At 43.7% G+C, this 144,179-nt stretch overlaps 1 protein-coding gene across 1 annotated transcript; it reads right to left on the bottom strand.

Moving 5' to 3' along the window:
* Positions 1-24,908: 24,908 nt before the first annotated feature.
* On the bottom strand, positions 24,909-130,745 carry HMGA2 (high mobility group AT-hook 2; the record flags this gene model as incomplete). Its single annotated transcript, XM_080934973.1, has 5 exons — positions 24,909-24,953; positions 36,722-36,751; positions 117,644-117,694; positions 127,958-128,044; positions 130,635-130,745. 5 exons carry the CDS (start codon positions 130,743-130,745, stop codon positions 24,909-24,911), a joined length of 324 nt encoding a protein of 107 aa, XP_080791099.1.
* Positions 130,746-144,179: the final 13,434 nt, after the last annotated feature.

The following is a 144,179-nucleotide window of genomic DNA, read 5'->3' as shown; positions in this document are numbered from 1 at the left end:
TGCGTGTACACGTGTGAGTGTGTATACATGTGTGAGTGTGTACATGTGCGAGTATGTGTACATGTGAGTATGTACATGTGTGTACATGTGTGAGTATATGTACATGTATGTGTGTGTGCATGCATGTGTGTGCAATGCAAACAAAATGGCACATGCAGAGATCACAGGATGACATTCAGGAGGAGTCCATTTTTGCCCTTTACCCTGTTAAAGTAGAGTGTTTCCTGTTGCGCCCACTGTGTTGCATGCTACAGGGTAGCCGCCCAGATCATTTCTGGAGCTAGTCTCCTGTCTCCACTCCCAAAAGAGGGTAGGATTATAGATGTAAACCACTACATGCACCTTTCTTTCTTTCTTTCTTCCTTCCTTACCTCCTCTCTCTCCCTCCCCCCCTCTCCCTCTCTCTCTCCCTCCCTCTCCCTCCCTCTCCCTCCCTCTCCCTCTCCCTTTCCCTCTCCTTCTCCCTCTCCCTCCCTTTCTTTATCTTTCTGGTGTGGATTCTAGGACTAAGACTCACACCGTTTATCTTGTGGATGTTTACCCATAGAGACATCTAGTTTCCTTTACCCATAGGTTTTTTTTTTTTTTCTTTCATACAGACATCTTAGCTTCTAGAAGCTTCTAGCTTCTAGTATCAGAAAGGGCTCATTGTGTCTGATGGTCCCCAGATGGTAGTATTTAAGGAGACAGAAATGTGCCTTTCTCGGCATGACTGGTGCAAGCTGTTCTGTCATCCCACGGCTATCACTGTGCCACAGAGGAGTTTTTTTTTTTTTTTTTTTTTTTTTTTTCAGGATGGGGTTTCTCTGTATAGCCCCGGGAGCCCAGAACTCCCTCTGTAGACCAGGCTGGCCTTGGACTCACAGAGATCTGCCTTCCCTTGCATCCCGAGTGCTGAGATTAAAGGTGCTGCTTCCTCCCCAGTCAAGGGAGAAGCATCTTTTAATGCAGATTCTCACAGTCTCGGCTGCAGCGTGGAGAATGGTCTTTCTTAGGTGCACTGGCTCTTGAAGCTTCTGCTTGCAAATGACATACAAAATTCAACACCTTTGTCACTGGTCATAACAAGTCAGGTCTAACACCACAGAGGAAAAGGGATGTCACCATACATGCAGGAGACAGGCCTGGAGACATGTAGTAACAGCACTAAGTTGTTCATAGTACAATAGGGAGATTATACAGTTATTCCATTATTTGTCTTCCTTTCCCAGGGTGCACAATGACTTTCTGTGTTTTTTACAGTTCTCTTATGCTTGGAGTGTGTTTGCTATGCAGTCAGTGGTATGCAGTAAGCACTTAATAAATACGTGTTGAATGATTGAACACACATCTGAGCATGTTCTCCAGACCGTAACTCCTTCAGGGCATACACAGTGTTCATTTATCTTGCATTCACCTTTCATTTCTGGACAGCATCTTGGACCTAAGCATTCACTAAACATCATCTCAATGGAAAAACAAGCCAGGGCTGAGGACCACACCTCATTTTTTTTTTTTTTTTTTTTTTTAAGAACTCTAGAATATTTCCCAGTTTAGAGAATACTGGAAACCGAGTGGAATAGTAAAGGGAGAGAGGAATGGAAAGGAAGAAGGAAAGAAAGAAGGAAAGAAAGAAAGAAAGAAAGAAAGAAAGAAAGAAAGAAAGAAAGAAAAGAAGGAAGAAAAAGAAAGAAAGAAAAAAGAGGGAGAAGGGAGGAAGAGAGTGAGGCAGGAAGGAAGAAAGGAAAAAAGGAAGGGAGGGATGGAGGAAAGGAAGAAAGGAAGAAAAGGGAAGAAAGGGAAACAGAAGGAAGAGGAAGGGAAGGGAAGGAAAGAGAAAGGAAAGAAGGGGAAGGGAAAGGAAGGAGGGCTGGAGGGAGAGAAAAGGAAGGAAGCAAAGAAGAGCAAATATACGAGCAGGGGAACAGGCCCTTTAACTGAGTACTTGAGAACTCACGTAGATCACGAGGGTCATCTCAGTGAAGAGTTCTCGAAGGATGCTTGCTGCCTACCCTTAATGAACCCTAACTTATGGTTAAAAGCCTTCCATGCTGTTTAGCTCTTGTCTCTGACTTCAAAGGGAGGGGGCAGTTTGAAAGCCTGAAAGGTACAAGGTTCTTGGAGATATATTAATCAGAAATTGACTTTCCTAGATATATATTGTTTCTTTGCCAGTTAATTTTGAGCTTATCAATTAACTGGAAACTTGACCTCGGGGGAGAACTTGGTAGTGGTGGTGCCGCAGGTCCAAATGGAAATGGGGAAACTGAGTCAGTATTTCATGACTGAGAGAATACAAAAGGGAAGAAGATTGGCTTTGGATCATGGTGTGCTGAGTTTCTGGACATGGCTGCTTAGCATACTCTAGACCAGTGGTTCTCAACTTTCCTAATGCTGTGACCTTTTAATATGGTTCCTCATGCTGTGGTGACCCCCAACCATAGAATTATTCTCATTGCTGTTTCATAACTGAAATTTTACTACTGTTGTAGACAGTAATGTAATTATCTACTATGCAGATGGTCTTAGGTGACTTCTGCAATGACCCAAAAGGTTGAGACTCACAGGTGGAGACCCACTACTCTACAAGTTTGTGGCAGGGAAGGACATCAGTGGGGAATGTGTGTAAAATTGCTCACTTCCTAATTGCCAGGGAGCAAAGAAAGAGTCAGTGAAAGGACCCAGAGTCCCAGCGTACCTATCAAGGACACAAACCCTAATGTCTTCCTTACTCCATAGAAGCCCACCTACCACAGATATTTCTACCACCTTCCAATAGGACCATGAGTAAGGAGTCAGACCTTCAATGCTTGCCCATCAAGGGGCCTTTAAGAGCCAAAGCATAACAAAAGCAAATGGACCCACGAATCTGAGGTGTGTGACTATGGGAAGGAAAGTCAGATTTGCCGTGGAGGCTATTGTCAAGCACTGTCACTGCTACTTGCTGGCCCCCGGGTCTCAGGCCAGCAGCTCACCTCTGAAATGTCGAGAGCAAGTGAGTGAACACTCAGCCTTGTTCAGAAGTGTTCAGATGAACGTATCTGTCCTAACGTCCCAATTTAAGAATTAGAAACACCGTACATGTGCCTACTAGCTACGGAGAAACATGCAGTTTGGGAGGAAATGAAGCACTTGGGTGGGTAGGTGTGTATGGAGGTGAGGGGCTGACTTTGGCTGTCTTTCTCATCTGCTCTACTGTATGTTTTGACATGGGGTCTGTCACAGGATCTAGGGCCAGGCAAGTTGGCTACACTGGATGGCCAGTGAGCTCGAAGGGTCCTCTGGTCTCCTATGCTCCAGCACTGGACTTACAGATTCACCCAGACTCCTTTTATCACATCCCGTATCAAGGCCCTGATCCTAATGATGCCTACTTCAACAGAACTCTTCAATGTGGCTGTGTATGATGCTTCTGTCATCGGTCCTGTTGTCTCTCGCTGCTGCTCTGCTTCTTAGCTCATCTGTTTCCCTTCTTCCTCTACCACTTGCTCCTCCTAAAGTTTGCAAGAGCTGTAAAGTTCAACCTCTTAAAATGTAGGTAGCACCCTGTTAGTCCTGCACCAGAAGAGCCTCAGTAGACACACTGCTTTAAGAATACGACTCGTCCCACTTGATGCCCAGGAGCTGTCCTCCCCTCGCCTACTCTCCACCTTTGTCTCCTCGCTTCCTGTTGACTGCTCTTGACTTACTGTGTTTCACACATGTGGTCCCTTACTGTCTCTTCAGTATTCCTGGCACACACCACTTCCACATTAAGCTCTTGTTCTTCTCTGTTTTGTGAAAGAACAATCCCACTGTGTTCCTTTGCTTTCTTCTTCTTCTTCTTCTTCTTCTTCTTCTTCTTCTTCTTCTTCTTCTTCTTCTTCTTCTTCTTCTTCTTCTTCTTCTTCTTCTTCTTCTTCTTGTTCTTCTTCTTCTCTCTCTCTCTCTCTCTCTCTCTCTCTTCTATAAAACAAAACAAAACTCTGAAACCTCCTTTCTTATCTATTTCCATATTTTACAATATATTTAAGATAATTATCAACGGGCAGTCATGGCCATCTCGGAGGGCTGGGGCCCTGCTGCCCCTGTCCACAGGGATCAGTAAGGGGACAAAAGAAGCAAATGGGTATTTGTTTCTGAACTGCCCCCGCCACAGTCTAGAAACCAAAGCTTTGGTTTTATCCCAGAGGCCAAATTGGAGCGATTAGCAGCTCAACAGCCTGTGAGGGAAACTGCTTGAGAAATAATGACCACAGGGAGAAAACAGAGTCACAGAGAGAAAGAGCCCTGAATACCTAATTGGACACTGGGGTTTTCAGTTGGGTGACCTGATTCTCTTTCCGCTGGTCCCTGTGATTCATGGTCCCAAGTGTCTGACACATGTGATTATTCTGCACTGTGTCACAGCATCCTTTCACAAAGGTGCACACATCAAATTTCACCGAAGAATGCAACTTCTAAGGAGAATTGCCCCATGAAGGTAGTGGTGATATATTAATATTATGTTAATAATATAGTATAACTCTACAATAACATAATAAAGGGTTCATAATGCATACTAAGTACCACATGGAAAATAACCTCAGGATTTGCCAGTTCACACGCTTCCTTCTCAGAGGTGTGTCTAGCTTCCTCCCCAGTCCTCAGCCTTGTAGCTCTCTTAACAAGTGCTTTTCCCTCCTAGACTGTCTTGGGAGAAGCTATGTATTTTAGGAAATCCTGTGCTCCCACCATGAGGAAGGGGAGAGGAGGGAACTCCACAGGACCGTTTGGTACCTGGCATCCCACGAGCTTCAGAGTAGCCCAGATCCAGATCCAGACTCCTTCAAAATGTCTCTGCTGCAGTGAAGGCCAGCACCTTGTCCAGGAAGTGTTGACTTCCAGCCATGGATGACTGAGTCCCACAGAGAAATTTGTGTAGCATAGTCTTCTGAACATGTCAGAAAGAAATATTTTCTACACACCACTCCGGGAGCATGCAGGCCATCAGATCCTCTTGATTTTGCATCTAACCTCTGTCAAAAATTGTGCTATATCAAGTAGATTAAAATCTGAAAAGGTCTCAGTAATACTGATGCCCACAGTACAGGCTCCTGCCCCCAGTACAAATCAGGGAGGAGGAAGATGAGGAGGAAGAAGAGGAGGAGGAGGAGGAGAGGAGGAAGATGAGGAATGATTTGGGAATGGGACAGTCATGGTATTATAGTTAAAATTGTGCTCTCCCTCGCCCTCGCCCTGGGCCTCGCCCTCGCCCTCTCTCTCTCTCTCTTTAATTTTGGGCTTCTTGAGTTTCCCAATCAGGTTGCCATGGATAACTAGGTGTTCGATAGCTGGTGAAGACCACCATACACAATGACTCGCTCCTGGCTTGTAATGAGTCTGACTCACAGGTGTTACTGACTCACAGGTGTTACTGACTCACAGGTGTTACTGACTCGCAGGTGTTACTGACTTGCAGGTGTTACTACACACACGGTTTCACAGTCTTCTCTGGGCTAAGTTCCTTTTTTTTTTTCAACACATTGCTAGTTATGATGACAATATGGTCTGTGGAGAAACATTAATTAGATCATAAATGCTCAAGAGAAATGGTTCCTGTAGTCCAGAAGAAGACAGAGCCGCTGTGGAAACGGAGCATGAACAGCTTCATTTGGACCCCAAGGTTTCAGGGCACATGGCACAGCCAGAGGGAAGTAGTAATGATACTTGGGCTAGATATAGAGGCAGAAATAAACTCCAGAAGGTGATAGGACAGGGGTTCTCAAGAAGTGTATTAAACTGTCTCAGAAACCATCATTTATTAACTCATCAGCCACCTACTATGTACTGGGCATAGTAACTGGGAGTGAGAATTCAGAGCTGAACTTAATAAAGGCACATCTGACCCAGGGAGCTATAGAAATGAACAAATCCATATGGTGGTAAGTATGAGTGCAGATTAGAATCATAACAACAAACCCAGAAGAACATGGTGAGAATCACTTTATGCCCAGGGGAGCTAACACACTGTGATGTGTTCAATTTGGGATATTTGAAGGGTGATGTAGAAAGTTGAGAGAATTGTGGTCCAGGACTGGAATAGTGGGAATGGAGCACTTGGGGTGCAGAGAAGTGGGGCGCCCCTGAAGGTGAAGATGGTTGCACTATATTGAGGATGATGGCTCAAGAAAGATTTGCCTATTAGGGGAGAAGCTAGAAATTTGAATATTCATGTATGGGCAATAGGAAGCTGTTAAAAGGTCTTTCTCCCTCCCTCCATTCCTCTTTCCTTCCCTCCTTCTCTTCTTTCCTTTTCCAAAAAAAAAAAAAAAAAAGAAAGAAACAACCTTATTCTAATCAAGTCACAAATAGAATTATAACACAGCTGTCTTGAGAAAGCAACTCAAACGTTTGCTAGTCTCCGACTATATACATGTTGTCAAACTTCAACACAGTTAGGATAGCCTTTCTGAATCGATGGAGCTTTGCTTAGGACTCTAAGATCTCCACTGTCAGCTACATTTTAAATTAATTAATAAATGCTTGTGGCTCTTGCTTCTTCAACAGCAAAAAAGTTGAGTTTAATTATTCACCAGCGGGTTGGGGGGAGACTATGGTAGAGGTGAAACTAGCAAAACCAGCCTTGTATCCTGTTTGATGAGTGTTGTCTCTTCATCCTAATCTGACGTTACTCTCTCTTGGTCTTCTTTCTAAATTTTTGACTATACCCCATGTGTACACATGTATATGTATATAAACTGGAATCTGAATATGAAGGGAAGCATGTGTTTTGTTTCAGTTTTCTGAGACACTCGTTTGACCTTCTGCTTCACGGCATATTCTTACAAATCCAACGATTTCCTTTTTCATTACTGAATCATATTCCACTGTTAAGGGTAGCACATTTTCAGTATACACTCCTCTGCTGAGGGTCATCTGGGTCAGTTCTATCTCCTTGATGTCTTCCATAAGCTGAGTAGCAATAAACATGTAGCTATGTATTTTTTCCATAGAGAAATGAAGATAGCAAAAGGAAGCTAAAACAGAGCAAAGAAGGCTTTAGGTGGCATTGTATTCACTCTATCCTGAAACAGCGTGTATCTGGGTAAAGGACAGAGGACCATGCATTTATATAAAAGACCATACATTTATACCCAGGAATACAGCAGGAATGCAGCCAGCCAAGTGGGTAGATTTGTAAAACATCGCCATGAGAAAGAATCCAGAACTTGGAAGGGATGGGAAGTAGGAGGGAGAGGGCAGAGAGAGAGGGAGGAAGAGCTCTCTCTAAGCAACAACCCTGCTGAGACATGTCACGGGGAGATCAGGAGTGAGGAAATCCAGATTCCGGTACTAGACAGTGACAACCTTTGGCTCGATATGTGATTTGACACAAATCACTTGAACCTCTGGTGCGTCCGTGCCCTACTCTAAAACGGGAACAAACGACCTGGTCTACCTCATGGCATCTTATTATCAAAGACAAGTAGACAAGGTTCACTGGAGTGCTCGTCAAAGCTGATTCCTTCTGCCATCGCATATGATCCCTTCCTAATCTTAATAGCTTTCTAATACGTAGTAACCTCTGACTCTGTGTAGCAATGCAAGCCTCGTGTGCTTGGTGACTTGGAATTATCACACTGTCAGGATGGCTGCATTACTACAGAGACTCCCATGGAAGTGGGCATTGGAGAGGCTCTTTAGGTGCCCACATTACCTAGCTAATAACAGCAGGTAAAGCAGAGATGACATTCACTACCACCTGACCAATAGGCCCCTGGTCATATTCTCCATGTTAGATCTGACTTTCTCAGAAATGTTTTCAATTTGGAAATATCGTGTCCAACAGGGTATTATATGTACAGACAAGAATTATATTGCCCGCAGCCACACTAATTAAATATACATAAGACATACGAGAAAGCCAAGGACCTCAAAACTCAGGGCTTTGATCAACCCAGATATAAAAGAGATGAAAAAAAAGTACAGTGAATGAAGTCAGCATTATTACCTGACTGGTAGAAATTTCGAAAGCTCTGGGCAAACAAGGGTTGCTTATGCACACGATACTGTATATAAACCGAAGATGGCATCTCACACACTCTCTGGAGGTTAGTGCTGTTTGTTTACAATATCCTTCCAAAGAAACAGTCGAAGCCTTAGACGTATCTTTGAGCCACTTTTGATACACCCCGTAGTTTCTGATGTACATTTGTGGTTGCTTGGATTTTAAATGTGTTGTGATTTTCAATGCCGTTTCCTCTTCTTTTCATGAGTTGTTTGTAGACCCAGTTAACTCAGACGTGAACCAAAGTGTTTCTCCCTCTCCACTGTTATTGTTAAAGGGTCTAAGTGGAGGGTGAAGTGGCTTTTAGAATGTAATCTGTATGTAATCGAAGTACAGGGAGAATTTGAGCTTTCCTCTGTGTCATGGCACACGGTCATCCTTAATCAGCATTTTATGTGTGCTTTTGTAGTGTGTGTGTGTATGTGGTTTTTTTTTTTTTTTTTTTTTTTTTTTTTTTTTTTTTTTTTTTTTTTTTAGTTTGTAGAGTCCTTTTTCACAGCTGTAATTGAAGACCTGAATCCATGATGTTTGATCAGCAACCAAACCGAAATCTTAAACCTATTCTGTGGGAGCAAATATCCCTGTCCCTGGTTCAAGTTGTGGAAGCATGTTATCTTTCCTGAGAACTTTTAAATATGACTTCTATTTTCACTGCAGCCCCAAATCGCTTCTTTTAAAGCTACACTGGTGGCTCGTCATCAGCGTATGGCTGTCCCCTCAACTGAGGATGCCTATGGCTTCTGGTCCAAGCACCCCAGCTTATAGCTGGTTGCTCCTTAATGAATGAACGGCACCCACAGCCTGGGTCATTCAGACTACCCAACCGGCTTGGTAGCTCTTTCCTGGCTGTGCCCAGCTTGGTTTTCTGCTGTCTGCATTTCCTCAGGCACCGTTTATCATGTCTTAGATCACCACGGCCCCTCAGTGACTTCATATCTGTCTGGCCACTGCTAAATCTCTCCTGCTAGGGTCATTGACTTTTCTAAACTGTACACCTTAGTGAATCGTTGTCCTTTGAAGATGGAGAAGACATTTTAAGCTTGGTAACATTGATTATCTGGTCCTTCCTGGCTTATCTTTGTTTTGTTAGACTCTGTTAAGTACCATCTGAAATCATTTGCATCTCCTGAAATCACATCTAGACCCCTAGCTTTTTTGCAATTCACAGCAAAGTTCTATGCCTTGTACTTGAAAACCTGATGTGTAGAGTTTATATCTTTGACAGGGATAATATTCATTTACTTTTTAAAAAGATTTATTTACTTATTTAATGCATGTGACTACACTGTCACTGTCTTCAGACACACCAGAAGAGGGCATCAGATTCCATTACAGATGGTTGTGAGCCACCATGTGGTTGCTGGGAATTGAACTCAGGGCCTTTGGAAGAGCAGTCAGTATTCTTAACCACTGAGCCATCTCTCCAGCCCCATTTATTTACTCTTTAAATGGCAGAGACAGTAAGAGAGTTCAGCAAATAAAAGTACTTGACATACAAGCCCAGTGACCTGATTTTGATCCCTAGAACACATGTAGAAACAGAAAGAGAGAACTAACTTCATAAAGTGGCCCTCTGACCTCTACAAGCCTGTGGTGACAGGTGTGTCCGTGCACACACATCATGCACAATACTAATAGGTAAACCTTATTTGGCACAGAGACTAATTCTATAAGCCAAGGTGCCTCAAACTTACTGCAGTCCCTCTGCCTCGGTTTCCATGTGTCAGTATTACAGATTTAAGCTACCAGAACCAGCTTTTGAAAATAGTTCTTGTGTTTACATAATATGGGAGGATGGAAAGAGATCACACACACACACACACACACACACACACACACACACACACACACACCATCCATATGTGCTTAATTTCTTGCCATTGTGACAAAATGCCAGAGGAAAACAACTAAGAAGGGAAGCTTTCTTTTGGCTCGGGATTTCATGTCCATTGTCCACAGCTGCCACTGGTTTCTGGGTCTGTGCTGAGGCTGTACATCAGGAGGGAAGAAGGGGCAGAGTTCACTTCAGGGTTGTCAGTGAGCAGAGAAATGGGGCCTGACCATAGGGCAAACCTTATTCCACCAGTGACTCACTTCTTCCAACCAGGCCCTGTCTACTAGTTTCTGCAACCTCCCAGTAAAGCTATCTAATGGAGTCTTGGTTAATGAGTTTGTTAGGTCAGAACCTTCATGATCATGTGACTTTCTTAGTGTCCTACCTCTGAACATTGCATAGGACATCAGCCTTCAACATATGAGCCTCTGGAGTAGGAAGATTCTTCATATCAACTCTAACATACCTATACCTACACCTACACACACACACACACACACACACACACACACACACACACGGGGGGGGGGGGAGAGAGAGAGAGAGAGAGAACGAGTAATGTCCATTCATGTGCTGATAGTCATCTCAGCTAGCTACATATTTTGTTCACTGTGAATCATGCTACAATGAACACGCATGCATCCACATGGTGTCCTGACTTGCATTCCTTTGGGTATTTTCCCAGGGTATGCTGGGTCGTATGATAGGTCTATTTGCAGTTTTTTTCAGGCAAGCACAATATTTTATTTGCACTGTGGCTGTGTTACACATTCAGAAGTGAACCAGCTCCAACATGAGGTAGAAAATGGTTTCTCAGTTTCTTAACTGTTCTTTGCCTAATTTCATTGTTCTTCAGTTTGTGTTTGGAGAAAGCCTCAAACTTCTGTGTACTTGTTTATGGGGTGTTAACTGCATCTAGGACAGGCACTCAAATTTTGTAGTCCTAGGGCTATAATTACCAGTTAGTTGTCCCTTTTAATTGCCTCATCTACAACACCACACACACACACACACACACACATACACACACACACACACAAAGAAAGAAAGAAAGAGGTATGCATACATGTTTGTGTATGTGATGGGAATTATAATAATTAACACTTCTCAGGATGGATAGTTACTGATGGCAGATCAATCAATGCATTAGTTTCCTCTTTCCTAGACCCCATTAGAATCAAGATTAGACCATAAGATATATAGATTCATGGAGACAAAAGGACTGGAACTGAAACCCACACCTGGCTAGGGTATGTATCAGACCTAATGGCTTCTCGACCTGCATATGCTGAGGCCTGCGTACGGAGAGGAAGGCAAAAGCAATCAGGAGAATCCCAGGAGATGGAATTCCAGGCCCACACTTATGATGAGACGTGGGCTCGGGTCTGAAATCAGGGAGCTCAGATGGCTCCACTGACTGACAACTATTTATTCACATGTACGGCAGCAATATCTGCCAATGTGTCCCGAGCGAGGGTTTCAGGTGACTTTTAAAGAGCCCTGAAGCCTCTAAGGTAAAAGACTTCCACATACCTGTTCCATGGAGAGTTATAAAACAGTAATAAATCAGGAGAGCCTTCCAGAGAATGGCATTAAAAGATTATGTTAGGAAAACACACAGAAGACAGGCAGAGGTGGCCCATTCCTTTAAACTCAGCATGTAGAAAAGAGAAGCAGGCAGATCTCTGGTTCGAGGCCAGCCCAATCTACTGAGTGAGTTCCAGGACAGCCAGGGCTACATGGAGAAACCTTGTCTCAAACAAACAAACAAACAAACAAACAAACAAACAAAAACAAAACAAACAAACACATACAGAAGAAAATTCAGGTGCTCAAGAGAATTAAAGCATCAGGGTTCCTGCCCGAACCACAGGGAATCCAGAAAGACAGATATGAGACAGCCGAGGTGAAGAAACTTGTCAAGGTTAGAGACTACTCAAGGGCAAGCTTTCTCCTAGAGCCATCTGGAGGGTAGCTCTTACTTGTAAGTTCTTTGTCAGTGTCTTTCACATCTTGCGTGTATGCGTGTGTGCGTGCATGTGTGTGCACATGTGTGTATGTGTGCCCAGAACCACTCAGCTTTTCACTGACTGCATGACATTTGACTTGCTGTGCATTGCGACTTTCTGTTTCACCATCCCCAGTGGAAGGTGAGCTTCTTGCAGGTGTGGTCCATCTCCAGGTTCCTTCTCAGCGTTGCCATGGAACATCCTTGGCCCCATCTCTCTCGTTTGTCCCCCTGTCTATTTTAGCATATTTCCTTAGGGTCTGTATGACCTGCTTTCCTGTCCAAGTGACAACTGTTGACGGCTGAAGACTGACCTGTCATCTGGATAGGGCTGTATAAAGAGATCTAGCAAACGTAAAGCCAGCCTCTAATTCAGTGGTGCTCAGCCTGTGGGTCACGACCCCTTCAGGGATCAAAGAACCCTTTCTCAGGGGTGGCCTAAGCTCATCAGAAGACAGATATTTGCTTCATGATTTATAACAGTAGCAAAATGGGGGATGGGAGCGAGGGGGGGGGGGAATAACATTTGAAATGTAAATACAGAGAATATCCAATAAAATCATTTAAAAAATAGCCGCAGCAAATGATAGTTAGGAAATAGCAACCAAAATAGTGTGTTTATGGTTGGGGGTGTGACCCCAACATGAGGCACTGTATTAAAGGGTCGCAGCCTTAGGAGAGTTGAGAACGCTGTCCTAAAGCATTGCTCATGCCTCGTATAGTGCAAGTGAAGTCAAGCATTCTCAGTGACTGGAAAGCTGCAAGGGAGTTGAGTGGTTCCTGCTATGCAGGAAGGCAGTAATGGCTCAGGTGTCCTAAGCAGTAGCACGTTAGGTCTACAATTCAGGACCATGGTGGCAGTCACTGGAGGGAACAGATAGTGAGCTAACCCATTTAGTTGTGTCTGAAGAACAGCATGGGAGTTTGGGCTCGGGAGGAGGCAGGCTACTGTTGCTTTTTCATTATAAGATTTTTGCAAATGATGTGCTTTTTCACCAGATGTGTGCACTGTTGATTTAAAGGGTGCACGCGCCTCTGAAAACATTTCGGATGTATTTACTATCAATATGTTCCATCAACAACAATGATAGCTAATGTTTATCGAACACTTATTACATGCTAGGCATTTGTGCTAAGCTGTGTATGGATTGTTGAAGAATGTATCACATATCTGCTGTCAGTCTGCATGCACAGAAAACATCTGGATTTAACCTATGTAGAAGAACAACTCCAGATATAAATATTCAGCGACATAAACGCAGCTGAATAAGATCTGCTCAACAGTCCTCATTACAGATATGGATGTTATGTTTACCCGCATCCTCACAAAGGAGGGAGAGCACTGAGTAGGACTCTGAAGGCGTGCAGACAGTCCTGTCATTGGGAGATGCTGCAGGAGGAAGTACAGAGAAAGGGGAAACCCGTGCATGACTTCATTTGCAAACATCTGTCTGTGTCATGTGTCTGCCTCCCTCTGTCTTTAGCTCGTGCAGTCAGCGCATCTGGAGCTGTTTCAGGAAGCAAACAAGCTTGTCAGGGTGATGCAGCTTCTGACATTATCTCGGAACCTTAGCTCTGACCTACCTCACCCGACCTGAGCCAGCGTGTGCTACCATAACATGGTCATCCGCTGGATGTGGTTGCTCAGGAGCTCAGGAGCCCTCAGCTGTGGTGACTCATTCCTCAGTCAGTCTCATAGTGTGGTTTAAATAACACTACCTGTCCTAAAGACGTGCTTGGGAGCGTCTGCTGTTTACAGTACGAATCTGGTGACGGACGCCCACTCTTCCTTGTTTCTCTCTGCATGTCTAACGTCTATTCCATCTCTCATGCTTCAGTTTGTGCCCTCCCTGCCCCCCAGAAGGCCACACACTCTACATGGATACTCTGCATTCTTCTCAGCTCCTGGAACACCGCATAGCAATGTCACCTCATGGACCTCCAGCTACCGCCATGTGTTTACTGTTTCCTTTGTATGGACACAGGCTGGACTGGGAGGTATGTCTGAAATAGTCTAGAGGTCTTTCACTTTTGACATGTTAGCTATGAATTCAGAGAATGGCTCTAGTGGTCCTAGCTCCTTCCCACACACTGCATGTTTCTCTAGGAAGAGCGGCCTGGGGTTTACCAGGCCCAGGTATGTTTCTTCGTTCCTTCCTTTCCTGAGTTTCCTTCACCCATGCAGGATGTAATCTCAGCTCTTTGAGTCTTAGCTTGCTTAGTGCAGTGTCAACAGCATGCTGTGTGTGACATTGTTGCTTCTCCTAGTTTTATTTACTGGTTGTTCCTGGTCCTTCCGTCTTGAAAAGTACTTATTTTCTTGTTGTCTGTAACATCATCCTTCTTGGAAAGTGTCTTTCAGTTTCTGTGGCTGAGATCAAAACACCTCGACCAGAAGCAACATTGTAAGGAAAGAGTGTGTCACATTTTATACTCCCCCACTGCAGTGCATCATCAAAGGACTTTAGGGCAGGAACCTGGAGGCCAGAACCAATGAAGAGGCCACGGAGGAGTACTGCTTGCTGGCTTGCTCTTTAAGGCTTGCTCAACCTGCTTTCTCATAGCATACAGGACAACCAGTCCAGAGGTGGCACCACCCATACTGAGCTGAGCTTTCCCATGTCAATCAAGAAAATGCATTGTGGTTTGCTACAGCCCAGCCTGCATGGGGGAATTTATTCACCTGGATTCCTTCTTTCAAAGGGACTCCAGTTTGTGTTGGGCTGACATAGAACCAGGCAGTGTACAGATTCTCTTCTGAGTGGTCAGAGGGACAACTCCATGGGTTCCAAATGGCATAGACAATCTATGGAGGTAAAGCTCCTCTTTCTGTTTCTGTTTGATAGTTTGTCAAATTTACTGTTGGATGGCAGCCCTGGTTTTGTTACTGCTCAGATGTGGCTCAGTGCCTGGTACGTAGTGGGTGCTTGACAAACATTTACTTGAGCAAGGAACCAACTGGGTGAAAGTCATGGCCACTACAGAACAGTTCTACTTGGGCTTTTGCTGACTATCCCTGAAAAAGAAGCCCAAACTACCAGAACTTCCTGCTTGTCATCTGCTAGATCAACAGCTGACAAGACTAAAAAGTACAGCCAATATGAAGAGAATGAGCTTCCTTGGCACGCTTGCAGCAGGCTCACCGTAGGTACTTATTAAGTAAACTGAGATCCAGACAGAGTTCATGAGACATTCGTCATCATCATATTGCTCCCAATAGCCAAGGTACAGAATCAGGCATTGTGTCCCCTGAAGAGACAAGATGCATCAATATATACAACCGAATATTTTTCAGCCACACGAAAAGTGGGAAGGAGGAAGCTGAAGGTTTCAGATTGGAATAAGTTTAGATCCAGCAAGACAAATGTCCCATGGTTTCACTTATGTACCAGAAGTCTGTCTCACAGGCCGTAAAACAGATTGGACTGGAAAAGGTGTGCACAGAGCTCTAGAAGGATGGAGAGGGGTTTAATTTAATTTAATTTAATGGCCAGTGAGTAGGGTGTATATATCAAGGGTAAGTATGCTTGAGAAAAAAAATATTTAGGATATTTCCCAGTAGTAGAGAGGATTTTGGAGAGTCTCAACACACACAAAAACTGATGTATGTATGACAAGATAGAGCTCCCAATTACTTGGTCCGATTATGATTGTGTACCTGCACTAAAATGTCACACTGCTGCCCATAAGCTTATACATTTATTGTGTGTCAAACAAGCTAAGAACACATCAAAACAAGTGAAAAGATGGATGTTTTGCACCCAAGAAAGGGCTAATGAGCTAAAAATATTGACCTAAGTCAGGAAGTTAAAGGGAGAATAAAGCAAAAAGGCTCTGCATATTTCCTTCTTCCCATGGGAAATGAACATTTCCTAAGTTCTCTTGTTCCAGGGACTTCCTAGGTAAAACGAGAACGTGCCATAGGAACTTGTAGCCCCACAAAAGAAGAATGTAAAATGTTTTAAAAATGACTTGTGCCAAATGCCCGTCTGTCATGCCTGGATGTACAAGTGGGGAAGTTATCACATATCCCTGTTTCTTTGGAATCTGAAACGACAGTCAAAGGAGTCTCAAGAAGGAAAGAGAAATGGGAACAGTCGGATCATCTGGACCATAAAACAAGACAGACTGATGTTTCACCTGCACCATTAGGCCCGGAAAGATGAGACCACTGTGAGCTCTTTGAGGGAAATGCTGTTTAACTACGATATCCTTTTGAAAGAGACCATTGAAGCCTTGGACATATTTCTGAACCACTTTCGATAAGCCATAATTTCCAATATGGGTTGGTGGTTTGTTTTGATTTTCGGTATGTTGTGATTTTTTTTTCAATTCCATTTCCTCTGCTGTTCATGAACTGGGCATAGGACCAGGAGACAGAGCTAGCAGAAGGCGAAGGGGGGGTTGGGTCACAGCAAAGGCAACATGGTTGAGACCCACCAGAAACATTTGAAAAGTTCTTGAAGGTCTTGAAGCCGAGAGTACGCCAATAGTTGGGCAGTCAGGACAATGTGTTTTAGGAATTTGGATAGGCAACCCATTTTCAACAACTAGTTGAATTGCAGGTTTTATTTTTCATGACAGCATTAACTTGGCCAGGGAGTCAGCTACACATAATGGCTTTATGGCTAAACGCATCCCGCTGCAATAAATAATAATCATATATCGGCCTGCCTAGTGCCTGATTTAAGAGATGAGGCCACAGGGAACTCTATCCAGTCTCTGAATTTGGAGACGAAGCTAGAGGTAAAGGAATAAGACCCTGAACTCTGGCGAACACGGTGAATCCTGTAGCCAGCACGCTGGCTGAAATTAGATCTGCCATTATATGTCACAGCATGTTACTCTTCATGTGGGTGGGGTTGGTTTCTCAGTGGGCTATCCATCCAGGTTACAATGCTCCACAATGCAACTGAAAATCTCCATGTGATAACACTAGGGGGTGGTGTATGTGTGTGTGTGTGTGTGTGTGTGTGTATGTGTGTGTGTGTGTGTGTGTGTGTGTATAGATGGGGGGGCTAACTTTGAAAACTTGAATTTTATCCAAAAGAGGATAGGGTTAAACTAGAGATGGGCATTCAAGAAAAGGCTGATGGCAGAGTTTGCCCAGGAAGAGACACTTTTCTCCTCCTTCTTCACATTTCCTTTTTCTTCCCTGTTTGCACTGAGCATTCGATTATTCCTTATGAAAGGGCCCCGGGATCCTTAGTATCCCTTTGGTAACCCAAATCAGGCTAAGTTTGGTGAGGGAGTACTAGACAGGTCAGGGTAATTAGGTGGCCTAAAGAATGCCAGGGAAGGACAAAGTCTGGCTGCATAAGAGCAGCTAATTAAGATGCAATAGGTGGGTATATCTGGAAACTTAAGGGTTAATAGGAGTTAAATGCTACCACCCAGGGGGAGGGGGAACCTCTGATGCTGAAACATGATAATGATGATACATAAGCAAAGTTAGAGTCCAGGAGTCAAGAGACTAGGGTAGGTAGAGCCAAAGAGGACCCCAAGAGCTGTTAGAGTTGGGGGGGCTATTGGTGGTTTGCTGATTTTTTTCAGGGATGACTTTTTGTAGTCTTCAATTCCAATGAGATCATAAGTACAAACTGCACAGGGTAAAAAGACTGTATGCATGTAATGGCTTCTGTCCTTGCAGTGTGCAAGTTCAATAAATGGTGTTTGGAAAACATATATATTCTGATCATGATCTCTAGATGTATCTACATATCATGGTCAATAATGGCAAACAGGGGAAAGGCTAGCTTACACAAGAACCAGGAGAATAGCAAACACAAAGTAACAGGCCAGATTCTTAGAAGCATTTTACTTGCCTCGACTTATATAATTTCCAAGACTAACATTTGATGTTGTAATGTGTAAAGGGGTAATTTGACCTAATTAAAAGGTGATTTGGCTTAATCATGACCAAAGGTGATCATCACCTTTTTTGTTTTGTTTTCTTTTTGAGACAGGTTTCCTCTGTAACCATGACTGTCCTGGAACTCTATCTGTAGACAAGGCTGGCCTCAAACTCAGAGCTCTACCTTCCTCTGCCTCCTGATGTTCTTTTGAAAGTTATAGAATCACGTGTATTTCATTATTAATGTTGCCCTTGTTCATATTATGACTTGGCACAATGACACTTAGTGACAACCCCTCAACTTCAGATTCATCCGAGACCTGGATGACCAGCTCAGCAGAGTGACCAATCATGGTTGCAGCATGCCTGGACAGGAGTCGAGATCCTAAGTAGTTCAGAAAAAAAAAATGGCATGTAAAAGACTCCTGTTTCCTCCTGTCTCTCTGGGTTCTCAGGGGCAGCAGCCACAACTGGACCTCTGCCCTTCAACTCCCACAGTAGTTTTCTTTGAAGTTAGCTTCCTCCATGATCTGAGTGGGGTCTGGTGGATCACTGTTTTTGAGAGGTGTTATTTCATGTTTCCAAGAATGAATGTTTAATCTAAGACAAATGCAGCTATGGGACAGGCAAAATATTAGTGAGAAAATGAATAGGTGATCCGTTAAGAGGCAAAAAAAGAGGGCGGATAGATGACTAGGTCACATGGGCTCAGTCCCACACTTGGTCACATGGACTCGGTTAAATTCAGGGGAATGAACTGAGGCCCTTGGAAAGCTGGTAAGACAAAAGCTCGGTTGTCATAAATGGATAGGCAGGTGGAAGCAGCTCATGGCTGTACTGAGTCAAGCTCAAAGCAGTAGAACAAGACTGCAACTATTATCAACTGGACACGGAGGAGTACTGCTCACCGGCATGAGGCGTTCTCTCAGAGGTCATAACTGGAAGTTTCAATAAGGAAAACAGAGGCATGCCTGGCTTAGAAGAGATGGAGTCCTGAGTGCAGAGGCTCACATCTACAGCAGACTGCAAACTTTACAGACAGCTAAGCTGAGGCAGGAGCTAGTTCTGCCTTGACTGTGGTCATCATCCATCTGTATAACACATGTCACAATGGTCTTGACTAAAGGGCATCTTGCTCACTTTGAAGCCAGACAGACTTCCTCTGTCTCAAGAGCAATTGCTCAAGGATAGTTTTTCTTAGTCTTGCTCAGGAAGCAGGCATGCTGTACAAATGAGCCTTGAAAAGCAGCTCACCTTTTGTCCTGGTCTTTTTGGCGTCTTAATCTCTCAGGTCTATGAAGTTTGATTAAGGTCTGCTTGGCATCCTAAGACATCCACTGGGTGGAGCACTGCTGATTTTCTTCTTGTTATTCTGGTTTTACTTTTCCTTGTATTTCTGAACCACCTACCATACCTGAATTCACCAGATAATTGAGCACCTTTGTCTCTATTGAAAAATACACCTCCTCCCTACACCTTTCTCACTAGGTGAATGGTACATTGGCAGTAAGTCATTGTTTATGCTGACCTAGGATTTCTCAGTGGTGGGGAGAAATCTTTACACTCTTTTCTAAGAGGGCTAGGGACAATTTTTTCTTTGTACTGAAGGAGAGTACAGGATGCATCCAGTTTTCAGAACACCCTCAGTCTCCTTGGAATCCACTCTTAGATCAGTGTTTTTTGACAGCACTATCTGGAGTAGAGTCTGACCTTAATTGCCCCAAACAACATCAAGTGCTTACAAGTATTAGCTATTGTCATCTGTGTTGATTGATTTCTTTAGGACACAATCTTGGGATTTACAGACAAACTTGGAGTTTCTTCCACAGATCCTTCATAAATGTGTTTTCATTGTATGAGGGTAATTCTTCAATTGAAACACACTACTTCAGAGTTCAGTTACTATGCCTTGCCTCTGGTATAGTTTTTCTTAACCATGCATTTATCCTCATCTGGAGGTCATGCCTTCCGTACTCTCTAGCTGCAAGGCAATGATTCACTCCTCCTTTGTTTTAAGGTAGTTGCTTATTAAATGCTTCAAAAATGTGGAGATTAAATATGGGACATGTTAATGCACCTTGCCCAGCCTACGGGACTTTGGGGCTGAACGAGTGGTAAAGGTAAGCCCTCCAGGAAGAATGGCTTCCATCCTCCGAATCCTCGTAGCTTCTTCCCTGCAGCTTTTCTGATCCTTTTCACATATAATCTGTACTGTAACTATTCCTACATCTACACAATGCTCCCAGTTATATCCTGAAGCAATGCTGCTTGGTCTGAGACCTACTACAATTGGGAGCTCCCTAAATATTAGCTGTGAGGATGAGTCAGTGAATGAAGGGGTGCACTCTTAGAAACAACCTTCCCTTTGAAAAGCCTCCAACGTAGAGATGACCTTGAGCTTAGTGCAATCAGTCTGGTTCTGCTCATCTGGTAACAGCTTCTATAGAATGTTTGTTGGCTCTTGTTTCGTTTTTATGTCAGTAATTCTGTGTGTTTTCTCCAAATGTTATTTCACGGGCAGCAGGCTTGCTGGTTCCTTTTTTGAAAATACTATTATTATTACTATTGTCACTATTATTATTATATGTGAGTGGGTGGGGGTATGGTATGCAGATGCTATTGTTTAACTGTGTGCACATGGGTGAAAGTATGTGCGTACATGTGCACATACAGAGGCCCAAGGTAGACGTCAGGGGTCTTTATTATTTTTCTACAGTATTATTATTTACTTATTCTATCTAGACATTATGAAGTACTTTTGACATATGAATGTTTTATCTGCAGATATATATATATATATATATAGATAGATATATAGATATATATATAGATATATAGATATAGATATAGATAGATATATAGGTAGATAATCTGTGCCCTACTTGCATACCTAGTGCCAGAAAACGGTGTCAGATCTCTTAGAGCTGGAGTTACAGGTGATTGTGAGCCACCATGTGGGTGCTGAAAATTGAATCCAGCTCTTCTGAGAGAGAAGCCACTCCCCATTATTTTCTTGTGACAAGGTGTACTGGCTGGTTTTGTGTCAACTTGACACAAGCTGGAGTTATCACAGAGAAAGAAGCCACAGTTGAGGAAATGCCTCCATGAGATCCAGCTGTAAGGCATTTTCTCAACTAGTGATCAAAGGGAGGGTCCAGCCCATTGTGGGTGGTGCCATCCCTGGGCTGGTAGACCTGGGTTCTATAAGAAAGCAGGCTGAGCAAATCAGGGGAAGCAAGCCAGTAAGTGACATCCCTCCGTGGCCCTGTATCAGCTCCCACTTCCTGACCTGCTTGAGTTCCAGTCCTGACTTCCTTTGGTGATGAACAGCAATGTGGACAGTGTAAGCTGAATAAACCCTTTCCTCCCCAACTTGCATCTTGGTCATGTTTGTGCAGGAATAGAAACCCTGACTAAGACACAGGGTTGAGCCAGAAGCCCACTGATTTGGTTAAGCTTGCTGACCAATGGGCTTTAGGGATTGGCTTGTTTCTCTGCTCCCACCTTCAACCCCCAGGCTGGGTTTACAGGACCACACTACTATGCTCAGCTTTTTAAAAGTTAATTTCTAAAATTCTATGAGTGTGTTTCCTGCATATATGCATGTGTACCACATGCATGCCCGGAGCCAGAGGAGGCAAGAAAACTGCCCTGTATCCCCCAGGATTGAAGTTACAGATGGTTGTGAACTACCATATGGGTTCTGGAAACTGAATCAAGGTTCTATGTAAGAACAAGGGCTTTTAACTGCTGAGCCATTTTTCCAGCCTAAGGCTTCAGCTTTTCATGTGGGTTCTGGGGATTCAAACTCAGGCCCTTCATGCCTAGGAGGCCGACATTCTACTGACTGAGCCATTTCCCTTGTCCCACACTTTTTGTCCTTTACACAAATGTTGAAGGCACTACTAAGACTGCGTGGTTTTAAATGGCTTTCTATTCATCCTTTACATTCCTTCTCAGCTAGTTTCTGTGGAATTCAACATCAGACCAGTCCAGGTAAGTTCAGGTGCTGTAAGAGGACTATACTTTAAATCACGTTCCATGTCAACATGTGCCCAAAGGCTGTAGTACATTCTGGGGGTAGACCAGATGGACTTGGATGCCCTGCCTCTTGTTTTGACCCAACTTTATTGTTTACTTAATGGAGGTGAGACAAAGATGAGGAATCTGAACACACACATGGGGACCACAGAGGCTGTTATGTTTATTGTACAGACAGTGATAATCCACCAGAGAAGTATTGCCACAAGCAAGCCATCAAAGTACAATCACAGACCGAGGTTCTACACATGGAACAGAGAATAAAGTCAGAGCGTGCACAAAGGAACGGGGAGAAAGTCGGCTGCAGTTAATCGTCTTGTTAAGTTTCTCCTGCAAACATACTTAACTTGCAGAAATGGTGGAGAACTCAGATGTCCAGTCTTTCTTAGCCGTGACCAACAACAGTAAAAAACAGTCTTATAAAATTTATCTCCCACAAAAATAAACTATATATATAAAAATTTTATGATGTTCTCACTGTTCCATTGGACACAAGCCTTTTTTTTTTTTCTTTTTTCTTTTTTTCAGTATGAAAAATGAGGTATACTGGGACGTAAGAGGTAGTAGTGTGTTTTGATTGTACAATATACAGGAAATAAAGAATAACTTCATCAGAGATGGAAATCGCTCGGTGTGCCGAGTCTGGCCAACACGAGAAACTGGTTCACTTTTTATGAGCTGGCCAAAATGAGGTTTCTGAAAGGCCCATTCAACGGTATGGAATGGGAATCTGATTTTTATAAGCCACTGTTCATTTGCTTGTTTACCGCACAGTTAACAGTCAGGTCGAGTTTTAATCTCTCTATAGCTCCTTTGGTAACTCACAACAGTGAGCAATCTGCCAGTACATTTCAGAGTGGTACGTGGCCTTTGAAATGACCTCCCTGAAAACAGCTGGAAGAGACATAGTTGTTTGTTTCATTTGGCTTTAGAATTAAAAGTCATACTGACACAAGCCACTATGAGAGACTACCTCCTGGCCCAGTGGATAACACCATAGAAAAGTCAGCACACTTACTAGGAAAGAAAGGCATAGAAAGTTTACACAAAAAGCGTTCAAAATAAATCAGCTTGAAACATTTTACAAAAATCACATTGTGTAAAATACATGAAAAATATCTGTCAAGCATATTCTTATAGGCAACTACTCTTTTAAAACTATTTTTTTCTTTTTTGATTGCATTAGGCAAAAGGCTGAGCAGGTTGTAGTTCACCCACAAAGTTTCAAGTTTCTTTGAAGGTTGGCTTGATTTTAATTCATTTATCTTTGCAAAACTATGTAAAAATGTGTTTCTATCAAGTGTCTTTTACAAAAAATAGTTTTGATGGGGGAGAGAAGAGGTGAAGTTTGAGTTCTTTCAAACACCGGGGGAAGGAAATCAAAGCATTATAGGGTACAAGGTCGTTCCTTTTGGAGTGTGGAGGTAGGTCCTTGCGAATCACTAAGTCCTTTTTTGAGGTACAGACTTGGAGACTTATATTTGAACACTACAGATGTGTGTGTGTGTGTGTGTGAGCCTTATGTTTATGTGTGTGTGATACAATGTAGTGTCACTAAAGAAAATTATCCTTAAGAACCTAGGAGCGACTTGATTCAAAACTGTTTCAAATTAATGTAGCAATCAATCTAGCAGGGAAGCTGCCACAAGCATTTGTAACATTTTAATTAAAAAAAAAAAAAAAAAAAAAAAAAAAAAAAACCATAGAAACATGCATAGCCACACTGAGACAGATTAAGAGTGCTTCTTTGACAAGAATGATGACCAAGAACTGTGGGTGGCTGAGATGTGGACCCAGTAAGGTTTTTTGTTGTTGTTGTTGTTGTTGTTGTTGTGTTTTGTTTATCTTTCTCTTGCAGGGCTTGTGTCTAGCATCGGATAACAAGTACAGGACTGTAAATTCACTGTAGCATTCAGAGGTAGTATTGAGTAGTGGGGTTATTGCATCTCTGGCTAAAAGTGCAGCGTGAATGCAGCGATGGACCAAGATAATGCACCCGGCCGCCGTCTCATGTGAGAACGAGAGGTGTCACTGGAGTCAACACACAGGCTTCATCTGAGGTAAGTGGTACTGTGGTCTCTCACGGACACTGGTGCACAGTGAAGAACAGAGAATATGGGGGGGAGAGAAAGGTGAGGGAGAGAGGGAAGGGAGGAGAGAGGGCAACAGCAAGAGGGAGCTTTTTTCTTTTTTGTTTCTTCTTTTTAAAACATAGTGTCCTTTTATATAGCAAAGGACATTTTTGTTTCACCCCTTCCATGTCATCACTTGGGTGAGTCCATCAGGTTCTGGACCTTTCCGTTAGATTCCAAAAAAGCATCATTTTCCTCGCCTAGTTATCTTGGATGCGTCGAGGCTGACAAGTGTCATTTATTGCTAAGTGGCTTTCGGCTGTGTAGATCTCCCGAGGAGGGAAAGAGCTTGTGGGCTTATCACTCCTGCTGATGTGTGTGAATCCGTAAAGGTAGGAATCAACATCGGTTTGTTTACTTCCCTTTTTGAAGAATGAGAATAACCTATTCTGGTTTGCTAGCTGTACGAAAAGATGTGCCATTTTGTCTCGCTTAGAATTAAAAAGCTAACAAACAAACAAACAAAAAGAAAGAAAGAAAAAAAGAAAATCATCAAGTAAGTGTCTACAAGATTAAACACAAAGGAGAGTAGTGTCTAGTCCTCATCTTTGGTGTCCTAAGCAGAAGATTTTCTATGATTATGGTGGGGGTGGCATTTGAGTGGGCACAGAGTCACATACGATGCTTTTCTTATACGAATGGCCCCGGTCACCAGGGTGCCGGTTTAGGGTTTGCATGTAGTGACTGATTAAACCCACCACTGAGGTTTTCTTCAACCACACGCCCTTGCTTATTAGATCCACAAACTATTTAGTAAGTTAAGGGAAAAGAAAACAGTCATTAAAAGTTGCATTGTTAAGCTGTGTCCCCCGTGTTTACAGCAGTTTGTCACTAAACCTGGGACTGTGAAGGGATTACAAAGTGATTAATATAGTCCCTCCCAAGGTTACGTGATTTCTCCCGCCCCGCCCCTCACCCGGCCCCGCCCCTGCCCCACCCCGCAGAAAGTGGAAAGAGTAAGTGGTCACTGCAGTAACCTCCCTTCGAAAGATCCAACTGATGCTGAGGTAGAAATCGAATGTCGGCGTCCCCTAATCCTCCTCTGCAGACTCCTGTGAGGATGTCTCTTCAGTCTCCTGCAACACACAGAGGGCAGGTAGGTTAGGCCTTGTTCCTGGTGCAATGCTTGCCCGAGTACCACCGCCTCCACCACGCTGTGCTTGCTTAAGCAGAGCATGGCAGGGACCCTGCGTGACCTCTATTCCCAGGCCCCTGACCCAAGTCATTGAGGAATCAAGGGGTTGTCTTTTTCCAGGACTGCTTCTAGTCACTGTTGCCTTAAGGCATCATGGTTGCTGGTCAGGAGACTGTGGGATCCCTGGAGCCTTTACTCACCAAGAAAGAGATTTATTTTCCCACACAGCATGCCACAGTCATCGGGTTTTTTAAAACTGTCATAACTGCTCTTAAAAACCGTGTTAAGGAAAGTAAATCCACCCACCAGATGCTGATAGTGGTAGCTGACACTGTTTGGGTGTTTTAGATGTGTTTCTTAGTGTAGTGCACAGACAAGCAACATGCCCAAGGTTACAAGGCATGTAGGGGTAGGTTTAGGTCAAAGGGGGCTGGGGTAGAACTCCTCAGAGAGTCGGTGGGAGAGCAACAGCAGACCAGCTCTGCAAGTACACCGCTCCCCAGAGCTATTTCTTTATTTTCACATTTATTAAAGCAAGTTTTGAGGCAACGGGCTAAGTTTGACATAACTGCTCAATCTCAATACTAAATCCGTCAACATCAGGCAAACATTTAACGGTGGACTAGCCAAGCAGAGAAAACCTAATATATATGTTTTCTCAGGGCCTCTCCTCCATATAAATCTAACCCCACCCCACCCCCTCCCTCTCATTCTTGATGGCTCTGGAATTTGTTGGGGTTCCTGCAAGCTGGTGTGAGCTACACAGTTCTTTTAGCTTTAGCTTATTTAACAAACCTGCAATACCTTTCGGGACATGGGCGGTAAAGTGGGGATAATAAACATTTCGGATAAAGAGTGTCATTAGCGGCAGGGTGATTTCTATCAAATACTGCTGGCTGTCTCCAAAGACGGCATGTGAAAAAGATCCAGGAGAGAGGTAAACATTTACCCCGGCAGCCAATGGAGCCCCTTTCAGGATGGTCAGCTTACAACAGCCTTCATACTTTAATAGATTTGATTTTCCACATGGCTTCATTTTGTCTGGGTGTCTAACTGACACAGTTTATACCCTGCTTCCTTTCCCAGGTCACTACGGTATACCACTCAGTAAAGCACGCCTCAGAGCCTGTCTGTCCTTCACAACCCAACTTCCATTCATTAGTGTCTGAAACACTTCAGCTGTGAAGGGGCTCCTAAATGTTACCATGTGCGACGCTTCTCCCAACACATAGCAAGCGGGAGGGGAGAGGCTCTCCTGGTAAGCTGCTCATCCCCTCACACGAATGGGAGCTTGCACACACATGCACACGCAAACACTCACACACACACACACACAGAGAGAGAGAGAGAGAGAGAGAGAGAGAGAGAGAGCTGGTTTTGCTACAGCTTCCTCTGAGTCCTTCACAAGAGATTTCAAACATTTCTCTTTCCCCCTAAAGACAGAGAGAGTTGTAAATCCTGGGGATAAACACACATACAAATGAATGAATCACAGCTTCAGAAACAGAATCTCGGCAGCATCCAGTCATGGCAGTTCATGCCGACTTTGTTTAGTCTGCTTTTGGTTTTGTGGGAAACGTGGAACAAATGAAGCCACCTCCCTTCCCCTCCCAGGCCCGCCAAACTGTAGGCTTCACATCTTGAGGCAACAGGCCATGACCCCGAGATTCTCTGTGGTGTCCTGGTTAGAGAGGAGTATGTAGTTCAGTCAAAGCCACGGGCAGATGAAGAGAGAAGATTGGCTGCCCTATGACCCTGTTTTTTTTTTTTGGTTTTGTTTTTTTGTTTTTTTTTTTTTTTTTTCATTTAATATTTAAATTCCAGAAAGTCACTAAACTGTTTGGCAGATACCCTCTTTGTCCTCTCCCAAAGGACTCACTTCCCATTATGACAGGAGGTGTGGACTCACGTTAGGTTGCTCCTCTGGAAGAGGCCACTGCAGAGGAGTGGGCCACTGTGTCACACCTCACCTTTGCACAGTGAGCAGATTTAATAGGATAAGGTCAGGCTGGAAACCCCGTGGACAGAACTGTAATTATTCAGTTTCTATCAGCTTGATATTCTTCTATCTGGGAACCCAAGTACTTGAATATTGGGAAGGAACTAGAATTTCTTAGGCTGTGAACTTATGGGAGACCTTGCACCGAATAGGATGTAATGAGCTTTGTGGAAGGTTCCCAGGGCCCTTGCTAGATGTGAGTGCCTAAAAAAACCCCAATAGTCAATCCCCTTAGATGTAACTCAGCCCTAAGAGACAGTCCCTTGTTTCCTTTGCTTAGCAGTTTTTAACACAGTTTTATTTATGTATCTTTCCACTGACCTTGAAATTCTTCTGCTCGTAACTATCAATTAGACTGGGAACTTAATGAGGAGCTCGGGGCGGGAAATCTCACTCCACCGAACGTTGGGTGGCAATGTGGCTATCATATGTTTGGCACGGCGGGTTTCTCGAAGGCTTAGTTAGTGGAGAACTTATTTCTTGGCACAGCCTCGGCTAGCCTCCCTCCAAAACAAGGCAAGGTTGGCTAAGAGGGTGATGATGTTAAGGCGAGTATCACTTCCCAACTCAAACCCCAGTTCTCATCTCTCTATGTGACCTGGATTTCTGCCTCATGTGTGGCTCCCCCACCTCCACCCCAGGGTGTAAGCAACTAAGAAAGAAAAAAAAATCCTGTTGGGTACAAAGATATGGTTAGAAAACTGACTCTAGTCCTCCCGTTTCACCAAGCTTAACCCCAGGGCTCCGGTGCTGTTCAAGGAACAAGGGGTATCTGGGATAAGCAACTGTCCCTGCTGTCCCCAAAGGAATGATACAGCCACCACTGAGATCTACCTCGAGGCTTGATCCTCTTTAGTAACTTGGCAGACATGGTGGGCTCTGGGTCACAACTGCGCCTCCAGATGTTTCTAAAGGTGGCTTCACATCTGCCACAGTGTCACAAGGAACTTTGAAGGCTGTTAAGTTCCCATGGCAGCCTTGAGATCAACAGGCTGTGCCTGAGATTGACCCACATCTCATTGGGGGCTGGTTAATGGACTGGAGAACCAAACACCAGCACTTTGGTCAAGGGTTACCTGTTTGCAGTGGAGCCTCGGGAGTTTTATGCTAAAAGGACTTTTTGGAGCAGACTTGGATGGGGACATTTTTAATGTGTATCACTCCATAAATCCCAGACACTGAACACGTCTCTGCCAGTCACACGACTGCTTATTACAAGAACCAGCAGAAAACCACTAGGAGGGAGAAGGGGAGTGGGTGGAGACAGGGAACTATACTTTTGTTATAACTATGAGAAACGTGCACTCACTCTGCCCTGGGTTTTCTTTTGCTTGTGTGGAACTCTGTTAATGCGGATTGAACCCCTTATGCCATTCTTTCGGGTTGGTTCAGCACCATGCTCACACCTTTGGGCACACCTTAAGTGATGATAGAGCAGAGAGGCAGAAAGTCTGCTTCTCAGAGTTAACTCAAGTTTAGATAAGAATGGAGCTCACGGCTTAAGTTCTAGAGGGAGACTGGACAGGAGGCCTGCAGTGGAAGAGACCTTGCAAACTTGGTGGCAGGTGACATTGCGAATCTTTGTGTTACGTATGGTAAGGAGGGGAAAAATCACGGAAGTTCACACTGGCTGTAGTAAACCTTTGAATATATTTTCTTTTTCCTTTCTGTTTTTGTTTTTGAGCAGGGTTTCTCTGTGCAGCCTTGGAAGTCCTGGAACTCACCCTGTAGACCAGGCTGGCTTCAAACTCAGTGCTGGGATTAAAGGTATGTACCACAATCACCGGCTGTATTTACTCTCTCTCTCTCTCTCTCTCTCTCTCTCTCTCTCTCTCTCTCTCTCTCTCTCTCCCTTCCTCCTCCCCCATCTCTTCCCCACACCCCATCTCTTCCTCCCTCCTCTCCTTTAAGATTTATTTTCAGTATTTTCAGACACACCGGAGGGCATCGAACCCCATTATAGATGGTTGTGAGCTTCCATGCAACAAGATGGTTGTTGTTGTATTTGCTGTTCTCCCACAATGAAAATAAGACATCAATTACATGACGGCCTAGTGCCACAGGTAGCTTCTGTGGGGAGTGACAACTAAGATTGGCCCTCTTTATATGAAACATGCCATGTTGCTAGGATTTGAACTCAGGACCTCTGGAAGAGCAGCCAGTGCTCTAACCACTGAGCCATCTCTCCAGCTCTGTATGTCTTTCTTAATTGCAAAGAATTCTACCAGTTTTTCATCATTTGCTGCCCCAGACTAGAAGTGCTTTTGTAACATAACACGCAGTAGCACCAACAGAGCTGAAGGACCACAGCAGCGAAATGAGATTCTAACACACTGAGCTCATGAGTGTTTTCAGCCCATCCTCTAAGAAGAGAAACAAAGGCTCCCCTCCCTAGCAATTTATCCGAAGGACCCAGAAAATCACAGTCAAGGTTTTCTGCTTTTCCCCACCCCATGCCCTATAATTTGACTCAAAATGGACTGGGGCTTTGTGATGTCATGACAAGTGATTATTCCCTCCAACTAGGAACACTCCGAGGCATGTTTTTAAAAACCACATGAAATGAAACGTACATAAACTACAGAACCTGACAAAGGGCGGGGGATGTTAGTGGAATGCTGGGAGGGGACCACGCCTTTTAGAACAAGATTTGCAAAGCTGGGCTATTTGTTATAATATATTGTGAGTCCTAGTTATAATCTTTGTCAGTGCCACATAGATACAACAATACACAACACCCAGTGACACCTAGTTCCTGCCACCTTCCACTCAGTGAGGTGGCTTTCGAGGTCATGTGATCGAAGCCTTACTTCCATTGTGGGAGGCTGCACTGTGTGGCTCTATGGCAGGAGTGTGACAAGCTCACAAAGAGATGCTCTGCTCCAGGAAGGTATAAAATGTTGACTATTAATTCAGTCACCCATTCTGCGTTTGCCTTTATACCTGTGAACAGCAGAGTCTTCAGAGGAGGTGGAGGAAAAGGAAGAGGAAGAGAAAGGAAGAAAATGAGGAGGGAGGAAGAGGAGGGGAGGAGGAGGAAAAAGGAGGGAGGGGGGAGGGGAGGTGGGAGGAGGAAGAGGAGGAAGAAGAAAAAGAAAAGAAACCAACTGTTGTTAAATAATTCTCCATGGAGAAGAGAAAAAGATGTCCTTAGTTTCTTAAACCATATTGTCATGATGCTAGGCATAGAATCTAGGACCCTGCCGTACGTCCCCAGCTTCTCCTTTTCACTTTTAATTTTGAGACAAGGCCTTGCTAAGTTGCCAGGAATGAAACGCACTGATGTGTGTCTTAATAGAGTTCTCTCATGGAAAGTCTTAGGACAGATGTAGTACTCGTCTCTGGGAAACGAAGGGCTTCTGTCATGGGATCAAAGGATGTGGGTTTTTCTCTTTTTGTTTGTTTGTTTTTGTTTTTCTCAATCCTGAGTTAGAAGTCACAATCCTCACTTAGAGAAATCATCACGTACGAGTTGCTCAGAAATTTCAGGATCCATAATTTCTAAAGACGGTTGATTCTGCCAAGTTCTCTATTTATTGTTAGGACATCAGCTTTGGATGTGAGAAATAACTGGAGATGTGGCTAAAGGGTTTGTGTTTAAAAAGAAGCATTCCAGAAAAACCTCCCAAATCACCCATCTCCTTACTTTAATGCAAAGTACTTTAAAATATGCTCCAGGTGAAGTCTGTGGATGGAGTGAGGACTTGCTCATTGCTGGCACAAGCCAGAAACCCTTCTTTCCCTTTCCCTATAGAAAACTCTGCTTGGCTGCTGTATTTATTGATACACAGCAGAACACTTCCTGAACATTAATGGCAACTGTACCGTTTTTCATTATGCTGGGTTTTTTTCTTTTTTTTCCATTTTTCTTTTGTTCATGTGCACACATGGGTATTCCCCCTCCCACTCTCTCTGAGTATGCATGTTTGCATGCATGTGGGCATATGTCTGTGCACATACACAAGTCTACACGTGCACTGGCAGCCAGAGGCTGGTGGCTATTTGCTAACCCACTTGTTGTAAGAATGTGTAATAATATGTGCCCTCTGCGGCAGTAACCAGCAGGCTACTGGGCAATCCTCCCCCCAGCTCTGTCCTGCGTCTTGACTTTCTGAATGAAAATGCTAAAAATGTCAATAATCATAGCAGATTAGTGTAAGTATCCAGTAGACACTTGAGGGTTCAGCCACCCTTTCTTCTCAGACAACCCTTTCTATCCGATCATGGGGGACTGGTTCACAAAGGCCGGGCTTGACGGCTCCTTCCTCTATATTTAAAGTGGGTCGGCAAGTGTGGACGATAATTTAGGTGCGTGATAAATGCTTAAACTTGATCACATCAAGGAGCAGAGGATGACCCTCTGCAGTGTGAGCAGGAGGGCCAGATAGCTTTGCTCTTTTCGGGGTTGGCTTCATACAGTTAGGAAGCTGAGCGAGAATAACAACGACACAGCAAATCTGCCAAGTCCAGAAATACTGAATTCGTCTTTTGGAGTTTTGGAAAGTGTGCCCACTGAGTGACGCCCTTTCCCTCCATTTATAGGAGCTAATTTATCTCTTTGGGCAATCCCAGCCTAGACAGAAGCAGCCGGCCTTACCTGTCCGAGCTCCTTCATGCAGACTGTGGGCTAAGCTAATCACCACATCTGTTTAGGGTTAATAATGTTCAGGATCATCTTTCTGTGCTCCGTCTGCCGCTGTGGCCTTGAGCCGGGCTACACGCTGGCTTTAGCCCCACCCCCCCATCTTTGTGATGCCGGGGGTCAGAGGTGAAGTAAAAAGAAGTTATTTCCTATAGAACAGAACATCGACACTCAAGAAAGTCTTTGATGGGATCCTCGGTGTTTGCCACTCGGTACCAAACATTTATTGGCCCACAAAATGTTTTACCAGCCTGGAGGAATGTGAGCAGGGGGGTAAATCAATCAGTGCTATTTATGATGTCGGTGAATAAATCACAGGCTCCTGAGTGAGCCAGTTGGTGACTGTAAGTCTGATTTATTAGGAACCATTTACTGCATTTTGGCCGAAGTACCATGAAGAAGGTGAGCCCCGAAATGAGAATGACCTCTTCCTCCCTCCTCTCTGTCTGTCTAGACTAAAGGCACCCTGTAAAGACGCCTTCTCTGAGTAGGACACGCTGGCTGCACTTTATCAGCTTGCTTGTCCCCAAATGAAACGTCCCATTTTGCTCCAAAACAATGTTTAGGTTGTCAGCAATGTAAACACCCTTGAAAACCCACCCTTGAAGTTTCTGTGAAAACATTCAACATCTTGGAAGGGGTGAGTGCCCCAGGACAACAGAGGCTTCCTGAGATTCCCCTGTCCCCGATACACAGCACACATGGAAGACCCCTACAGGTAAGAAATCTATTTTGAAGTGGAATGCTTTCTTTCAAGTCTTTCAGAAGCTGAACAGCTTTCAGTTCTCTTGATGGCAAGTTGAAAAGAGAAGATGTATTCCTGTTTTAAGAACTCAGGGGACTCTTTCAAATGGACAATGCATACCACAGAAGGAATGTTGGGATTTAAGCAAAACAGAGCAAAAAATAAAACAAAATCCCCGTTTTCTCTTTGATGAGCAAGGTGCCTGGTTATATTACATATTATATATTATATATTGTATATTGTATACTGTATACCATATATGATATATGATATAGTATATTATACATTATACATTATATATTAACAATATATTATATATTAATATTATTTATTATAAATGTATATTATATATAAGAGGCCACTTTTAATCTTGATTCAGTGTATTAAAATAGGAGCTTTGAGAAGCAATAGGACATAGACAAGCTAACAGAACTTTTTTAAGAAGGCAGAGTTATAAACAAAACATGAGAAAAAAGTTCCTTCGGTTAATAACTTGAAGGGGGAAAAATTTATCACCCTTTGCTTCTAAAACAAGTTTCAGTGTATGTGGTGAAGACTTACCTCAGACTGATGAAGAATTTGCTGGTTTCTAATTAGCTAAGTTTGTATTTATTGCTTATTTTATGGCTTTAAAATACAGAGTAGAGCTTCTAGTGAGCCTTGCTTTCTGTGGTTTGGGAATTTAAAGGGGGTCACTGAACACTGCAGGCTTACCCCCTTTAGGCTGGGTGGGATGAGCTCCCGCCCATAAGAATTGTGGGACAGACTGAGGTTTGTGATTCATGGTACCTGGTGCATTTCCCAAACTCAACCCCCTGCATAATAGAGCTTGTTGTAAACTTTTATAAACACACATGATTACAAATACCAACACAGATGTTGAGACTTAGCATCATGCTGAACCTGTCCCCTCAGAGTGACCTTATGATGCTTGCTAGCCCAGGGAGTGCTAGCATCTTCACCACAGAGCCTATGTAATCTAATATCCATGTGACATTCATATAAGGAAGGGGCTTTCTGAGGCTTTCATTCAATCATAAGATTTAGCAGTTGCTATACAAATTCCCCTGATTAAAAAAAAAAACTTATTTTTTAATTTTAAAATGTAATTAAAACATGAGGTAAAAGGGATGTAAATCATGACATATGAGAAACTCAGCAGCCAAAAATGAGTTAGAATAAAATATTCTCCTTTGGTATTTACATAATTATAAATTTCTTGAGGATTAGGGAACCGTATTATCTTTTTTCCCTAGATGGATACACAGGACAAAGCCCAGGGATGGCCAGAAGGAAACACTCAAGTCTTATGCATGGCTATTTCTTTGTTTTACAAGTGACACATCTAATTGTGCTAATTGTCATGCCTCAGAGCATGAGCCCACTGTCCCAGGGACAGCCATCTGGGAGGGTGTTCTGAAAGAAACAGACAGAAAGGGAAGAGAGTCTTTAGCGCTGTAAAATTTCCACTATTCTCTACGAACTTCCCTGTAGTCCCCTTGTTTATATCACTCATCCCGTGCCTTGCTTGAGACAATATAAATTCGGTAGTCCGATGGCTGGGTTCTCCTCCCCCTCATTCTGTCTGAGCTGCCTTCCTTTAAAGGGAAAATTTGAACAAGGTCTGTAAGACAGCCAGACAGATCAGTGACGGCCACTGCCTCCCCTGTGACTTCTTTCAGATTCTGATTCCCTGGTGTAAGTGTGTGTGTGTGTGTGTGAGAGAGAGAGAGAGAGAGAGAGAGAGATTTCATTTTTATTATTCTTGGTGCTTTAAAGCCCAATTTATACTCCTTTACAGACACACATTAATGATTTCTACCTGTGATGTATATGCTTCTATTATTTCACTATATATATATGTGTATGTATTCCACTATATATATATTGCTATATATACAAAATATATAGTATGTATATATAGTACTATTCTATACTGTATACTATATTTTATTCTATACTATATCTACTATATACTACTCTACTATATATTATATGTAATATATACTCTATAAAATTCTCTCTATAGATACATATATACATATATACATAGTCTACATCATAATACTCCACTATTGTATTTGACTTTCATCTCACCTATAACATGTCCTTTTATGTCTCTACTTTCTCTTACCCACGACTTTACATATGCATTGACATTCTGTGGTCTTTTGCTAATTAAACAAATGTTCAAATATCTTGCCATGTTTTTAAATTTTGTTTTCTTTTATCACTGAGTGTGTTCCTTCTCAGATGCCCATCAGGATCACATGGAGGGTTCACAGAAAATGCTTATGCAAAGGTCAAACAGAATGGACAGTGTGCGCAGCCAGTGCTCTGAAACATATTCTCAGGGACACTGGGATCTGGATAGGAAGCTTATGCCAATTTCCATGGTGGAAAGGCTCTCACATAGAGAAACCCAGAATTCAAAAGAGATGCTCACAACTGGCTCAGAGTCCAGGTGTCTTGTGTAAGCATATGAATCGTCCCTTAGCATGGCTGCAGGAGGCGCCTCACCTCTGCATCTCACAAGTCTCTTGAGGATTACGTTTTGTTCAGCGTGTCTTCTCTACAATACCAAGAGTAAACTTGGAATCGACACTTGCGAGCTACGTAAGATTATTAATCTCTAGATCACAGTGCAATGCTGAAGCCTGTGGCATCCCAGCCTCTGACTCAAATCTAGCACTGCCACTCCGCTCTGGATTTCTTCCTGATGAAGGGTAGAGGTTACCATATCATATTGCGCATTGATTTACATTTTATTCAGGTAAGTACTTCGGAGAGACACTGAATATTTTAGTACTGCCTAAACCATGCTGGGGGGGGGCTTTTAGGTTTAGGAAAACAAAGTGATTTTTGATGCTATATATTTATCAATAATGATACATGTATTGTTTTATTTACTCCCCTGTGTCCTTACATGTATCTGAAAAGTTTAGTTTTATTCCAAGCAGTACTTTTAGAGAGGAGTACATATGTTAGGGCTGCCTGCATGGGATTTTTCTAAGCAGAGCAACATTCTTTTGTGAGAAAGCTTTCTGGGCAAGCCAACATTTCTATGGATATTTTTAACTATGTGAAGAAAGTCTACATGACTACTTGAAAGAGAACCTCATGACTCATGGCACTATTTAGTGACTTACTTTAATGGGAAGAAAACACCAGGACCCCCTTTGTTCTTGATGCTAAGAATCGAACCCAGGACCCCATGAGTGCTCAGCAAGCCTCTACCACTGAGCTACATCCCAACTCAGAATAGATATTCTTATATATATTTGGAAATTGTGATTTATACACCAGTTCTATCTTCTTAAAGATCTATTTCCTCACCAAATACAAAGTCTAGCTCTGCTTCTATATATACACTGTAGCTTGGACAAGAAACTCCAGGTTTATTGTCAGAAAGAACTAAAGGTACTTTTAATTCAATATTACCGAGTTATGATTTTTTTAAAGGTAAAATTTGGGAGTTGAGGAATGGGAAACACTGACATAATTTCCAGCTGATTGTCTTCACAGGTGTTTTGGAATACCACATACCACAGAACAGTTCAGTGATCAGCTACTTTCAGTCACACATTAAGAGCCATTTGCAACTAGGGAGTTATGTATCAAGGGTTACAGATGGTCAGGAGAAAAAGACAACACTTAGCAGTTAAGAACTTGTAAAGCAACCCCATCACACTGCACATGCCTTTAATCTCTGTTTGAGAGGTAGAGGCAGGAGTATCTCTGAGTTTGAGGCCAGCCTGGTCTACAGAGTGAGTTCCAGGACAGCCAGGACTACGTACAAGGACTTCATCTTAAAACAAACAAACCCAGGACTATGTAGAAAGACCTTATCTCAAAACAGACAGACAACAAGCAAGCAATCAAATAAACCCCAGGAGAAAGAATTGGTAAAACATATAGTAAGCTTACATTTTATTTACAGCCCCCACATGGTTTTATTTTGTTTTTACTGATGCTTCATTTATAGTAAAGACCCCGATGTTTTGTTTTGCTGTTTCAGTTTATCTGCACACAAACATGGCTGCCCTGATGTTCCAGTGGACTTTGGGGCTGGAACTCAGCTTATCAGGTTTGGCAGCGAGTGTCCTTACCAGCTGAGTTGGCTCACTGGGCCTGTCTGGGGTTTGTAATAACATAATCTCAGATTATATATATTCCTGGCCCTGAAGGCTACAACAAATATTCAATACTTTTTCAACCTTGACATAATCAAAGTAAGAAAATGCTAAAGGCTTGGAAACCTTTCTCCATATGTATTTTACGTGAGTTCTTTTGGGAGGAAAATCATAAGGGATCATGTCTTACCTGAGCAGGCTTCTGGATGACTTGTTGTGGCTGAGGGAGAAAAAAAAACAAAAGAAGTGTTATGGCTTACAAGGAAGCAATGAGGGAAAACCCTGAGTAGTCACTCACACTTTCAGTGTGGCTGTGGATCTGCAAAGCAAAGGAGAAAACTCAACGTTCAGAGAAGTCATCCAAGTTAAAGAGCCTTTATTCACGATCTCCACTTGCAAAGGAGTCACTGCGGTACTGCAATAGGCTTGCTATAGGAATGACCTGGGTTTTAGTTTATCATAGACTAGAAGAGTCAGAAGAGCCTTTACCAAGATAAAGCTTACAAACCACACGATTCATTCATTTAAAGAGGTTAGTGCAGAGGAATCTTTACTACACAGCAGGTGTATACTCAACCTCACAACACAACAGGCTCTGTGTCGTTCCCCGCCCCTCACGCTTTGTTTCCAGGTGAGGAGTGTAAATCGTATGCTAATATCTGAAATGACTAATCTTAATTGAATTTACAATCTCCAGGGAAATAACACCCCTGGGTACGTCTGTGAAAGTGTTTTCCCAAAAGGCTTAGATGGAGAGAGACGATCAACCCTGAGAAATAGGAGTAAGGAAGCTAAAGACCATTCTCACCACTGTTTTCCCTACTTCCAAACAGAGTAAAGTCAGCTGCCTCAGGCTCCTGCCGCCCTTGCTTCCCACCAGGACGGATTGTGTGTCCTTGTGTAAGCCTAACTGCACCCTTTCTGTCTTGTTGCCTTGGTCAAATCTTTTGTAACCAAACTGGGAAAATGACTCCTCTAGTGGTAACAGTCAATTGCTTTGTGTGTCAAGTAGTACTTTTATATTTTACCTGTCTAGATGTTCCTTAGTTGGTAATACTTTGGGTTGTTTCCTCTTTTTGGCTACTATGAGCATCTCTTATGAGCTTTCAAAAACTTACTTTACTGTGGCATGTTTTATTCATTGTGGATAACCTAGGAGTGGTACTGCGGAGTGCTAATGGTGATACTCCATCCCGACCTGATTTGAACAGCGGCCAGATGGGTTTCCAAAGCAGGCGTACTGTTGTCTAGACCTCACCAGCGGTGTAGGAGAGTTCGATTTTTTTCCACGTACGTGCCAGCACTTGTTAATGTCCGTCATTTTTAGTCTTGACTTCCAACCGGGTGGATAGTTAGATACCATTGCATCTTCCTCTTCACTAATTACATGGAACGTCTGTCATGTGCTTACTGACAGTAATCCATTTAGCTTCTGTACAGAAATGGGCATTCAAATGCTTTGCTCATTAATGTTGTGTGAAATATAAAAAAATGCAACAGCCCACGCTAACGCTGGCTAGCACCGGCAGATGGCCTCGGTCTGTCTCTAGCCCTGCGGACAGACCACATTCTTTTCTTTTAACCAGGGCTCTCTCCTGTCTCACTAAATTCCCATTGTTGCCACGCATGCTCCACTCGCCGCGAGCTCCAGTTACTTTTCTCTCTACAAGCCAGTTGAGTCCCCGAGCGAAGGAAAACACCACCCAATCTTAGTTTAGAGTCAACAGTAACATAATCTCTGGGCGCAGAATCTAGCATCCAAATTTTACAAACTACTCCATGTTAGAAATCCTCTGGAGATCCGACACTCGGAACAACAGCCTCTGGTTTCTTACATTCTGTCTGCCTCCTTGCTCTCCCCTGTCCAAACCTGTGTGGTCACCTCTCCTGCCTTCTCCTTCTCTTTTCCGACCTGAAAGTCCCGCCTACTTGCCCAGTGATTGGTCCCTTGTAATCTTTATTTATTAGGGAAAGATCTTATCACACATTTTAAAAGCAAAATGAAACAAACAAAGAAAAAAAAAACATTTTTTTTCTAACATTGAAACTTGTGCTACGTAGTTTTTTTGGTTTTTGTTTTATGTCAGTTTGACACACGTTAGAGTCATTTGAGAGGTGGAAACTGCCTCCAGAATCTCAGGCCGTAGGCAAGACTGATGAGCACTTTTCTTAATTTGTGATTGTTGGGAAAGCGCCCAGCCCATTGTGGGTGGGGCCATCCTTGGTAGTCCTGGGTTCTATAAGAAAGCAGGCTGAGCATGCCATGGGGAGCAAGCCAGTAGGCAGCACCCCTCCATGGCCTCTGCATCAGCTCCTGTCTTCAGGTTCCTGCTCTGTTTGAGTTCCTGTCCTGGCTTCCTTCAGTGACTGTGCTGTGGAAGTGTAAGTCAAATAAACCCTTCCCTCCCTAGCTTGCGTTTGGTCACGGTGCTTCATCACAGCAACAGAAACCCAGGGGTTCTTCTGATGCCATAGATCCAGTCCCTTCTCAGATGTATAGTTTGCAAACACTTTCTCCTCCTCTGTGGATTCATCCACCTTTGCGACAGTGTCCTATGAAGACTTATTTTCCTACCTACGTCGGGGTATTTCCTCTTCTCTTTTGAGATCTCTCTGCAGCCTAAATTAAATTTCCAGTCAAGTTCCAGAAATTATTGGCATTTTTCAGTGGTACGAAAGATGGGTTAGAAGTCCCAGCCCTTTGGAAGATCGCTTCTTGACAACATGTTTATGCCTGATCATAATAAGCCCTGTTAACTCCATTTACACATTCCTGAATTTTACAAATGTAACAGAGCCACCTTGATCCAGAGATTCGAGCAAGAGAAATGCAAGTGCTCCGGTCCTTCAGAAACACAGGAGGTGAGTTAAATGCACTGTGTTCAGAATGTCTGCAAGGGAGTGAGTGACTTTTTACTTGGATCTTGAAAATATCTAAAGTTAGCAGAGTATTTTTTTTAAAAAGATGGTTAAGATTTTTAAAAAAGAAAGAAGAGGGGAAATTGGCAAGATATTTTCACTTAAAAAAAAAAAGGAAAAAGTCTGCTTCCAGATTTTAATTCAGATCATCAAAGCCCAGATTTTTTTGTTTTTTGTTTATTTTTTTGGTTTTTCCCTAGGCGGACTTGAACCCAGGAACCACAGTGCTTCGTGCTTCTTAGGATTCCAAAGCGTGTGCTGAGAGTGTCCGTTTCCAAAAGGTCACGTTTAAGAAGAGAGCCTTTCTTGCTCTCCCTCCACTTACACCTGTGCACTTTTACTCCCGACCGGTTCCAACCCACACACATTCACGCAGGCCGTCTGGCTCGCCAACCCCTCCTTTTTTGGCTGAGGAGCTCCATTCATGCGAGTCCTGTACAGCGTCTCAATGAGACTCTGAGAGGGCTGCCAGCTCACCCAATTTCCCATAAATTAGGTCCTGACACTTCAGTGAGGGGAAAGACAATGTCTGAACTTTTGCCAGCCTTGGCTCGCGGCCTAGTTCATGTCACAGACCTTCTCCCGGCTACACTTAGACACAGCACTTCATACTTCTCAGACCACCAAACAAACAGACCCTTGAATGCCTTCGGCGCTGGCTGTGGTTAAGGCCGCCGGGATGTTTGCCCGGCCCCTGGCACCCATTCGCTTCAGACAGTGCCCAGAAAGTTTCGTTGTTGCTGCTGCTCTTGTTATTTTGTTTTGTTTTTATTTTTATGAATGGCTTTGGTCGGGGGGGGGGGGGTAAAAAAAAAAGACCAAATCATAATACTACCGCCATTCATAAAAACAGACAGGAAGTAAAGTGCCGGCTGGAAGCCTTCTGGGTAACAAACTGCAAGCTTCTTATCTGCCGCGGAGCATCGCTGGGCTCACAGCTAAGTGCTGAGACAGGGAGGCAGAGAGCTCTTACGGCTCTTGGAAGCAAAGACACACCGGCTCCAGCCGCTTCCTCAGGACCAAATGATAACTCTGTTTATTAATCTCTACAGTCGTTAACACTGTTTCCATAAATCTCGATAAATATAGAATACCGCGCGCGCACACACGTCCTACAGAAAGGTGAAAATCCCTTATATTTTTAACAACCACCACCTCGTCGGGGAAGGTATGCGTCTTACTGTTTTTGTTTTCTCACCGGGAAACTAAGGCATAGAAACTTTAATCTTCCTGAGTTTTATTTTTGGAAAGGAAACAACCTGAACTTATTGATTCTCTTCCATAGAACAAAGCAGTCCAGTCCAGAGCTCGTACAAATGGAAGAGCTGGGCTTTCTGACCTGTTTGGGGTGTGGTTCACTCTCCTCTAAGTATCTCTCTGGAGCGCCCAGGGGCAGTCGCCTCAGTGGAAGATCTCCGTGAAGTGTTTTTAACGGCATGGGTCCCATAATGATTGTTTTCTTAAAGAGGCAGCAACATCTTTCAAGGTGTTCACTTAGGCAGTTCCGCTGGTTCTGTTTCTGCTGAGTGTGCGTTCAGCAGTCTTATTCGGTGGAGGCAGCTGCCTGGTGTTCAGCCTTTGCATGCATGGAGAATTAGAATTCACCGTAGGGGGCTGACACCTTTCACAGGACTTATGTGGGTGCCCCCTCATTTCTTGCATGTGTATGTGTGGCATCTATGTTCACTGTGTGTGCAATGCACATGTGTGTGCACATGCACATGTGTGTGCACGTATAGTCTAGATGTATGTGCAAATAGGAAATGTGTCAAGGAATCCAGAGCCTATGGAAGGGGAGAATCGAGAAGGTATATGTTGAAAAGTAAAAGGCAATTTTACAGTTGATTTTTTTTCCTACAAGACATTCTTACATGTGGAGGAGCTGTTCCTCAACTGCTTGGAACAGAAAGAAGAGAGAGGTGGCCGTAGGTGCCGTCCCCTCCATGTGCATTCTCCACAACATCAAAGGACAAGGTGTGTCTGAGACAGGATGCTGCTGGGTGTGCTCAGCGCATGAGGAACGTGCCGTAGCCAAAGTTTCAACTTCAGCAACCTAAGTTCAAGGGGTGCAAGGCCTTATGTGCACTGTTTGGTGAAGGCTGTCTCTGGGATCCGTGAGGTACCGGAAGCAGAGATACTATTTGAGAGGAGAAATAACTAACTTACAAATTTGTTGTCAATACTCTACTTGTTAGTGACCTACTTGAAGGTCCACTTGACATGCCTTTTGTGATTATACAGACACCAGTTACACTAAATGGGATTTGGACTTTCATTATCATATATATTAGGCACATTATATATATAATATTCTATATGTGCACTGTACCCTACATACCTTCCCCACATGTTTATGAGAGGATATAATGTGGCTATTTTTATATTTTACTTTCATAAAAGATTTAGAATCAATACTTGTTCCATTGACCTAAGAACATTGTTTCTGGTTTTATACTGAAACAGGTAACATTTTAAGTTATTTACCTATTAATTTAGGGTTTTGGGGGAGAAGGGCAGGGCCTTATGTAGCCCAGGATGTCCTCAAATTCACTATGTAGCTGAGGCAGGTTTTGAGCTCTACTGTGGTAACAGGTGTGCACCACAACGCCACACCCGGCTCTGAGATGGCTCTGGAGATACATTTGGCTATGTAAGTGTTTTCTAGAAGCTATAACATGTAGTCACAGAAGTTTAATCTTGATTTTTTAGGCATTTCCTTTCCTAAAGGATAAATGTTTTGGTAGTCTCCCATGTTCTCAAGAACTACATGGATGGTTTATGAGCAGGAAGCCCTGTGGTACTCAACTGACTCATGCCTCTCCTGGACCCCAAAACTCAGCACTGTTTTCTTGGCACCGATAAGTGGCTGACTTCAGCTGCAGAGTGATTTTTCTTGGAGGAAGCTTAAAATTCAATTCGAGAAGTGTTAACTAGCTTAATTACATCGTGAGATATGTTCAATGCTGGTAGAAGTGAATTCTTCCTTTTCCACATTATCACGCCATCCTGGCTTTTCCCAAGGATGCCTTCCTGTTGGGCCTTCCCTAGTCCAAAACATTGAGATAAAATAACATTTTTCTCCGTTTAACTTGATTCCCTCAGGTCTTTTTGTTATAGTTATAGAGAGTTAACATACTTTTTAGATATGGTTTTATCTTCCTGTATGTTTTATAAATCAGTACATGTGCCGAGGGTTAACAAGAATTAAACCAATGTATAAGAACCTAACAAATGAATCGTGATGAATCTGAAATAAATCAAAGAAAATGGCTGTTGGTTTTGGGAATACAAGGAACCCCCAATTCCAGCTGACTAGCAAGGATATAATTTTTCAAATATACCCAGTGTAGTGATGATACACCTTCCACACTGGTAAATTCTGTGGGTCAAGAGATGCTCAGATACTGTCTTCCTTCCCTGTTATCTTACATCGCCCTCTCCCTCTCCTCTCCCTCCCTCCCTCTCAGAACCACAAGAATAGGAGGTGCTGCTTTAGTAATGAAATGTCCAGCCAAACAGTGTCCTAATGCTGTGACCCTTTAATACAGTTCCTCTTGTTGTGGTGACCCCCCCAAAACCACAAAATGATTTTCATTGCTACTTCATAACTGTCATTTTGCTACTGTTATGAATCGTAATGTGCATGCTCCGTGTGCAGGGTATCCAGCACGCAGCCATCTATGAAAGGGTCATTGACCCCCAAAGGCATCAAGATCCACAGGTTGAGAACCACTGAGCCAAAGGAAGAAAAAACAAACAACAACCAAACAAGAACACTAACACGCTCTTTCCTCATGCTGAACAAATTTCCCTGTCAGGTAACAGGACCGGTTCCAGCAAGTTAACCCATCCCCGATTCTTGAAAAAGATCACTTTGTGTCACCCAACAACAATAAGGAAGGGAGACACCGAGTTTGGCTTTGTTCAGCTGGCTTCCACTGTGCTGGCCTGTCCCCTGTCCGTGGTGACGATGGGAACCCCTTCCTGGCTCTGAAAGGAAAGCACCTGCTGCTTGTCCTGACTTCCTGGGCTGCGTCTGACTGAGGTACTACAGTTTTACAGTGTGCAGGCTTCGTCTTTACAGTTACTGTGAGGACAGCTTTCCTGGCTTGTCTGGCTGTCACTGGAAACTCCACTGAGTTCATTCACTTCCTCATGGACAGAAGAGTGGAAGCACTCCTGACACCCAGCGAGTGACTGTGCCTGCACCATGCAGCCCAAGTGTCCCAAAAAGAATTCCAGAGATGATGGATGGGTGGTAAGTAAATAAACAATGCTAGCTTCTGCCCACGGTCAGGAATCTGACAGTGCCGGGACGGCAGACTTTTAATGGGAGTCAACCGGAGTTCTGCTCAGTTACACTGAGGAAGAGCAGAACCCCAGGGTGTGCAGGGACCTCCCTGAGACGGTAATAAATGCTCTCTTTGTTTTCCGCTGCTCTTCCGACTCCCTGTCAGTTCAGCTGGGAGGATCCCAATGGTATGAACAAGTTGTCTATGAGATGCCTGTCTCCTCACCAGTGCGGTGGTGTAAGGTCCTTGGCTCGAGATAACACACTCTTCGGTATGTCTTGACTTGCTGTGAGCCCTGTGTATGCACCTCAGGGCTTGGAGGGAATGTTAGCACTGCAGCATTTAAAAAAAAAAATAAAGGAAGGATGTTCAGGAGGCACTGATTGTATTTGTCCTTTCAGGATGTAGAAGCCAGTTAGGCTGCGCTATTACAAGGCAGCCTTTTGGGCCTTGGGGGTGGGGATGGGATTCCCTCTAAGAAACTCAATTGACTACGAAGTTAGGAGGCTAAACTATCTTGGTGCCTGAGGTGTTCTACTGGGAAAGGACTTCCAAGCTAGCATTATAAGATATGGCTTTGGAATCAGAAAGACCAGAGGTGGGGTCTGGGACTCTGTGTGAGCACAGAGTACAAACGACTCCTTCAGCAATTTAAATGTTACTTCCCTCGTCTGTGAAGCGTGGATGCCTCGCTGGGTTGTTGGGGGTAAACTAAATTGGAAGTCACTAAAGTGCACAGCGCAACTGCGGGGTGGTAGGAATGTAATAAACACCCCTTAATAGCACTAGGGCGGCTGCCGCGGCGGGGGCGGGGCTGGCTGGGGAGGCAGCGGCAGCAGGGGTAGCAACAGTGTTTATGATTTCATTGTTCAGTATCAAAGACCTTGGTGGCACCCTTGGGAGTGATTTCAGGGCCCTGCACTGCACACTCACAGCACACACAGTCCTCCCGATTACCAGTTTGTCACTCGAGCCTGGTCATTGTTGGGGCCTTCAGGATTCTGGTTTCCAGCCTTCCAGGAATATACATGGCCCCCGAAACAGATATTGTGTGATACAAAGTTCACAGAGATATTATCTAGACCTACTTCATTCAGCACTAGCCTGGCTTTTTAAAGCACCCAATCAGTGGATAGAGCTGCCTTCCCCAACTAATCTTAAGAAAAGGGGAATAATGAATGAAGCATCACACACACACACACACACACACACACACACACACACACACACACAGAGAGAGAGAGAGAGAGAGAGAGACAGAGACAGAGAGAGACAGAGACAGAGACAGAGAGACAGCCCTTGAATTTGTAGTAGTCACAGGAATCAGTACTTAACAGTAAGTACTGACCCATGGGTTCTGTTTATCAATGGATCTAGTCGGTAAACGTTTAAGGAGTGTGTATTAGGCAGGGCCGAGAATCCCATACAGCTTTTTCTAGTATTGCTACAATATGACACTGTCAAGAATGTAGCCCCTGAGACACCCTGCAAGGCTCTGCTTTGTGTCTTTCCTCTTCTCCTACCTGTAAAGCTCCGGGGGTTTCTGGGAAAGAGAGGTGGTCTTTAAAATGTACCACTGTAGGGGATTTCTTTAGAAAGAAACTTGTATTTAATTAAATTTCTGGCTGGAGAGATGGCTCAGCCATCAAGAGCACTTACAGCTCCTGCAGAGGACCTGGGTTCAGCTCCCAGTCCCCACACCAGAGCAGCTCACAGAAGGCCTTGAGCTCTTCAGAGCACAGCTGCTTAGTTGCCTCAGAGTGGCCATGTCTGTCTCTCTGAGACCTGCACAGCTTCTCAGGCTCATTTGGGGTCAGCTAAGCGAACATAAGCAAGGCAGGTGTGACAACTGCCAGGCTACAGGGTAAGGACTTATATTTCCGGTCCTTCGACCTCTATGTAGATCACATTCAACATATAAACCTCCAGTTATATGAAGAAGGTTACGTGTCAGCAAAAAGGTCCCCCAGTTACGGCCATCGCTCAGCGCAACTTTATACATGCTGCATGGCACTGGGGAAAACAGGGGCATGAGGAAGCATGACTTAGTAAAAATACAGGGGGCCAGGGTTCTTCTGAAGGCAAGTCTTGCATTCTCCGGTTATGGCCACAGCATACTAGAGAGTAAAACACGAAACAATCAGAAACATTTGGTGGCACGAGCTCCCGGTAGATGAGAAGCAAAAACATCAAAGTATAAAAATATGCTAACACTATTAAACAATGTGGGCATTGCCATATCACTGAGATGATGCTCAGGACATGAGCACAGGAAGTGGACTTCTGAAATGCTAGTTTGACTCTCTAATTTAGGAGTGCTCAGAAAGCCGCCACTGTTGAGAAGCTGGGCTCTGCTTATTAGGCTGTGTGGAGCAGTCAATCCCCTAGGATGCTCACTTATCTAAAATGGACTGAAAATGCTCATGCCACGATCTCTCTAGGTGTCTCTTTTTAGGAGGTGTGAGGAGTCTCTTCTCTCTGAAGGGGTGCCGTGAATCTAGAGGTAATTTTGTAAACCATGTATGAGGAATTCGAGCGGCTGACAAGATACTTAGAAACCATCCAGGAACTACAAAGCACACTGTCGGAGAGGATGTTAGAAAAACTGAAGGGTGGGATGTGATGGTTGAGCCTCAGGGTTATCTGAACTAGAGTTATCATCACCAGGAAGGCATATTTCTATGTGTCTATGTGAGGGCATCTCTCAAAACTTTTAATGAGGAAGAACAGTCTGAAAGCTGGTGGTGCCATTCCATGAGGTAGGGTCCTTGGCTGAGTGAAAAAATGAGGAAAGAGGGTGGGAGGACCCCCTCTTTCCATTTCGTGGCTGCAACCATGACTGTTCTGCTTCATGGGCCCTAACCCTGGACCCCCAAAGCCAAATTTCTACCAAGAAAAAGTTCAAGAATGAGGCTAATGAAACGTCGCAATATTTAATTAGCTGATCCAAGGGTCAGAGACTCAGACAAACCTCAGCGTCTTGGATTTGTTAAGTATTTGAATTTGTTGCTGATGTGTTGGTCTTCCGCCATCAACAAATAGATCCCACATTCAGAATTGTAGGGGAGGCTATAGGTGTTTAATTGGCAATTTATATGCTAAAAGCGCTGTGAGCATTTGGACACACTTAAGTGTATATGTGGACCTCCCTGTCCACACACATGTATGCTCACAGACACATAGCTGTAAACTCAGTCAGCTCCTGGCTCCCGTTCTTGTAGCCCTTGATAAACAGGAGAGTTATAATCATATAAAAGGACTTTATAGGAGTGAAAGTCTTTCAACATTGGATTGCTTTATATAGTTGTGAGACGGTGGTTTAGGAGGAAATAAAGAAGGAAATTCCAAAATGTGAATGGTATTTAAACCTCTTAATTTTTTTTTTCTTCAAAGGAAGAGAAAAAAAAGGAGAGAGGACAAAATTATGTTTTTCTATTCGGCGCAATGGCATGCATGCAGAAGGACCATGGGCAAAAAAAAGTAACTTTACAAAGAATAAATAGAAGAAACCAGTGCCTCCCTCCCCTTTTTATGGAACATGTGTGTCTAAAAAAAAAAAAAAAAAAAAAAAAAAAAAAAAGGAAAACCCGGTAGCTATAAAACAACCTTTCTTGGATGCTGAACAAAAAGCAAGCTTGAAAATTTAGGGCTGGCGAGCAAGTGAATGAAAAATGCAGATGTCTTTCCCTCAGCACAACCCCGGTCTGCCATCTCAGCGGCTGCATGCTTAACTCTATACGAGGACGGTAAGTATCAAGACACCTAGGTAACAGCAAAGCTCTGTAATAAACCTTTAAAAATATGCCTTTCCCCTCTTTTTCAAAGTCTAAAATAATCAGAGAGATCCCTTGTTCAATGTCATCCTTGCCCTTCCCAGGTTACAAAATTTAAGGTGATACATAAGACTTGTCATTAAAAAAAAAAAAATCAGATACTAATTATTTAAAATATAGAACTTTGGTTGCATTTTCATTTTCCAAGGTCAGTTTGTATTATTGGTTTTCCCAAAGGTCGGAAACAGTATATTAAGGAAATACCACCTAATGCTCAGGGCTTGTGCAGGAGATTTGCATTTCCACTTTTCATTATCTGAAAGGAGGAAATGGCAGGCCAGGAGTCCCAGTGGCTGCAAAGGAGCTGGCAGGAGAGACTGTTAGGGTCCTTTTTCAGGCTAAATGTCACAGACGTCTTTTCAGAGGGCAAAGGGAGAGGGCTTATAAGAGTGCTGGCTCCCCCAAGCTCTCTCTCCTCTGCACCCATTAGAGCTGGAAGTGAGCCAGCCCTGAAGCAGGGCAGGTGTGGGCACATTTTTCAGTCTTTTGTACAGTCCCGGAAGGACTGAGATGGTGGTCTTGGCCGTGCCCTTTGACTTAACTCCAGGAGTGAGGGAGGAGCAAACCGGAGAACCCTGTCTGGAGGTCAGTAGACCCCTTTCAGAGTTTTATTTACAAACCAAGCAAGGGCGAAGATAGATCACTTCCTACTGTCCAGCCACAGGAGAAAAACATTTGTGCAGACTCAGGACATACATCAGTGAACAAAGCAGCTCCTGGAGGCACCTTTTTCTTAGAAGCATTCAACTATGTCAGGACTCACAATACCTTAGGCTCTGAAAATGGCCTCTGGCAGTTCAGCTTCTCTGAACTGTCATCCTCCCACCCCTATCCCCCCACTCCCTCTCCACCACTACCCCCCTCTCCCCTCCATCATTAGAGATTTTCTTCCACCTACAGGCCTTACTTATCAGCATAGGACAATTTTCATTTCCTCCCCAAACACCTTACACTTTTGTGCACGCTACGTCCTGACACATTACTAAAGTTCACTTAATAGCTCAGCGACTTATTTGGCGAGGGCAGACAGCCAGCTTAGCTGACGGCTCGGCGAGTTGATTGAATAGTCTCCATAGACTCAACTTTCAGCCGAGTCTTGTATAAAATGGACTAGAAACAGGTATTCCTCAATGTGCTCGACAGAAATGACTTGAAAGACCTTGAAGATTTATTTCCTGGTGTGGATTAGCTACTTCAACTCTTTTAGACAGGTCTAATTGAAATAGTTTGTTTTTTCAAAAGGGGGGAGGGAGAAAATCAAACCAAGATGAGTCTTTAAAATTAGCAACATCTTCCTAGAATTTGAGAGGAGTTGGGAGAAGGAAAAGAATGCGCCCAAAATGTACGGCATGAAAAATCCTTTTAATTCAAAATAATTAGCAATATCTTCCATTGGTCTTCAGGGTGAGCTCTGAGAAAAGACAGCAATTACTGCTCTCTGTAGCCAGTGTGTTGAGGGTACCACCTCCACCTGTGGCCTTGTCAGAGTTGCTCACAGCCCCCTCCCCCTACTGTTGACATAGAAAATGGCCACAAGAGCAGAGAAGTGTAGCCAGTATAGGCTCAGTATCCAAGACGGTACAGAGACTAGGATAATCCCCTGGATGTTTTGTTTTAGATTCTGCAAGTTGGCTGTGCACCGTCCAAGTTTAAATTTTTAAAAATTTAGAAAATAAAGAAGCTTAAAGTAAACAAGGGGTTGGGTTGTTTGGTTTGAAGGTCAGAATGACTTGGACCTGTCAGGGAGGGAGGGAGGGAGAGGGAGGGAGAGAGAGAGGGGGGAAGAGGAGGAAGAGGAAGAAGAGGGGGAAATATTTATGAATGACAACTAATGAGTTTTAGCTTCTAAGTGGAGATTCAGAAGCCAATCTCAATAATCTAGTAAAGACATTTGAAAAACCCACATCACAAGAAAAAAATATCCCAGCTTCTAGCTCATTTTCTATTCCTAAGTCTTTCTGAAACATTAAGCAAATCTCTTAAGTTCTCTGGCTTTCACTTCTCCCATGCAAATGGAGACCCTTTTCCAATTCTGCAAAGTGCAGCATTTTGTCCTTTAATTATCAATTTTATCTCTTACCTGGCCACTTCAAAGGGCCAGTTGTTTTCAGGGTGCTTTATCTACTGGGAAGCAGAATGAACAGCAGAAGGAACTAAAAGGTTTGAAGGTTGTTTAGGGGATACCCCACGCCCATAAAGATCATGGTTCCTCTAAGTATGGTACCTGGAAACCATCCTGAAGTAAAGGATGTAAAATGCAAATTTTTTTTTCTTTTTAGATCTGGATCAAAGGTTGGTTCAAAACCCGTGCTATGTTATTCTTTAAAAATTAGTGACAGAACTCAAAAGTTCTGAAAGAGAGCCACAAAGCAGTGCCAGCTCCCCCGGCTTTACAGAAAGGAACCCTGGTGACACGCCTTGTGCACATCACAGTCCAGCAGCTGACAGTGAGTGACCAGCGGTGACCATACCAAGGGTTAGTAGTAAGAAGTCCTTTGTCGTCTTTCTAGAATGAACTGAGGCCACCTCTGGGGTTGCAGGGTACATTTTTTTCCTACCCAGAAGTTCCTCCAAGCCACTGTCAAGGACTGGCTCATGGGAGCTTGACTGGATGTTTCCTGTGACAATGGGGCTGATTCAGAGCTTCCAGCGGTGACTGGAAGTGTTCCCCCAAGAACACTTCTGTCCTTTGTGATCTTTGTAGTTAGTGAGACTGTAAACCAGCCTCTGAGCTGACTGAAGGTGAGTTTAAAGGGCAAGAGAAAATGGTGGCGGTTTAATGATTAAACAAACGCTTATAGCTGAACATTTCACTCACTATCTCTTAATGTTTCAGTTGATGCCCATACAGAATGTGCCAACTGTGAGCAGGCGGAAAAAAAAAAAGAAGAAAAATCCGTTCACCTGGTGGTGCACAGAGGGAAATGGGTGCTGTCACTTTAAATCTCAAGGGTGAGTTTGGCTTCAGAGCCTAGCTCTCCACTCCTCTCCCCACCTCCTGGGAACTGATTCTACAAAGTTAAACACATAATTTGTAAAGCTATGGAGAAGTAAACTCCTTGGAGTAGTTGCCAAATGCAGATAAATCTTCAACCCAGGGTAGGAAGCCCCATGCTGCTCCAAAAACAAATGCTGGGGCTGCAGGCAGTCCCTTGGTTCCCTCTGGTCCCTTGGTGGGTGTGGGTGGGTGGGGGGATTAACACTTAAAAAAAGTCAGCGCTTCCTTAAGAAGCAGCGTGATTTAGTGGAGACAAGGAAGGTCCTGGGTTAGCAGTCCTGAGAACGGAGTATTGTGAGCCTAATGAGAATAGAGGCTGTGTTGCTCAGAGATCCCTGGGAGTCGGTAATGCAGCCTCTGTAGTTTCTTCCCAAAATAGACTACATGGAAGGAGGACGCATAAAGTCCCCTTCTCTAAAGGAAGTGTCCCCCAGTACAAAAGAAGCTGTCTTTCTAAAAACAGCTTTATGGGTCCTCAGTCACTAGCTCTGCTTCATCCCCTCTCACTTCTTACTTCCGCCATGTAGGAACCTACGTGGCGACAGGCACATCCACCCTCCTGGTGCACAGAGCTGAACACGCCCAGGGTCTGCGGCCAGCGGCCTCCGGCAAAAATCTATCGGATGCTGCGATTCTCCCCTGAACACTGGATTGACCTCCATTCAGAGAGCAGCCACTAAGTTCCTACTGGTTTGAAGCTCAGACACAAAATGCAGGGAAGGGCAGTGCGCCCGGAGGGGAATGGCGCAGGCGCAGAGTGAGAATTCTGGCGTCCAGACGGCTCCATTTCAGTCTCGGCCACTTAGGTGAGATTTGGGTGGGGTGACTCTCACAAGGACTAGGAAGTGAAATGTCCTAGGGGTCGTGTGAGTGTTTTCCTCAGTGTAGTTCATAAACCAGTAGGGCATTTTGTCCTGCTCAGGCCTAACCACATCCTGACGGGTACAGATTCAGTCCCAGTGATGACTTGCGCATGAGTGTTTTGCAACATAGGTACAAGGTATAGCCTGGTGGTCGTTAGACTCCAAGGCAAGGGGGCCAAAGGCTTGTCACGTAGAGCACACTTTTATATCAGAAACTGCTGGAAAATAGCCCTTTGAGCAGCAGCATAACTGAAAGAGTTAAAAGTTTATACAAAGGATTTTAAAAATTCACCTTTGGGATTTGACATCCTGGGAAGACCAGGGTTTAATAAAAGACAGTGGGTGGAAACTTTCAAGGAGGGTCTTCGAGGAAGCTCCTGGGCATTCTCAAGGACTGGAGATTACGGCATTCTTTCTTCTGTTAATTTTTTTTTTAACCTCAAAACACATGGTTTCTCTCTTTCCTGATACATTTATTGCCAGGGCCACTCTGGTGGGAGGGGCATGGAGTAGAGGAGAGTCATGTGCCCAGAGACCCGGAGAAAGTTGGAAAAGAGAAAAGCAGAAAAGAGGGAGACACTTGTAGGGGGTCTATGTAAAACTTTTACACATAAAGTCTGGAGGGCGAGAAGTTCACCCTGAGCCTCAATGAATTCTCTTTCACTCCAAAGCCTCAGATTACTGTCTGAATGAACTCAGAAGTTTCTTTCTCTCTCTTTCTCTCTCCCTCCCCCCCCTCACACACACACACACACACACACACACACACACGCACACACACACAGAGGGTGTGAGGAACCTGGAACCTGGTTCAGCGGTAAAGAATGGAACTATGTAGGAAAATGGATGAGATTGAAGATCAATAAGTTAAAAGAAAAGTGCTAAACAGGAAGACAAATATCACATCTATCACCTATCCATTCATCCATCCATCCATCCATCCACCATTCATCTATCCACCATTCATCCATCCATCCATCCATCCATCCATCCATCCATCCATCCATCCACCCATCTATTCAACATTCCATCCATCCATCCATTATTCCATCTATCAATCTATCACCTCTCATCTAACTTCTATTAATTCAGCTGTCTGTCTGCTATGTATGTATCTGTCTATCATCAATCTCATTTATCTATCACCTATTATCTAACATCTATCTATCTATGTATCTATTAGAGATCTATCATTTATCTACCACCTATCATGTAACATCTATCTGTCTGTCTGTCTGTCTATCTATCTATCTATCTATCTATCTATCTATCTAATATCTGTCTACCTACCTATCTATCTATCTATCTATCTATCTATCTATCTATCTATCTAATATCTGTCTACCTAACTACCATTTAACGATCCCTCTGAGAGATGAAGAACACAGACATAGGAGAGGGTGATGGGAAGATGTCATGTACTCTCTTGTGTGTAGGTCTTAGGAACCCTCTTTATGAATGAGCTTACATTTGTTTGTTTGTTTATTGATTGTCTTCTCCTAGAGTTTTTCCAAGGTTGCCAGTGTGTCAGCCAGAGGAGCATGTTACCTTTCTACCAGCTAGTGGAGATGTATAGGTTAACCTCAATTTCCAATTGGGGAAACTGAGGAAGGATCATGGAAATCCGTTTCCCAAGGCCATGCTTAGAAGAGCTAGATGGAAATGCACATCTTAAGCAACGCCTCTCCATTTTCTCCTGCCCGCCCCTTCTCTTTTCTCAAGAGCCTTCTATTATATTTTAGTATGCCCTTGATACTTTCGAAGATTTGGCATATCCTCAGATTCCCAGCCTCTAAATTTGGGAATCCAGGAAATATTTTGTCCAAGTGGACGGATTTCTTCTGAAACCATATTACTACCTAGAGGCACAGATTTCCTGTACACACATCAGGAGCCAACTGCTCTTCCACACTGACGAGAATTCATCTCTCTCTTAAAAGCTACTTTCACAAAGAAAGTTTAAAAGGTGACTTCTGTCTCCTGAAGGGCGGTAACTATGTAAAACTCAAATTAGTAACCAACCCGAGCTCCGTTGAGATGTGACTACCAGAAATGTGTTGAGTCAGTCATAAATGAAACTATTTTCTGCCAAATATGATGAGCATTCGAGATGTTTAACTTCCTGCCTGAGAAAACCAACAAATTACCAAATGCCAGGAATAAGAAGCTCCACCTTTAAACACTGAATGCCTGAAGTCCGTGGTGCTTTCTGTAAGCTGTTCTGAATTCTTTGCAGACAGTGGAGTAGCGACACATCTACTCACCCACAGATAAATGGCAGAGCTGAGAACCCTCTAATGAGGCAGCGGCATGTTATTTATTATTACTAATTATTATTAGTATAGCTGTTTTACCATTAATATCACTCTGTGACTTGTATTTTAGTGTTATCAATGGAACAATGTCTTTCTTCTTTTCTTTCTTTTTTTTTTTCTGAGACAGGGTCTCTAGCCCAGTCTGGCCTTGAATTCTCTTTGTAGCAGAAGATGATGGGATCTTTAACCTTTGACCTTCCTGCCTCTGTCTCCTGAGTACTGAGTACACTACCACCTCCTGAGTACAAAGTGTACTACCATCTCTTGAGTACTGAGTACTGAGTACACTACCATTTTTGAGTACTGAGAACTGAGTACACTACTATCTCTTGAGTATTGAGTATACTATCACCACTTGAGTACTGAGTACACATACCACCTTCTGAGTACTGAGTAGACTACCATCTCTTGAGTACTGAGCACACATACCAACTTCTGAGTACCAAGTATAGTACCACCTCCTGAGTACTGAGCACACTACCACACCAGGGTCACAGGCATCTTACTCCTCACTAGTTTTCTGATGATTTTATCTTCCAGAGTTAAGGAAATGAAGATTTAAACAAATGATGGAGAATGACTAGTTTACACTTTGAAATACGTTTTTGGGGTAAACCTTCCATTTCTTCTATTTTACTTCAGGTGCAGAGCTAAAGCATCACTGGTTCTCTCTGCCATCCTCCCAGGGAGCTGGACCATCCACTCCTGCTTCTGTGAAGTTCTGGCTGTTGCTTAGCTAGCTCGCCACATTGCTTGATGTGTTTATCAGGGTGAGTGACACAGATGGGCTATTGTTCTGTTCCGGAAACCAGTCTGTCTATATTTTTATAGTGTTTTCTGTCTGCTGTTTGTGGGATTTAACCAAATCTCTCTCTGTCGTGTAAAGTTTCCAAAGGGACATGGCTGCAAAGTTTACGAGGTCTGAAAAATTCTTTTATCTGATAGCAATCCATTCCAGTAGAAAAATTCTGTTAGATGAATCAAGACTAGCTCCACCTCCTCCTTTTCTATCCTGTTAAGAAATTTACAAAGGGCTGGAGAGATGGCTCAGTGGTTAAGAGCACTGACTGCTCTTCCAGAGGTTCTGAGTTCAATTCCCAGCAACCACATGGTGGCTCACAACCATCTGTAATGGGATCTGATCCCCTCTTTTGGTGTGTCTAAAGACAGCTATAGTGTATTCATATATAATAAAAAAAAATAAATCTTAAAAAAATTACCACAGCAGTACCCTTCTTCTCCCACAAAAATTAAATACATATTAATGATAATAATATATAAATAAGTTGTATTTATATGTTTATATATAAATACTCACATGTATCTATTATCTACTGTCTTTATATACATATAAATATGTATATATGTATACATGTATAAATATAATTTATAAATATACATATGTAAATATGTACATATAAATATACATATGTATATATATATATATATATATGTATATGTGTGTGTATAAGCATTTTCCCCGTTTCGGTAGTATCACTGCCTTCCTTCCTAAAAGTAGAAGTTACTATGAGTAACAAACAAGGGTGGCCTTAGTATGTTTGCTAGTCCCCCTATAACCCTCTGGAACCCTCTCCTTTGCCCCCACTGCACTGCCTTGTAGAACACTGTCAGAGCACATTCAGGTCTTGTCCTCAGGGTGGCTTTCAGAGTCCTCGACCTCCTGAAATCTGTCACCTTGAGCTTCACATTGATGAAATATTTTTTCTTTCATTAAGTTAGAGGAAAAATGTGTTCACTTGTTTTGGAAGAAGGCGAAAGTGACATTTCAGATATTTGAGGCCACATATCGGGTATAGGTTATTGTTTTCGTGCGTGCGTGTGTGCGTGCGTGCATGTTGTGTGTGTGTGTGTGTGTGTGTGTGAGAGAGAGAGAGAGAGAGAGAGAGAGAGAGAGAGAGAGAGAGAAGTTTTCCAAGTGTCTAGAATAAACGAGACCTTGTAGACAAATTGTTGAAGTATTTCCCAGGTTCAGAATTAATAACTGGGAGCTACTGGTCTCTAAAGGTTCCTTCTAGCGTCTTCATGCGCCTCTTACTGTACCGGTCAGGCTTCCTTTCCTCTGTTAACCCTCAGGTCATGAATTAAAGGAACCCATAATGTCCTTCCAGCCTGCCACTGTTAGATCACCCACAGAGGAGGGGAAACGGTATACTTCAGACCTCTCAGATTTCAGTGATCAGAACGGGCATTTTGCAGAGCCGACTCAGAAGAATTTGCCACAAGCAACACACCTGATACCTCCTTAGGAAATCATTTACTTAGAAAAATCCCAATTTAAAAAAGCTTTGTCTCTGAGGGGGGAAAATGAGTGTTTTCATTTTCTTTATCAAAACAGGAAGTTCTCCCTGATTCATTTTCTGGGTAATTATTCACTTTTAGTAATTAGTGAAAACATTCCTCTCTGTCAGTTTACCATTCAGTGTCGGGATAAGTGCTTGGGTAGCCTTATTGGAGTCTACAGAGATGCTCAGAAGTAATCCATGTCTTCCCGAAGAAACTTAAAGACCCATCAGAGAAAGAAGGATCAAGAAACAGGTAGATACATAAACGATCCAAAGGCAATCCATATATTAAGATGGCGTATCCAGGGATGGCACTGGCCAGGGAAACCTCGACCCTCTTTCTGCTTTGTGGATGCCTGTCTTTCCTTCCCACTACCACGCCCTCTTCCAACTCCACTTCTCCTTTGTGCGTTTAACTTTGGATCATTTGGTAATGTTTATAGGCAGATTTAACTTCTCATTCATGATATCACCTCTTCTGCTTGGTGCACGCACTCCCGCAGCCATTAAACCAGCACAACAGCGCTGCGCTGGGTCACGTGACGGACCCAGCTCCTAGCTTCTGCCCCGCCTCGCCAGTCTGAAAAACAAAACACCAAGGCTCTTGGGTTTTGCCCTTGGCTCTTAGGAAGGTCATCAGGGTCACTCTAGGGGCCCACAGCGATGGGTAGGCAACGTTCTCAGGGCCTCCGTGGTGGGGACATGGTACTCGGCCTTCTCAGATGCTGTCATCTGCTTGGGTCTTCTCACTTCGTCTGCTTCCTTTCTGCCGTACTAATTAGTACTCTGGGGCTCACCCAAGGGCTGCTTGTTCTCCTTCTCCAGATATTCCCTCGGTGCACCCGCATGGATTTAATTAGCACCCATCACAGATGACTCCCAGACTCCTATCGCTAGCCCTGACCTTTTATCCTCTCTTCAGGCCCATATTTCTTAACATCTACAAAATATGTAGAGGAGATATTTCACTGCCATCTACAACAGACACGTCGGGGCCAGATTTTATTATGGCTCCTCCCAGATTGCCCCAGCTGGCGACCTCCTTATAAGCCCTAGTGCCCAAGTTCTGGGGTCAGTTTCAGCAGCTGCCCAACAACCCCCCCCCTTCTCCTCTGTACCCCTTCCTCAAGTCTTCAATGAAAACTTGCTGGTTCTTTTTCTATATTATTTTTCCGATCAATTTGTGGTGTGTGTGTATGGGGGTGGGGGGGGGGGACGACAGGATCCCTCTACACAGCCTCGGAGTAGCCTGAAACTCCCAGAGATCCACCTGCCTCTGCCTCCATACCTGGCCCCTGCAGATTTTTTTTTTTTAATTTTCATAGCCAAAGAACTATTCTGGATATTAAGTGCATCATAGCCAAAGCCTCAAGGCCATTTACTGTCATACTCTAGACCAGCTCATACATAAGACCATTTTTTAAAGGATTCTTCAAAGAGAGACCAGGAACACTTCTATCACGTGCTGTCCGCTGATTCATAAGAGCATAATGCCTTAAGATGGATTTCTATGACTATTTATTAGCCGTTACTAGTCACTTAACTCAATGGTTTTTATATTACTGTGTTTCCAGGCACCCTCATGCCGGTGTGTTGAGGCTTTGGCCTCAACAGGCACAAGATAAATAAAGGAAGAAAAGTCCAGACAAGGTAAAGTTAATGGCATTCCAAGCACATCCATCAAAAGAACCATCTGTAAGGCATTAAGAGGTCAGGAAGTTTTTTTTTCTTTTCTTTTCTTTTCTTTTTTTTTTTGCCTCATCTTCACATTTTCCAATTCCTCATTTTCACCCCTCTCGAAGATTTTTGTCCCTTTGCTTCCCAACTGTCTTCCAACTGGTTTAGGACCAGTTTAGACCAATTTAGGAGAGCCCCTGCATTGTGGGGAGTGAGCCTCAGCTAGCCAAGTCTTAGAGATTCACTGGTCAGCACAACTGATTTGACCAACCTCTGAAGAACCTGACTCAGTCTCTGTCCTCCTCCGACTGAGGAGGGATGTGTTAGGAGTGTAGCATGCTCAGGAAGATAGCCCCAAGTCCTTGTAAATACAGAACTCCCTCTTCCCATAAAAAATGCCCATGTGTTCTGTTCCTTATCCAACTGCTCCCCTCTCGACTATTGCTTCATTTATGTGGCAAAGAGGGGATGTCAGCCACGCTGACACCAGCTCCTGCCAGTTCTCCACTTGTTAAGACTCTGTTAACAGACTTCAGTAAAGTCAGTCTTATGGAATCTGTTGCACGACGTGTAAACAGAGAGAAAGAGGAACTCCTCAAAATATGTACATCTTTGTGTGCATTAGAAGGCACACAAAGAAACAGCCAGCTGTGGCAGAACCAGAGCCACCTTGAGAAAGGGAGGACGTGCTAGTTACATGGCGCATGGCGAGGAGCAGATACAGGGGACAGAAAAGAAGGGAAGGCTGGTGTCAGCGGGCACTGAAGGCAAGGGCAGTATGTGTGTTTTGAGCATCCTATTTATGAAATTGAAGCACAGCAGAACCAGCACAGGTATGAAAGAACCCGAATCCTTGCCCAGACTCTGTGCTGTTAGCTGTCTTCCCAGGCATAGCTCTACTTCTCTGTAAGTGCTTTCGTCAGCTCCGCCAAAAGGGTGCCCCGTAAGATGGCTGTGTGACTGAGAGGGAGTAACTTACTCTGAAGCCATCTCTGAACGACATCCAGTGGGTCCCCAATGTTGAAAAAGACAAAGAACGAACTTTGGAAATACCTCTTGGTGAACATGAGATACAAGAATGATCTTAACTATGCCACCACCAGTTAAGGGCCTGCCTCCAATACTGCTCTTCTTGGACGTTCTCTCTTCAGAGCTGGTTGCTAGGAGGAACATGCACACGCACATGCTCACGCGTGTCTGTGCATGTGTGTGTGTGGTGTATGTGTGTGTGAGAATGTATGTGTATGTAGAAGGTATGGAATTGGTGTGGAAACATCTACTAACAGATACAAACAACAGAAAATAATTAAGGGGGTGTTTCATAGGCGATAGACAAATAATCATTTCAAAGCCTCAACCGTTTATTCAGATCTGGGCCTGTAACGTAGGAAACTGACCCGACGTGGAGGAGGAACATAGAGAGGAGGAGGAAGGAAGGGAACCAACATTTATCACAACACTGAGACCAAGCCAGGAATTGCTATATGCATCAGAACTTCTGGCAAGGCCCCTGTGGGATAGTTCTCATTAAGCCCCACCTAACAGACTAGGAAGCTGCCATTCAGAGAAGCTAGGAGCTCTGACTGGGGTCAAGCAGCCAGCGAGTAACGTGACTCTGATTCAGACTCAGGTCTGACTCTGGAGCCCATATTCTTCCAATTATACGATGCTGCTTCTTAAAGGGCTCAATCCTACGCCTTGTGAGAAAAACCTAGAGGAAGTTCTATAACTCACGCTGGACAAAAAAGACTGGGAAATGATATGTTTTTGAAGTACTGTCTAGGAAGGATTGACCCTAAAGGATGGTAACCAGCTGTTTCGAAAGCTGCTCTGAAGAAAGAGGAATAGGAAACGGACCTTCGCTGCCGCAGCATGAAGGGAAAGTTCCTTACAGAAGGCTTACTTGTTCTGGAGTTAGTAGCTGAGGAACAAGCACCGTGGAGTCTTCTTCCTGTGCAAGTCAAGATGGCTGACACAGAAGAGAGGAAAAGTGGAGTTTCCCTACATGGTAGGTATAATAAAGGAGTGGACAAGAGAAAAAAGGAGAAAATCTTCCTTGGAATAGTGCCTCACCAAACCAGCACAGATGGGTAAAGGAGCAACTGGAGAACGGGTGATCACAGACAGTAACAAAAGCTGTAAGTGATCTAACGCAGGGCGGTCTCAGCCGGTAAAGTCCTTCCCAGGCAATCCCGAGGAGCTAAGTTTGACCGAATAAAGCTGGGTATACTGTAAGAGGGCCTCAGATCTTAGTCGCCCCTGAGACCTTAGCACAATGACTCCATGATGGAAGTGCCATTCAGGCTGTAACTTGAGTGTAATTTGGCTTAAAGTCAAGTCTGAGCAGTATTCTCTGGTAAATAATCTACAACAATAGAGGTGCATGCTTGTAATCTTAGCAACGTGGAAGCAGAGGCAGGAGGATTCCTGGCAGGGTCTCATGGACTACCATTACATCCAAATCAGCAAGCCCAGGTCTGACTAGAAGACTGTTCAAAATACCAAGTGGACAATGTTTGGGGAATGATACCCGAGCTTAACCCTTGACTCATACAAGTACAGCACGCACGCACTCACACAGGCATACACACTCACTCTGTAACACTACCAAAGAAGTCTGTCATAACTAACTGTGCCTACAGCACCTGCTTCTCCAAAGATCTTCTCATTGATTCAAATGGAAGAATTTAAGAACGGTCCTGCTCTCTACACAAGAATGCACCAAAGCATTTAAAAGCTAACTCAGCACTTTAGGGTATTTTTTTTTAAACTTGACATTTACATAGGTTTAATAATGTTCACATTTCAAACACATTATTGGCCTGTTGTGTCCCACTATATATCAGACATTACCCTATGACAATCTATATTACAGGCTTGTGAAAGCTGTGACCCATCTTGCTAAGGAGCCATCTAGCTAAAAACCAACATAGTTAAGGTCCAACTTGAAGTCACTGAATTGATTTGAAACCCAAGATTCTCCCCCACCCCCATTCCTGGAATTTTAGCCTATTCTACCAAGCACACTGTGAGGGTTGGATGCCTGTCTATATCACCTTGTCTTGTTCTTTTAGCATCCGTGTGAGTGACTGTGATTCTAGAGATTGCTTCCTCGGGTGGCCAAAGAACTGATAAACTCGATGAAGAATCCCGAGGAACAGAACAGAGATTAGAACCCTGCATCCCAGCCACTGATGTCATCCTGCGCACATCAGTGACACTCGTTTTGGACACAGTGAGAACAATGTCTGAAAGCTTTGTTCTTTGTTGAAACCTACTCGGCTTCCAGAGAACATTCTTTCCTTCATTTGCTTATTCATTCATTCATTTATTCAAATTTAACACAGATGAGGTCACAGGAGTGGGTCTGTTTTTTGCTGTGTTGAAAAGTTTTAAATTAGTGTACTTTGCCGAAAACTAATACCTGAATATAAGAACGTGCCAATTTCACTATAATGCTAATTTTTAAAAATTCCTTTAGCTTACGGACCCAAATAAAAATAATTTAAATTTTTATTATTTGCCTTTAGAATCATCCTGTGGAGGGGGATGAGGCATGCAACTGAAGGGTGTTGGAGGATTTTGCTAAGAGCAGAAAGACTAAAGAGAAGAAATTATAGTTGGTGTCTAAATCAGGGATCACCACTGCAAGCCTGCACATAAGAGCTTCCAAATGCATATATGCATACACAAATGCGTATGTGACCATACACACAATATGAATATTTGCATCTATGTGTATAGGTACAAATGTGTATGTGTGTTGTGTATCCATGCATATATACATGTTTATGTGCATAGGTGTAAACATACACACACACACACACACACACACACACATATATATATATATATATATATATATACATACACATATGTGTGTGTGTGTATATACATGGGTTTCTGTGTGCTGTATGTGCATGTGTGTGCTGCAGTTCACAGAGCATAGCCCTTAGTAACAGGATACCACTGCAGTTGCCTCATTCCTCTTTGGTCACGATCATAAAATAATTTTCAGCATGAAATTGTTAATAAGCATACAGCTACATGTAGTGAATCCCAAGTCTTAGTTATTCAGTGACACAGAAGCTTTACCATCCTATGTGTCAGGAGAAATGTGGGGAGACCTTATCCTCTCAAATGAACAAGGGAGACCAGGCGAGATGCTAAATGGGGTTCCATTTGCCGATAGAAATTCTAATGAACGAGTGCTGTTTGGAGTCTTGTTAGCTGTCAGTATTTAGCATGGAATTGGCCACGCTAAAACAATAGGAGAAACAGACTCAGAGCTTAGTGACTGTGACCCAACTGCTTCCTGCATTCTAATCTTTCTGTCACGGCACAGCTTTCCTTGGGGCCGTGCCAAGCAGCGTGCCAACAGAGAAGCTGCTCAGACGAGGATGTGGAAGCCGCTCTCTCGCCTGCTTCCGGGGAAGGCTCGAAGCGTATGAAGCTTTTTAGGAGCCCAATTCTCTGAACAACCAGCCCCATTATTAAGCCATCCTTTAATCTGAAAACTAACTTTAATTGTCAAGCGTAGAGGTGCTACATTTGTTATTATAACTTTCAAATTCTACTTTCTGTGACAGGACCCGGATCTTCCCTGCATTCAACCATGGATGCACTTTCAGTAACGTTTGTTGGCCTTACACGCTATAATTATCAAATATCCCAAGTGCTTTGGATGTGCAGTTTTTTTCCTAAACTGAAGGGTTCATGGGGGTGGGAGGTTGAATACAGTCAAACTGCTCCACACACATGTGAGAAAAGTTATAACAAAACCCATTTGAATTTTAGCTCACACTACTAAAAATAATTATGCCAGTGAGTTATATGTCAGGACTTAGCATTGTTTCTTACCCTTCTACACCTCTGGCCATTAATGAAGTCCGTAGGGGTGCCACTGAAGAAGAGAATGGGGTCTAGAGGAGATTATCAAACAGCTCCCCACTACTGGCAGGCAGTGACTGGTCACTACTGCTCTTAGCCTATATTTCAAAAATTTGAGCATTGAATTTGAGCTTCTCAATGTAATCAACCCGCAGAGCAGTGCTTACGTAGCCTTGGTCTTTAATGAAAGGCAAAGCTGTGGGAAATGGGATCATCCTGACACAAGGAGCCCGGATGAGGAGCCTTCTTTATTCCTTAGCTCCCCTAGACCCCTCCCATGATCTCTCTCCATTTCCCTTTCTCTCCTTCCTTTCTACCCATTTCCAAGTATCCTCTACTCTCCACCATTACCTTAGTTCACCCTTTTCTTTGTCCCACCGAAAGCAGATAATCCTCACGTCCAGTGGCCAAAATGCAAGGTGTAGAGTCTCCAACCAAAGGACCTTGGCGGGCCACAGATGGGTCACGTGATGAGTCTAGAGAGTGTGAACTCACATGAAGGGCTGCGGCTGTCCACCCCAGTGCTGAGTAATTGCATGTTCTGCTACAGATTTGGAGGCTAACATTTTGGACCATTCAACATGATGTGTTGAATGGATTTGCGCACAGTTCTGTCTCTGAGTTTCTGCTCATGGATGCTGTACTTTGGTATGACGTCAGTGTGGACAAAGCAGAGGCATGGTGTCATGCTAGAAGAACAATGCTTTGGTTAATTTGGTCTGAGAACCCTGGTATACATCTTTACCTTCACTACTCTCTCTCTTTAACCCCCCCCCATCTCTTCCTTCCTTTTCTAACCTTCATCCCTAACATGAGAATGTTACTCTTCATCTAAAAGGATGTGAGAAAATTAGACTTTGTCTTGCCTATGAAGGCAAAATTCGAAAGATGCCTGTAGAAAGATTAAACAGGAAACTAGAGACGCCAAACACTCTACATCACAGGAACAAACCTGAGATTGAAGGAGAGGAGAATCAACCTATAGTTTAAATTTCCTGCCTGCGGGGCACTGTACACCTTACACCCTCTTAAATGCCACAGGTAATATAATTTATACTAAATGGGGCAGGTTCCAGCAGAAATTTGTACCGGCGCCAGGCAAAACAATTACTTTGATGTGCGCTTTTGAAAGTATTGTGGCTTATACAGGTACGGGGTTAATGTGTAGACAAACAGAAGGCTTGAATGTACATTTTGGAATTAAAATTATTTAGTTACTAACATGATTATTAAGGGTAGTACACTAACGAATTAAAGTTAATCTCTTTACTCACTTCAAAAAATTAGATCAACAGTTAAAAAGGAAGAAAACTTTTGATTTAGATGGTCTAAGAGTTTGCAAAGTTACAGCTCCCTAGAACGGAAGCAAAGCCAATGCTCTGCCCTGCCAGCCGATATACGATATACAAGCTTTAAAGGCAATGACAGTGGATTTCAGGTGTATCAAGATGAGTTTTGAAACAAAAAGCCTCTTGCCAAAGTTTGATCACATTGCAGGAAGTCCTCAATCTCGTAAGAAGTTGTGTTTCAGAAATTCAGTTCTTTGTAAATTGGCTACTTGGAAAGTAGAATAAACTCCTATTGAAGTTATGATGGTTAAAAAAATAATAATGTTTAAAAAGACATATGAAGTCTCCAGTAAGTCCCAGAGAAGTTGCTAGAGATGAGTTGTTTCGAGACAGAGGCAAACATGTACATAGCACAGCAGAGCGCCTCCTATCGGAGGAGAGAGATGCTACAAGGAAGTGTGGCACCTCCACCTCCCCTTCTCAGCGCATTTCCACCTACAGTGAAGTAAAGGACGCTGTGGACAAATCCCATATGTAAGGCACGAGAACAAAAATTTAAAGTGGCGGTGAAGACTAAAGACGCTTGAATGTATGGCCAAGACATTCAAAGGAATGAGAGAACAGAGAGACTGACCAGGAAAACACTGAGGTAGCTCACGCTAAAGACCGGCGTGTACACACAGCTCTCGCTCGTGCTGCTTGCCTGGCAGCAGGCTAAGTCCAGGCTGGATTCAGGCTTCCATCCTTACACGGAGGCAGCGTGAAGGCTAGGTTCTGGTAACCCAGACAGTGCTTTTATATTACATAATACTTCCTTATAAAAATAAAGCAAGTTCTTGCAAAACTATACTAAATGTTAGGCAAAAATTTACTTCGTGTTTAATCTGGCTTTTTAAAAACGCCTCTATAAAGTAAAGCACTTCACTTCCTTTAGGCACTCTATGGGAAGACTGTAGATAAAACATGGGTTTTTGCCTAAGATCATAAGAAAGGAGACATTGGGTAGCGGGGTAGCAGGCTCCCTCTGGTAGCAGGAGCTAGGTGGACTGCCAAAATGGCGCTTAGACCACGTGGCAGTTACACCGCCCAGAAAGCAGGAGAGAGACTGGAAAGTGTGTTGGAAACAATTACATTGTTACTATCCAGAGCAGCCATTTCATCCCATGCCTACCAAGAGTCCCAAGACCATGAAAGTTACCTAGTAACATCCTTGGGGGAAACCGGTAGTAGATAATAATTACATGTTTAATTGATTCCTGTTAATAACCAGTTTCCCTAAATGTTGTCTTGAGTTGCTACTCTGATTTTCTGCTCGTCATTCACAAAGAACTCACCAAAGTAAAGGCTTCCGGGGGATTCCACAGAGGGATACAGAGGTTCTCCTTTTAGTTTTAGTAGCATTCCCACCCCCTTGTTATTAAGTGCCGAGTGGTACCCTAACTGGGATGAAGACTCCAGGGCTCAGGACTCCCAGATGTGAATCTTTCTCCTTTTCATGAAAACAGAGTCCTGGTACTCGCTTTCCATTCAGTCTCGGCTCCTGCCTTAGTAGCCTCACAGAAAAGTGCTAGTTAACCCTGTCTGGGTCCCTGGCATGCTTTTAGTTCATCAGTGATTGTGAGAGAAACTCAAGTTGACAAGATCCCTGCTCTTTAATGCACCCAGCCATCACAACACCCTAGTCTGATGTTGGTCAACTGGACTGGCTTCAGGCAATGGATTTTCACTCTAAGCCTATAATACCTTATAGATGGGATTTTCTGCCTTCAAAGAACTTACAGTCTAAACAAAAGAAAACATAAAGCCCTTACTCTACAGAACTGGATGTCTAACATAGTTTGGCATTTGGGGTCTTTTTGAATGCCCTTGCCTTTTTCCCATGCTTCCCCCTTAGCCAGTACCACCAACATAATCAACATCAAACAAAAGTACCCTCAAAGAACTGGATTGTTGTTGCTGTACCACCTCACAACTCTGAAACGAAATGCTAACGGGAGCCTGGAGTTGCCTTCCCACTGAAATATAATAAGCCAAACCATCAACATCTCACCAAGAGGATTCTACCTATACTCTCCCTGTAAAAGCTGCAGAGCCCACTAAAAATAGCACAAAGACACACACACATACACACATACACACACACACACACACACACACACACACACACAGTAATGAGCTTCTGTGGGCCCACTTGTATAGGAAAGGTCTTTGAGAGGTCGTGTAAGACAGCAACAATCTGAATGCCTGCAAGATGCTATCTTCAGAGGCACTGACCCCTGAGCCCCATGCAACCCCCTGACAGTTCTGCTTGCCTTTCCTCACAAGACTTCCAAAGGAAAGCTGCCTCTAGCCATGGTTACATGTGACCTTATGGCGACTTCCTGACATGAGTTTAGCCTCGGGTTGATGTCTAAAAAGTTCAGTCACTATAAAAACTAGTTTATTGGATGCAAAAGAGAATTAGGACTTCAAAGCCTCTTACCCTGTCAAATTGGATTAACATATGGAGCAGTGGCTAGGCTAAGACTGGTATTCATAGCATCAGCTGTTTGGTAAGGCTCTGGCTGACGGTTATAACAGCTCGCTCACTGTCTTAAGTGAACTGTTGCTGAGCCGGTATAGTTTCTTAAATGAATATCACATGAGGTGGGAAATGCATAGACTAAAACAGGAAATGTAAAAGGTCAAACGCCAAGTTCTGTGTACGGTAAAATTCAGATTTTTCTGAATGAGTTAGGTTCGGTATTGCACAGAGCGAAACCAAGTTCTTTACTTCATAGCTGAAAAATGTCTACTCAAATATTATCTCTTGACTTTCTTTGAGCAGTAGGATTAAGAGAAAATTGCATTTTAATCCTTGTATTATTTTATGAATCACCCAAGGAAAGTGGACTCTTCATGAGAAATACTCCAGCGACAAATAGGAGCAGGAAAAGTTCCGTGGGCAAAAGGGATAAGCAAATATGTCCGCCCACATTACTGACTCTGCAGATGCTCTATGAACAAGTATAGCCAAGGGCCAATACACCCACTGGACGTGGGCAGTGGCTTTGAAATGAGCGACTTTATTATTTACCTTTTAGTTATTATGATTTATCTCTCTCTATTTTTCAAATTGGAAAAGCTGTGCTAGTGTGTAAGCGAGCAGCGCCTTACATCACTGATGATATTTGGCTTCCTGGGTTTGTTTCTAAAAGCAAGTAGTTCAAAAATAGAGCACGGGGCCGGAAAGCGTGTTGCTGCTGCTGTTGTTGTTTAGGTAAATAAAGGCTTTGGCACGTAGACCAAAGTCTAAGCACTTTATACAAACAGAATGAGCTCTGTCCTTTGGTCTAATTGAATACTGCATACATCTCCATTCCCACCATTTTATCACCTTATTCCTCAAACCATCAGAAAGCCAATTCTATAAGAAAGAGGAGGACATACATTTCAAAGTCTGCTGTGGGAGAGGATTCATCTGCAGTTGAGGTACAGCGATGCTGTATAGCAAAGGCCTTACATGTGCTAGACAGGTGGGAACTCTGCCCCTGACTATATCACCCTATATGTAATTTTTAAAAAGTGCTATTTTAGTTCATAAGTTGTCAAAAAAAAAAAAAAAAAAAAAAAAAAAACCCAGCTGACTTGGCTACAGAGTTATATGTATTCAGAATGTTTGTAAGTTTTAAAATAAGTCATCAAATGCCATCAGACTAGCAGACAAGCTAATCCCCCAAAATATCAAAACGGCGTTTGAAATGTTTAACAGAGGGCATCACTTAGAATCATGTGAGCAACAAGTTAGTCATAAGTAGATGGTCCTCTCTGAGCTTCCTTTTACCTATAAACAAGTTAACACGTAGCTACCTGTAAGATTAGAACAAAAACCCTATCTAACAGAATGCTGAGGCTGGCCCTGTTGTCTTGGTCCTAGATACTTCCTACCAGACAGGGTGGAGGCAGGACCATTGGTTGAGAGGGAAGATTTGACTGAGGAGCTGTGATCGACACCAGCAATGCCCCACAGCCTGTAGCAGTTAGATGAGTGTAAGTCAGGAACTATAGTGCAGTGTCGCTCACTCGCACACCAACAGAATGGTGGAAGGTTGTACTTCAGACTGCAGTCCCAGCCTCCCCGCCTGCCAGGTCCGTGACCTTGGATAAAATCGATCCAACTGCTCCAGCCCAGCGCCTTCTTGCCAATGAAGTTAAGGATCTAAAGTTCTGGATAAATAAGTGGAGCTTCACACATTACTCTACAGATTGGAGATCTCATGACTCCTCCTGTGATCCTACTGGAGGATGCGTCTGCTTTTAATTTAGCGTTGCTGGCCATTGTGACTCCCCTTCCCTCAAACAGAGCATTCCCTCTTCATTTCTAATAGGAAATCAAGCTCCTCTAGGCAGACGACATTTACGTAAATTAGTCAGTGATAAGTCCCATTTTAATACAGCAACTGAAAGGAACAGGATTTTTGACCCCCAAGCAGTCTGCCCAGAGCTGTGACATAGCTGTGGGTTTGTGTCTTCTGTGACTTGGTCCATATTCATTCTTGGGGTGAAGGAGCATTGTCGCTGGAAGGCAGATGGCCTCTCAAGGTCTACCCACGCAGAGTGACAGGGCTGCCAGAAACATTGTGCTTACATTTGACCTAAAAGATATTGGCTCTGACATCTTAGCTGGGGCCCACGCTCTGCCCTGCCTGCCCTAGCTGTATGGGCATGTTCACTGTAGTAAACACTCTTTCCAGCCTGTTCTATGTGATGCCACTTTCCCCAACTTGGATCCTTGATTTTGCTATTAACAGTGCGTTGAAATTTATGTGTGTGAAAAGAAAATGGCTGAAAAGTAAAACAAACAAACAAAAGTCTATTTTCTTTTCATGTCTGGCACAATCACCAATAGATCTGTTTAATTTTGTGGCATGGTGTTTTTGGGGCCTTGCTTTGGTGAAGTGGTACAAGCTTCAGGTGTTTGTTTGTTTGCTTTTAATCAGCAAAGCCATGGGTTCCAAACTCTGGGATTTGTGGGGAAACAGATAAAGCAACTTCTAGATTAATATTGAAATCAATATAAAACAAATGAATGTCATCATTGTAATAACCCCCATCCTGGTGCCTCTCCTTACTAACGAGGTCTTAAAACAAATGTTGAGGTCTGGGCAGATGAATATACTTGGAGCACTGCTTTATAGTCTTTCTGACCACACTACCCAACTTACAGGGCCACAGCCCTCTATGAAACCTAAGAATATAGTTTTGAACCGACTACCAGGAAACAGCACGCCCACAGTTTGCACAGGGACAGAAGCTGAGGGAGAAGTCGGACTCTTCTTAGGGCATGCTGTGCTTTAAATAATTAAAGAACGCAGCATCAAGATGTGCATCAAGGAAAAATCGATTGTATGAGAGGAGACGCAGGCATGATTCTCTGCATCCAAATGTAAGAAGGTGCAGACACACACAGCTGTCTGCTCCACTGCCTCATCTCCGAGCACCTGCCCTCTGACTGCGCTGTGCACCGCAGGAAAAAGATCTGGCCACCCAGGCACCACCTGGTTTTGTTCTCACACTTGCTGTAAAGCATTTTCCCCGGGCTCAGTGTGTATTCAGTGATAACATACAAAGGGATATAATATTTTTGTTGTTTTCTTTTGAAGAGCTTTCAGGGTTAAATTCTTTACAAGAAAGATTTTTTTATTTTATTTTTTAAGTCAGAATAATGGAAACTTTCGTCTCCCCCTGTCGTATTTTACTAGGGAGGAGCTGTGCTGGTATTGTTTCTATAGAAAAATGAAGGTATTAGACTCACACACAAAGGTCTTTAAAGGAATGGAGCTTGTGTAGAATGTAGCACATAACAGCTGCTTTGCCTTGTCTTCCTGTCCTGTGGGCTATATAACTTTAGATCCCATCAGACTTCACGGCTTCTCACTTCTCTTAACAAACTGGTACCTGGTACCTCACCCTTTATTTGGAATGAGGAAAACAAAGCAAAAAATGACCAACCAACCACCTTTGAAATTGGCTGACCCATATCACAAATAAGCATTTGAGATTGATCTGGAAGCAAGAACTGTGTTTTGACTGTGTGGAGACAAAGACAGACTCCAATACACATCTTAAGATGATTAAGATGAACGCTGGCCATTGGTGGCACTCCAGAGGCAGGGGGATCAGGAATCTGACGTTAGTCTGGCTAGATAGTGAGATCCCATTTTGAAATAGAAGGAAACAATCAGAAAAGTGATACTTCTTTTTATGAAAAGTTAATTAGCATCAATTTGAGCTGTTCTTGAAATATGACTCTGGAGGCCTCCTATAAAATACTTGGCTTTATAGCCAGCATATTTCTGATGTCGGTTCAGGTAGGTTTTCCTCAGTGAGAATAGGTTTGTGGAGCTGCACCACCCCACAAACACACACACACACACACACACACACACACACTTGTGTGTGTGTGCATATACTACACTCGTATGTCATGTGCATGGTTTTCATTCTGTTTCAAAGGCTCTGCTGGTGTCCTTGGAACAAAAGCTAGAGTCAGCAAGAACTCTGAAGGATTTATGGATCTAGGTCATAGACTTCCATTGTCTTCTATTATCTAGTAAATGTGTAACACCTGTCTCTCTGGGAGGAAATATAAGTGTGTGTGTGTGTGTGTATGTGTGTGTGTGTGTGTGTGTGTGTATGCCAAGTGGATTTTAAGTTTTGTAAAGGGGTGCAAATATTTTATAAAGAATAAGACATGTATTACTCGGTAAATTCTGGGTGTGGGTAGAATCCGTGTTAATTGCTACTTTCGTGGAATTTGCTATTAATTTCCATAATCCCATTACAAATACTAATAATAATATCATAAATTATACCAAACAAAATATTTGATATTCAAATCAATAAAAATAAATACCTCTTCTCATTAACAAATTAGTAAAACTCTTACATGGACTAGAGTTGACAATTTTGCATTTAACATGTAAGACCAAACGGGGGGGAGGGGCGTGGGGGATGAAGCTCTTAAGTCAGAACTTTACTAACTCATAAATTCTGTGATTCCTTCTCCGAATTACAGCAGAGTCTTGCAGAATTCAAGGAACACTAACTGTTATGCCATTTACACACATGTGATATGAACACTTCATGTTTAACTGCCATGATTAAAATGTTCCAGGGTTTCTTAGGCAGCCCTTTACAATACACCAAGTCCCATCAGCAACATCTGCCAGTGTCTGAGGTGTAAATGTTCTCACTGTGCCGACTTCATTGTTACAATGTGTCACCACTGGTGGTGGGGGCAGAGGGGAACAGACTACATACAATGTCTTCTCCAGACAGATGGGATGGACAAGACATCTGCAGATGTATCTAAGAGTAAAACAAACACTTTGAAACACTGGACATTGCCTATTGCTTTTATATTCAACCTGATCTTGTCATAAATTTCTATGTTAATTTGTGAAAAATGACCATGTTATTAGCAAGCTCACAAACTTTCTGAAATTTCAAGAACTGGCTCTAAACTAGACACAAAACCAAAACCCAACAAACAAACATCCTTTAAAGCTGTGGCCAGTTTGGGTGTGGCTAGCTTTACAAGTGGATTTAATGAGTCTCTAAAAAGAACTAGCACTATTATAAAAGCTAATTTTGTTCTTTGATTTGTCTTTCCCGGACTGAGGGAAAGTGAGATTGTTAACTGCAGTCCTCAGATTGTGTTCTTTGCTTTAGCTGCAACCATTGTGTCCAGTGCCTAGTGTGAGCTCATAGGAAATGACACTGGTCTGATTCCTGACATGCTCAAAGCTCCAGTCAGATTAGAAAACAGGCCTTCTTGCTTGAACTCACCTTAGAAGAAGAGTTCGAGACAAGCCAGGCCCTACCTGACATGGTTAATCTTGGTTGCCAACTTGACTGGATCTGGGATCAACTAAGAGCTACACCTCTGGGCAGGGCTGTGAAAGCTTTTCACAGAAGGATTAACAGAAGCTTTGCCCAGAGTTCTCAGAGCTTCTCAGCCGCACAACTATAACAAGGTTGGAGAGATTCCGCAATGCTTTTGCCTGTCCACCCTTGCAGGTGAGCACATCCACCCTGTTGCAGCTGCTCTGGCTGCCCCATCCTCCACTGGCAATGGAACCAAACCTCTCTGGCCTTGCAACATATACTGGAAGACCAGTGATTCTCTAGGAACTCTCCAGGCCTTCCCTGCAAGTCACTCACCAGCCTGACAACACAGCCAAGCGTGTTCCGTTAGAAATCCTGTTTTTAAAACAAGGAGCAACAGAAAATACCTAATTTCTTCCTCAGGCCTACACACACACACACACACACCATCTCCTCTGCCCCATATGCTAAAAAAAAAAAAAAAAAAAAAAAAAAAAAAAAAAAAAAGTCATGGGGGGAGGGGAACCCCTTCAAAATGCAGATACAATACAGAATACGTAAAACTGGAAAGAACTTGACCTTCAGTGGATCGTACACTACCAGGAATAGTTGAAACTATCTGGAGCCTGAAGGAAATGTTTATGTCCTCATGGGCCATTTATATAGAACCTGACTTAGAAACTTAAGACCCAAACTATTTGCCAAGCAGGATCACAGCACAGCTCCAAAGCCATTTTGATGCCTAGTGCCCCGTGCTCCACTCTCCTCGCTGTTAAAGCAGAAATAAGCCATGTACTTATTTTAGAGGATGGCTAAGAAGACAGGAGATAATGAGAATCCGGGTCGGATGTTTACCGTATGTGAAGATGGCCACACCAGAGACAGCAAAGTGAAGCCTTTGATGGGCAGACATCAACCACGTTCCATCAGCGCAGAGTGTGAAGTTTCAAGTATTAGATGATAGACATGCAAGTGTGACCTCCCCCCACCCCTGTCCTTGGGAGACACACAATGTTTCTCTAGCACCCTCCCAGGAGCGGAGTAACCTAACTCTGTCGGGCTCTGTTGAGGTGGCCAGATAACTAATTTTCAGTGACAGCAGATGCGGACACTAAGTTTGTGGTTTACAACAGCCTGTACCACATGGATTCCGACACTAGTATTCATCAAAGCTTAAGGACAGAAAGATGATCCGTCAAACAATATTCCACAGAAGAGAGCCTTTTGCTCCCCTGCACCAGGCTGGTTTTCCTCGCACATCTGTCTATTTAAAAACTTACCCAGACAAGAGCTTAGGGCTGTAAACATCATCAGTGTCACACTTCAGCTCAAAAGTGGTCTGCTGTGACGTTTTGTTACAAAGAGGCAGAGGTTCCCTCGGGAATGTGGGTGTGTACGCAGGTTAGCCTTGGCCACCAGCAGGAACGGTAGGACATGGGTGTGTGGCAGGATCAGCACCCAGCACCCACCGGAAGATCGTCTGGGTCGGCCCAACACCCGCTCTGAGTTTTTACACTCCGCTCTTCATGCCTCCTGCCTTCCTATTCTTCAACATTTTAAAGTCCTTTTGTCTGGGCTCCAGTAGCAAAAATTAAACATAAGGGAAACATGTTCGACATAAACAAAATAAACATTAGCCTACTTCAAACTATACCCCAAGAACATAAACAAAATGACACTTTCCTAGAAATATAAGTCCAACTGCGCGTGTTCTACTTTGTGGTACTGGCTTTTCTATTCCCCCCCCCCCAAAAAAAAGATGATGTAGCATCTAAAATCATTTTGAACAGGAAGAATATTTTTCGCCCCTTTTTTGTTTCCATCCCCAGTATAGGAGAATCAAGTTTCCAACTCATCAGCTTACCACTCTTCTGAGAAACAAACAGGAAGGAACACTGTAAGGGCAATGACCATGAAGTCTGATGCAGGCAGCACAGTCAGTGGTGAACATGGCAGAGCAGCCACCCGAGGTCACACTCTGTTCATCTCCACTGCAAACTATCTCCAGTAGTCAAGGGCTGGAGGACATCTAAGGCAGAGGCTGCGTGCTGTGTCCCTCTGATGCTCAACCCGTTAGGAAAATGCACACCTCCCTGCAGGCAGCGGAACCATTAGGTATGGGTTTCAGAATCCTGTTGCCAACAGAGACCTGCAATTGGTGATCATCTTCCTCACTGGCAGAAGCTTGGAGTCAGAAGATCTGTTTCCAGAGAAGGTCATACAGAATACCCACAAAATGTACATTCATAAAAATAAAGGAGGAAAGAGACTAAGAGGAGGAAGGGGGGATACGCATACAGCACAGCACCCCTCCCAACAACAGCCGCCTTGTGATCCCTCTGGTAATGTTACCCAGTTTTTGTTTATCATGAAAAGACCCCATTAATGCCTCAGCCCCATGAAACGGCAGACCAAGTCCATGAATGGCACCTATCAGAGCCCAGGGTAAATCCAATGATTAGAGGGAATTTGCCAAAGGGCCTTTCTAGCTGAGAAAAATGCCTACTCGGGAGAGGAATGCAGAAAATTCCTGGGCACACAGGCCCCTCTTTGTTGGCAGCCTGGTGGTGTTCTGGGGCAAATAAAGGACAAAAATGGGATCTTAGATGCAATGAACATTTGAAGAAAATGGTTTTCAAAGACCTCCTTGAAACATTCCTTTTAACCTCCTCCGAGGAAGGGGAAAAAAATTCCCAATAAAAATGAATGACAGGATGTCTACCCAAAGCACCCATTTATAGCACAGCCTAACCTTGGCCGTTCTTAGTTGCAATATAGTTTTAGTGAGATCGCCCTTGTCCTGCTGAGTCTCCTAGTTAAACAGTAAACCAGAGTTAAAGCTTTGCAGATAGAACACACACACACACACACACACACACACACACACACACACACACACACACACACAGCTTTACTGACACAGAGTAAACTGAGATTTAGCACAACATGAAAGCAGCCAGCAGGAAAGCAGAGGGGTAGGGGTGGAGGAGTGTGTGTAAGAGCAGGCTGGGTGTGTTAACCATTTGTAGACTGAAACAAAGCAGAAAGACTATGCTGAACTATCACTGCCATCCAAACATATATAGGCAACCAGAAAGAGAATCCGCAGGCAGAATATATAGGCTAAAGAAGGATAGATAAGATGTAAAGACCCTGGGCATCTATAGGCTGCACTTGAGTTTACGTCTGTGCACAAGAGCAGCCTTGATGAGTTAGAGCCCCTAACACCAGTTAGACATAACACGTTGCATTGTTTTGCCTGTACAATGGCCCAGGTTTATAGAAAAGCTACTCTACCCCATTCACTATACTATCCCGGGAAAACAAACTCTTGATTTTTTTGGTGGGAAGCAGCTAGTATAATAGGGGTGAATCAGAACCTCACACAATTTCTTTTCTGTTGTTTGTTTTTAACATTTAGATTTAGGTAGTCCTCAGCAAATCATTTTATATATTTGAGTTTCTCCTTTTTCTGAAAAGGACTCCCCCATTCCCCCATTTCCTCCATTCCCCTCTTCCCCCACCCCACTCCCCAGCTTCCTAAGGCCCAAACAATTTTAATGACTTTTCTGCACAGTGTGCCCCTAAGTGCAATACCTTTCCTCATAACTCTTGTTATAGACTTATTTTATGTTCCATTTTAATGTCTGCTGGGCTGAGGGGAAGCAAAGTAATAATCATGTAATTCTACTTGAAGGTTTCCCTCCCCTTTCTCCTGGGCTGAAATCTAATAAAATGTTATTTATTTGTATCTTCAGAGAGCCATTCACTAGCATTTTTTCAAATCCATAGGAAAGGGCTCGCAAAGGTGGTGTCTTTATTACTTTGTGAATGCCGTTCATTTTACTATTTATTTTAAATACCATTTTACTGGTACCAGTGGATTTACATTACAGACCTGGAGGAGGATGCTATTTGGGGTACACACAACAGATGCAAACCTTGGGTTGTGTTTCTCAGTACTTGCTTCATAGTTTGCCATATAAAACCCTTCTCCTAGACTCTCCTTTCAAAAAACCACATGCACATTGTACCTCTTGCCCTTTCTAAGAGTTACCCCAATAAGTCTCAACCTGGGGGTGTACTCCTATAATGTTTATACATCTGCACACCAAAAGAGAGAGTTCAATCTGGCCTTTGCGTCATTAAAAAAAAAAATAAAGTTTTGCAAATGCTAACGAACACAGAATTTTCTGCAGCATGCATAGTAGTTTAGGAAAACAACTGACAAACTCCTTCAATGCATTTAACAAATCCCCTCCTGGGTCTGGGCTGAAGCAGCTTTATTACTAGAGTGTCCATGGATAAAACCCTTAGTTTTGCCGACATAAAAGAAAAATCTACTTGGAAGAAATGTTCAGAGAAGAACAGTACAGCAGAGGGTAAATGTTCAGAACGACCCCAACTCAGATACCTTCTGAATGGAGGGCACCTCTCCACCACTCTGGAGGCCTCTGAAAGCCTGCCAGATGCATAAATCCTGAACACATCTCCTAAAAGATAAGAAGGAGCCTAGAAAATGGATCATCAAAGAGACAAGCAAGGGCAATAAAACAAACCACACACATACACATAACTCTCGTTCACCAGATCCCTCGATCACAAAGCTCGCAGCAGACGGTAAGACTTTTAAACCCAAACTTTGCAAACGTCAATCTGATTTCCTCTTTAACCTGGGTCCTTAGCATGCTGAAGTAAATGCAGGGCCCCTCATACCAACACCAGAGGCATTCCAGTCTAATGCCAAGTCGGACAATAGAAATAACAGAAATTGAAAAGTTGAAAAGAAAGAAATGACACTAGCAAACACTATGTATGTGTGTTTTTACATTTTGAGATGATTTTAATAGTATTACAATCCTTCAAAACTCAACTGAGACAATGAGTGTCAGCTAGTGAGATGTTTGTAAGTTGTTTTTGTTTGGTTTTGCTTGCAAATTCTGAGCCAAACCTCCCACAAGGCATATACCACAGCTGCCCTGTGAGAAAGGGATGCTACGTTCGGTGATGTGTTCATTTCCTTTTTGAAGACTTGACCCATTCTAAGAGCTCTCCTTTTGAACCTTTATCCTTAAAGGAGACCAAATGACTTTTATCCCTTATCCCCTGGAAGATCTTTGGTTTGCTGCTCCGTGTAGGGATCATGACTCTGGGACTGTTGTTGAGTCTAACCTTGAGTGCGGAAGTCAAAGCTGGGGTCTTTAGGAGCCACCATTTTTGACACTATCACCTTCAAGGGAATGAAAGCCTCAGATGAGAAGGATGTTTTGAAGACAAATCCTACTTTACAAATATCTAAAAAGATTTAAAATGACTTTTAGACTTATTTATCTTATTTTATGTGTTTGAGTGTTTTTGCACGAGGTATGCGAGTGCACCATGTAAGTGCCTAGTGCAGGAGGAGGTCAGAAGAGGCCGTAGAATCCTCTGGAATTGGAGTTGTGGATGGCTATGAGCCGACATGTGGGTGCTGGAAATTTAACTGGGGTCTTCTGCAAGAACAGCAAGTACTCTGTACCTCTGAGCCACCTCTCCAACTGCAAATTTTAATGCTACATTTTTTTAAAGATTATTTTTCCAAGTGTTAGGACTGTACTCCGAAGGAGAAAAAGAAGAAGAAGAAGAAGAAAAACACACACACACACACACACACATGGAGGAAATGGATCTTACAACAAGAGGGGGTGTGTTCTTTTCCAAAGCATCCCTTTGAGCTCTTTTCACAAAGGGTTGAATTGTGGAGTACCTTGCCATGGCAGATCTTGTCATGAAACTAAATGCCTGGTATTTTCGCTGTGACCACACCTTGTGAAAAGACAGCAGAAGTTGCTATGAGCAGAGCAGGTCTTGCTATGGTCCTTGAAGGATCCCCTGTATTAACAGCAATTAAAGAGCTGAGATGTAATTTCAACCTTCTTGGTGCAGGGCCCTGCCTCACCTTCAGCAGGAAACTGGCCAAGTCAGCGAGGCATGACTACAATAGGAGCCTGTGAGTGGGTGCAGCCACCAGGATAAATCTGTCATAGACACACTGGAAGAGGAAGAAGGGCCTCCACACACTGCGGTCTTTACACTTTCTGATGCAGATGCTGATTTATGGCTCACGGGAAGCAGAGGGCCTTTGAGCCAAAGGGGCCTTGTGAATCAAGGCCATTTTGTAGGCTTCCGCCGAACTACACATTTATAATTGTGCTTGAAGTCAGACTCCTTCCAGCCCCAGGAGGCAGCACCATTTGGTTGAAATAAAGCTAAGAACTTTCCCCATTTTCCCAACAGCTGGTCAGTCCTAGCTCAGTTTTAACAACAGGATGAATGGATCATGAGCGCTGGGGAGGGCATCAGGAAGCATTATACCAGACTTTCAGAGACCCTCTCCCTAGCCAGCCACCCGCCCCCGTGTTCATTTATCAGGTTCATCCCAAGATGACCAAGTCCACTTTGAAGACTCCCCGGGCTCTGTCACCCCACACAGATGACTCTGTCACAGCAATAACTTAAACATAAGACAGCTGAGACCTTGCAGAAAATGTCTCCAAAGTATCAGGCAAGAGGGAAGAGAGAAAGAGAGAGAGAGAGACAGACAGAGAGAGAGAGAGACAGACAGAGAGAGAGAGAGACAGACAGACAGACAGAGAGAGAGACAGAGAGGGAGAGAAACAGAAACAGAGACAGAGAGAAGGAGGAGGAGAAGGAGGAAAGACAGAAACAAAGAAAGAAATGAAAGAAAGAAAGAAAGAAAGAAAGAAAGGAAGGAAGGAAGGAAGGAAGGAAGGAAGAAACAGATAAAGAAACAAAGAAAGAAAAGGCAGACAGAAAAAAGAAAACAGAAAGAAAGAAAGGAAGGAAGGAAAGAAGGAAGGTAAGAAAGAAGAAAGGAAGAAACAGACAAAGAAACAAAGAAAGAAAAGGCAGACAGAAAAAAGAAAACAGAAAGAAGACAGACAGACAGACAGACAGGAAGAAAGGAGTCAGCTAACAGTAAATGAAATACCAGCCCAGAGTTAGTGTTAATTAATTAAAAACACAGTTTCAAAGTACCCCTAATAGAATACTTCCTCCGTGCCACGAGTATCTAATTCAGAGAACGACTCAAACATTAAAAATCACACTCAGGGCGACTCTCCTGGTGCTGGCAGGGCCAAGTTCAATATTTTCCCTGTGAGGCATGCCTGTACTATAAAAAGAATGTGATGTTTGAAAACTAGTGTCTCTGCTCTGGGCTGCCATTCAAAGCCTCCCCCAGCTCGCCTGCCACATTTCAAGAGTACAGTATGAATCACAATCATGTGATGAACCCCTCCTTGCCAAATTCTTTCATGCTGCTACCACAGTGTGTTCCCTCTTAGCTCTCTGCCAGCAAGCAGCTCCTGTCCCCTAGCCAAGACCGTCATCGTGAGTACCGGTGGGGAGGCACAGAGCCCTCTGCTTCAGACTCGCCTGCCAGGAGACAAGGAGGCGGGCTATTGTAAACACGGACGAGGGGCAGTTGAGAGATGGGGCTGAGAAACAGTAGCGGAAAGGATGAGACATGCAGAGAGGGGGCTGCTGCACCAGGAAGGTTTCCTTTTGTCAGGCTAGCACGGGATTGGGTTCCTGAAATTCATTTAATTCTCCTGATGATACTGACATGCTGTGACATGTGGCAGGCACACAAAGAGAGGCAGAGAGGGGCTGGAATTCTGAGCTATCCAGGTATCTTACGCATCTTGACTGTTCATTCATCAGCTTACACTTGGAGTATCTGGGAAGTCCTTCTTTGACCATCTTGGGCTGCCTACATGTTTATGGTACCTCTTTCAACAGGACAAACCATAGGTAGGCAAGAATCTGTCACACAGATGAACAATGACAGGGCTATTCTTCCACAGTCCTTGTCACAGAACCATCCTTAAGCCTTACTGTCACCATAAATGCTACTCTGGGGTCACCATAGAAACCAGGAGTGTATGAGGAAAACAGTGTTTTTTTTTTTTTTTTTTTTTTTTTTTTTAACATGGTGAATCACTTCTGAATGTAGCTGCTCAGTGTTTATCCCGTACTTACCACGGGTTCCCTTTGTGCTCCTTTATTGCTGTGGTTAACTGCAGATGGCTTGCCAGTTTTCTGTGAGTCTTCTGAAAAGCCTGGCACTATGTGGATCCTCGGAGGCAGACAGGAATGGTGAACCTGGGACGCTCTCTGGAGTTACAATGCCTGTTTATCCCGGTCTTTCTAAGAGGCCCGTTAGGTCCTAGGGTTTGGCATCAAAGCAGTGTTTACATCAGAAAGATGTCTGTGCCAAAGGACAGATGAAGGAGCTAAAGGAAACACAGAAGATGCAGTTGTGTGGACCTCGGGGTGGGGTGGGGTGGGGGATTCAGTATGTCTGTGTTTTGTGAGGGCTAAATCTGTGTGGAAACATGGAGAAATGAGGGCCCACGTGCCCAGTTTGACACAGCTGTGTGACACAGCTGCTCCCCTCCGCTCCCCCACCCCAAGTTCTACATCTCACACGGAACGATAGTATTTGGAATGACACCAGGTGCTGGCTTTGCTCGTTTTCATTGATCAAGTCATGGGAATGAGTCCCTAAAAGCACAGGAAGGGTGTGATTCTTGCCAACGCCTACGAATGTATTCAGCCCCCCAACCCCCACCCAACAAACCCTGATTATACGGCAAGTATATCTCAGGCTTTGCTAAGGCCTGGGCACACGGAGGTATGTAAAATATGGTTTCTATCCCAGGGGAGCTGAGATTGCTAAGGTAATAAAATGTTTTAGTTGTTTCGGTGGTATCCTATGCGTGCTAATGGGCAGCTCAATAGTATGTCTGGGAGGGTGGTGCTGGGGCAGCTCTCCCTTGACTAAGTTGTTTCATTGATAAAACCAGCCTAGAGGGATTTTTCTTCTTCCCTACTCTGTGACTAGGTGATGTTGGTGCTCCGTTGGATCCTTACTTATTCTTATATGATTGTGGAAAAAAAAAAAAACAAATGTAGGTAGCAAAGGATGGCAAAGGTCATTTGGCTTTCCTTTGGAAAGGAGAGCAGAGGGAATTTTCAGGGTGACCGGCCGGCCCCACAAGTGGGTTGAGGTAAAATAGGACGCTTCTGAAGCCCTGCCTGTCGCTGTCGGCCGTCAGTGACTTTATCTCTGTCTTGCCTGTCTCATCAGCAGGATGGGGCTGCCGGTGACGCTTATCTCATGGGCTTTATTTCTCAAAGGAAACACAATCCTCACAATAGCCCTGCTATGTGCTTTCCCATGACCTAATCCATTTCCCAACTCTGGCTTGTCAACAGCCACCTACCCATGGCTTTAAAATCACAGGCTGACCCACCTGCCACCCTGCCAGCTGCGGCTCTTGGCCAGATGCACCGCTGCCTCCTGTACTGAGCCTTACAGCATCCTCAGAAGCTCTCTCTCTAAACCACCTGTCTGCTTCTGTCTGGAGGTGTGAGTGTTTAAACCCTACCTTATTAGATACATGCTTACCATGTTGGGTACTGTCTTGAGTCCCCTGTGAACTTCTACAGCTGTTCTGAGCATACTCAACTCAGGACCAACATTGCTCTGTCACAGAGAAACAAGTGCAACCCATGCTTAAGAATCAGATCTTTCTCGCGATCAGTTTAATCCAGTGACCCACTTTTTGAAAGGGTAGTTTTGGGGCATGCAACTTCACGTGAGCCGATCATGCCGTTTTGAAATTTTACCTTAGCCCTCAGTTACCACCGTTATTAAAACTCGAGGCAGGAAATATGGGAGGGGCAGCCAGCCTTGCAAACACCTATGGAAAACTGAGTGTGTGCTATAAGGTAAACATGTGTTCCAGCATCTCACTTATTCCCAGGAATGCACACCTTCCATAGACCATCACCAGGGCACAGGCAAACAAGGGAATGAGACACACATTAGCTCATGTGACAAAATTGCAATGTTTGCCAAATGGAAGAGAAAGAAAACTTGCAGGGAAACATTTTGTTTTCAGTCTACAAGGATATTAATAAAAGTCAAGCCCAGCATTGTGGCTACAATTCCCAGGAGGAACTGTGTTCTCCAGCCAAAAGAACAGAACAACAAACTCTTGTGTCTCTGAACTATGCGTCTCGTGATGTCATGTAAAACTGCTGTTCATCATGAACACAGCTGCCTGGACACCCGTCTCTCTTCAACGCGGGCACCAGAAAAGAAAAGCAAAGGCAGACTTGCGTGGCAGACTTTGTAGTTCAGACGCAGTAAATCCCGTGAATGCATTCTGACCTGTCATATGACGATTCAAAGATTCAAAAGCAAAAGCCTTTCCAGATAAAAATCCTAAGAAGCTGCAATTAAGTTAAAATAAAACCAAATTTCCATAGGGCCAGAAAGAGGGTAAAAATAGAGAAATATACATACTTCCTTAAAAAATATTAATAGGTGACTCTCAATGCAAATATAATTCATACTACAGGGGACAGATTACACACTAACGGTATCTAAAGGTACAGCTGGCTTGCTCCGACTCAGTTTGTATTTGGCACCACTGAAAGAAAACTCCCATTTGGAAGCGATTGATGCTTTAAGTCAACATTCCCATGACACTTAGTATGCTCCAGGTACACTGGGAACCACTTTACAAATGAGCCAATTTTATGGCCTCAACAACCATTATCGATAGGGTTATTGATTCTATCGGGGCAAGTAACCTGGGCACCAAAGCCAGAGTCTGAGAGATGGCTTGACCGACCATTCATTGTTCATTGTGCTGTAGCTGGAAATATTTACAGTCTTGAAGGTGACCCTGGCAATAATGGCACCCAGCCTTTAATTCATAGGTGACCAAAACAAACAAACACACAAACAAACATAAAACGGGTGCAGAAGCACTCATGTATGTCAATTTTGAAAAATGCTGAGATTAAGAGACCACCAGGACATACCACAGGGGCTAAGAGCACAGGGTACCTACTGGTAAATACTGACCCCTGCCACACACACACACACACATACACACACATACACACACTCACAAGCTTCCCCTTAAGCTACTGAACCTCTAAAGCTCTGCTCTCCTTCCTGTCTGAGCATCTCATCCAGCTGTAGAAGTCCAGGGAGCTACAGTACAGCCCTGGCACAATGCCTGGCATCCAGGGAGGGCTGAGGAAATGTCCTATGCTGTTATACTGATCAGAATTCAATAAGTCACAGGTTGGTTTCTGAACAAGAGACAGAACACTATTAGAATCAGGTGATTGAGTTTCTCATGCCTACTCGGAGTCCTCATCCCTAAGGAGTCAAAATTCAAGTCAGCAGTAGTGTTTTCTCCTAAGGTACTAGTGTTTTCTCCTGAGGTACTAGTGTTTTCTCCTGAGGTACTAGTGTTTTCTCCTGAGGTACTAGTGTTTTCTCCTAAGGTACTAGTGTAGTGTTTTCTCCTGAGGTACTAGTGTTTTCTCCTGAGGTACTAGTGTTTTCTCCTGAGGTACTAGTGTTTTCTCCTGAGGTACTAGTGTTTTCTCCTAAGGTACTAGTGTTTTCTCCTAAGGTACTAGTATTCACCACTGGCCACCCTGACCTTTCTCTTCTTCCACCCCTAGAACAATCCACCCTCTCAACAAGGTGTTTTCCATCTAAGAATCACTTTGAACTGGACCTTCGAAAACTCCAGGCGCCATCACTGAATGGGAGAAATCTGAACACAGACAGCTCGTCATGGAAACACTGGGCATGCGGGTACTGCAGCTCACACCTGAGGAGGTCAGGACAACCTCTATCCGGAGACTGAGCTTGGATCATTTGGTGTGGAGGCATATGTACCTTTACTGGCTAAGCCATCTTGCCTGCCCAGTCACTGTGATCTCAATTAAAGCATGTTCCTTATGGGGGAAAAAAAGCTACCCTGTTTCAGAAAATCTCTTACTAACAGGTTGGGTACTTAACAAGTCCCTGCCTGTCCCATTACACCTGCAAGGCAAACTGTGTCTTACAGGGAACCGGGCAACACTGACTGAAGGCTTCTGGTGATGGGCACTATACCACCTTCTTTGTTTACACTTCCTCATTCAGTCTGTACAACTCTTAAAAAGCTATTACTGCCATCCCCATTTTCCAGACGAGATGGTGAAGACCGAACGGATTGAGGTACTCTGTCAAGGTGACTGAATCCTTTGCAATCGGTCTATTAAAACCCAGCAGAAGAGATGATGGAGCCTTGGGTAATGTCACTTCCATTCCAAGTTGGGTCAATGCCCAGATGTGCAATACCTTCTCTGGGCCTCAGTTTCCCAACCTTGGAAAGATTCAACCACACCCCAGGTTCCCTTCGGGCCTTGAGCTTGGCATCTCCCGTAGCTTCTCCCTCAAGGAGGGCGGCTTTGTTTTGAGGGCTCAGCTGCTCTGGCTGGGCCACCCCGGGCTCTGCCCTGTTTTGTTTCTGCTGCTGGACCCAGTACAAACACAACCCTGGCAGCAGGACAGCAGAGCCACAGAGGCTTCCTCCTTCCCCGAACTGTTGGCTGTTTCAGTATGAACCCAAGGGGTGTGCAGGGGCCAACTGGCAGAACTCCGAAACTAGCAGAAGGGTTCTCCCAGAAGCCACAGAAAGGCGGCACGCCTTGTGCCCGGCGCACTGCAAAGGTTGCTTTGGGCATCCCATCACCAACGGTGTCTGTGCTAGCTTCCCTCTAGGCAGGGGAGCCGGCTTGGTGAGAGACTGATTACTAGGAGGTACCGAAGGCTCTGTGGTTCCATTCCAGCAGCTGACCGCCCAGGGACAGGAGATGGAAACACCGATCAGCAAAAGCCACATCCAAACCTCACAGCCTGGACCTCCAAGGAGGCTGCAGCAGCCCTGCCAGACGCTGCCCCCAGACACTGCCCCCAGGCCATCTCTGTGCCAAGGGAAAAGACTGCAGTTGCAAGAGGGAACTGTACCCTTCCCCTTACAAGCTCTAAGACTAGGTTCTAGGATCAGCAGGGCCCTTCTCCGTGCTTGCTCTGTGTAAGGAGTTCGGGATATGAAGAGTGTTCCCGTTCCCTCCCCTCCCTGTCTCTCTCATGGCCTAGGACAAGGCCGAGGCCTGGCCAGTTCCAATCAGAACTAGATCGTTCCGCTACTTATCATACCAGAGGATTGGTGAGAGCAGTGTTTTTGTTTTGTTGCGCTACGATTAAGGAAGATTGCTTCATAATCCTGTAAATGTGTTTAGCCAAGTGCTATTTACACATCGTGGCCAGCATACACGTGAATAACACTGCAGAGAGAAGGCAAAGGGAATGAGGAGGCTGTGTGACTCGGGAGGCCAAGCAACATCTACGCTGAGGAATGGGACAACTGTCTCCTGCACCAACCGGACACAAAACCACAAACTGAAAACATGCTAGGACAAAGAGGACCTCTGGAGGTAGGTGGAGGGTCCAGCAGTGCTTGGTCCCTCCTTTCTCCTATCTACACTCTGGAGGCAAAGCCTCAGATGCCCATAGCATCTTCAACATTGGTTCACTGCCCTATTAATACACGGCAGACTTGGTGCCATCCCAGACGCCCAGACCAACAAGAAAACCAGCTATGTTGGTGTGGAACTGAGTGGAAATTACCAAACCAAACGCATGCGTGTGGCTTTAAATTAATGCTGTCAACCAATATTTACTGGGTGACACTAAATCGTGCCAAACACCAGCATGGGAAGGCTACATGGAGCCAGTTATGATTAATGTTACTTCTCAGAAGTGCAAAGAATGAGCTTCCAGAGTTCAGTGAACCCCAACCTGGTGGTTTTGGTTTGGGTTTTAAAGTAAAAAAGAACCTTAGCCTCGAAGACCCAGCATCTTGGAACAATATCTCCAATGAAATCTTGACTGAAGGTTGTCCGACTCTTGGGCCACATATTTGTTCATATTTTTCCCAAGAGCCCTGTGTGTGTGTGTGTGTGTGTGTGTGTGTGTGAGCGCACCCACGAATCTGTCTGTCTGTCTGTTTCCTACTTCTGGCTAATCCTTCCATAGAGCCATGTCTGACACCCTATTCAAGTCATGGATGCTCTCTGAGCATACATTTTACTATCTTTAGTGGCTAGGGTCATTCTATTTTCCCTTCCAGTTCTAAGGTGAACTATTTGAACAGGAGAATCTAATAAGATTGTCAGTGGTGGCCTTCATTTTAACCTTTAAATACCAGGGGCAGTGCAGGCTTTCACAGCCCAGCAATAGTAACAAAATAGCTTTTTGCAGAGGTTTCCTAACTCCTTTAGAAAACAGCAAGCAAAATGACAACCACAGACAAACAAGGGAGAACTAACTGTACCAGGAAGGGTTGGGAGAGGAGGAGGCGGTGGCACAGGGCAGTGGGCAGAGGTCTTAGCAATCTGCTCTGAACTGAAATGCTCTGCAGATGGGCTGGTTGGTTTTCCTTGGATATTATTCTGCAGTGACCAGGAGTGACTGTCACAGCTCTGTGAATGGATTTCAGGATGTGTAAGTGGCACCTCCCAGATTTAGCTGGCTACATTTTTTTTTTTTTTTTTTTTTTTTTTTTTTTTTTTTTTTTGGTAACCACTTGCATACTTTTGGTCAACCACTGTAAAATAAACAGTCCTTCCCAATGTTTTTGTTGTCTTTGACAGAACAGTAATAATTCACTTGGAATGCTGGGGAACAAAGTCACACTTAATACTGCTGTGAAGTTGGCTTCTGTGATTTCTGTTCATCAAATTGTTTTTACGTGAAGAGATGCCAGGCTGAAAAGGGCAGAAAACATTCTGGAGATGCATTATGTTTACATCTTCACTTCGTTGTTGCCATCAAAATGCATGTGTGTGTGTGTGTGTGTGTGTGTGTGTGTGTGTACATGCACCATGTGTATAAACATATTTAAATGCATACTTAACATATCTGAAATAATACTCCTCTAAAACATTTACTGGTTTTGTACTTGGACTTTTGTTTTAAACTTAAGAAGTGTATCTTCTAAATTATGGCAATTTTTACCCATGCAAATGAGGACATAAATTAATATTTATTCCTTCTTGGAAATGTCTAGGGTTATTTAGTTAATACTCTTGACCCATTTTCTCTGGATCATACCATATATAACACACACACACACACCATTTATTCAAAAGAGCTTGACTTTCCCTGGGAGTTGGGATTATTGATATAGGTTATTGAAATAGATGTATAGAACACAATAAACTATTCTCTGTGTCAGGAATGAAAGGAAATAGCTTGAGAAACCCCACAGTCTCAGGGAAGTATTACCCAGGATACCTTTGTGAAGGACAACATTTTCAGGAAGAGGCGGAAGTCTGGGTGGGTTCTGCACCTGTAGCAGAGCCTTTAGTTTCCGATCGGTATGAAAAAAGCAATCTTGCATTGAACTTAAATGCAGAGGCCAGGAGATTGTCAAGCAAGTCATCACACCTGTGTTCCTCACAGCCGTTCACCCTAAATGCCTTGGCTGGCTTTGGGCTTCTCCAGCAGAGCGCAGTGAAACACCACAGGAGACTGCAATTTAGGGGCCCCGTCAAAATACAAGTGGCCGGCCCAGAAGGCTCACAAAGAAACCGTATTTACAGATCTAAAAAGTAGATAGTCACAAATAAAAAAAAAAATGTTCGCACTGGAATTATTTATGTCATCACTTGCATTTATATAGTTAAGTATCAATGTTATTTAGAAATAAGGAAGGTAGTTGGAAGGAAAAGAAATGTTTTTCCATTCGTGGCTTTCTCTTTTAATTCTGCCATTCCAACAAGGCTGCCCATTTACCACTTACTACAGGACTCTCCCATCTGCGCTCAGGATCGCCTGATGTCTGCTCTGCACCTACCTTTGCAGATTATCCTGCATCCTCTGCTGACGGCAAAATAAAGCCTTGGGGAATGGTAGAGTAGTGCAAAAAGGATTGGAGGCAAAAAGACGAAAAAAAAAAAAAAAAAACGCTTTCAAGGGCTAGAGTTCAAAACCAGGAGGTAGGGAGGTGGGGGATGGGAAGGGTGCTTCCAGGTGAAGTGATTTACGGCATTAAACAGTGTAAGCATTGTTAACAGTGTGACACAAAAAGTTGCCTGCTACCCATGGCTAAGCCTGGGTGGGGCAGTACGGTGCCATAGGAGGTGCAGTGAAAACAGTTTTTCCAATCAACAAGCCCCATGACAGGGTATGACAGGAACAGTTGTGCTTCAGTGCTTTGAACAAAAACAGTCATTGTCACCAAAGGAAGTGTGGGGCTCTCCAGTTCCAGGATGTGGCACACATGATTGGATCTGTTACTTTTCTTAGGTGCAAAGAATGTAATTTTTAATTTTTTTTTTTATTTTTATTTTTGAAGAGAAGATATCAGGGAAGGGATCTAAAAATCCGGATGGATCATTCATTTGCTGAAGGGGGAGAGAACACCGTCTGTAAACACTACATAAACTTTTGGCCAGTCCCCATGCCAAAACTTTTCTCCTCCTTGTCTTTCAAAAGTACTGGCCTCAAACGCCAGCCTCTGTGTGCACACTGCCAAAATACAAGCAAAGCCCGGGGGCCCTACACTTCAAAGGGGAGGAGAGGACGACGTGGCACTGTGCCCAAAATGCGCACTGTAGAGCTGAGCGGACTTCGCAGAGACCGTCTCACATCAAAAGTTACAGCCCTGAGTTTTGGTTTTCCCAGAGACCGACTGGTGTCATTTGCTGTGCAAGCCCTGCTCGGCCATTCTATCTGCTGGTCTTGAAGAAAGGCCACGCCTCCCTCTCAGCCCTCTCCGAAGTCCTGTGTGGAAAATCTCCCAGCAAAAAAGAACCAGCTCTGGGGGGCAGACTGGGCTTCAGCTAGTACGTATACCAATCCACCCAGCTCCCTGCTCCTGGGCAGAGACTTGAAGACAAGAGTCTTCCTGTGTCCTAGGTCAGGGGCTGGGTCTTGTGTTGTTCGTGGGTGGGGGGTGTCGTGGAGGGGTCGTTCAGAAAGCCTGTTTTTAACTCTTTCTTTCTCCCTCCAACCACATTTTTTTTTGTTGTTGTTCTTTTGTGCTCTTATCAGTGCAAACAAGAGCGATGAATTCCTCAGGCCCACAAGAATGTGACAAGGTGTCACCAAAGGCACCCAGGAAGGTGATGTATGACCCATGCAGCTCCCATAAATCACTTCCCACCCACGGCTGGCATGGAGGCCCTCAAACACTGCTTCAGCTCCAGTGTCCTTGAAGAGGCTCACCTGTACACACACACAGATACACACACACACAGCGCCCCAAGTTCTTTGCCTGCTGTGGCAAATACTGCAGACATGGTGGGACACTATATGATTTAATGGGCTTTTAAGGCGCATGGGGTTTACACGGCTTTCCTAAAGGCGGCCTGGAAAGGTGTGTTGGAAACTTTAAAAGTCCGTAAATGGCAAAAGCATTTGTCCTTAGGTAACATTGGGACTTTCAAAAACCTTGGCACCTAAGAGGTGAAAATGATTCTGAGGTTTCAAAAATCATAATCCAAAGCCAGGAGAAGGATGAGTTCCGGGCTAGCCTGGGCTACGTGTCTCAACTAAAACCATGCAGAAGTAGAAGTTGATTTGACTGTTTTATGGTGACATAAAGGAGAGCCTCTGAAAGAGTCCAGCAACTGGAGAAGGTAAACTACTTGGGAAAAAAACAAGTTCATAATATCAAAATCCTAACCTTCTATTTATAGAAGATTTATTTATTTTTTTGTTATGTTACACTTGTAAGTAACCCATTTAACAAGTACTTCAACTGACTCAAAAAAAGAAGAACTGAAAATGACCCATCTAGAATCTTCTTCTAGGCTCACCCAGGCCATGAAATACTTGGAAGGAAAAGTATTTTATCACAGATGTGCTAAAGTGTGAGGTAGGAGAGTGTCACCTGCTACAACCTGTGGGAAATATTAAAAGTCAAAGGTCTTTTATGCCCACATTTTAGCACCTTGAGCTCTGCAATGTGATTTGGGAAGGAGTGTGCAATACCCATTTCAAGGGCAAAATCTTTGGAAATATTGAAACGCCTGTAACGGACTAATTCCATGGTAACTTAGAATCAATTCTGTGGAAGCCATGATACGGAAGTCCTAATTTTTTTTTTTTTAAGTACCTTGCATGGACTGTAAGGTGGACCATAACTGCTAGGTAAACTATTTGGAATCATTTATGCACATGCATTTATGCATATGATAAGCTGGATTATAGCTACTGCATCCCTATAAAACATACTTAATAAAAAAAATAAAATAAAGATTTTCAAAAGGAACAGTTTTGTCAAAGAACTGAAGGCAATAACAAGTCCCTCTCTGTTTTACTCAGTGAGGGGAACCAGAATCAGGCAGATAGAATGTGGTTCTATTTCCTCCCTCTAAGTACTGTTAATTTGAATACAGTGTTCCAAAATGAGCTGGAGATGCAGGGCAGAACTCACCCCTACCGGCTAACCCGACGTATTCTCTCTCACCTGACGTATTCTCTCTCATGACTATAAAAACTAGGATTCTCTCATGACTATTAAAAAGAAAAGGGATTATTTGCTGTACTCAATGGTCTTTGAACTCATGGACCAATGGTTATTAAACATTGCGATTTCTAATACCTGTAAATAAACCACCTTGCAAATAGCATCAGTGATCTGTTCATTGTCACCAATACTTAATTTAATAGTGAAGTAACCTGGCTCCAGGTGTCATGAACACAACAAAGGACAGAGAAGGACACAGAAGCGTGTGCTCCAGGCGGAGAATGGTGGAGGAGACATTTCATCTGGGACTACGCTGAAGGAATTATTTCTTACAGTGATGACTATTATTACTATTTAGCATGGGAAATTCTTTTTACACGTCCACATTTCTAACCTGAAGCAAAACCTGATTATGGCTTTCGTATCAGGTTACACAGTAGATCTAAAACATTACTACAGGCAAAATAATAATAATAATAATAATACTTTCTGATTGGATGGAGGGAGGTGAGACCCCACTAGTCCAGGCAAATCTGTGGAAGGCTGATTTTTCTTTAGCAGCGGGGAGAGAGGAAACTGTAGAAAGGCCTCTTGCAAAACACGACTCTGTTTTCTTGAGGTGAGATGGCAAACTGGAGGGGGGCGGGGGAGGGTATTGGGGTTAACCATTTACATGACGCATATTTCTAAGAATCCTTGAGAAGATATTAACCTTTATATTGTTACGTGAAGGTCCAGAAAAATGGGCAAGTTAGGATCACGGACATCTATGAGTCAGAAAAAAAAATATCTTGCCCAGCCTTCAGGGGGTCATGAGAGTGAATCGGGATAGCCCCACATGAAGAGAGCATCCATTCAGAGGACCCATATTCACAGGCCCCACTCAAATAAAGATAGCCAAGACACCTGAGGCATCTCATGCCTCTTCCTGAAAAAGAAAGCTAAGACACAGTCGTCCTCCAATGCCTTAGGTCTCTGCTGGTAACCTTAGATGTGTGTGAGAGTGAATTGTTCCCACTGGAATAATGATTAAAATTTCTCATGCCCTTTGACATCTCCAGGGACCTAGATATATACTTTCAATGCAAACCAACAAAGTTTTCACCCATATATAATGGACTGTGTATCTTTAAATATGTTTTATATGTGCATTAGCCTGATGAATTATAGCACCTGGTCATCAATATGTATTTATTGGTTTTGATTCCGAATGTGAAAGAAAAATATTTTTAACTTTCGCAGATAATGAAAGGATTATATGAAAATGTGAAGGGTGAATTTTTACATTCCTGATGTAAGGTATCAGTAACATAGCCTATGACCCAACTCCATTTTTGTATATAATAAAGGAAATCTGAAATTTTTCTCCAGATTTGCCTGCTTCTTTTTTCAAAAATATTTATTTTATGTATATGAGTACACTGTAGCTCTCTTCAGACACACCAGAAGAGGGCATCAGATCCCATTACAGATGGTTGTGAACCACCATGTGGTTGCTGGGATTTGAACTCAGGACCTCTGGAAGAGCAGTCAGTGCTCTTAACCACTGAGCCTTCTCTCCAGCCCCTGCGTGCTTCTTTCTGACTGCACTCAAGCACCAGACGTCAGTGTGTCAAAGGACTGAGTGGGGTGCAAGGCAAGACTGCAGTGAGATCTCCTCCTTGTTGGCTATTAATTCATACTTGTCAAGCTCCCTTACAGTATTGTCTTTGTTGCTTCTGTGACCTTTTTAATTTCACAAGCCTAGGGACCATATGTCAATCCCTATTTACATCCTGCCTCCTAATCATCTAATAAAACGATCTGTCATCACTGTGACTGGTGCGTAAGCATTGGCAAATACCATGATCAAGACTTGGAAATGGATTCCGGCGCCCCCATCTTCGTTGTTGGGTTTACGATGACCATTTGCTTAATGGTGGGTGTTACCAGGTAAAACCAAAGTGATGTGCTAGGAACCACATAAGTGTATGTGGACACTTAGGCGTGTGGAAGATGTATTATACGTGATGTGCACCATACACATTATACAGATACACGGGAAGTTAGATTTATCTTGATAAATGTGACTCTGACTGTGGCACTGGGTCTCCTTTCCCATGACAATCACCATCGTCCATGATGAAAAACACACCTAACAGCATCACTGCTGACAGCTACAATTAACTTGGCTCAGAGCCAGGAAAGAGAAACTATTGAGAGGAGGAAATAAGGCTTTTCTGTAGGGAGGCGGGGTCTACTGTAACGTCCCCACGATGTCATTCATTCTTAACATACCTGGCTCCAGGCCCCGTCAAGCAGACACAGACCCATCACTAGGACACATTCATTCTGCAGATGCTTTTTATGATAAATGCTGTATGCAAAAATTCTGCATGTGAAAATCAAAGATGGGTGAGACACAGTTCTGTGCAGAAGTACACCACCGAGCAGTCAGGGCACACTGCTTCAAGTGTGTGTCAATGTCCCCAGCAGAGAAGGAGGAAGTAGGGACAGAGTGTGAAAAGAGGACTTCCATATTGGAACTGGGTTTGGGGAGATGAAGTGAGATTTGTTCTGATGGAGGAAAAGGGGTAAAGAAAACACAATCTAACCACAAGTGTGAAAGAGCCCATGCAAGACAGAAAAACAAACAAACAAACAAACAAAACAAAAAAAACCTGTTCTTTATGAATAAGGAAATATAGACTGCAGCTAGTGGGTTGTAGGAAACAAAATCAGAAGCCCAACATAAAATGTTTGGACTTGTATCTTTTGGGAGAATGGGCGCCATTGAGAATTCTTGCTGGGAGAGATACGTTTCTGCTTCGACGATAAGACTTGAGCAGTGTCTGTGGGGGGCTGAAGTGAAGACCAGACAGACAACCAGCCATTGCGTGGGCAGTGAAGAGAGACCATACAGAAAATTGAGCAGCATGGAGGGACCAGGGGTGGTCTGATGAAGAGCACACGCTCCGAGTGGAAGGAAAACCAGAGAGAATGTGCCTCTGAAATAAACCAGATGAGCAACATCAACCCTCAGCAGACCATGGTGAGAAGACCACGGCAGACTGTCGGGCAAGAGAGGGCACAGGAGGTTCAGCATTCCTTCTGGGATCCAAGGTGGAAAACCGTGAAATGGGCACTTCAGAACAGATGCTAAAAGCGGACTGGGGAGCACTGCGGCCTGTTCAGTGTGGGGTGCCCTTGAAGCCTTATTTAGAATGTGTTCTGTTTGTGAAGGACGAGTAGAGGTCAGCATCACTCTCTCTCAGTAGAAGACACGAGAGGTAAGGAGTAGCTCCTATGATTACTTCTTGCTCCCCCACACTTTGAACCTACACAGAGGAGGTCCCACTCACTCCTCTTGCTGTCCCCAAACCCTGAGAACTCACAAGTCTGGGGTACCCATAGAGCTACAGGTCAAGCGGGGAAGTTAAGTATGTTTCTCTGTTTCTGAGCTTTCCTGGGTGATTTTCGCAGCCCCCAGCAGCCTGCTTGACAGAGCTTCATGGAGCAGACCACCGTGGTGCGTATTTAAAGTGCCTAGAAAAAGACTGTGCCCTCTCACCTGGGGGGAAATCCGCACTTTCTGAATCCCCACAGGAGAGGGAGGGGTGATGGAGAAAACACACCTCTACCTCATTACCTTTTTGGCTTTGAGAATTTAGGCATGGACCGGCCAGAATCCCCCAGAGAAGGGGAAAAATAATAGCTGGAGGCAAAGCCAAAAATGTCTCCTGCTTCTATTAATGACCTTAAATTTATTTTCCATCCACACACCAGACGAAGGGATCCATTTAAATGGATTAAGAGGCCCAGGAAGAGACACTGAGGCAGGTGTTCTGTTGTCAGATAATAAATATTTTAGGTTTTGTTGGCTAGACAGTCTCCATGACAGGTCCTACCTCACCTCTGTTACCACAGAAAAGGACCTGGCACCAGCAACATATCCGCAAACAGGTTGCTGTGCTCAGAACAAATACAGGAGCTCATTAACATTTTCATGCAGTGAAGCACTAGTCTTTCTTTTTTAGTCATTTGTAAACACAAACATCTGGGTTATACACATGCATTTTTAAGGTGGGGAACTGGGTGTCTGGCTCTGGTGCCCCGACTCACTTCCATACACCTACCGGAGACCTCATGAGGTAGTGGGGACTGCAGGTGTGTACCACTGTGACCAGAAACATACTTTAAAAACTGGTTTCTGCAGCTCGTGCCCCTAGATTGTGGCTGATGATTCGTTCAAGCTAAAGTGTTTACAGCTTTTCTAAACCAAATTCAGACTGGGTTGGTTGTCCCCTTGCTTAGAGTGGTTAATCAACAAATTCGATTTGGAAGCTCACTTTCCACATTCACCCCTACACTGTGGCCCTAATTTACACTTTCCAAACCACACTTGGGGCTCTGTGTGGACACAGCCTATACTTCTCTCCCTTCCACTGATCCAGTGCTACCCTGACATGACCTGAAAAGCCTGAAGACAGCTAGAGTGTACTCATATACATCCCTCCACTAGCTGCCCCGTCAGAATCCCTTTCATTCCTTTGTGCTCAACTGAAAAACTACATACATCTTCTGCAAAAGGCACTTCCTTGTTCTACATGGTTGGAATCAGAGTCTCATAGATTGCCATTTATGGCTCACATCTTGGCACATAAATCAAAAAACTACCTTATGCAGCTCTCACAAGGCTTACGTAAGGAGGTAAGACAATGTTAATAAAGCCCACCATGATGTTTGAAATAGAGTTGGAGTTCAAAATGAATATAAATGTCATCTTGCCTACCTTTAAGCTATAAATTCTTGTTCTAAAAGCCATATTTGATTGACTTGCACAAAACTTATAATGACCTGCCTATACAAATTACGTGCTCAATAAATGTTTATTAAATATAGGTTGGATATTAAGACATGTCATTTTTTTGTGAAACAAAACCAATGGTTTTAATAATGATGCTAAATGTGAGAAGGGCCGAAACACAAGACCCCCTGATTTTTTTTTTGGTGGAGTTGGCTGTATGGAGCAAAACCTCATGGAACATGTGGGTTATATATCCAGGACCAAGTTGATTACTGTCTAACTTGTGTTTTTGTGTAAGTTGTTTAAATTTTCTGACATTCTGTTTTTTATTTTCTAAAACTCTGAATAAAAATGTCTTGAAGGAACATTCTAGACTACTATGACACTTCTTTCTATTTGGCAGGCTCTTAGCACCTATAGACTGAGAATATTACATAGGACCCATTTGTTTTGCCACCACAGTGGACCAATGCTCAGAACAGCACACACCCAAATGAAATGGAAATTGCATCTCCCAACCAGGATTTTATAATGTAGAAGAGAGAGCAGCAACCACTAGTTCTTTCCTGTGGGGAAGAAGCCAGGCAATTGAAGGAGCCCTCCTACAACCTCTGAGGACTGATCCGATGGACAACACACTCTTATTCAGCAAATATCAAGAGTGAATTTGAGCTATGACATCAGACCAGACTGAGAATCCATCAGCTAACAGGTGGGACTTTCAGTGTGTGCTTGACTCTTGAGTAAGGTCCCGGAAATTCAGTCATAAAAGCTCTCCTGTGTCTTGGTCATGACTATCATCTTTCTGAGTTAGTCTGTGACCTAGCATCTTCCCTTCCCAGCTTTGACTTGTGAAGGCACAAGGTGGCGGTGATGGGGATGGTGCTGCCCTATCTTGGATGATATACATCTAAACTAATGTGGCCCAGGCTGCATTCCAGAAAACAAAAACATCAGCAAAAAAATTCAACCACAGCCAGCATGGTATTGAGCGGAATGAGATGGATCCTTAGAAAGCTACGCCTAGCTACAGTCTCACCAAGTATTCCATAAGCTGAATATTTCATAAATAGGTTTTGCCTCCTGGGTGACGAAGGAAGTGCAGCAGTTTGGAAATGCCAGTCTCTTAAAGCACACAGCACAAAGAACAATGGTAATCTATGAGTGTCACCTGAATACCCATGTGTCATCAGGATGCAGCGCCAGGGAATTCATGAAACTGGCACCATTCTTAATTTAGTTTCCATCTCAAGATGCCACAGTTCCAGTATTTTATCAAGAATATAATCAACAGGGCTGGAGAGAAGGCTCACTGACTGCTCTTCCAGGGGTCCTGAGTTTAATTCCCAGCACCCAATGGGATCCAAAGCCCTCAGCTGGTGTGTCTGAAGACAGCAACAGTGTACTTGACATATGCAATAAAGAAAGAAAGGAAGGAAGGAAGGAAGGAAGGAAGGAAGGAAGGAAGGAAGAAAGAAAGAAAGAAAGAAAGAAAGAAAGAAAGAAAGAAAGAAAAGAAAAGAAAAGAAAGGCTATAAGCAACAGCTATGTGTGGTAACCACTCAACTCCAGAAGCCAAAGTCTGGGTGACTACAAGTTCAAGGTTAGCCTAGATAAAATGGTGATTTCTTCTTTACTGGACAATGGAACCAGAACTGAACTAAGAACCAATAAAGCATGTCAGTCACCGAACTGACAACTTACTAACATTGACATGCACATTCTCAGATTTAGTGGGTATTTCAGAGACGGGGTTTGATAGAAGTAGAGATGTTTTATATATAGGTTATTCTGACAGCTCATCGTTGGTTCTGTAACCATCCTTTGAGGTGTCCCGAACTGGACAAAAAAATCATGGAGAAGAGAGCGATGACCTATATCGTATCTAGAAAAATAAACTCACGTCTCACTTTTTCTTCATCTCTGAGGTAAAGGCACGTTGGGTCCAGAGGGTGTAATGTATCAGCTCAGAGCTCTTTCCCTCTTCACGTTCCAACACCACTGGAAGTAACTTGACCCCTCTCCATCTTCCCTGGATGGCTGTCAGGAAGAGACTCGGCTTTCTTTCTCCGTGTGCTTTGTAAAACCACCTACCCCTCAGAGGAGCTCTCTGACGTGCTCTGAACTCGGACAAATGAAATTGGCATTTTTAAATCTGAAGCCAAAACAAAGGAGTCTGAAACAGGACACCACAAGACGGGGCACTTATCTGTAGTCCCAGTGAAAAAGGAGGCTCCGGGGCTCAAAGAACTCCACAACTGCATTTCCAGGAGCATTCGGTAGATTTTTCCTCCTTTCTTTGTGGGGGCCAGCTACAGGAGGTGATTGGGTGTCTGTCCCTTCTCAGATGCAAAGATTCCTTTGTGAGCAATGCCTGAAGGTGAAAGGGCTCAAAGGGGGAGAACCTCAGGGAACCAAAGAGACAGACCTACATGATGTTCCTAACATCTGTTCTCCCTGTGAGCCAGGGCCGTGGCACATTGAGAAGCTAAGTTTTGTCTTTTTAGCAACACGGTCCTCAAGTCTAGCCATCCACACTCTTGCTGAATTCTGCTGAGGACCGTTTAACAGGCAAAAGGGGGATTGTAGGGATGTGTGAGTCAGGGAGATGGCGTGCTGGCCCGAGGGGCTCTGTGTCTTACGGGTGAAACTTTAAATACATTGATTCATACTTTTTAATCTTCTTCAGAATCCCACCCAAACTTCTCCATCCATTCTTACTGGCCAGCTAAAAGCTCTCACCTCGACTCTGTGTCCCCACAAGACTTAGGTCCTCCACTTTTATATTATTTGAACTTGGCAGCTGTGTCCAACTGGTCTGTCAGCATCATGAGGATGGGCTTTCTGACATCTCGGTCCCTTTGTACAGTTGTTACTTCTGTAGCTTTAATACTATAAATACTTGCTAAGGGAATCTTGTCTGCCAATGATGACTCCTGCTCAGATGGCACCCCACGTATGTCCCGGCTCTCTTCCTTACAGATTAAACTCCTGAAAGTTCCCTTTCCCGACAAGGCATGTGGATTTCTTGTACAGACAGCACGTGTGTCTATCTAAAAGCAAAGGTGTTCTTGGCTGAGCTAACCGTGAGAGAAGAACTCCTCGGAGCCCCGATGGGGTTGACCTCTCTCTACTTTTCACAGAAACAGGACAGGTCCATGTCACTGGCCATGTTCAGAAATATCAGTGAATGAGAAGGGCAGGCCCTCAAACCTGTCACCTCAGTGCCTAGCAACCATGATGTGAACTAGTGGGCTACCTCAGCTGAGGAGTCTCGCACTTTCTTCCCAGGCAAACTGTTTTATTTTTGTTCTGCAGGATTTAGAGACCAAAGAACCCACCAGAATGCCTTCCTTCCCTACCATCCTCTTCCTCTTCTTTCTCCACTCTCTCCAGAAACCATTCGTGTCCAGCCTGTTGAGGGCACACAGGAGCCCAACCGGTGTTGACGCACATCCCATCTGCACGCCATCTACTTGGCAGGTTATCGCTACTCAAGGGTAGCATGTCCGCTTACGTAAATGAGGACTTTGAACGCTACCTGAAGTTTGTGGTGAGGCATGTGAGGTGGGAGAAGCGGAGAAATAATGATTTCATTTTCAAACCTCAAACAGTCACACAAATGTCCCAGAAAGAGCAGATATGATGGACCAGGTCCCCTTTTCTTCAACCCTGACAATATCCACAGCATATCCTCTGGTGCTTTTTAGCTTGATTATATATATATAGCACAAAAGTTCATTCTCACGATATCAAAAATATACTGATGTGCAAAATGAGCTAATGTACATTAAAATGTCTCAAGGTATTTCTAGTCACATGTGAACGACATTAAGAAATATAGAAGATGCTCATCAGGATGAGCTTTTATTATGACTACAATTTAACCCAAATGGTTATGCTGCACATGGACTAAATGGAAGCACAAAAATTCACTTGTAATATGCTCTTGGAGAAAGAGGATTATGGTCGCACTGTAACGTGAATGCTAGTTGAATTCAAACCAATTTCCCTGCTGTATTCAATATTTCCTTGTGTTAAGAAAGGCCAAGAACTTGAAGAGCAAAGCTGGCGTTGTGTGCCAAATGTAAACAGTGAGTGTGTGCTATTCACAAACAGCAGCGCTGGTGATAGAAGAGCCACTGAAAACAAGCAAACAAACACTACTGTCTTCTTAATAATCATAATTCTGCCTCTCCCCATGTGATTTTATCTGCCTGACACTGCTCAGTTAAACTGACAGTTCGGCCAAAAGTGACTGTCTTGGCTGCTATTTGGTATTCTGCAAATCTCTCAAAGCCCCTTACTTAAGTCTGCTTTTTCCAAAAAACACTTACTCTCTCCAGCACTCCGTGAATTAGGCGTCCTGGAGCCGCAGTGCCAAAGCCCGGTTAGCTGGTTGGAAACTAATAAGCGAAATGGAAACGGACCCTGCTTGGTTACTATGGATACCTTAGATCTAAAGGACTCCTATTTGGGGTACTCATCAGCCACAACTAGCGCAAAATTCCTCACGCTGCTTGGACCTGCATATGGCCATAAATGTTTACTGCGCACGTACAGTGTTCTAGAAATGCTCCAAGGCAGCAGAGCCGTGCTGTGGGAAACCACTTTTTCCCTCCACTGCGTTTGCACCTCCTGCTTTCCATCTAGAGAAGGAAAGGTTTTATTTTGTAATCCATTTTGCAGAACTGAGCTTATCTGCTAGCTCACTAGAACGGCTTAGCTAAAATCAGGCCCAAGTTTGATTTTTGTGGCAAGTCAACTCACCTCAAAATGCTACAGCTGACAAAAGGTTTAAAAGCCCCTGTGCTGTGAGGGTCTCAACTATGGTAGTCGGGACAAGAGAGTCCTTCAAGGAGACTGGCAGTGTGCACAGCCTTTACCTATTCATGTGAAATCTTCGTCCAAATGAATCCCAAATCACAACTGACTTTTCTCGACATCTGATCCATGCAAAGGAAGTTTCAGTGATGCATATAACATCTATCTATCTATCTATACATACATACATACACTAAGTACATTTATACATACACATACATATATTAATCTTTGAAATATAAAGGTACTTAAAGCCAAAGCAGTAAACTTAAACTCACTGAAGACATGTTAGTCCTTTTCACAGATGTTCATTTATCCCACAAGGAGGAAGGTACGGGCAACTTGGGAGACCAGGCCTCACACTTGTGCCCTGTTTTGGCTTTAATGGCTTTAGTAAACCAACAGAAGCACTGTCCCGTAAAGATAATTGCACAACAAAACTTTATCTTTTCCAGATGGCAAATGGGACGTCACTCAGTGCGTCACTCAGTGCGACTTAATGATGTGGTCGCCACAGGACTCTCTCCAGGTTCATTTGCCTGCTCCCTCGGGAAGCTGATATACCTCAACAGGGAGCCCAGCCTCAACCTCTAATGAAAGTGAGAGCCAAGCCGTCATGAGCTGGGTGTGGCTTGAGAGAGGCATAGAGCGGGGTGGCTGGGGAAGACAATGGCCATCAAGGAATCAAGGATAGCTAGCCAGCTTCGTCATTCACCATCTCCTTCCTCTCCTATCCTTGTCTTCACCATTCTCTCGGGGTCTCAACCCACAGCCTCAGATTTGGCTCTTCCACCTATAGGCCCTGTTCTTAAATCTTCAGCTCGGCTCCCTTCCGTAAACTCCATGAATATGTAGTTGGCTATGTGAACACTGCCTCTCTACCTAAGACTTCATTGCGTTATTCTCCTACAGGATTTTTCTTTTTCTACCTAGTGGGTATAATATCTGTACCTTATTTTTCAGTACAAATGTTTTCCTTGTTTTTTTATAAAACGATTTATTTATTTTTATTTATATAGGGAGTACACTGTGGCTGTCTTCAGACACACCAGAAAAGGGCATCAGATCTCATTACAGATGGTTGTGAGCCACCATGTGGTTGCTGAGAATTGAACTCAGGTTGTCTGGAAGAGTCAGTGCTCTAACCACTGAGCCTGCTTACCTCTGCCTAGGAGGACCAGAACCGTTTGCAGGGGAACAGGAGCATGCCATTGATGCTCTCATGTTAGCAAAAGGTTTGTGGTGAAATGGGTGCTATTACAGTGTCCCCTGTAGAGTCTGCGGATGGGGGAGGGGCAGGGGCTCTAAGGTTGAGCTTCAGCTGTGTCTCCTTTAATGCAACCTGTGTTCTGTGCCTTTAAGTCTTCCAAGAAGTTCAGCCTGTAGCTGACGCTTGATAAATGTGGAGCCACTGACTGGTAAAGAGATTTTGGGTAATGCCACCCACATGTCTTCCTAAGATTGAGGGTGCCAATAGTCTGTGATTGGCAAGATCTTCCCTGTGACCTTAGTGAATATTTGTGAAGACTCCTTTAATAATCTAGGTTAAAATAGCACAGCATGATGATCAGTTAAGGTAGAAACAGAGAGCCGGTTTCTGAGAAGGACCATGGAGGAACACAGGGACAACACAGAGGAGCACAGGGACAGCCCCAGGGGAGCACGGGGACAGCCACAGGGGAGCACAGGGACAGCCACAGGGGAGCACAGGGACAGTCACAGGGGAGCACGGGGACAGCCACAGGGGAGCACGGGGACAGCCACAGGGGAGCACGGGGACAGCCACAGGGGAGCACTGGGACAACACAGAGGAGCACAGGGACAGCCCCAGGGGAGCACGGGGACAGCCACAGGGGAGCACAGGGACAGCCACAGGGGAGCACGGGGACAGCCACAGGGGAGCACGGGGACAGCCACAGGGGAGCACGGGGACAGCCACAGGGGAGCACGGGGACAGCCACAGGAGAGCATGGGAACAATATTCTGACTCTGGCCTGGCCTTCAGGTGGTTTTGTGTAAAGCATCCCCCTTACTGCAATACTTAATATACTTTCTTAAACCCCTGGAATGTTGAGTTATTAGGGTGTATGTTACTCTCTCGTGGATTCAATACATAAAGGGAAAAACGTAAGGGTGCCTGTTAAATATCACAGAGAGATCGAAGAGACCCAGCAATGTCCTTTTTGGGGTAAGAGTTAGTCCCACCCCGCCCCTTCATTCTTGGAGGATTTTATTCTAGAGGAAAAATAATCACCACAAAAAAAAAGCCTTACTTAGTCCTTTTAGATCATCTGTGACCTAAGTGTTACTTGCAAAAGATAAGAGAAACAAATGAATATAAATACTTTATATGTTCAAACCTCAGACCAAGGTAGGATTACCAAACCAAAAGCTGCTTGCTTGCTTCCTTCCTTCTTTCCTTCCTTCCTTCCTTTCTACCTCCCTCCCTCCACCACCCCCCCCCACAGGAAAGAATGGCTGAGAACCATAAAATCAACCATAAAACATATAGATTACTGGGGATGAGTCAAATAACCCAACCTACCCCGTGCTACCCTACACTGGGTCTCTCAAATTGGTACATACTATTGGAAACAGCATCAAACCATAAAAATAACTCATATGTCTGTTATGTTTTTCCATTTTAAGCTTATAATAGCAATAACGACCTCAGCAAAAGACATTTCCTTGGAATTAATGGCTGGCTGGGAGGCAGAGCCAAGGGCCACTGGTTCTTCCCAGCTGGTCATTAATCCCCAGGAAATGCCTGCACCTCCATCATTCTTGCTAAAGCACCATTACAGAAATTTCTCACAGTTCCAGTGTATGGAAATCTGAGGCTCTTTTGCAAGCCCGCAGTATTCATGTGAGTTAATAGGCCACCGCTGAGCACAGCACACATAATTATCAAAATGACAGAAGGGAAAATATTGTTCTCCTAGGTCTATAAGATTATAGGAAGGGGAAATAGCCTTATGGGAAGGGTAGGATTGAAGCTAAGCCACATTCATTTAAAGGCAGATTGGAATCGCATATATAAATGTTAGTTTAAAAAGACAAGGCAACTTACTCCTATTACATAGTCTTAAAATATTTTTAAAAGATACAAATTAAGGTTCTATATACACTTCTTCCTAAACCAATTATGTCATGTTAAAGAGAATGGTTATAATCAAAAAGACTTGTATACACCAGTGAAGTTTAAGGGAGAGATTATGTTTGAGAATGGGGGATATGCTTAGTAAACTCCAGAGGCATTCCCCGATGTGTATTCCAGACAAACATTTTGTCTTTGACTTTCTGACTACAGAAACCAACTAACAACCACCACAACCACACTGACCTAACTAGAGGCTTAGCATACACAAACAAGGGAGCAGGAAGCTGGAGATCACAGACCCACTCTTGGTGTCCCATACTATCTGATTTCTATCTTTTTAAAAATTCACGAGCTTACAAGCCTCATTGAAAACAAAAATTAGGTGCTTTCGAATCTATTCATTCTCCACTTTTAAAACACTGGGCCCAACAAACAGTTCAAAGGAAGGAGTTAATCCAAAAATCACACCCCAAACAGCCTATAAATCTTTCCAGCGTGTTCTTGTAACAAACTACAAATGTTGGCCACGATGCTTTAGATTTAATGAAACCCCTTGTACCTTTTCCTCATGTGTTACAAATACCTTGCCTTATTCTAAAATGAGCGGGAAGCTGAGGAGGCCTGTGACAGGTTACATCACATTCCTAAAAAGATTTGGTGAAGTTCTAACTTGTGTTGTGTCTACAGAGGGAAAGCCTTAGTTGGGAATGAGCTCTTTGTACTCACAGTCAAGTTAAGATGGCGTTATTTGGGCGGGCTCTGCTCAAATATGGCCAGGTATCCTTTGAGAGAGAAAGAGAGAGAGAAAGACAGAGAGAGACAGAAATGGAGAAACAGAGACAGAGAGACAGAGAGTGAGTTAGTTTTAAAACACGTGCCTGAAGGAACACAGTACATGGTAAAACTGATCAGAGTGGGGTGTTTAAAAGCCAAGAGACATTAATAATTATGCGTGATCGGGAAAGCTAAAAAAAAAAAAAGGATGGAAATGATTCTCAAGTAGACACTGTCTCACACCTGTAACCACAGCACTTGGAAAGCTCAGTAAGATCACTGCAAATTCAAGGCTAGCCTGGTTGAAGATCTTGTCTCAAACAGGAAAAAGAAACAGACAGATTGACATACACACACACACACACACACACACACACACACACACACACACACGGGACAGGGCAGGGGTTATAGAAAGAGACACACACAGAGACAGAGGAGAGAGCTCATGCATTACTGGCCTCTGGAGAGCAGCGTGACCCCTGTAAACACCCAGATGTACAATTTCTACTTCCCAGAAATTCGAGAGAGACTAAGTTTCTATTGTGTGAAGGCACCCAGGCATGCGGTACTTTGTTACAGCAAAACCCTCAGAAAACCTAATACGGGGCCCAGGGGGTGGGTGTTGGGAGAACCAGGGCCAACATTACAAATGGAAAACTTGAGGGAAGTCAGAAAGTCAGGCCCACAAGATGAAGCCATTCGTTAAAAGAGAAAAGCGACGGACTGGCAGTCAGGAAACCTGGTTCCTGTCGGGATAATGAGGCTTGCGAACTGGAGCTGGACACTTAATTGCTCTCGGCTTTGACTTTGTCACCTGCGGAACATGAGAGGCTGGGACTCCATAACCTACAGACCAAACCCAGGCTCGTATCTGGGGAAGAGCAACCAATCAGAGCAACATTTTAATGCTTTCTCGGTGCGGGTTTTGGCACCACGGGGGCCTCAGTGACAGGAACACAGCTGTGTCTTCATCCGCCGCCAGCTAGCCACGTCCACACCAACCTGTGCACATGGTAATGTGAACCGGGTAAGAACGGAAGAAACCTGCCAGGGAAACCACAGCACCCTCTGGTACTCCCTCTCCAATGCTGTCCTTTAAAATGCTGGCTCTGCTTCTGTGGGGTTTGATTGTTGTTTGTTTGTTTTCCCTGCAAGTCAAAGACTCTCCAAAAATGTCTCTGGCTAATCTAAGTGAGCTTTTATTGATGGAAGATGAAAATACACACACACACACACACACACACACACACACATGCACACATGTATATGTGTATGTGTATAAAATATATAATAAATTAGTATATATAATAAATATATATAATTAGCTAAATTATATATATGCATATATATGTGTGTCCATATATTTATATATACAATAAATTAGAACATCACTTGCAATTAAATATTTTCTTTTAAAGTGCCAGTAGGAAAAGTATTAGCCCAAAGAGAAGGAGAGAAGGGGAAAAAATCACTCTTGTAGGATACCATGGAGTAGGGACTCAGGCTCTAACAGGGCTCTAGATATATATTCTCTGTGTGTCCACATATTCTCTAAAGGGCTTGCACAGTAATCACTTGTAGAGCTGGTCATTATATTCAGGCATAATCACTGTTATCTAACTACTGAGATCCCAGACATGACCAGTAGAATGTAGCAGGTCTTTCCATTCTAAAATGGTAACGTCAGGACTTTGAACTATTTTTGAATCCAGTTTATCTCAGAGTGGAGATAGTCAGAGACGGACCTTCACCAGGTTTTGCTAAGGCTTTGATTCATGTGTATGCATGCATGCGTACGTGCATGTGTGAGTGTGCGCATGCAAGTGTGTGTGATGTGGGTGTATGTGTATGTATGTACATCAAAAATGCACGCATACATGTGCTTGTGTTAAGAGAGATGTGGGCCACGCTGTGATAGCACTCTCTGGTGCAGGTATTCCTACAGTGTCAAGGTGATGAGATTTGACTGAAGTCCATACTAGAGACCGGGATAGATGGTCAAAGTACAGCTAACATGGTAGTTTGTCCAGCGAACATCTGCTTATGTGGACATATAAAGATCTATGGAAAACAAGTAACTTCTGGTTTAATTTTTATTTATTTACCTATCTATTTATTTATTTAGATTTGAGGGCTGGCAATCAAAGTCAAGGCTTTGTGTGTGGTACCCCGATGTTTACCTGGAGCTGCATCCCCAGCCTCCCGTTCTGAAGGGGGAGGTATCCATAAGCACAAGACTCAGATGCCATAGTTGAACATATCCCAAGAGGCAAACGGGTACTCAGCGAGGCATGGCGCACGTGGCCTCAGGAAAAGCAGGTGTGCGCTGCACCCCTATGCCAGTTTCTCTTCTTGGCCTCTCAAATTGGCAGAACTCTTCTTAGTGCAGTAAAGTACAGCTTACTCCAGGCAAGTCAGAAACTGTGTGCCAAGCCCACCTATGATTCTGCATGGGTAGCCAGCTATTCATAAGAAGGGAATCTGAACAATCTCCCATACAGCCACAGGTAGGAAGCATGGCCCCCTCTGCCAATGCGTCTACAGCCAGGTCACATCCTAGAATATTTTAAAGGCATGACGTATCTCCGTGTCTGTTGTCACAAGCTCAGTTGAAAATTCTCAAGAAACTATCTTAAAGACAATACTCCTGGTGATATATTTCTGAACCTATATGTGTGATAAAAATAGTTCACAGCATCATCTCCACACAGACACACACAAATAACCACATGTAAAACTTGGAACCTGGAGTGTGATAGTAGGCTTGGTTAACAGCAACAACCTAGTTGCGACAGTGTAACTAGGGTTATGCAGGGCCAGAGCACTGTTCAGCAGTAGAGGTTTAGGGCTGATTCCCCAGAGCTGCAGAGAAAATCAGGAGAGAGTGAAAGGCACCAGAGTGAGAGAGCTAAACAAAACGTAAGAGGCATTTCTTAAAACTACATGTGAGTCTCCAGGAAGACGGGGTTAATCGAGCTGGATTTTGGAATAACAGAGGAGGAAGAAGGGCAGCAATAAAACCACTTTATTTTTAACAATTATACACAGGTAAGGCTACCAAAAGATTCTCTTCCAACTCAATGCTTTCCTCATCCAAGAACCTGCAGGAATGTAGAAGGTTCTTCTACTGGTGTGGGGGGGGGGGGGCGAGGGAGTGTTTATAAAACACAAACAATACAGGCAGAACACAGGATGTCACAGAAGTGATACCCAATCAGCATTTTTGTACTTTTAATATGGTCTCAAATTCCATATTAAGCAGCACTTAGTGATGCTGCATTAAGTTAAAACTCATTTGTGCTGACACAGATTTATTAAGATCCTTGAGCCCGGTCAGCCCACTTGCAAAGTCAGAGCAATGACCTTTCCCAGGTTGGCTAGCTGGAACTGCAATGAACACACTTGCCCATCTTTCTCGGGAAATTCTATCTGGGGGACCTGAGGCTCTGGGGGTGTTCTCAGATTTGAGTGTTTCTACTTCAGATCCCAAAAGAGACAGAAAAACAACTCAATTTATTGGGTGTTCCCTATGTGCCAAGCACTGTGCATTGAGCTATGTAGACCAGGATGGGTGGGTCCTGTGTGTGGTGAGGACACGGGCTCAGGCCCCAGACATAACATCACACTACCACCCTGCCTGCTCCCAATCACTGGCTTGGGAGACCAAAACAATTCAATGATTCAATGACTAAGGTCACAGGCAACCATGAAGGAAAAGGCCTCAGGGAAGCAGTCTCCCTGCGACTCTCTTGAGGACAGCTGCCCCGGGAACTATCGCTGGTTCTCCTAGGATGTAGGAACACGCAAAGAAACTGCAGGAGCACTGGACCAAATTCCACTTAGAATGCCCAAATGTACATATGTCCAGGGTCGTAGTTAATGCAAAACAAGACTAAGTTAAGCAACCAAAACCCCCCCCAAAAAAATTACATAGACAAAGGACACTTGCTTTGTGAGCCCTGCCTACACAATTAGTATATTAAAGATAAAGAAGCAACAGCATATGCAAATATTCTTTACGCCTTATGATGTTTGCCACACTTTCTTTTCTCCCCAGTTTCAGCTGAAGGATTCGACTTTCCCGCAGGTCTACTCTGCTCATCAACCTCCTTCTTCCCCATCCTTCCCACTTACAGAGTATACCTCTGTAGACATGGCCACACCCTTTGTCTGGAGTCACTACAACTGCTTGGTCACTTTTGCTGCAAGCAAGCCCTTAAGGGACCAAGCCGTTTCCTTCTCCATCAGATTATCTTTGCCCGCATGTTCTAGTAGAGAACGTGACAGCTACTGTTTCAGGAGGTGAAGCTCCCCAAGCCTCCCTTCCCACATTCAGCACCCATCTCTGTCATTCCCACTAGCGTCACTTGACTCTTTCTAAACATTACCCAGCTCCACACACAAGTGACACCTTCAGTGTGGGAACTTGAAGCTTCCAACCACAGAAGCAGATGGAAATGAAGTAAGAGTTAATACCTCATAACTTCAGTGGAAGGGGCTGGAAAGGTGGCTCAGCAGTCAGGGGCACTGGCTGTTCTTGCAGAGGACCTAGGTTTGGTTCCTAGCACCCACACACAGTGGCTCACAATTCAGCTCCACAGAGTCTGATGTCCATTCCGGCCTCTGCAGGAATCAGGCTTACAAATGGGAGTCAAGTATGCGTACAGGCAAAACACCACGTACATGACACAAACACCTTCTGTGGGAGACAAGGGTGAAGTCGAAGATGCTGAGAAAAGTTTTACATCTTACAGGTGGGACAGGACGAAGTTCATTGTCTTGCTGTGAAATAGTGTTTTTATTGTTGAGACTTACTGCCACCTCTTTAGGATTATATGTGCTCCAAGACTTATAAATTGTCTTCTTACCTTATTCTGGTCACAAGAAGACACTAAAGGAACAATTGCTATCCCCAGGTGTGATGTGAACAGGTGGGGCTGAAGAGATGGCTCAGTGGTTAAGAACACTGACCACTCTTCCAGAGGTCCTGAGTTCAAATCCCAGCACCCACATGGTGGCTCACAACCATCTGTAATGGGAACTGGTGCTGTCTGATGCTGTCATCTGTCATGCGGACTTAAATGCAAACAGTGCCCATGTACATACATGCATACACACATAAATAAATAAATAAATCTTTTTTTAAAATGATGTGAACAGGCAGGATTAACATCCAGACCAAACACCTAGAAACTCACCAGGTCAGAAGCCAGGCAGATAGAACTTTCATTTCATATACAGCATTCCACCTAGCTTAACTGAGACCTGTATATCAGCCGATTACCAAACAAGACTTAAAGATGTCTGGGATATTATGGAAAAGGAAGAACTGACTTGATGCATACCCACGGCTTTTAGTCATTACGACACAAGTAATGCTTTCCTGAGCATCCCTTAGGGAGCAGGCTGAAACTGCACCAGCATCAACTATTTCATGCCCCAGAGATTGTTGTAAAGATTTAAGAGATCTGCCTGGGGAAGCTGTGAGGAGACAGACTCATGGTACCTGAGCACAGGTAACCAGACATGTGGCAGAATGTAAACAAAAATGAATGGCTTAGTTTAGTTATGATCTAATCAGAGCAGAGCCAGGCTATATGGCCAAGGTATTTATGAATACATATTTCTGAAAGCATGGGGCTGGAAGGAAGAACTGGGCATAATTTCTACACCCAGAAGAAGAAACTTAGGTTTATAAATGTATATACACACACACACACACACACACATACACACACACATACACACACACACACACACACACACACATACACACACATACACATACACACACATACATACGCACACATATACACACATACATATGCACATATATACACACATATGCACATTTTCTGGGTTCAACTACCTCCCCGCAAAACACTGGTAGTACACCCATTGCCTCTCTACACAATGTAAATTCTATAAGGTACCCACGGAGGATTAAAAGGCATTATGGACTGATTCCCCCTTTCCTTTAATGTCATGCTAGTAGTCAAGTGTAACGGCAAGGAAACGGAACACAAACAGGACGTTAGAATGAGCTCTGTCTACAACATGAGGAACCAGCTTAGAAAGCTACGTGAGGTTTAAACCAACAGTGAGTTCTACTGGGAGATGATCCAAAACAGGGTCAAAAAGTTCTTTCAAGGGTCTGAGCTCAAATCTATTTTAGAAATCCGACTGCCGTTTCCAGAACGAAAGAGATGGAAACAGAAGCAACTCGATGCACAGCCCTTTGGGGACCTGTGAAATGGACCTACTGCCAGTTTACCAAGGGGCGAGGCATGTGCTAGCATTTGAAGCTATTCGGAGGCAATGTTCTAACCATTACAGCTTAAACCTTCTACAGTTTCTTTAAAAACACAAGCTATCAGATTTAAGAGAAAATGTAAAGCTAATAACCAATGTCCATCTACGCTTGCTACTGGCAAAATATTCAACGAGCTTGCTTTCTAATAGAGAGCTCATCTACACTAAAGAAAAGTTGTATTCTAAATATTAATTAGACATTGCTATTGGCCTGAAATGGAATTAGGATCAAGAACCACAAGGGATGTATGCAGGCTTGCTGAACAAAGCTGCTGATGTCTTCTCCTCATGGGGTTCCTCACAGCAACCTCATGAGGAAGATTTGTCCTGCACGAATGTGCCTAGTGGGAGTGACATCTGAATCCAGGCAGCCTGAGCTGTGAATGACTCTGCCCCGTCCTCTCCTGTCTCCAGTGCTAAGGGTCAGAGGTGGGCACATAAACATGCCCCTGACCTGCAAAGATGTTTTTATCATCAGAAAAAATACAGAGAGTAGTCAGAGATACTCAGTTATGCAGTGAAGCTTCCTTAAGACCTGGTCATTCAAAATATATTTTTGTAAAGGTAAACTGCACACAGTCAGTGCTTTGCTCAGAAACACCGAGAGCAACCTATACAGAAGTGAGATCTAAATAGAATTATCAAGGCCTTTCGGATCCCTCTTTTAGATAGAACGTGTAGCGGGCCATCAATGCCTGTATTCCCGAGCACGTGTTAACTAGATGAAATGTTCCTCGTTTTGACAAATCAAACTGTATTTGTTTACCGCTGTAGTGTTTAGAACACAGTACTGCCCCACTGACACACTACCCATTCATATATTACATATGAAGAGAAGTTCCTTCAAAATATGGGTTTCCTTTGCAGATTCTCCAGACTAAGCCAGCTCCCATCCACTTTGCTGGCCCTTACCTTCCCAGGACTTGGCACAGGTTTGAACCTTAGTACCCTTAGAAGACATTAGCAAAATGTTTGACAAAAAAAAAAAAAAAAAAAGCCACACAATCCCAGAGTCTCTGAAGCACTGGGGATTAAATGGTGCATCAGAGCAAGAGAACAAACACGGACAAGAGAACAAAGGCAAGTTTAGGATGTCTCAATCTCAGGCCACCAATGTTTAAGATCCACTTTCCGGGCAAAGTTATTGAAAACGGAAATGTCAGACAGTGTGGATGAGATCACCTATGATGTCAAAAGAATCTTATATGGCTGTTAATAACTTACAAAGCTTTAATGCCCTAAGCATGTGATAATTTTTGGCTTTGTTTGTTTTTGTTTCTAAGGCAGGATTTCTATGTCTAGTCTTGGCCGTCTTGGAACCTGCTCTGTAGACCAGGCTGGCCTTGAACTTAGGAATCCACCTGCCTCTGCCTTCCAAGTGCTGAGATTAAAGGTGTGCGTCACCACCACCCAACACATGTTACACACTTAATGAAAGGTAATGTCATGAAGACAACTATAACTGGGTGTTTAAAAGAGGTCCATATGATGATGTGTAAACCTATCTAGTGGCAACATGCGGAATATTCGTGTGCAACAGCTGGGTGTTAGGGAAGATCTGCTGGTGTGCAAAAGCATGTTATTATTGAAAATTCTTAAGGAAAAATAAACAATCTTGTTTTTATGAATTCCACTTAGCTGACTTAAAAGAAATGTTACATCAAGGTTGTTTCGTCCCCTCTAACCCCTACACAACCTTAAAATTGTCTGCATTCTGCATTACTGGATAACTCTTCCTAAACAATGAAGTTATATTTCATTGTAAACATGGCAAGTGTCAAGTTACAATGGGTACAAGATTTTTTCAAACGGAAACATACATCTGGACAGTAAAAAAAAAAAAAAATAAATAAGAAATGGAGACCTCATGCTTTTCTTTCAAGTAGATTTCCAGGTTCTTCAGCACATGGATGCTTAAAGTCCTTGAAAGAAAATAGTTTCAGTTGGTCTAATGAGATCCAAATTTACCGAGTTAGCATCTCCTGCTAGGTCCTCAAATCATCTCTTACGTTTCAAGATGGCTACAAAGCAGGAAAAACAAAAACTCCCTTGTTGGGGATCTAATCTCTTCAAATGTGTGACTAGCAAAACGACATCATTTTCCTGTGTGCCCCAAGCTCTTTTTAATAAAAGTGCCTCTGGAAGGAGGTGAAGTGGAAATGTATATTTTTAACTGAACATCCTGCACACACCCCAAAGCCAAATAAAGACAACCGGCAGCCAAGGAAACAGCTGGGATTGTTAGTGACTTCCTAGTGACCCTCGAAAGTCGGCACCTGGTCCTTGGGTCAATTTCTGGGTCAGTTTCATAATCTCTGGAATAACTTTATTCCTTTTGGAAAAAATAAAAGTATTAGTTTCCATTAAGGTGTGTTTTTCTTTGTTGAAAATGTTCTAGAAACAAACCAGGTAAGGCCACTGCTAGTCTCCACCCACTGAGTCCTTCTATTTGGTCCTTGTTCCTCTTCTCCCAGAAGTCCTAGTAGCCTTCCTAAGAAACATCTGGATGGTATGCTTCACGAGTAAAGAGAACATCCTTACTTCTCCTTGTGTCCCATCCTGAGTACCACACTCTCCGGTGTTTTTGAAAACATTTTCTGTCCCTGAACCAGCTTGGTAATGAGCACCTCTTCAAGGCAAAATGGAGAAATGCAGGCACTACCTGAATGCTTCGGTTAAGAGGACCGACTAAAGGCATGATACAGATGTTCTGAGAACTAGAATTGTCAAGTTTCTATAAGCACATATTAAGGTCAACAGCAATAAAGGTACTTTTCAAATCAAATTAAGACACAGCATCAAACTTCTACTATAAAGAGAAAGGCTTTTAGCATCAATGTAAAATTTTTCCCTCATATGAACAGACGTAAAACCTACTTTAATATCACTAGTAAACCAGTCTTATACTACTCGTAAGCAAGTCTTAAACTCGAAGATAAGCAACAGAGACAAGTTGAAGACATTGTACCCCAAGAGAAAGTGGTCAGTGTGGTATATGATTCTCTCTGTGCCTCCTGCCTAACTTCTGGTGCTGGATCCCTAAAGCAGAGGCTGCCATTGGCATTAAGCAGGAACATAACAATGGTGTTATAAATGATCTCTAACGTTTACCAAGCACTATACCTTGGGAGTTGTACTGAGCCTTCACACAGATCTTCTCACTTAACACTCACATGAATTCTGAGAATCCCACATTTCCAGAAGAGAAATGGCGTCTTGGGATAATCTCATAATTTGTTCAAGATGATACAGTTAGCTGAGTAGTGGGTCAAAACTTGAACCCAAAGCCCCCAAATCCTTCTTCTTGGCTCTTGGCTATGAAGGGAATATAGGTTCTGTTCTCTCCTGTTTTGAAATCTGACCTCTTACTTGCACAGACAGAGACTGAAAAATCCAGAAAACTCCTATTGAAATAATAGATCTGAAATCTAATCGAACCAGCAGAGAACAGACCAAAGGAAGCAACAGACAGTAGGGTCCTTCTAACCATCTCTAGTTAAGATGCTCATGGGATCACTGGACCTGCCGGTCCCTCTTCATTTCTGAGGAGCAGGGTTGATGCCAGGCTCTCTTCCGATTCATATACTTTTGGCAAACCAACTCTTGATTAAATACCCAACTACTGATCCCAGTTCCACCAAACACTCTTTTTCAGGCAGGTTATATACATCTGTGAGATCAATAAGACAGGGTCTATATCTGAGGCTTAATTTATGAAGTGGCAGCTGAGAAGGCTCCAGCATTTACCATGATTGGTAAAAACCCAAGGAAGGAATCAAGACTGAGAACTACAGTCCCATTAGTTTGCAGGGGGTGGGCAGGGCATTCTGTGGTGTAGTTCAAGAAGCGAACAGTGCCCTTAAACTAATGAAAGCCTGCTGTGAACAGTCCTGTCTGTCAGTGAGACAGATGAGGGTCCAGATTGGTAGGCGACAGTCAGTCACATACATACACACACACACACACACACACACACACACACACACACACACACACACACAGTCGGAAATAGAGGCTGAAGTTACAGTTGATGTGTTCCATAGGGAGACGGGGTGTCTACTGAAAAAAAGGGAAGTTGCTACTTGTCTCCAGCATCTTGTTGTTGACAAGAATACATTCTTGATTATAAATATTCAGTTTGGTTTCACCCCATCCTGACTACTACAGTGAACTTATTTCCTCTTCCCCATTCCTTAATTACACACAACATAATCAGTGTGTACATAAACATGTTGTTCTTCTTTCTCTGTCTGTCTGTCTGTCTGTCTGTCTTTCTGTCTGTGATGTTCTAGAGAGGAGTCACTGGGTTCTGTGAAAATATTTCCTTTCTCCATTGGTGGTAGGCCTGTCTGTCTGTGATGGTCTAGGGAGGAATCACTGGGTTCTGTGAACATATTCCCTTTCTCCATTGGTGGTAGGCCTGTCTGTCTGTCTGTCTGTCTGCCTGCCTGCCTGTGATGGTCTAGGGAGGAGTCACTGGGTTCTATGAACATATTCCTGTTCTCCATTAGTGGTAGGCCCATCATGTCTCTATAATCTTAACAATCCAATAAGCTGTTTGTTCTCATTAATATAATTTTTTAAAAAGTGAAACATAAAACTCCCTGCCTACCTCATTCACTTGGAGAATGTTAATGTTTTTCACTGATCTTTGTGAAACCAAAGGCAATTTGTAATTGTTCTGTATATATTTGCTACATGCAAGGTGACCTGCCTCCATCAGGAGTAAAGGACACTGGGAAAGGAACGGATCCTTGAATTCCCTTTGAGTCAAGTATGTTGTTTAAATAAATGTCTTCGGTTTTGTTTTGTTTTAAAAAATAGGACTTTTTTAAAAAAATAAAAGAACTTTAAAACAAAACCTACCAGAAGAAAGGGAACAACCTGGCCCCAAAGCTAAATACCAAGTATATCCAGTAAGTTCAAAATTCTGTCTCCAACTCAAGGATATCAGGGAACGCAGCTGTTGGAAAGAACCATCCCTACATAAAGCATAAGCCCATTTCCTATGGAAAATGCAGTGATTTATTTCTCCATACAAACTTCCCAGCCAATAATGCCACTGGACAGAAGGCCTCTCTGTGACTGATTGCACAAGCCACCAGCAGAAGATATACAAGCAAAGAGGAAACAGGTTGTCTAGAAAAAATAATACCATTTCCTTTGATTTCCTCTCCTAAGTGGAGCGACTCTTCTTCTAAGACCCAGTCCGGTGCACCATACAAAACTTCCCATTCTCATAGCGAGGGAGGGGGGATTGAAAGAGCAGGTAAGTCTTCAGGAAGACAAGGTCTCCACAGCTGACGCTTCCAAGGACTTCTTACCCAGAATGAAGGTCAGATGTCTATAGTCCAGGTGCCCTCTGAGTAAACAAGAACTCCTTAGGGGGAAAAAAAACCTACAGACCCTTTAATTGCTCTGTATTTGGTAGAAACAGCTTTGTGAGCCACTAAGGGAGTGCACCCTGAAGCACTGGGGTTGGTTGTAATCTGTCAACCAAGTCTGGAGCCGCAGAATATTTCAGTGAAGACATGGCTAAGACCTGGGTTGGGGTGGGTAACTCAAGAACCTTAAAGCATACCCCCAAAGGCGGTGGGTATGAAAGGCAGGGGGTTCCTTGCTAGAAGGTATTTGCCTAGTTCATGTTTGTATCCGCTTACAGCTTAGTTCATTTCAGTCTTACTAATCCTGACCTCAAAGATCTTGGACCATTAGGAAAAGTATACAGGTCTCTCTCATGTCATCAGTAGGCCCGAGTGCTCGGGAAACATCAGGCAGGCCTGCACTTGGCCCATATGCCAGAGCTACATAGTCAGCGCTGTGCTGGCTACAGCGAAAGAGCAGTGGTACCTTCTGATTTCCAGGAGAAACCGCATGGCTAACTTCCCAGTTAGTGAACCTTTCATGCTGATAAGAAGGCTGACACCATCAGACTAGAGAGAGACCATCAGACTACAGTGTGAGTTGTCTGGGGGCACTCTCAGATATGAACAACTTCCAACCAATCAGATAAGTGGACCTGAAGTTTAGAAGCTTCCGAATTCTAGGCCTTGGAGGCATTGCCAAATGCTGGAGTTCTCTTAGCAGAGGCGTCTGACCTCTTTTATGTAGAGCTTTTCTGCTCCATGCTGTCCATTCTCTAGAGCAGGGGAGCAAAAGGGAATAGCCTGTTCACACTAGTATATTGCAGGGGAGTTGATTAAGCCGCAATAGATAACCTATGTACAAGAGAGGTAATAAAGCTACCACCTACAGAACCCGCACCTAGAATACGATGCTTATCTCTGGGGAACATATTTCAGAACCTTTAAAAGAACAAACTTACTGGGCAATGAATAAGAAAGTTCCTTTATGTAGGAGGCGAGGCGGGAAATGGGTCCTGTTAATTGTTCTCAAATATTTAAAGGCTTAGTACTGATGACATTGAAATTAATGAAAGCAACTGCTTTACATATTTCAGGGGTTAGGCATGGAGAAGAGGGAGGGGGGCTTCCAAAGTGGAGTGAAGATATTCTAAGTCCTGAGCATTTGGGGAAGGAAGAGGCAGCATGGGGGCTGTGCGACCCCATTGTTTAAGGCAATGGTCTTAAGGCTGAAGGATGGCCCTGCAGATAAGATTTGGAGAGAAGTCACTTCTTGGGAAGCAGGTTAAATAAAACCCATTCATTTTACGGCCACACTGCAGCACTGCGATGTTTTTAATCTAAACATTGTCCTTGTTTCCCTGTGCTAAGAAATCTTATCCTCACACATGTGAGAGCAGAGGAGGAAAATACAAGATGAATAAATGAAATAAAAGACAACAACACCAAAGTATAAATAGAAAGCCATGCAGAACCGGGGAGAAAGGACCGGCAAACTAACTGGGGAAACACAGCCCAGAAGAGCAGGAAGGAATGTTACAAGTCAGAGAGAGCAGGCACAAACCAGGGAAATGCTTTGGGGGAGGGGAGCAAAGGGCAAGGCAGACTGGCTGGGGCCAGGGGAGCCAGCCACCTTCTTGAGAAATAGCTTTCTTTGCCTTGGAGACGCCAGTGGGAGGGACATTCCAGGAGAAGGTGGGTAAGGTGCCTGGCACCAGTGCCTCTCTTGTCCCTCTGTAGAATGATAATTAAGGTTTGCTGGGAACACTGGAAATTACACCTGTTTCCTGAGAAGCCAATGTGCTAAAGAACACAGACCACCTAGAAAATAAGATTAGTCCAAAAGAAGAACCAGAGAGGAAACCAGAAAGAGAAAAATAAAAAGTTTTCAAAAGTTTTGAAAACTGTCCTCATACATGTTTCCCCTGAATGTTGACAGCATTGTTCCCAACTTCTGAGGGTTGGGAATAATACCTTTGACTCTAGTTACCCAAATCCACACACAAATTGGCTGTTTGTTACTCTGTGGGGGGGGGGAAGTGAAGACTTCTTTGGTTTAGAAAGAGAAAGAAGGAAGGAGTCACCTCCAGAGAAAACAAGCTCTAAATTCTGGAGTCAAGTGGTAAGAAATCATCATAGGTCCAGGGCCTTGGTCTTCCAAAGCTTCATCAAATCAGAAGTTACCAATTCACACCATCCATGAGAAAAAAAATTTTTTTTTCTGTTTTCATTCTAGGTTTAAAAAAAGACACTCTCTTCCTTCTAGGCATGGAAATCATGTAGGTCCTTACTCACCCATTTCCTAGGTCTGCCTCTTGGCCGTTTTTCTCCAATGGTCTCTGCTTTCTGTAAAACAGGAGGGAAAAAAGGAAGCCATGTAGTTTCCTGGCTGGTATTACCCACAAACACTCCACCAAGCAAGACTTTTCCAGTTAGAATGTTCTGGACTGCAGATGAGGTATCAAGAGTGTCTTAGCAATCTTTCTCTTTTACACTACTTCATCTTCTGCGTTTCTCAGTGGCTGCTTCTTCACTGTTTGCTGGTATAAAGAGGCATCTATACAACCCAAAGACTCCTGTGGAGTGACGTCTGAAATTCATGAATATGCTTTTGTTAAATCCATTTCGCCTTTGTTTCTGGTTACACAAAAGATATATTCCCACATCCTATAATTTATGCAAATTAACATTTTACAGAATGAACATTCCTTCAATGGTCAAGACTCTCCTTTTGCAACCGGTTAGAAAAATTAATATTGACATGTTAATTTTAAATCATAAGATAGTTAGTTCTCTCTGCATTACTCTGGAAAGCAAGTCTGAATGTAAGAAATAGTATATATGTGCTTTAATATGAAACAATAAATATCTTACAACTTCTGAATGACTGATTTCCTGTTCAGTGCCCAAAACAACCACCTATCAATCATTCAGCCTAAAGTAGGAAGAGGGAGGGAGGGGGAGAAAGGGGGTAGGAAGAGGATGAAAAACACCAGAGAAAGTCACCACTGTGTGTCACAGACATTTGAACCATGGCTACAGAAAAATAACTAATTAAAGATTGGCATTATTAACAACAGTTCCACAGTCAACATGAATTTGATATGAATCCATTACTTCTTGAGTTTGCTTCGCTGCTCTTCTGCATAGATTTTTTTTCTGATATTAGTTATTTCTACTTTATTCCAATTTTAACATTCAGAAAGTAACTAATTAGCTTTAGTCATCCTCACTCCATTCCCCAAGCACATCAATGCAACCAGTGCACACACACACACACACACACACACACACACACACCTACCTTCTATAAGAAACACAAGTTTATACTTTTCTGAAAAAAAGAGATGAGAGCACACTGTTGTACAGAAGAAACATCCCAAGACCCCTCAATGCAAAAATGGAGGCAGACTGAATCAGGACAATTTGCTTTGCAATTTAGTTTTGTTACCGAAATGAATAGCTCATGTATCTTGATTCAGTGATACTGAAATGAGATATTAACAGCCTGCAGTGAGTGGTTCTTCCTCCTTTAACTTAACAAATAAAAATAGATGAACATAAATGATGATAAAGAGAGAGGTGAGGGGAGAAGAGAGGTGAGGGGGAGAGGTGGGCGGAGAGAAAGGTGGGGGGAAGAGAGAGGTGGGGGGGGAGGGAGAGGTGGGGGAGAGAGAGGTGGGAGGAGAGAGAGGTGGGAGGAGAGAGAGGTGGGGGGAGGGAGGTGGGGGAGAGAGAGGTGTGGGGGAGAGAGAGGTTGGGGGAGAAAGAGAGAGTAAGGGAGAGGGGAGGGAGGGAATCTGCAAATATGGCATAGGTATCCAGCCATACGTTAATCCAGGTTCATTATTAGAACAATCTTTATATGATTATAACATCATCTCTGATTTAATTAAGCATTTAAAGTACCCTGGATTAAGTTAGGTACACATGTTACTTCAACCCTTAGAGCAGCCTTGTAACAGAAACATTACTTCACTTTGCAGATGAGCAACTAAATCCCAGATGAGTTAGATCAGACATAATGCAAATGAGTGATGGCCGTGCCGTGAGATTCGTGAGATTCGAACCCAGCTCTGTTTGACTCTCCAAACTGCTGCTGCTCCCTTGCCAGGGCCTGAGAGGGCTCTGCTACCAGAGCCACTGACTTAGCTCATTTCTGAAAGCTAACAGGAATTTTAGTACTTTTAAGATCTTTAGCTAACTGTAAGATTTGAGTCTGTCGATTGCTTCTGGTTTTGTTCCGGGTCAACCAGGGATTCCTTTATGGTGAGAGTTAGGGCACGGCCTCACCTTTAGTCATGAGAGCATGGATTTTTAAGGTATGTGAACTCTGGGGTCACCCAGAAAACCACTAAGCCTTCCTAAATTGTCCCCTGCATGGATGAAGGTGTCTTGCTTTATAAAGCTTGGGTCCAAGACCTTTCTCAGACATCCTAGCTTTATGACCTATCCCTGGAAGCCTTCACTGGATTTCCTCAGCAAAGTAGAGGTAAGCTTAGCTTTGAGGAGTATATCAAGATACATGAAAGTGCCCACCCCAAACAAGATGCTCAAAAATGTCTTTTCATACCTATCAGAATAAAAGGCTTAAGGCCAAGGTTTCTTTCAAGTTGTGATCCAGTCCCACAAGCAGTTGAACCAAGGCAAAAACTATTCCAGTATATGTGACTTGACTCCTTCTAGAAGAAAACTTTGAAGAAATGCCTTGCTGTTTATGGTGAGTTATAAAGGCTCACAGTCCCCTGGGAGAGAGCCTCATCTGAGCTCATCTCTGGAAGCAGCTTTGAGTCCACAGTTTACCCAGTAATGAATTACAGGAACATGAAACACAGGAAGGCTTTCTCATGGGAGCTGGGGTGGTCCTCAGAGTAGAGAGAAGACTGCTTTTAACCTTGAAGGTAACCGGGCTTTATCAGGTATTTCTGTTTAATTCATACATCCTAGGGGCTTCGATGTGACCTGGCTGTATCTGAAATCTACTCAAGAGAAGGAGCTTTTTTTTTTTTTTTTTTTAAAGGCTCTCCCCACATTGTAAAGCCGGAGAAAACAGAGCTCTCAAAGAAAGGTGGGTGGGGGAGTCTTGCAAATAAGATAAGTTTTAAACCATTATCCCTTTTACAAAAAGCCCATTGAGAAATAAGATTCATACCATTAACAAAAGGGTGCAAGATCATGATTATCATTCTGACTTGTTAAAAATAAACTTGCTCTCCTGGTCTTAGAGGCTGGTGTCCCGTGTAAACTGAAACTCTCTTCTGAGATGACATCTAGAGGAAACATGCTGGCTGTGTTGTGTGGCCCCGATCTGGGAGGCTTGCTTGTTCTTTAAAACCCACGTTACAGAAACATTCCAATCCAACCCCACAAAGACTGCAAAACAAGCCGGGGTTTTCATGTGTAAACCAGATTAGCTCCAAGATTTTTAGACACTAGAAAATTGTGCCTTTAACAGGCTTGCGTGTGTGTGTGTGTGTGTGTGTGTGTGTGTGTGTGTGTGTGTGTGTGTTTAATGCTCACTGGGGCTCTCTCTCAAAGAAGGCAAACAAAACACCAAGGGCACTTGTTTTAAAGCATGAACATATACGGTACTACAAAGGCGGATATTTGCTTGGCTTTTTGTGGGGTAGATTTTGGTTCTGTGCTCCATACACACATACAATTGAGACATAGCTAGTTCTAACATAACAGCTTTCTGCTGCTACAGAGAGAAGAGAGAAAAGCAGTAGGCTTTCTGCCTCTGAGAAAACAAGATTTCAGACTGACCAGCACCATCCCATTGGTATGTACTTCCCTCAGACCAAAGGTACTTTCTTCCTTGGCTGCTTTCATTATATTCTTTATGCCTTGGCAAAGTGCATAATTCAGAATCGTATCCTAAATTTGAAATGTTTAGAAGCAAGTCCGTGGGAGTGCAGGATATATATCTCTTTAAGAGGTGCTGGGTACTCTAAGCTTGTGGTTATTTCCGTATTTTATAAAAATTAAAACAGAACACTTATCTTGTGAACATCTCCCTCGATTGGGGCCAGGATATTAGAGAGAGTATTCACTACCTGTTTGTGAAAGGAAGTAAAAAAAAGAGGGGGTGAAGGGAGGGAGGGAGGATGTGAGGAAAAGAGACAGCAGAAAGGAAAAAGGATGGGGAAAAGCATGCGTGCGTGAGTGCGTGCGTGAGTGTGTGCATGAGTGCTCGAGTGCGTGCATGCATACATAGTTTTCCTATTCCCATCAACCTCAGGAGCTTGATAAAAAAACATTAAAACCATCTCTTGTAGCCTTTTCCTTTGACAAACAAGAAAACATTTGCATTACGGCAATCCCCAAACCTTACAGATTATTTTGGGGCCCAGGATCTCTGAGCATTAGTGGCAAAAGACACATATTTCTCTGCCTTCGTGTGTTGGAGACTTTGCACGTGGAGTTTCCTCACACCTTTCCTTTCGTCTGTGCGGTAGTTAAGGAAGATGAGGTACATCGACCTTGTGGTTGGAATTGTAAGAACACTGGGCAATCCCCAGAAATGGGGTTGAACACGGGACATGGTAGTTTACAGTTTTGAATCAGGTTTATCATTGGTGAAGACCACAGGGATCTATCTTCACACTTTAAATGATCAATTTATTCGTGAGGGGCCTGGGCCCAGCATTGAACAAGAACTCAAATGTAATGTCACACTACTACTTTTAAACAATGCCCTTACAGAGAGTCCCTGCTGAGTCTGTAGGTCTCCAAGAATACTGCATTTAAGTACAGCAGCCATTCCCTCCAAAGGGTCCCACTTCACAGGACACTCAGGGTTGTGGTGGGTTTCTACAGGGAGTGGAGCTTGACACAACCTGATGGCATGGCCGAAGAGGTCTTTTCTTCACAGAGATGGTCTCATTCCAAACAAAAGTGCCAGAGGTAAGGTGTAAGAAGAAGGAATTTAAGAAAATAAAAGAGAAAACAAAAAGCAAGAAAAAAAATTTAAAAAGAAGAAATCCCCTTAGAATAAATGAGTAGTCACAGAAAAATATTTTTAACATTCCTATATTTCTGTGAAAAATATTTTCAATATTTTTATGAAGAAATAAAAGAGACTGATGGCGAGAACCAAGAGGCTAGTTCAAGTCTAACTCGGGTCAAGTTTAGACATTTAGATAGCTATCCAATTTTTACCATTTAAATGCTCTCATTGTATGTTTCCGTTTTAGTGGATGTTGTTACATACAAGCCAAGGATCCCTATTTCAAACTGGTAAGTGTTTGAACACAGAGAACTAGGAAATTAAAAACAAGCAAACAAACAAAAACAGCTGCATGTGCAAGGGGCTTGATTTATCTTTTTATATTTGTATTCTCATATTTTAAAAAGATTAAACCATGCTTGAACCGCAAGAGTGTATAGAACACAAGAACATCTAATCATAACCTAGAAAAATACACCTAGCTTCTCTAAAATAATAATAATCAGTGTGGACCAACATACACTGGCATTGAATTCAACTCCCAAAACCATTTGGACTAAACACTGAATAAATTCTCATTTCATTATTTCGAGAATCTAGTTCTATGGTTTCCCAAGGTTAAGTACAGCCATTTTTAGTCTTGAAAGCACACAGTTTGCTCACATGACATAGAACATCCCATGATTTTTGCAGCTTACACCCAAGGAATTCTGTGTATGAATTATGCCATTAGCTTGCTCATCTGCTTGCTCATATATACACAGTAGGTTAAAACCAAAGCTGAATTTGTAGGTAGAGTTCTCTCATTCAAAGCTAGAGACTTCCATACTCTAAACTGACTCCCTACCTCCTTCGAAGTGAGATAAAATAGCAATGAGAAAGGTTCACAGGAAAGCTAGGGGTGTTCTCCAATGGTCAAGCTCTCTCCTAGCCTGTGGTCAAGTTCTCTCCTAGCCTGTGGTCAAGCTCTCTCCTAGCCTGTGATCAAGCTCTCTCCTAGCCTCTGGTCAAGCTCTCTCCTAGCCTGTGCAAGGTCTCAGATTTCACTTCTAGCACTAAAAGATAAATAAATGCCAGAATATGCCATTCAAGATTTTTTAGTGCATGATGCTCTACAAATAAAACATAAATCAGTTTTAAAATATTGCTGGTTCTCTGTCCGACCTTCGGGTTAACTGGGCACAGGTACTCAGCGAAGAACTTTAGCACCCGGGGTTCTGAATTTAGTTTCCATCCCTGTGTAAGCTGTGGAGTTCCAAGGTGGACTCTGGAAACTGCAAAAAGTCAGCTCACAAGACAAGGGAGGTTTGAATGACTTAACCAGTGCAAAATGCTCCTCATCACCCTATGTTTTCTCAAAGAGAAGAAATGCAGTAGGATCCTAATATGGAACATTCAGCCTCCTTTGCAGAGTGATCTGTTGAGACTCTGAGATGATATGGGTCAAAGATACAGGTAAGCTGAAGTAATATGAGTCAAAGATATAGGTCAGTGAAGTAATGGGAAGTGGGGGGCTCTGGAGGAAAGAGGTAAGAGGCCTGGTAGTTTCCGGAGAAATGGGAGTGTGGGTCTCCCTGGTCTAAAGTAACTAGATAAAATAACCCTGATGTATCTGAATCTCCCCGACTTGAGTCACGATCTAGGATAACTTGATAGTGTCATGTCGTACAGAATTTACAGATGCACTAAGGCTTTTTCTTCCCTGGCGAAGTGAAGTTTAAACTGAGTTCACTGTTGAAGTAAGTCAACCCCAAAGATTAAAAGGACAAAGAAGATAACTGCACACTCCTTCTTTATAGCTGCTTTATGTGTGGCCTACCAGGCCCCTGAGACTCATACAAGAACTTACCTGCTCATTAAAACACAGAGGAATGGCATTAAGTCACATTAGTGCTGGAGAAACTACAGGCTGGAGCTTTATGGTCATCCCCAGGGTCATCTTTGACAGAATCAACAAAGACTGCCTTTGGTCCCGCCCTCTCTTCCATGGGTGAGAAAATCCTGCCCTCACCTAGCAGCTAGCCTCTGCAGTTGATACAAAATGGTGAATAAGCCTCACCTTATCTCTCTATTCCCAAACCGTCTGTCATTGATATTAGTAATAAAACTAATCAAATTCCAGGAATGCAAAGGATGTGAACTCAGTCTACAGAGGACCCAGTTAGCCTCAGGGCTTGTTTCCATTATGTCTGAAGCTGGAATTAGATGTTTATTCTGAATGTGTTATTCCAAGTGTACAGACTTTGCCCAGATGCAAGTTGCATCCTGTGATCTGTTCCTCTAGTCTGACCATTGCACGTCACGTGAAAGGGGACCATGCAAAGTTCTGAGATTATGAACTAGGGTTTTCTCGTGCCTGACATCTTTCTGTTGAGACTTCATTCAACACTCTCACAAGGGCTTGGATGAGACCCGCTTTGTAGCCTGAAGCTCAGTTTGACCTATGGCCTGAAGTAGATTTGAGTGTCAACCCTCCAGCATTCTCTCCTGATTAAAAGGGAACAACAAAATTCTAAACACAACATGAAGGAGGTGACACCATCCTTTTCTCTGAACATAAGAAAGGTGAAAATATAAAGCATTTCCAGGAAAGTCCAACCACAGGGGACACCAGAATATAACACAAAGGTTAGAAGACAACTGGTCACCAGTATCCCAGGAGCTAAAAACAAATGAACACGAAAATAAAGACACATTCACATACTCAGACAAACCATTAGTCCAGAAGATATCAACTTCTAATTTCTTTTTTATTAAGGTTACATCCAGAGTAGAAGAATTCCCAGGAATGACTATTATGGACACACATAGGTTATCCACAGAATTAATTTAGATGGAAGAATAATTATCGTCTCCTTCATATAGTCTAAACACAACAAATTGCCTTTTTACAAATTTGTTTCTTGTGCATGTCTCACAAAAATCAACTCTATTGAAATGTAAAGGATAGCTAATTTAATAATTGTTCATTCACCTGGTCTTGTAGTATTCTGCATGTACTGTCAAGTTTCTCACTGTTAAGTGTCTAATGAGCAATTTTGTTTTCAAACGCCCAAGGCCAGGTACTCAGTCTAAGCATAAACTTAGTTTTGTTTTTTTTTTTTTTAAGTTCCAAACCAGCAAGAAAATTTAAACATCTATCAGAACTCTAGTGTATACTACATCTTCCCTTCTTTGAAGGTGTGTTTTTCTCTCTTACTAGCCCTCTCTCTCTCTCCCTCCCCACCCCTGTGTGTGTGTGTGTGATAGGATTTTCAAAATACAGAAAAAATACTAACTTCATTAATCACACAGGTTTTCTCACATGTATTCAGCTTAGCCTAGTAAGGTATTTTCATCTTGCATGTTTTGAACTGTATAACTTTCTGAAAAGTTTTTCAGTTCAAATAAAACATGCCTTGTTAGGATACAATACACAGTTGGTAGTCCTGTGTATAAAGGCATAGGAGTATCCCCAATAAAAACATTTGGAAGGGAAACACCTTAATTTTATCCATTCCAGAAATGACTTATCAATGTCTTCAGTGTCATCTTCTCCAAATGAAGAGTGATTTATAGAGCTGAAGAAAAATAATAGCCACATTCTAGAACTATTCACATTTGCTAATGGATTTCTTCACATTTGTAACATTTATTTTATACTTGTAAACTGTTACATTTGAAAAATGTTACAATCTTACATTTTAGCATTGTTACCATTTGTAACAGAAGTATATGAAATGATGATGAATGAAAGACTTCAGAGAAAGGTCTTCTCTGAGGGGAGAAGTATTTGTATGGCAGCAATCACACAAGTATGTGGATGGACAAGAGGAACTACAAGAAGAGGGCAGCCCAGTGGGGCCAGCTGTAGATACTTCTGGCTATAGTCACTGAAAACCAAACATGCTTGGAAATAGATACACTTTTTCTGTTTTGTTTGTTTCTCTATGTGTTAAATCAGGCACAAGTCTTACCATCCCTTTTGTCCACCTTAAAGTTTTTAAAGTGAAGAGACCATGTGATCATTCCTACCTATCCATTTGAGTGGAAGCTTACACAGAAACATCAAGAAGATAATCCACCTTCCTTCTTATATCAACCTTCAAATCATGTATTTATGGTGAGTTTTAAAGATGCCTTAAGTTGCATTGTGATGAGGCATTTTCAGAGTGATCACATCACATTTTAAATATCTACTAATACCTACCAAGACACTCCTGTGCTGCCCCTAGAGCACAGGTAAATAAGTGTCACAGAAACAACAGAATCTTTGGGGTTAAAAAAAAAGTCCTATTTTAGTTAATTTATAAGTAGAAGAAAGAGAAAGCATCCATCTTAGGAATACTAGATTATGTATTATTACTTAAATAACAAGATTATTTAGAAACAACTGAGGGATAGTTGGTTAAAATATTCACTACAGGTCTCAACATTAAGAGGCAATTAATTCAAATGTTAAAGAAATCTGCTTTTTTAACTCTGTTCAACCCTGCTAAAATAAAACAGCCAAGAGTGATAATGACATCCTCAGTGGCCTTTCTCTGTCACTAGTGTCCATGACAGGAATGGACCACTGAGAAGGGGCCTATACGATGTGGCTAGTTCTCTCCCCTCAACACAGGAAAATACACACATGAGATTAATTTCCCCAAAGATGAGCACAGAGTCTTTTTGCACAAATGCTGTATATTTCAATCTACTGAGAAGGTATGTGGACACTCACTTCTAATTTTGAACCATTACTTTCTACTGCAAGGCATACTTACAAATAAAATGCAAATTATTCCCAATTTTTTTATAAGACCCCAAAGTAACATATACTGTTATCCTTTCTTTCTATAGGTGTTTGCTACAAGGTGTTTCCCATTTGTTACCACACAGCATGAAATGATTTTCAAGGTGCAATTTAAAATCTGTTTTGTTTTTTTTTTTTAAATAATTGTCACACTTGATTTGGATTCTATCACATCCCCCCACTACCAAAAAAAATTTAAATAAGCCAAATTTTTATTTTTAAAACTTAAAATTTTCTAACTGAGAGTATGACAGTTTGGGGGAAAGTTTCTTCTGATTGTGACATGGTATCATGCAGATCTGACCCAAATATTATACTTTACCACCACATTAAAAGCTGTGAAACTCATGAAATCTTTTCAGTAGCCCATAATTGGATTTCTTTTTAATTAGCATCCATTTGACAAGCACTTAACATTAATAAAGGGACTTGGCTTCTTGTCATCATGTAAATAAGCAGCGAATAAATTAATCTCAATTATGTTTTTCCCCAGAGGAGACTGGAACATCTCCACCTGCCAAAACCTCTAGCTTTGGTTTATTCTCAACTAGTTCACCTTGGGTGTAAATATGAATGGTATCATTTCTGCCCCCACCCCACCCCCAGCCCTTTCCCGGTCTCCCCCCCCCCCCCCCAACTCTTAATCTTTATACTGTTGGATGGTGTTTTGTTTGCCTAAATCACTGTAACTTCAGGAAACTTTTAAGTTAAGCCTCAACCCAGGGGTGAAGGGGTGGGGGAGGGGTTAAGACCAATCTAAGAAATTCAGGAAAAATGTCTTGGGGTTACCCAGCTGAGACCAATCCTGATTGTAGATTTAGAAAGAAAAATGTACATGGAAGTCATTGGTAACATTGGGAGAACTAGACTGGAAAATTCTCACCTTCTGAGCTGCTTTGGAGGGACTCTTGTTTTTGCTGCCTTTGGGTCTTCCTCTGGGTCTCTTAGGAGAGGGCTCACAGGTTGGCTCCTAATTGTAAAGAGGAAAGAAAAACTGTTGTGGGCAGACCGGCTGAAAGAAATTGACCCTGACTCGGGCTGGCAGTGTTTCCGGCACAAGCTGCTTGACCAACCTGCTGGAAGTCATTCGGTGGGAGCAGAGTTGGAGGGTGGTGTGGTGGTGCAGCTCTGACAAAAGGGAGCAACACAAAGCCAGAGTCTGAATCCCAGTGTGCCCGGAGGAAGCTACTTTACATGTGAAAACCGAGCTATACTGCAAAAATCAAATTGACGTCAAACCCTGGGGAAGGATGCGCGCCCTAGAAAAGCATGTATTTTTAAAGGTACAAAGTATAACTCCGCCCTTGGCAACTCACAGAAATAATAAACATTCCATATGACTACCACTACCTATTTCAAACAACAAAAATAGTGGTAGATAACTGGAAAGGTAAAAGGAGACAAAAGGGGGGGGCATAGCCTGTAGTCACCTCTATGTGCCTGTGTTCCAGGTGGTTTAGGATTCAACCCACACATTCTGAGTGAAATGTTGGAGCGATTATCCAAACTCTTCAACTCAGAAAAATCCCACACCCCCTAAAATTTCCAAATAATTATGGTAAATCTGAGGTGGGAGGTTTTGCTTGAATTATCTAGATAATTGCTTCAATTCCCCCACTTCCTTTTGGAGAGACAGGCATGGTCTCCAGTCAAATTTTAAATATCTTTTTACAAAAATAAGCATGTTGCCTTCAAAACATTTTTAAAAAAGAAATTTCTTGGGCGGAGGAAAGAAAGACAGACCGGGTGGCGGGGAGAAAATATAAGTATGTGGGAAAGAGAAATTGAAACAGCCACGAGGTCACCAGGTATATTAACGTTTTACTTTATTGGGTGCTAGGCTAAGTAGCCAATACTCAGTTAAGAAAACAGGACGATAGATTCGCCTGGGACGCTGAACGTCTCTCCGGTGAATCATCTACTCTTGTTTCATTCAGACTGGGTGCTTAATTACAACTCGTGAGCGTTCTCAATGGAAGTTCGCATTCTAGAGAGCGGGGGAGGGGGTCAGTAGAGGGGGGTGATTAGAAACTTCTACTGGAGACTAGCGCCAGTGGGCACTTGGAGCAAACACATCGGAAACACATTTTTCTTTGTGAACTCGGCCTTAACTCAAAGGTAAAAGCTCCCAGCAACCTCCGAATCCCACGGCCTTTTCCTTTAGACTTTGGGGGAGGGGGGCGCGATTAGCAGAATTCAGAAAACCTGGGTGGCTGGTGGTAAGGGGGTAGAGCGGAGACTTCCTGGTAGGTGGAAAACAGGATCCAAATGCACTGTAAAGTGTAGCTAAGGGCAGAGCGGGAAAACGCGGAGGCCTCTAGATTAGTTTGTTTCCTTTGATGATTTCCAAAAGGTACACTCCTCGGTTTTTTCTAAAACACACTAGCAAACATTCCCCACCTAGCGCTTCGGGGGCAATTTAGGACTTTAGGGTTGTTTTCTAATCCGCCTATCGGCCCGAGGGAGGCGGTTTAAAGCAAAAGAAGAAATGAGATTTTTTTTTTTTTTTAAAGGCCGGGAAGGGAGTTTAACTGTTCTCAATAGACGGGTCCCTAGACCTAGACTAGGAAATTGCTACGGACGCCCCAACCCCCGCCCCGGCCGGCCCTGGGCGCAGCGCACAGCTCTGCAATAGCCGGCTGCACGCTTAATTGGTTGCATCCGCAGACAAAACCCTCCATTCCGCGGGGTCCTGGATGCCCCTCGACCATCCCTTCCCAGCCCCCAGCCACTCGCCCAGAAGGACGCTAAAACTTAGGCTGCTCAGAGGCTCGGGATCAAGGAGCCGAAGGGGGACCCGGCTCCTGGCGGGAAGCGACCCTAGCTACCGTGCACTTTCCTTCCAAAGCTCTCAGGGCAAAGAGCGTTTCCCGAGTCCACGGGGGCCTGGGATCCCCCGGGCTCCCTTCCCCACCAGCCCGGGAGGCTTCAGCAGCTCGGCGGGCATTTAAAGATTCCCGCAGGCACCAGGAGGGCAGTTGGCTCTGCACGCGTTCTTTGTCGGGAGGGCGCAAGCCTTGGGCCATGGAGTGTGGGGAGGGCACCGAGGGGGCAGCCGAAGCGCACCAGCCTCCTGCCGTAAGGCGGCCACGAGAAGTTGGAGGAAGCCGCGGGTCTCAGAGCCTCCGACTCGCCGAGTCCTGACCCTCCTGAACGCCCCAGTCTCAGTCGCAAAAGCGGCTGACAAAGCGACGCTTTTAATCTGTGGGACCCCCGAGGCTTGCTGTCCCCCCAGCCACGCCGCGCCACTCCGGGGCTGCGCACAATAGCGAAAGTCCCGGTCCACGCCTCGCGGGACCCCACCTCCTGCCGGGTGGTTGCGGCGAGCTGCGGGAGCCTTGACTCCCGGAGCCGTGGGGCGCGGGGACCCGGGGAGACTGCCCCGCGCCCTCTCCAGGGGAACCTGGGCTCCCGCCCACCTACACCCGGGTGGCCGGCGGGCTAGCTTGCGCCGCCTTGGCTGCTGCGCTCCCGCGCTCCGGTCGCCCGGCGTGTCGCGGGGCCCCGGGGCAGAGGCGTCGCGGGTGGGCTGAGTGGCCCCTCCGCGCCGGCGTACTGACTTGCTGCTGCTTCCTGGGTCGGCCGCGTCCTCGTTTCTGTGGCGCCGGGGTGGCAGGTTGTCCCTGGGCTGATGTGGACGGCTGCCCGGCGCCTTCACCGCGTGCGCTCATCCTGCCTCCCGCCGCTGCTACCGCTGCCTCCGCCAGTACCGCCGCTGCAGCCGCTCGGCCTCCGCCGCCCCGGATTCGCCCAGCACCTTTCGGGAGTCGGGATGGAGAGAGCTGGAGAGGGCAGGGGCGGCGAGAGCGGACGAGCTGGCGCGCGCTAGGGGCTGCTGCTGCTTAGGATGCCGCCGCTGCCACCAACAACACCGGACGTCCAGCGGCTGCCAAAAAGAGAGAGGGGAGGAGGAAGAGAGGAGGAGAGGAGGAGGCGCTGCGGGCGGTGGGTGGCGGAGGTGGAGGTGGAGGTAGCGAGAGGAGGCGGGAAGCGAGGGAGAGGGAGAGTTGGAGGTGGAGAGGGTTCCTCTCTCCGCTAAGACTCTGGAGTTGTGGGTACTGGGACGCTCGGCAGCGGCTTGGAAAGGGAAGAGACTTGGAGTGAATCGTGTCCCTTGAAATGTTAGGCGGGGAAAGAATTCCTCCTCCTCTCCCCCACCCCTGAGGGAGAGAGAGGGGGAAAGGAAGGGAGGGAGGGAAGGAGAGAGAGGGGGTAGAGAGAGACAGACACCGGGAGAGGAACAGAGACAGAAACACACACAGAGACAGACAGGGAGACAGAGACAAAGAGACAGAACGGGACAGAGACAGAGAGGCTGGCTGGGCCGTCAGGAAGCAATGAGAGAGTGGGAAGGTTCTACCAGGATCTGGTAGGGCGCTCAGCTCAGTTCTAGCAAGGAACAGAGTAGTGGGTGGCACCGCGCCTCCTCGGGTGGCGGGGTCAGGCGGCGGCGGCGGCGGCGGCACTGCAGAGACGCCTTGGGACAAGCTGCTGGCCTCTGCGTTCTGCACCCAGAGCGCACTGCCGGGACTGCAAGTTTTCTGAGTTCCTGCCCGGGCTTCAAGGGGGATGAGTGTGTGCGTGTTCGCGCGTGTGCGTTTACGCGAGTGTGTGTGTGCGCGCGCTTGCACTTGCGGAGGGGTGGCCCACCTCTGGTCCTGGGAGGATAAAGGGGAGGGGGCTGCAGGAGAAGCAAGAGGAAGGGGCAGGCCAGGCGAACCGCCGAGCCCAGGCGCCTGGCCGCCGGCCAGAGGCAGCGTTCGAAACACAACTGCCTCGGCGGCGGCGGCGCCCGGGTGCCACCCGGAGTCCCGACTCACGTGCACCCGCCAGCAGTGGGGTTAAAGAGACAGGGCCTCGGCTCTCCAGCCCTCCCCGCCGGAGGCCACCCCTGGGCGGTTGTCTTAGGAAAGAGAAAATGACCATCTCAGAGTTACCCTAAGGAGCTTGGCCTCTACCTGCGCTTCCACCAAGCCGTGCCCGGAGTTTCCGGAAGCATTCAGGGTCAACGGCCTCTGTCTAGTATTTCAGCCCCGGGGAAAGGGTGGCCAAGGAGTCGGAGAGCGCCCCCCCCCCAACACACACACACACACACACACACACACACACACACACACACACACACACTCTGCTCCACTGAGAAGTGCCCTCGCTCCAGAGCGCAGGGGCCAGAGCATAAACGCAGTTTGCACAAAGATACTCGCGACCACGCGTATGATTGCAGACATGCTTGCACGCAGATGTGCTGCACGTGCGCGCACACTCACTTCACTGGGAAGCTGCACACAAATAAACCCGTGCTTACGCACACTTCCAGGCACACGATGGTGCCAGCAAGCACATTTCGCAACAAATGCACACACTTGCACACTGCGCACGGGAACACCGAGAGTGTCAGCTTCTTTATCAAGCCTTTTTCACCTCCGCGTCTGACTACTGGAGCAGGCGCTGCACACTCGTGTTCGGACACCCGTAGAGTATAAGGAATATTACAGATTCCTTACCTCTCCACCGCACCAACTGCCTGGCTCTTCCTGAAGTTTACCTTCATTTTAACCTTCTCCCTCAGAACTCCTGTCTGCCAAGTCCTAATTTTATAGCCTGGGCTGTTTCTAAGTTATGCGAACACCATTGTGGCCACAGTCAGTTTATGAAAAGCGTAGAATGTTCTAAAATGCACCTCTTTTTCATCCTTGAATAACACAAAAACTGAGGGGGGACGAAAAAGAAAATCTTAGGGTCAGATTTTCATACATCGCACCCAAAATTGTGTTGGACTGACTCCAAAATAAAAATGTTCACTCAGTGAACTTTTTTTCCTCTCTCACAAAGATACAGACCACCGTGGAATTTAAAAAAAAAAAAAAAAAAAAAAAAAAAAAAAAAAAAAAAAAGCCACCTTCTCTACAACCCCCAAACCGGGATCTAGGCTCTGCCAGGTTCTGCTTTACTTGAGGCACGTGTTAAAGTTGGCTTGGGTGAGATCATGTTGATTGGTCAACATGGCCGTTTTAAATCCATTTCCAGCTGCCCTTTGCAGAGTTGGGAGACTTCTCTGTACATTGAGTGCTCTGCAGAAACTGGCTTGAGTCTGGGAATGCTTAGCTCTGATGGAGAGGAAGAGCCACCCATACCTCCAGATGGAGCCCAGCAACTGAATGCCTAGGGAGGGGTCTAACAGGAACCGAAGGTTTTGTCAGGGCTTGGCTGAAAGATGGTATCTTCATCCAAGGGACTGAAATCTCACCTTCTTACCAGTGCACTGACATTTCCTAGCTGAGGAGTTTGCACATTTCGAGCGCCCGTGTGTGTGTGTGTGTGTGTGTGTGTGTGTGTGTGTGTGTGTGTGTGTGTGTCTGTGTGTGTCTGTGTGTGTCTGTGTGTGTCTGTCTGTGTGTGTCTGTGTGTGTCTGTGTGTGTCTGTGTGTGTCTGTGTGTGTGTGTATTGGCGATACGTTCATAATATGGGCTTCTGTTTTGATTCTTGTTTGGTTATGATTTGCCAGAAGGGCAGGCAAAGTTCTACAGAATGGATTTAAGCAACAGTCACCCAGGATTTCAGTCAACTAATTTTATGCTAAGAGTCACATCGCCCTGGTTTCTTGTTTGTTTTTGTTTGTTTATGGCACAAATGCTAGCAAGCAAGAGATTCCAACCCCAGGTGGGGTGGGGTGGCATCGGAGAAGAGAACTTTGAACTGTTTCATTGTTGTTGTGTGTGCTGGTTTTGGATTTTGCTTTGGTTTGTTTGTTTGTTTGTTTGTTTTTGTTTGCATTAACCTAGAATCTAAGAGAAGCACATAAAAATTGAGAAATCCAGTCAATTGTTTTCATTCCATTTTGTTCTCAGATTTGAGCCCTTTTGAGTTTATAGAGACAAAGATATAAACAAGTTTTTCCTTAGATGTTATCTAGTTAGCAGTATACATTGTTATTTTTTGGTGCCTATAATCCTCTTGAGTTACTGTACTTTTTTTTTCCAGGCAAGGCATAAAATTTTGTTTTAAAATTATCAGTATTTTTATTAATGAAGTGGTATCTTTATGTGACAGTTTTTAAATTAAATTCAATGGTTATATTTTTGTCTCGAGGAAACATTTTTCTCATTCACATTTGAGAAGTTTAATCCCCACATTTAAGTTTCCTGGACATTCACTCCTCTGTCTTTTTCTCTGTAGAAGTCATTCATTCCTGGTTGGGCGTCTCTAAATGAAATCACTCCTTCTCTCCTTCACCTGCTCTCAGACTGAGCGATGCACACTGGGTGTGTATTCACAAGCATTCTCCTGATGTGTGACACAGAGTGTAGACTTCTGTTTAGTTTGGGTAAGCGCAATAGCGGTTTGGTAAAATCCAATGAGAGGACTCAGAACATGGCTTTAGAAATAAATAAGATAATATAGAAAATTTGGGGCCAAGTGTTTTTTCATTTAATTCTCTGCACAAACATAAAATTGCTCTAAGATCTCCTGCCTAGTGCTTTACAAATTGGGGTACACCCGAGAAGTGGTGGCACATGCCTTTGATCCCAGCACTCAGGAGACAGGCACAGGTTCAAGTTAAAGGACAGGCTAGTCTACAGAGCAACCCTGTCTTGGTGGGAGGAGGGGAGAAAGAAACACACACACACACACACACACACACACACAGAGAGAGAGAGAGAGAGAGAGAGAGAGAGAGAGAAATTTGGGTGCTCAGAATTCACAATGTCTGCTATGGTGTAACAGGCAGAACCATTCTTATTTTAGTGATATGCTTGATACGAAACAAATCCTAAGTTTACAGACAGTACTTGTTGATAGTGGGTCACAAAGAGACACTTTTAAAAGCAACTGATCTGGAATGCTTTTTAGCCCTATCTTGACAACCGGTGTGACATTTAGTGTAGAAAAGTCTCTGCTTCTTTCATAATTTTATGAAAATTGCATGTATAGTCCCTGAAGACAGACAGCATGTCCGTTGCCTAATCTCTGTTTCTGTCTTGCTCTTGTCCTTTAGATGGTATTTGGTCTATAGCAAACTTTTCGTGATCACTATTAATTCATTACTAAGACAAAGGTCATTTTAATAAAGTTACAATGTTATAAAATATACCACACAAGATAAGAGAGGTACCCTGAAATAAGACATTTTCAGTATTCTCAAAGGAAGACTTAGCTATGATAAAGAGGTCAGGATTCCCAAGATTTACCTGATATGGTGTTTATATTTAAATACATTCACATGTCAAAAATAGCTTGGTTATTGAATTTATTGTGGATGCATCTTTACATGTGTGTGTGTATGTATATGTATGCACACACACAAACACACACATATATGATTCTTATAACCAGCTATTTTGAAAGTGACTCTGGGGTGACAGAATGTAACTGATTTTTACTAAACAATTTCCTGCACATATACATTTACTTAGAATCCATTTACTTAGTACGACGTTTCTCTCTGTCTGTAGGGGCTTGCATTATAGTTCTGCTGAAAACCAGTGTGGATGTTTAGAATGAGCAGTGTGCGAGGCTCTATCCCAGTTGTGTTTCTTGGTGCTTGGTGTTCAGTGAACTGTGGGGAAGCTTACCTCTGCTGGTTTCCCTATGATGTCATAATGAAAGACTAGTTGCTACCAACGTAAGCTTTCGGGGGGGGGGTTGATGACGGGGTGCATCATTGGAGAATTACCCACAAAATATGCTTGTTTTCAACAAATGTTGAGTGAATCTGGTGTATACTGACTTGTCTTTGTAGAAATGCCACCTGTCCTTTTCCCAGGATTCGGAGGCACGTTATCCAGAAAGACACTTGAAGTACATAGTACGCTGACTCCTTCCAAGTGTTCATTCTCTGTGTCCCCCATAGTTTACTTGAAGTCTATGTATCAAACGCCTAACATGTAGTACTGGCAAAGGTCATGGAACGAAGACAGATTTTTCTGCCTCATCTTAACAGATGAAGCCAGATTTTTGAAGCTCAAGGAAGATGTGACTTGGTGTTGCAGGTCTGAGGACGGGCCGGCTATGGAACAGGGAATGTGGGTGGTATTTAGGAGCTGAGGGCAGCTTTAAACTAGGGCATACTGACCACTGTTTTCCAGCAAGGGTTCTCCAAACAAGAAGGGGCCAGTTCTCCCAACGGCAAGTTTGGGATTGGACCCACCTCTTCCCCAGAACCTTGATGAAAACTTAGCCTGGCCGGCGTGTTGAAGATGTCACAGGGACCTCAGTCATCAGATAACTGACTTCTGACTTACAAACTGGTGAGCTGGTCGCTAACTAATATGTCAGCCACCGAGTTTGTTGTGCCACAAGGGAGATTAAATGAAGAGTGATTTGGAGCACAGTTGCTCTTGTGCTTATGTTGAGTTGTGCTCTCTGCAGTAGTACCCTTCCCCCTCCCCCTCCTCCTTGAGCCCATAGAGAAGCTGTAAGGGGGGAGGGCATTGTCTTTATTTATTTTCTGTCCCTTCGAGCCTCACCTCAATGTCTGTTTACTCTTACACAAAACAGAAATAGAAATCCATGCTTCAGAGTCTTTTGTCTCTGACCCAGACTAAGGCACCCAGAAATTCAAATTCAGCCTCATCTAATGGAACTCTTAAAACATGTTGGTTGGTAGCTAGTATGGTGCCATGTGCCTTTAATCCCAGCACTTGGGAGGAGGGGGAAGGCAGATCTCTGAGTTTCAAGCCAGACTGGTCTACGGAGTGAGTTCTAGGCAGCACTACATAATAAGACCCTTTGTCAAAACAAACAAAAAACAAAAACAAAAATAACAAACAAAGCCACGTTGGTAACATTTTCAACACCTCTGCCCCAAACTGTGGAATCTTGTTCACTTTTATACTAAATAAAAGCAGCAAAGCCAGGGCTGTGTGACTTGGGAAGCTAGGGAAAGTGTCCCAACAATTCATGCATGTAATTCTAAATCTTCTCAATCCCGGCATTTAAACTAAGCCAGGATGGTGGGAATTGGGACACAGAGAGGGTATGAGCTCTGCCTCACTTATACACGGTCTTAGTTAGGGTTTCACTGCTGTGCACAGACACCATGACCAAGGCACAATTATAAGGACAACATTTAGTTGGGGCTGGCTCACAGGTTCAGAGGTTCAGTCCATTATCATCAAGGCAGGAACATGGCAGCATCCAGGCAGGCATGGTGCAGGAGGGGCTGAGAATTCTACATCTTCATCTGAAGGCTGCTAGCAGAATACTGGCTTTCATGCAGCTAGGGAGAGGGCCTTAAAGCCCACACCCACAGTGACACACCTATTCCAACAAAGCTATGACTCCAAATGGTGCCACTTCCTGGGCTGAGCATATTCAAACCATGACACACACACACAAACACACACAGTTTTTGTTTAAGAACTGTTTTTGGAAGAATCATTAGGTGTGGAATCTGACCCACCATTGTCTCTTAAAAACTAGATTTGATAGACACAGTATTTCAATTAATAGTCCCAAATTGAAAATAAAGTAAAAACTTTTGTCTGAGATTTCCACTTATCCAGGAATAAGTATTCCTTCCTCCCCATTCCTCATCCCTATAGTTCTGCCTTCTTCTTGGTCCCTGCTTTGTCTGCTCCACACTCAGAGCCTCTCCATTCATATTTAGATGGCTCCATCCCCAGTGTCCCTGACCTAGCCTTTAGTCTCATCCTTTGTAAACCCACTCTCACATGATTTCCACCAGCATCTCTCTCTGATAATTTGCTGCTGTTTATTTTGATAGAATCGCAGTGTACAGTGAGGGCCAGCCTCCAACCACAGTCTCAGTGTAGAGCATGAGCTAGCCTCCAACACTCTTGGTTTTTTTCCTCAGTCATGTTCTATCATATTTGGTTATATTTTTTTTCTTTTTGTTTGTTTTTCGTTGTTTATTTTACATCACAAATGTAACTGAAGACGCATTGATGAAATATAGGGGTTAGAAAAGTCATGGGGAAAGACCTCATTATCCTATCACTCTGAGATAACCCTAAAACATGTTAGTCTTTCTAGAATTAGGTGAACAAATACAGGCTCATACTGTACTTCTGATTTCATAGCTTGTTTCCATCTAGATAACATGCTGGACATGTTTTTCCTATTAATAAATATTCATATACAACATTACTTCTCGTGGCCCCATTGTATGTATTCTAATTTACATATAAATCAGAACATGTAGAACACAGCACCTGGAATTAAGTAAGCATTTAATAGCGGTACTTACAACATTCTTGTGGAGAGTTAAAGAAATATGGCTTGGTTGTTGTACATTCCTTTCTGCTGACACTGACTTCAAAGGTGGTCTCTTTTATCAGCATCCTGGTATAATTTTCAAATTTTCAGATGTCCTAGAGGCAGAAAGGATCACTAACTTTACCAGTGCTCAAATTAAGAGTCAAGACTCTCTCAGCCAACCATAATACAATCTAAGAAGAAGAATGTAGTATCTATTATTGGTTCCCAAAGGATGGGGGAAGTTAGCATGCCAGCATCCGCAGGAAAGAGACCTACAGTCTCTGGGATTCCTGCAAAGACTGAAAAGCCGATCCTTTTATGTATTTCTGTATACATCTATCTAATTTACCAAAAGAACATCCATGGTATTCAGGTGGAAATTCGACTAGCTATAAGACGTTGCATCTACTGTTCCTTTGGGGTCATCGGGGAAACAGAGGCAGAAGTCTTTGAGAAGGCTTCTGCAAAAGCTCTTTAAAGAGAGGATTCAGCTGGGAGGGATCCCACAACGTCCTTCGGGTCTCCTCCTTATTTTCTTTCTGTTTCCAGTCAGGAATGCAAACAAGATAAGAAAAGCCCCAGAAACCTTCTCTGAGATTATGAAGCAGACACACACTAAGGCTGGTGGAGAAGCAATACAGAAGGAGAATTCTGTTCTGTTTACTTGTGGGGTTACTATCCCAGCCCTGACCTGCTGACCTCCACACTGAATTTATGGGCAACAACTTTGATCTTGTTTGAGCCACTTCTAAATTCTCTTGGAATCTCCAGTCTCCATCCGGTACAACCAAATGTAATTGCCGACGGATGGATTCAGACACTGCATGCTTGGCATAAGTTAAGTAACATTGCTGATTATTTTTTTTCTCCCCTTTAACTCATAAATTTTATTTTGGAGACGTCTTGGGATAATAGCAGAATTGACAGGAAAATGTCCTTTTATGTACACACAGCCATGGATGCTGGTACCAGTGTCAAACGGATCAGTATTCACAAGCCTGTGTTAACGAACCGTCAGTAACAGAGTCCACCCTCTGACACCTATGTAGGCTGTGTTGTTGTTGTCCCCAAATACATAAGGATGTGGCAACCACAATAGTCTCCTGCACAGTAAGTTTCACTGGCCAAAAATTCTCTGTGGTTTTGCCTAGTTAGCCTTCTCTCCCCAGTAATCCAAAGCAGCCGTAAGTCTTTTTACTATCTGTTCAACTCTGTTTTTTTTTTTTTTTTTTTTTTTTTTTTAGATTTTTTCAGATTTTCTTCTTCTGCCACTTAGAGGCATTTAAGAGTCTTCCCCACCTTCTCAGGGCTCAACTCTGAATGATATTCCACCGGCTTAGAGGTATGGGTATTTGATCCTTTTACAGACTGGAGTATCTTTTTTTTTTTTCCTCCTCTTTGCCTAAAGTTTGGGAAACTGTGAGTACCAGTGCTGATCAGGCGCTGTGCTATTGTTGTGAGAAGGCGCCAGGGACCAAGGCAAGTCTTATCAAAGGAAGCTTTGATAAGCTTTCAGAGGCTTCATCCATTATCATCACGGTGGGAAGCATGATGCAGGTAGGCTGCAGAGCTATATAGAGATCCAGAAGCGGTGGGGGGGATGGGGCTGAGGGGGGAGGGTGAGAGGAGAAGGGAGGAGAGGAGAGGAGAGGCAAGGGTCTGGCTCGGATTTTGAAAACCCCGTGACACTTCCTCCAACAAGGCTACACTTCCTAAGTCTTCAAATCCAATCAAAAAGTTTCTCTCCCTGGTGACTGAGCTAGGATAGGAGCCTATGTGGGCCATTCTTATTCAAACCACCACATTCCAATCCCTGGCTTCCATGGGCTTGTAGCTGCATCATAACGCAAAAAGCATTTAGTCCAACTGCAAACGTCCCCTTAGCCTTTTGCAGCTTCAACACTGTGTAAAAGCCAGAAGTTTAGAGACTCAGGGTAACCCCTTAAATGTAACCCCCTGTAAAATCAAAATTTTTTAAAAAGTAGCTCTCTTACTTCCAGCATACAGTGGCATTCCATAATGAAAAGGAGCGCAGTGAGGAGAAACCGAACCAAAGCAAGACCGACAACCAGCAGGACAAACTCCAACCTCATGTCTGATGTCGCATTCTTCAATTTGCCAACTCCTTACGGCTTTGTGATGGGTTAAGGCACACTTCCCTCTCTTGGGCTTGTCCCACACGCTGTCTATAGCTTCCCTTGGCAGGTATCCTGTGACTCTGGCATCTCCACCATCTTGGGTTCTCTAACACCATCCATGCTTCACCCTCATAGCTTCACACAATGTCCTTTCTGAGGCTCCATGCAGTGACACCCCTAACACTCACTCACCTGTGGCCTCAACACATTCTTTATTTATATCCTTGACTCTCAAGCCAGAACCATGTGGCCAAAGCTACCAACTTCTACTGCTTGCTAGGGCTAAAACTTGACACCCTACCCCCCTTCAATTACACTTACATCAGTTTTGGTTGTTGGTTTCCTTTCCTGTGTTGCTTAAACTTTTCTTTAATTTCTTTCTACAAGTTGGAAGCCTGGCTGGGTGGAGTCTTGCTCTGAGGTCACTACTTCCTTTATGCCTGTTAACATCGGGCTTTCCTTTAAACTTTTAATTTCACTGACTCCAACAGAACACTTCCCCATACCCCCTTTCTCCTCAAACTGTACCTTTTGCATTTTCTTTGCTGTTTGCTATCCACATGACACAGTCAATATTAGACTGTCCTCAAGCCCTCTCTACCAAGGCCTTTAACACAAAAACTCGTTCAATTTAGTCTCAGGCAGATTTTTAGGACAAGGTCCAAAATGCTGTCACATGTTTTGTCAAAATATCACAAGAATGATTTCTAGGCACTTTCTAATACTGCTTCCCTCTGAACTCTTTTGAGCTGGGCCCTGATAGTTCACATCGCCCTCAGCACTGCCTATGCTCCTACCACGATGGCTTGCTTAAAGTGTTCAACTGCTTTTCTGGTCCAAAGTCCCAAAGTCTTCTATATGTCTCCAAACAACACAGCAACACCCCACTTCTGGCACTAATTTCTATCTTAGTCACTATTCTACTGGCATAAAGAGACACCATTAATAAGGTATCTATTATTAAAAGGAAGAAGAAGAAGCATTTAACTTGGGACTCACTCATCTTTCCAGCCCCCTACATTTATTTTGAGACGGGGTCTCCTTCATTTGCACAGCTGACTTTGAAACCATCCTATAGTCCAAGAATGCTTTGAAGCTGCAATCTTCCTACCTCAGCCTCCCAAGTTGCTAGGACTGCAGGTCTGTACCCTCAGTTGCTGGTGAATATTGAAGCATACATGAGTTTTTCCTTTGACAGTTGTGAGGCAAGCAGACCATGCCACCAGAGGAATTAGCATAGACCTGAGGAGGTGGGACATGCTCAAACCCTGGAAACCTGAAAGTTGAGACCTGCTAGAGTGGGGCTAACGCCCTTCCTGTTTCCATGCCTCCCTTGAAGAATGTAACCCAGATTACACTGTGGAATGCTACTCAGCTGTTAAAAACAAGGACATCTTGAAATGTCCAGGCAAATGGATGGGACTAGAAAATACCACCATGAGTGAGGCAATCCAGACCCAAAAGGAAAAAAAAAAAAAAAAAAAAAAAAAGAACGTGCCTACGTCAGCCATGTAGCACAGCACCTGGAACACCTCTCTGTGCTAATGAGGCATCTCAGTACCATAGCTTTCAGCATTTTTCACTCCCTGGATAGTCTCACACCCTTCCCCCAAAACTATATAGCCTTTGGTTCACCCAGAATAAAGTGTATGTGTTCAAACCTACCCACAATACGTATGCATGCATGTATGTATGTATGTGTGTGTGTGTGTGTGTGTGTGTGTGTATATGTATATATATATATACACACACACACACATATGTATACACACACACACAAACAAGCTCAGATCATCTTTGAGAGATACTTCATTAAAGACTGTCAGAGAAGGCCTTTGCCTAAAGGAGCCATAACACAAAGAAGACACTACCCCCTCCCCCACATTTGCTCCAGCTGACCAGGATCATGCTCACCAAGGGCTCCTTCCTGGCCCTGGAAGGGCAGCAGCCTTTGATGCCACAGACTGCAGACCCCACCCATTCTGCACGTTACCCTGTGCTCTCCAAGCCCGTGTATCCAGACAACCTGAGAGGAGAGGCAGAACACAGAACATCAGACACCTATGGATGTATTAGAATAAAATCAAATTTATCACCTGAAAAAAATATTTTTTTTAAAAGACTTACAATGAGTACTTTGCTGCTGTCTTCAGACACACCAATGATTGCTGGGAATTGAACTTAGGACCTCTGGAAGAGCAGTCAGCACTCTTAAAGGCTGAGCCATCTCTCCAGCTCCAACCTGAAAATTCTTAAGTAAAATTATCATGGTTGGATGAGAAACAGTCCCAATAAGCTTGGGTATTTGGAGCTTAGTTCCTAGTTAGTGGTTCTGCTTGGGGAGGTTTAGGACGTAAAGTCCTTGCTTCCATACTTCCCCACAAGACACACTCTTATTTCTTTAGTAAAGTGATCTCCATGTTGCCTAAGGCATGTTCCCAGCAACCAAAAGTAACAACTACAAACACTTAGCCCTCCACACTTAGTTCCATACCCTGACTTTCAATCAACAACTAATCTTACTTTTTAATCTGCGTAGAATATGTACAGACTTTCTTCTTGTACAAAGGAGCCACGTTGTGTTGGGTAATATCATTATAAACAATATAGAGGTGCTGCAAGAATAGCTGAAGGGCTTTATAGGTCTTCATACAGCATTTATAAGGGACTTGAGCATCAGCAGATTTTGCCATCTGCAAGAAGTTCCGGAGAAAGTTCTTGCAGACACCAGGAGACAACTATGCGTATCATAGGTGACTATTGCCCATGTCAAGTATAACAAATATATTACCGCCAAAGAAAAATTTGTATATTTGTTGTAACATGTCCATTACCACCGGAACTGACTGTAGCTCTAGGATGTAAGTCTAAGTGGTAAACAGGAAGTACTGATAACAAATAACTGAGCATCCATTTGGTGTCAAGCCTTGCTCTGGACAATGGCCAAAGCTTAGAAGAGAACAAAGGAGAAAGAAGGAAAGAAAAGCACATCAAACCTGGGTGCAGGTTCCATCTTCAAAACATTGATCAAGTGGCCAAGAGTTACAAGTCAGGATAAGGCAAAGCAGAAAAAAAGAATAACCACCAAGTTTGTATTGAGCTTGGGGGGCATGGTAGACTACTTGTGGGTAACAGTCCCCCAGAGGGTCTTGAAGGGCACAGCTAGACACAGAGGTGGGCAATGGATCTTCAAGCAAAGGGAGGAGTCCGAGGAAAAGCTGCTGAAATGTAAACCTGAAATCATGCACCAGAGAGGTTTGGCTTTTCTGTTAGGCAGCTGGAAGCAATTCATGGCAGATGGTCCTGGTGACGCACTGAATCGCAAAGACTGCGTATAGAGATCTCACAAGTTTATAGGAACGAAAAGAGGTGTTGAGCTACCTACACGTGGGTAGATCTTTGAGGAGCTATTGTCACTGTAGAGCTGAAGGAGGAGAGAGGGGAAGTCATGTTATAGAGGAGCCATGCTGGTAGGAGTCCAGGCTATGAAAAATGTGTGACCAGTGTCAGGAGGCTCTATCAAAGGGACAAGGTGAGAAAAGTACCTTGACCTCTTCCACGTTCTCTTCAGAGTTCTGAGGTCACGCTTGCCATTGTTCAAGTTCAAGGACAGTCACAGTCAAGGTCTCCTGGGTGACTGAGACCAGCAACTGAGCCTCTAAATCTCAACCTGTGGCTCGCAACCCCTTTGGCAAACCTCTGTCTCCAAAAATATTTACATTGTGTTCCACAACAGTAGCAAAACT

This window comes from Micromys minutus (assembly GCF_963924665.1).
Source record: "Micromys minutus genome assembly, chromosome: 22".
Classification (NCBI taxonomy): Eukaryota; Metazoa; Chordata; class Mammalia; order Rodentia; family Muridae; genus Micromys; species Micromys minutus.
The sequence above is the reverse complement of the archived record's forward strand: the minus strand, read 5'-3'. Positions and strand labels throughout refer to the sequence as shown.